We start from the raw sequence: 144,179 nt of genomic DNA on the forward strand, positions 1-144,179 counted from the left end.
TCATGTTAGCAATGACAGCACTAATTCGCCTGATGTCAGCTTTGGCAAACACGGTCGCTTGGGACTATGTTTTTGCCGTTGCCAGCATCACCTCAAGTTCCTTTGAGAGACATGTAAATGTTTTCGTAGTTTTTTTTTATGCTGCTAGATGCTCCCTTGTGGATAGACTGATTGGCATGTTGCAGAATTTACCTTAGCGCTCTCGGCAAATCTAAAATTCTGAATCTCTACTCTGCAAGACCACTAAGTTTTTTGAGGAACGAATGTTTAAATGTCCCATCTGAAATAGGTGCCAAACGTAATGGTCGGGCGACCTTCACAAAAGCCTAGACGCGTGTTACATTGCAACGGAGTTCAGACGCTCAGTTTTACCAACGATCGTTGCTGGTTGTTTCAGATGCTTTCGGTGGGCAGTTTTTAGCAAAGATCCTCCGTGTAGCTTCGGGATGGCTAGGTACTGCCGAAAGTATTTTTCGCCGTCTAACTGCTTCGCAGCTCGAATTTCGTGTCGTGCCTATCGGGTCATGGCGTACTGCCCTTTGATAGTTCTGTAAGATCAAGCTCAAACAAGGCCAAAAAGATTCACAATGGACCCCTAAACTTTGTGGCACCCTCACGTTAGACTTCGAATCGGCACTACTCTGTTGACGCAAATAAATCTGAACGATTCCCTTGTAATATATAGACTATTAGTCTAGTTCTATGCTAGACTAGAAGGATGGAACGTGCAGGCCACTCGTCAACTCTAATTGGTATTCAGTCGTGAAAACTACTTGGCGATTTCAAAAGTAACCATTTATCGCTTCTTCCGATCGTCTGATCTGGACAGATAAAATGAAACAAAAGGCAAAACTCTGATAAATTCAGCGTCAAATACTACTACAACTAGTGCTAAAAATAACGATGATAGTAACAATAATACAAACTAAAAACTTCGTAGTAACTGCATAAACTCAATAAAATTGTTCGACATTTATATTGCGGACTCGTCATCAGAGTGTCGTTCTATCCATAATGCTATTTAGTAGATTTATCTGAGTTACTCATTCGTTCCCTCTGTCATCTGCGGCCGTAGAGAGGTATACTTATGGTAAAGGTCGAGTTAATGGAAGCCAAAGATAAATTCTATGATAAACTAAAATCAATCAATTTTAGTAATCAAGCGAATATCTATTTCCTACGACCTGCCATTTTCAGCTGATCTGTTACTTACAAAAAATAACACTTATGTGAAAAAGGTACTATAAAAATATACTTATAAAATTAATTCCCGACAATCATTGTTTGGTATTACAAATAGCACATCCGTCCTGAAGGGCGGTACTCTTTCAAGCGTGTATTGTGGGTTATTTATTTAACTTTACAAACCGATAGAGCTTTGGAAACGTTTACGGTATCGCTCATTATTACCCTGATGGCATAGCAGCAGCAGCGGAAGCATTACGGTGAACAGCATTCACTGTGTCCTGGTGCATTCTACACGATCGCAGCAGCTCGTCGGATAGGAAAACATCGATTAGATAAAAAAAAAATAAAAAATCGACCTTGAAAAACGTATTTTACTCACAGGTTTAGTAGTCTTTTTTAGCTAACGCGAACAATTTTTAAGACAGCTGGCAAAGAAGACGAGGTTGATGTGTGCCGGAAAATTCATTGCTTATCACTTCTGCTTGTTGCTGAAATCCCTAATTAATCGACCTGTTTATGCTACTTATGTGACATAAATCAGCAAAGCGATAATAACCATAGACGTAAACAGGACTATATAATCGATTTTCCACATTTAATCGAACAGAAAGGCAAATCGCTCATCGATAATAACTTCGTCTCCCGTACCCAACCCCTGTCGACGCCAAAACTCTATTTGTAGGATATTTTTCATTTTTGTTCTGTTCTCCATTGACAAACGAAACTTTCCGAAGCAACGACATGAGTACGTTAGTTAATTGTGAAAATGTTAACCGCCGTAATTAAGACTATTCGGAAAAACCCGAACTGATAAAGTGAGTCCTATTGTGGTGGCTTCTGTTCCCAGTCATCGTCGGCTGACTATCGAGTCGTTTTATCTCTGAGAGGCCGGTATGACCCACCGTTAGGTCTTCTCTGTTCAGGAGTGCGCTGCGGTCCATACGTTCTGAGGTACTAGTTCCGTTCAAGAACAGGACCACGCCGCCTGTAACGCAAGCAGCGAAGCATTAAACCTACGAATCAGCGAAAATCAGCACAAAGCACTCTCCCGACATAATTTTTCTAAAAATTTGGCTACTCTGCATGTGTGACGCTATTGTCCAATACCAGTGTCAAACAAACAATAAATATATAGAAATAAAACATTTTCGAGTACAATCAGCCAAATCGCTTAGTTGCCATAATCCAGGGCTTTGGAGGCAATGATAAATATACTGATTATATAATAGCTACTATGAATGACTAATAAAAGTAGCGGCTTCTGTGTTAACGCCATTGAAACTAGCGCGACAAGCTCATTTCGTGGAGTTCGTCGATACCGTCAAAATCTAAGGCTTTCCCTCTGTTGAAACGGATTATTCCCAAGCCCCTGATAAGCAAAGCACCATATATCATTTATATATCAATTGTACCTATTCTAGACGTATTCTACCGTCTTAATGTAGTATAGTTTAGTTGGTGTTGTCTTTTTGCGCTGTTATGCTTTCACTAGTTCACGTAGAACTTTTTTTTTATCTATTCAGTACTATTCGGCACGTTACGAAGCACAAACAGAACTCGTAATGGCTCATATGTTAAATGGCGCGAAGTGCTGAATTTTAGAGACGAACTTCGTTCGATCTCATCTTTTATGTTCGTCCTTAAAAAGGTAGCCAACGCTCAGCCTCGAAGAATGTGATACCTATTTGAACAATTAGGGCATCCGCTAGCGAACACTCCCAGCTATTCTTAACTAACGTTTCCCACTATAGTTATTGCGTACACACATCCAGCAGATAGGACAGCGAGCACAGTCACTTTCAAGAGTAGGCCTCGCTACCTTCGCGATTAGTTATAGGGATAGCCACGGCCGAACATTGAATAATGTAGTGGTATACTTGATGGCCGCATACTATTTCGCAGAGTCTCAGATTTTTTTGGTACACTCGATTTGATGCCATGCCTTTTGTTTACACATTGCTGGCTTTCACACCGTGAGACCAACGTGGTCTTTAGCCCATTGCTTACTTTATTGCACTTGTTGGGTTAGAAAAGTCTGTACACATATATCAAATGTATGGGCTTACATTACGAACAATTTTACCTAATTTCAGCGATGCAAAGTTATCAAAAACTTGTATTTTTTGTTTTAGATTTTAATAATATATATATATATATAGTATTAGGTATAACCGGTTGTTGGCTTCGCATCCTCTAATACTATAAACCCATAAGGGGTTCGGAACCCCTCGACACCACATATATTCAAAAGCTAAATCGTGTACGGAGAAATTACAGTAGCAGGTGAAGCCTGAATTGCAGTAATTGGCCAAGAAGCGCGTGCGACACTTACGCTGCATTTGTTTAAATCGATTTGTCTATTTTCACTGAATGTCGACTTGTAATCTTGCCCAGTTTTTAAATTCGATCACTATTTGCCGTAATAAACAGGCCACATGCCTGGATCGGCTTTTATATGTAGTAGTCCGATATTCAGTCTTATTTGAATGGAAATCAGTTTGCACCATACGACTTCTGTTATTCCCTACTAGATGAAAAAACATAGCAGTTGTTATAAGAAGACGCTACATGGGAACATAGTGACGCTATACATGTGTTGAGATTGAACAAAAAAAAAAAAACATTTCGAACGCAAACCTAAGCTAGTACGTTGCCTCAAATTGACCAGCGGTCAAAGGCATCCTTTCGAGGGTAACTTCTCTCAATCCACGTCCTCAAAGTAGACGTGGCCAAGAACGCCGATGTAGTTCTTTAATCGGTCGACTTCTTACAGAGTAGGGAAGGATCTTACAGAGTGGTTCAACTGGCTTTCGAGGCGTATTGCTTGGGTCGACGCCAAACTATACATTTGTAAACTAAATTACTTTCACAATGTCTTTTTCACGAGAAGCTAATCTTCCAGCACACAGCACTAATTATAAGAGTCCTTAGATAAGCTATACGTAACTCTGTATCGGAGATAACGACGCAGCACTTCGTAAATCTTCGTTGGCAATGCCCTTGCAGTTAATTTTGAAAACACGTTCATCTTAGTTACTGTTATTTTCATTAATTAATTCATTCATTCATTAATAAAGCTAAATTATTTTCATGAACTGAAAATTTCAGTTTTATAATGGACGACATATTGATATATCCTAACATAGACCTTGGTCCTTTTGTAGCATCTAAAAATAAAACATCATTTTCGATGACTGGCAATAGTGATGTAACTGTTAATATTTGCTTTTAAGGGAAATCCCCGTGCTATTGGAAAATTCCTTCTCATTTCCCCTCTCTTGTTGTCTACCCGTGATGTACGATTTGAAAGCGCTTCTTTTTGCATTCCGTGATCGTACTGTATTATGTGGGCAATTTAAGCTAGAAAGTTGAGCTAGTCAAAGTTGGGACATTTGCCTTTTGTGCGGTGATGAGAATAGATTTCTCATGAGTGGCTTGCTAAATTTGAGAGCGGTAATTGAGGGCCCAAAAATGCCGCTAACTCTAATCGAACGCCGCAGTTTGATGATAGCCGTTTGACGGTATTTTCGAAGGCAGGCAGGCAAGCAGACGACAAACAACTTGAGAATTAACCTAAAATGTTGGCTGCAGCGATATGATTACTTTCAATCACCTTAAGCGATTTGAAGCTTGGGCGTCTCATAAACTCTCTAAATCCAACAAGAAATTACCACTTAACGCTGTATGCACACGTCTCGCCCGGTACCGAGCGTTACGCGGCTACCATCGCCTTCGTGTCTGTGCATCGATGTGAGCCAGAAATCGCAACGCGTCGCTCCGAGGCAGAAACCAAGGCAAACATCGTCAAAGCTTCCTTTTTGATTTCGAATAGAAGGTTTTATTGACCAATCCATATTGTCCAGACCTACCGCCGACCTTTGCTCTTTATTGGGTGGTTACTTTCGTGGGTACGTCCTTGGCACGAATCATAAAGTTGAAAAATATCTTTGAAAGGAAACCCGTTATCCTCTGATGAGGCGGCATACAACATATGATTTGGTGTACTGATAAAGGCAAGTCATGAAAAAATACATTATATTATAATAAGTTAGTTTTGTCCAGCGGGTATATATAATTAATTGTAATAAATAAGGCAGTGATATAATTAATTAATTACACCAAAACAACGATAATTATTAGTGTTGACATGTTTCCAAACATACATATGTCTAATTGTATGTTTTTGACAATGAATCCCTGGTTGTTCTTGGGGAACTTCATATACGATGAGCTGTTGATATATATATACATAATAAAGTATGTGTGGAATAAAGCCAATCCATAATATATAGGTGGTAACAGGAATTTTAAAACAAAGATGACAAAATAAATAAAAACATTTAAAATGTTTTCTGACCTTCGAAGTGAATTTTGTAAGACTCACGATGCAAGTAATTATTTATTTGAAATAAGAAACTGAAAAAAGCAGTTGAAACTTTTCTTTCTAAACTTAGGTCTGTTACATTTAGCAGGCTATTGTATCACTTTCCCATAAGGGTGGATGTTCGAAAGTCTTGTAAGAAATCTGTTGTTTATAACCCCGACTGACCACTAATCCGCAGCTGAGTAACAGCAGCCATATGTATACAGCACAGTGTCAGCTTGCTCTTTGTTCTTAAATTTTTTACAGGTTCCTGAGAAACACGAATGATTTTTTACCTCGTTTTAGTGCTCGATACAAACCTTTGACGAAAAAAGTTGTTTCATCCAGATTTTCATTTTTTGTATAACTGCGTCCTTTAGGGTTTTGTACCGTAAGATTTCGATGGACATTTGACGTTATTTCGGGTGAAAGCTAAGGAAGATCTTTTTAAACCAGTAACTTATTTTGCCTTAAGCTCTTGCTTTTAATTTTTGTCAGGCAGCGTTTTATAAATTACGACCCATATATATACTATAAACTTTCTAGATAGTTTCCAAGCTAAACACTGCGATATTTTCTATAGCCTCTACAATGGTTGTACCCCACATGTCGTGGCGAAGCCATAGTTCCCGGGGTTATCATACCTTGCCTACACCGAAATCGATCAATTTGATAGTTTCAGTCGGGTCGAGGATAATATTTGCTGGTTCCACGCCACTGTACAGTAGACCATGCGGATGCAACAATTTAACAATAATTTATGCAATAAGGTGCCATGGCCTATCATTATCTAAATTTCCAGATGTTTGAAAAATGTATATATATCGACCGTAACGTGTTGTTACGCGCTATTAGGGTAGCGATCTATTGGAATAGTATGTCCTTCGAAGTGCACATAAACATGTATTGCATGACTTTAGTCTCTACTTGGGTTTCTGCTGGGTGAGAAGTAAGTTCGTTTTTTACATTGAGTTTATGTATTCACGACTAGTCAACAAGGCCTGCTCCACGAAAGCAATTTATTCGGTTTTGCACGGCCTTCCTCTACGCTTCAGGCAAGACGTGGACAGCTTGGTGGTAACAAGAAAAGGGCCTGTGGAAGAAAAATTTCTATTGTTTACTTTGAGTGGTTTACCTGTCGTGCCGTACTACATGGCCCTGGTCAGATGTAATGATAAGGCCTATGTGGCAATGTTTAGGCTGTACGCCAGGCAGGCCTTCTAATGTCGTTTCAGATCATTATATATATATATTACAGCCATATAAAGTTAAGCCTTGTCACAAAACATCGTTTTTGACCTGTACGGAGCTTTTTTAGTTAATTTCTTGATCCTGTTTGATGAATTAAGTCAGGCTGCGGTCTATATTCATTATTTTGCCACGTTGTATTCTATTACAGTGTAGTAACTTTATATTTATCCAGATCGGTACCCCATTTTTATGTTTAGGTATAGTCCCTGCTGCGTTACAAGCGATTAGTGACACTCGTACGGACCACTGGGGCATGGCTTGTCGTTCAGCTATACATTTTCAGCTCTAAGGTATTGCCATAAACTGCAAAGTTTCCTTTAACTTACTTCACAGTCTCCTCATTGTCCCAGCCGCACTAATACCAATAAAAAAACAATATTGAATTAATAATTTTTTTAGCTACATGATTTTGTCTCACCTAAAATAGCGGATTTACCCGTATATGAACACTAATTATTAAAGTGAGCTGTCAAAATTACTTCCTTATTAACTTATTGTTACGACCGCCTATCAGTCGGAAATTTAGCGAAAATTCAGATAAGAAAGCAGTGGGAATCTCGATTGAGGCGACATCATATACAACAACGCTGCTACAACAGCTGAAGCACCTAAATCTTAAACAGTTTTGCATATTTTGGTGAATTTTTTCACCTAGCAAATAAAAAACACGTAAATAAAAAGAGCTGTACTTTCCTCCTAAAAAAAAAGCTATGTTAAACATAGTTCTAACTCTTCGAAAGAAAGAGCTCTCTTCTCTGCGACTCCTATTTAGAATAAGCGCAGTATAATTGCATACGAACTCCTGACTTCGAATACAGATAGATGAATACAGATAGATGATTTGATTGAACACGCAGGTTTTATAATGGTCAGCTTCATCAGGGCTAGCAATAAGACTAGAAAATACCTTTCTCAGAAAAGGGCGTCCGTCACTGCTGCTTCTTCAATTTGATCTACATCAAGCAATTCGAAAAGTCGCGTTTTTAAGCTCTCGATAGGAAAGGCAATCAATGGAAAAATTGGAAACAGAAATACCGTATCTCTTACGACTATGGAATTTACGTTATATTGCTTATTACAATATTACCACATCACCACCATGGCGGCACTTAGTGATGAACAGAGGACATTGAAACTATAATATAACATTCAGTCATCTTTCGTTTCTTTTTTCTGGTGCTTAGAAATAGTTGAAAGGTAATGTAACCCTTCAGGTTGATGCCAACCTCACTCATCAAACAGCTGTTGAGGTGTCTGGCAATTAGACTATCAAACTCTACATCGATGCGCCATCAATTACTGTCCTCTAGAAAATATAAAGTAGGTGTGCTTCAACAAACGAAATTTAGCTTCGAAGCATTTTGAATAGCGATTGCAGTCGGTCTTTGAAGTGTGACTACTTCGTGACTTCTGCTTGCTTTATACCAAAAATACTATATCCAAATTAGCATATATATATATTATGGTAACGTTTAATGTTAAAGTAACATCGGAATAGTTTCAATTCACTCCTTCTGAAGCTTCCCGATAGCTGTTCTTCATGATCATACGCGTACCACACGTGGACGCAGGGATAGACGAGCTGACCGTAAATAGTGACAACTTACCAAATTATAGTGTCTATCACACCGATTTCATGACAGCCTTCCGATACACGCATCGTCGTTCATTTGTAAACAACCCGCAATCTTCATTTGCCAATACATCCAGTTTGCGTAGAGTCTGCGAACTTAAGTACGACCAATTTAAAGATACGTTTGCTCTTACTCGACGATACGCTTAAGCCTATATTAATAGCTAACCATAAGATCAGTAAAAAAAAAAAAAACCCTTGAATGCATAAATAAATCACGGCAAACGGACCACGTGACTACCTGAAATAAATTTATTTGTGTTAGGTGTAAAAAAAATAGCCAGTTGGAAAGAATGCATTTCATTCCAAGGGCACCGCCAAAGGTAACGTGCAGAATTTAAGTTCTTCATGCAGTTCCACGAACATACAGGGTGTTTAAAGTAAAGCTCATCATCTATTAAGTTAGCGGTCAGCTTTTTTTAGGTTATGGAACTCAGTAACAAAACATAACTGTCGATGCTTCCTTTTATGGCTATCGTATATCGAAATTTATACAAAGCTGACATATATTATTAGTTCTTCAGTTCCTGGCTACCAATTTAGAAACAGCCAGTTGGGTGAGAAGTTTGTAAAAAGCATAGCAACTAAATTAATATGTACGCTTATAGGCAATAACTGCTGCAGTACCACTTACTGTTTAACGTACCTGTTTGGCAATTAGTGTTAACACTGTTTAGAGTGTCACGTATGGTAAAGGCTTTAAGACGAGCACAGATCTATATACAATGGCTTCTGTTGACTGGGGAACGTTCATTCAATGAAAAATTGCCTTCAACGCAGCTCTGAATAGAACATGTGACCAAAAATACGATAGCCCATCTAAATATTACCGCCTCGATTTCTTAGCTCATTTCAATCATCTATTAAACACTGGATGTTCTGGCAGAAAGAGCCCGTGATCGCCAGTTTAATTTCGGTGACCTTCGGTGAAATTAGAAGATAACGGTAAGAGTATGCAGGACAGTAAACAGCGAATAAAAGCACCACTTGGGTATATGATTAGTGAAATAGAACAGATGCCGAAGACAAGCTTCGTTGAAGACCTGGTGCCTCGCAATAGGCCGGATACTCCCTAATCTTACCTCGACTTCTACTAGAGTTGTTTTCTATCGATCTAAAAAAAGTACACAGCACAAATGATATATGTTATTAATCATACAGCTTGTTGCTTACAACTCTAGGAGCTCTAAGTGGTCACTTTGACCGCTTTCGTGGATTCAGTTTCGCGAAAGGTACCGCAAAATAAAAACACGGCCTATCGTGTTTTTCACGTTGTTTCTTGCTTGATTCTAGTATTCTTCGCACATGGTTCTCTTGGAACATGGCAATCAAACGCTTTAAATCAGAATGTATAATATATTACCAAACACTGACGGTCCCCCTAGCTAGTATATATCATAATGAATTTCGCATCCATAGCTAATATATCTTCCAAGAATACCGAAAACTTTGGATATTCATCACTTGCATCACAGCCGTGCAATTAACCGAAAAAAAGATAGATAAATTTTATATAAAAAGTACTTACCGGCACTTGACCTCTAATCATCACGCCTATGTTCTCGGCTAAACAGTACGCCTACGTTCTAAGTAGATGCTACCCCATAAGGGTCTACATAGCCGTCGCAGGCTACTTGAACCCTTGCGGACATTCGGGTACAACAATTTTTTGTTCTTGTGGTTAGTAACTAAACTTCTGCGATAACTGTAGAAAAAAAACAACGTAATAGCCTGCAAAATCTAAGAAAACAGCTGTAGACCGCTATTATTTAAAAACGTTTGCCTGCAATTAGATTTATGCGTATTGCTTATAGAAAAATGAAAAAAAAATAGATTTCGTTTTTGTCGTCGGAAACCATTCGATGTGATCTAATGTCGTAAATATTTGTAGAGCTCCTTGCGTGAATGGTGACAGTTTGAGGTAATATCGTTTTAAGCTTTCTCTCGCTCTTAATAGCTACGCAAGCAATAGTTGTATACGTCAGCATGACAAGGTAGTCCCGAAAGCTGTGTCCTAGATACCATTTTTCAGGACATTATACATGAACGAAATCTCACTTCTTTGCTGACATATTTTCATAAATCAGTGGGGTCTGGGCACAGAAATACTTTTAGGATCTAGAAGTGTTTAGCTTTTATTCGAAGTCCTACCTCGTTTGACCGCTGACGTAGGACAACAATAATAACAGTCGTTTGCTATGTACCGCTATAGGGTACTTCAACGCGTCTGAGTAACCAAGCAAACTAGTTTCCTCGCATATCAAATAAAGTATCGACGCGGTGAGCGAAGCAATGACGGCGATGAACACGTAGAGATTTATGAAATCAAAAGCATCTCTGAGCAACAGCTTGCCTAGGAAGCCCACACATTTGAGCGCTTCTTTTGATAAAATCCATACAAACATTGTCGATTTTACTTTTCAGTAGTAGTTGGTTGAAGATGAAAAGTAAATAGAGGAAAATGGCGACCGTCCTGTCAGCGACTAGAGCACAGATGATAGTTGCACCACTTGGATACAGGTAAACCGCACAAAAGCTTATTCGTCATTTCAGCTAAAGCGAAAGCTTGTAAAGAAAGTGATTGAAAATAAAGGACGCCTACATGGACTATTAGGAAATCGTTATCTTTCTTTTGAAATGAAATTGTACTAATCTAAAGACAACAATCAAATGGACTATAATTAATGTATACTGATGATTGTTCCATAATCGTTCCTTCGTCATACAAATGAATTCATATTTTCCCGTGTCACCCTCAATAAGGGGCTTTCCTGATCTAAAAAAGCAAGCCAAAGTTTAATTAAGCCGAAATAAGGGAAGAAGTCAGCGACACACGAGAAGCATACGTCTCTGAAATACTCCAGAATAGAATTATAACTAGACAAATTCGATGACCAAGTAAATCAAACGTTCACTAATCCCGCTCCCGGGTTGCAATCCTTTACTTTCGATTGTAACTTATACTAACTAATTATTATAGGTCCGACAATAACGCACCTACAGCCAATTCGGCCTTAATAGCAATGCTCACTCGTGACATTCATTCGATGACCTTCATATGGAGACCTGGCCTGAATAAAGAATAAGGCCACCATGTGTTATGCATACCGCAGTCACCGGCGAAAATTTTGCTACGATAAAGATGTCTGTCATTTTATGTGGGTTTACATGATACATTTTTTCAATGAGCGTTAAATTTAATTCGAATCTCATTGTTGAACGTTAATAGAGTGTAACGTAGCTACCAGAAATGGTCTATGCACATCGTTTACGTGTCATATCTTATCTATATCCTATAAATATATTTGTGACTTACATCAATACTCTTCGTATGACATGACAATTTTTAAGGTTTGCCTTCTTATTCGATACATTTTCTTTGTCATTTTCCATTTAATAGTATCCTTAGGTAGTAAGCTGACGTAGAGCAAAAAGCAGGCCAATCAAAAAAACTTGTCGAAGGTAATCTAGAAAAAATGCTGGTGCCGTCTATACACAGTCGACGCAGTAGGATGAAATCCATAATAAGGGTGTCAGTGAAGAAAAGGCTTTTAACTCCGGCATAGACAATACAGTATCTGACACAATGATGGTATCATAATTTTCTAAAAAAAATCTATAATTTCCTAAAATGAGGCGAACATTCTCCTTAGACAAATAAGTAATCTGGAATCAACTTGTCATTCGTGATGGTGATTCGTGGAATATAAAAAGTAGGCTCCAATGCAAAAGTACCTCACCCTAGACACTGCCACTTAGCGACCGGCTCCTTAAAATTGCTATATTATATCCACTACTAAACGCAGAGTTAAGTCGTTATGCAGTAATTATCTAGTCAATAATTAAGGCAAAGTTTTGAAAAATCTTTCACAACTTGCCCATTCGAAGGCACAGGCATCAAGCTTTTCCCGTTGACCCCCGTATGGGCTCAACGTACAACGCCGTCCGGCAGCCCGATTTCTTCATATTTTCGTGGGCAGAGATCTAGAGTCCTACTATTGAGATGCGGGTTGAAATGATAAAGCGCTTTTTTGACGAAAGCGGCTTAGGAGCTTACTTTATAATATACTGAAGCTCTTCGTAAAAAACTCAGAATTCTGCTTATGTCCTAAGACAATTCAAGCCTCTGGGTGTAATTTCGACGGTTGCTCAAGAAAATCCACTACCTTCAACCATAGCGTGTACACGGATCGTGGGCGACTCGTTCAATGGGTGTTGATCTAAAGTTCCGCTACATTGCTGTGAGCCAACTGAGGTAGTCTAAACTTCTTGGGGTTTTATCTTACTGCACACTGTGTGTACGTGCAGTGTTTTACTTTAAACTAGTATTAATAACATACGTTTAAGAGAGTATTTTTAAAAAAAATATATCAAATAATCCTACTATTTCGTATGACTAATATTAAAATTATCGCTTCTTATCCGGCGTTGTCTATGTTTTGCCGAAGATAAATTTTTCGTTTTTCCTGCTGATTTCATTCAATGGCGAATGTATTTTTGTTTAGCTTCGCCCATGTGCTCCGTAGACGGGTAGTGTTATTATTGTGCAAAACATACTAGACAAAATTTTCGAAACAATGATCCTCGCTTTTATCTTTATTTAAATTTTATTTAAATTTAAATGGTCGTCACGTAAAACGCCTAACGTACTTCCTGCTAAAATCCATAGCGTAATGCCATATACAAAGCTATGAAATAAAATTCGGCTCAATATATGTGACACAAACCTTTGTGCCCTTGGTACCCATCCACAGTTGACTGTGCTAATAATAATAAAAGTACAAAGATCTAAATGAATCACCTTGTGGTGCGGTGTTGTTTTTCTACGAGCAAACAAAACCTCTGAGTGATGTGAACCCACGGCCGTAACCATTGAATTAAAATGTGCTTCATTTGTAGCGTTATATATAGTATTATTAGGCCTAGGGCAATTGTTTACAGAAGACATAACATGTATGAGAAGAAAGTTTTTATTTGTTTTTTATTACATTCTCGTTGGTCGCAAACTGAATTAGAGGGATCTAATACGCTTTTCAAAACGCGCAAATAATAAACTCTTCCTATAATAATAAAATAAAAATTTTTCCAAAGCGGCGAAATATTTGCATGTTAGCTTTATCTCCTGTCATTGCATAGGAGTCCAAAGGCGTCACAGTTCAGCGCTTTAGTATAGTATCGGTCACAGCTAGCACAGTAGCGCAAAGGTAAGTCATCCTAACAGAAAAAAACTTAACAAAAAAAAAAAAGAAAACTATCCCACCTTGATTCTGTTGCTAGACATTTCAAATTTTCAGTTCAATGTAACGGTAAGAAGAACGCTATTAACGGCACAACAGTGCATGAAATATTCATTGAACTATATGACTGTAGCTACGTCTAGAAATACTGCCACGAGAAATTATTGAACATTTTATTAAAAACAATGATGAATGTAAATAACAACTCCAGACCAAATAATTTTACTATGGGAAAAAAATTAGAATGAATTTTCTATAGGATATTGTTTCGCGTCCTTCTGTAATGATGACGCTATCTTTTTTTTATCAACATGCCCAATCGCGAATACAGCCAACGTTGTTCGGCCCAACAACATAAACATATAATACAACACCGACCAGCTTAAGGTGCCTGCGTCCATGCGGCCTATTATACACATCGTTTGTATCGGTGAAAATTCTTCGGTCAAATAAGAGCATTCAAAGCAATCATTGTTTCGTTTTCGAAATTGAAAGGGGACATTTTGAAATGTTTATCCATTGCATTAGCCTATTTCTTTAGTGAGGACGTGAAATGTAATGTTTTGTAAACAAGTTTTAACAAACCGTACTTCCTTCATAAACAAACGCATAACTAAAAGCTGAAGTCTCTCCCACGTACTCAGCGTCCACTTGCTTCACCCACAGAATAAAAAAGAACCTTCAAAAACAATTGAGAGCACTGCACTGAAGCTCCTGACAAAAATGGAACGTAACACTTAATCAATATTAAACATATACTGAGTCAAATTCCGGGCGTTTTCGAATTTTCGCCAGGCCTTGACCTGGCGGGCATCGCAAAAAGATGTAGCCAGCTACAGATGCACACAACGCACGGATAACAGTACCGTCTGAAAGGCGGGCGCTCCTATATTTGGCAACAGCAGCCTGCCGTACCCCGGCTGCCTAAAAACGCTGAAACCAAAATCCTCAGACTTTACCGTGCAGCGTCTAACAGCCACTAATATACTTCGACTTATGTTGTGTATTTATAACGAGGCAGTTGTGTTGAACAGGGATACGTCAAGATGGGACTGCCATGTCAGACACATTTGACTTTGCTGATCGTATTGAGAGATGCTGATATCCAACGAAGACCAATAGCAGCACACGTTTTTGATAAAAACTGGTCCCATAAGCAGATCAGCTAATTAGATCGGCCTCCCCCATCACTTTAAAAAATCATTATCTGCGGTAGTTTTTTTTGTTTATTTTGTTCGTAAGTTGAATCGCAGCTTTAATTGCAAATCTGAAAGGGAACTGGGTAAAATGGGGAAAGGAAAGTCATCTCTAATAACCATTGACCTGATCTTTTTATTATTTCTCTTAAGGATCCTCTGTTCAACTTGAGCAGGATTAGCGTATTTTTAATGTAGTCAAACGGATGCTAATCCCGCTATAAGTAACACAGCGTATTCAGGTTTGCAATGAGAACCTTCTTAGTACAAAGATGTTTCGCTTTCAACAAATGTACTTGTGAGGTTCCAGCTTAACTTTTCTTTGTTAGGCTATATGGTCCTTATGGTATAAGAGGCGATGCGCGAATTTTGTCTTCGGCCACTAGTTGCGCATGAAAAAGGTAGCTCCAAAATGCACATTATGAGACTGGGTTTGCCCACCTAAAAGCCTATGTACAGAGATGTCGAATATTGTTCTTAAGTAGTCGAGGCTTGTCGCACAAAATATTAATAAATATTAGTGATACGAAACGAGTGAAACACGTAAGACAATGTTTGCCTAAATACCATTCCGGTGCTGGCATTAAGCCTAAACTTCTTTTCTTCAATGCGGTCTCTGGTCCTCATGCACTTCCTGCGGGTTTCCAAGAAAGAAGGACAATCTATTCTTCTACAGTTATGACACAACACAAATGATAATGTTTAGGTCGGTACTGTGGTTTAAAGTCTTCAAACAACGGAGAAACTTCAATTTCAAACAACTTCACAGTCGAAGTGTTGACGAAACAGTTTTCCAACGTAGATGTATCGCCTTTTTTAAGCGACGACAATCTTCACACTTATAGTATATGGTAGATGCATATATTCTTATAAATTATGTTTTTATAGTTAGTCGCTTTGCGAAAAATTACAACAAACCTACGTCAGTATTCTATTGTTTTTCCTTTACTTCATTCATTCTTGCGTTTATATCGTCTGCTCTTATGGCCGAAAAAGGGGAAAAAAAAGGTGGTAAGAGTAAAGTTTGAGCTATTTTGACCAAACAGTGTTCGGTATCGAATATTTATATCGGAAAGATATAATCTGACACTAATTTGTAACTGTATCTACTAAAAGCTAGCATCAAAATACAGTTACGAAGTTTTAGTGTCCGCAGATTCAGTATCTCGAAGACAGGGCTCCGTGCAATAAATAGAATACCATAGTGCTCTCGAGTCGCGTCGCTTTTCTACTTTGGGAATGCCAACACAAGCCCTCCTCTAGTGATTACCCGCACTCATTGACCTCGAGGTGAGCCTCCATGGATGACAATACCGCTGACGTTCTTCATTCCGTTCCTACGTTTCCCTTCCTTGCGACTTCCTGTTGTCTAGAACCAGAAATTTATTATTTTTTTTATTAATTGCAACGTTTCGTTACCATGAGGACGCCTCTGTTATTAGGAATCAATGACCGCGTGTCAATCGACAGTGTCGCCAACGAAATTACCATTAGAAGCAACATTTAGATTTAAAATTAGGCTTCGAAACCCAACTCAGCCGTCCGTACGTATAAACGTTAAATTCACTTTTCTTTAAAAATATAACGGTGTTCTATTATTGCCCTATTTAAAAATGCCAATGAGGAAACCAAATATTAACGATACTGTCATCATTATTTTTTGCGTTATCTAACAAGTTCTTTTGTTCATTAGTAAACAACAACCATGAAAACTGATAGTTACACAATTGCCTACTTTTCTAGAAGCAACTTTCTAGATGAAAGGCAAACTTTTTAGTGGTAGATTTTTCATCGTAACGACATCGTACGATAGTGTTCCCCAAAAAAAAAAGAAAAAAAAGGGGCAAAAAAAAGCTACTTTATATACGGAAATGTGTTCTGTGCGGATAGAGTTTCCGAGAATAGTTCAGTATGAAAGAATCATAGAATGCTGAAAGACGACTTCCCAATCTAGTCAAGGAAAGTTCTTCGGGTGGCCGCGGCTGACTTCCATTTGGTTCTTTCAACGGTTGTTAAGAATTAGCCCTAGCAAATTCATGGATGGCAGCTTCGATTAAAGTTTTTGTGAATAAAAAGTAAGTAAACAAATATTGTGGCTTCAGTTTCTTTACTGGTGTTCTATGATAATTGTACGCTTGTTAAAGCTGACGCTTGCAGTCTTAGCAGCGATACCAAATTTCCGTCCGACCTTTAGCTTGGTATAAAGTAAAACTAAATAATTCAAAGCTTCCCGCATCAGCATCGTCATGACGATCGCTATATTAACAATGGCTATTTGTAGCAGTGTTCGATCCGAATGAAGCAGAATTGATTAAATATAAATATGTTAGATTTTCGTTGGGTGTGACAAATGGACCTTGGCTGAACGAGCATGATACCGTTCTGAGTCAAGGTATGGGGCTATCGTGAGTAAGTGTACAAACTCTGTTAATACGTAACGTATGTCATATTGAGGTGTATACAAACATTCCGGATAGCTACTAGTATTGGCATCACAGCCTTTTCTCGTTCTCTTGTCTTAACAGATATAAATAGGCTAGTACTTGTGCATGCGTTTACTCTATACGCAGCATTAGAGAAATGAGTCGACAGTATGCCAAGTCACTTAATATCAGAGACAACCGCACGGTTATTGGATATGTATTAGCTGCCAGTAAAAAGTGTGACACTGCGAGATGCTGTTTTAGTGCAGAGAGTTAGTTTCCCTTCATCTAGTCCTGCATAGGACCAATAGGAATTCGTGGTCGATTCTTATGGCCGCTGTGTATCTGCAATGCGTAGGTGTTGAATTCGCTTCGAGCTGAGAGTTTTGTTGCTTTACGGCCTCTGACGAATAGAAAACCATTCAGCGTTCTTTCGTGTGGTTTCGCTCCTTCTACGCCTCCGTCTTATTCTTGTTCGTTGAGTACTTTCTGCGGCGGCGCAGGGTTCCCGGTTTTCGATGCTTTAGTCCTGGAAAAATGTTCGAACGCTTTAAGCTATGTGGTTGGGGCTTTAGCTGTGTTCGTCTATCTGTAATTGGCTGGCGTCAAAGCTGACATAGTCGAACGTGATAGTGACGGCATCGCTGAAAGCCCGCGTGTTGGTGTGGGCATCTGGCTACCACCGATCCGCTAGCTTCGACGAACACCGCTATTGATATCTCTCTGAGCTATAGACTAGTTTAGTCAATGAGGCAATGGCAAAAAATATGATGATCATCGTGCCGGTTTTTGCTACGTATCCTCAACTATGTTGACGTATCGTCTTCGTCTGTCGCAATTAGATTAAAACTTTTAACATCAGACACACAGTTTCGTTTGCAGAAGAAAGCAATGGGTTGTACGTGCTGGGCTTCCCTTTACGTAGCTGCTGGAGAAAAAGGAAAATTCCTTTTTCTCCAGCAGCTAAATTAAATGAAAAGCAAGATCAGTTTATAGGATATGACGGTCCATTTGTAACACATACATGTCTAGGAGAAAATTTGATAAGCTTTTATCAGTGACACAATGAAAACCCGATCGACGTTTTACGTTCTACTTTAAATAGTCTTTATATATCCGTTATATTACAAGTACATGTATCACGCGTAGGTGATTCATGTAATTGGGTAGTTGCTCGCGAGCGGTAATGATTTCGCAATAAGAGCAAAATTTCCCACGTTGCCAATAGTATCTTTATGAAGCAAGCGAAAGCGTTACACTTAATAAAACAATGTACGATTTAGTGTTCTCTCAGGAGTAACCGATTGTTTTCTGTAGGTTTGCTAGAATGAATTTGGTCTGATGGCAATAGATTGTAAACGAGATTTCATCGAAAATCTGCGATCCCTATAGATGTTCCGAATGACTAAATAATGGTACATTTATTAATCGATCATACCAGAAACTCAACAACACTGTGACAACAAATCACTCTCTCGGTCCAGCATTTCCGTCAATGGGCATTTACGGATTGCATTAACAGAACAGGTTTTTGCAGGAGCTACTATCAGCTAACCTATCGTTTTTGTATGTCTGCTTCTATAAAGGCTCACATATATCTTCTTCTAATCTACCTTTGATGCATCTTCATATGCCTTGACTTAGCTAGTGGGTGCTCATTTCATACCTATAAGATAGCTTGTATAAGGTACATGCTAGGTTGATGTCCGTACGCTCTAGTGTGGATGCAAATCCTTGAAACAGAGTCGAGGAGAAATCATTACATCGAAGGACAAAGGCACATCTCTGTTGACACAAATACACACTTGTGTGCCTCATCTAACGGTTTAACAGGGCCGCGTTATCGTGACAAGTTTAATCAAAATAGGTCTCAGATCACTTCTTTGTTCATCATTCGGATCACCTTTTGCGTTTGACGGAGGCTGACAGCTTGCCCAGTGAGTCCTGTGTCGTGCTATGCCTGTTCTCTCAAAATGATATTTCAACCTATCTGTGTCAACAGCAACAATAGGCTTGGGAGCCCATTATCGAACGTTTAGCCGTATGTCTAAATGCCTACAACTATTAGGCCGACATGAGCTCAACAAAAGGAAATCTTCGACCTGGCATACCTAACGAAAGTTATTGATAGGGACAGGTTGTTCAACGGCGTGTTTAGAAGAGTCGTTAGACAGGAAGTCTACCGACATGTGACACGCGACAGCTTCATGGTCTCCTAGCTACCGCCGCCGCCGCCCAGTAAGTCAAGACTGCCAGGCTAGCAGCACCATTTCTAATAGCTGGGTGAAAAAACTGGTATAACTCTTAACGAGTCAGGTGAGCTAGCCACCACTTCAAGGCCCGCCTTATTAGCCTGTGCTATAGGCAATCAGGGCTATCTTTTATCTAGTAACTGTCGCGTGATCCTGCTGTACTTTCAAATGGGCGGTCCTAGAACTAGTTATTACGTGAGCCCTCCTTTACGGCCACAAGTCTCGGACAGCGAGCGGAAGAAAAAACACCTGTTGGCTCTGCCGAGAGAATTTGAACCTCTCTTATACCACTCACGTTAACCACGTATCTGCCAAGATGGCTAACGCTATTAGAGTCGTGCGCGCCTTACCCATACGCTACACACTTTTGCGGAACGTTAGAGTGAATAGCTGATTTGTCACTGCGAAAATTGGCCAATATGATCGTGTCAGTGGTCCAGACCTGAAAACCAAGTGGGCTCTAAAAGGATGTTTACCTATTGCATTTGTCTCTCACTTGGTTCCATCCTTTCATATGGGTCATTTATTCCCTTTCTTGAAAATAAGAGAACGATTGTTTAAACATCACAGCTGAAAACCATTGATAGGTTATTTTTTGCTAGAAGTGATAGTCTTCTAGAAAATGTGTTGTTACTAAAATCACACAGAAAACAACCTTTTCTTTCTTGTTGTTCAATAGGGCGTTAAGGCAGAAAAGCGCTTGAAACAAATGTAAGGTAGGAACACGCCACTTGTGATATCTGACATTGTGATAATTTTTATTTAAAAATAAATCGAAGTTTTAAAGCCTATAGTGTCTTGGTTGAATTCTCTCTAGTGCATGCCGGAAGCCGGAGTGTAGACGGTAGGGAAAGGGATGATATATGCCGTTGTCCCGTAATCAGGATTCAAGCAGGACATAGAAAACAAACTTGGCGAAGCAAATAATATTTAAATAGTCTTACAAAGTGCGATACTTTGTACCCGGTGAGGTTTATAGGCATATCGAATGATTTGGCCTATTGTAGCGGTTAGACAGAAGTACACTTCGTTCGATGCGAAACTTCGGTTAGGTTAATAATAATGGATAACTGAGCATTGATGATACATACATGTACAAGATACATAGTATATATATTTAGGGATGCATCTCTCTATATAATGCATTCCTAAATATGATTTCATTATTGTTTATTAAAAAATAAAATACTTCTTATAGACTAATTTAGAATATGTGGTCGTCGATAGTTAAGCGAATATAGAATCGCCGAAGTACACACTCTTCTAGCCTAAAACTGATTTTATTATGTTTAACTCCTGACTTCAGTGTCTCTCGGACTAAACGTCACGTAAGCTGCAGGAGCTCATGGGGCGATTTGCGAGACAGTTGTGTTACTAGCTCAGTCCCCAGTAGAAAGGTTCGAAGCTCCGCGAGGCAAAGCTGGAGGCAAAGCTCCGAGCTGGAGCAGAATCTCTACATGTTTGCTCTAGAGAGAGTGACTTGTCGTGGTGGCTCGGAGATGTCTATGAGGCAAACGAAACTTTAGGCAGAGACCCATACTGTCAGACGAAAGCAAGACAGCGCCGACAAGAATTTATGGGTCGTCATATGGGTGTAGCGGCGCTGCGGCGTATGCATCGTTGCTGTTCAATGGTATTCACTGTCCGATAGGATTGCGTCACAAAGCTATTTTCCAAACGTCAAAGCAGGCCTATGTAAGACGTAGTATACTACACAAAACCATGTCAAGGAGGCTCGTAAACAATATGCCAATTTGCCTGAAATCGGTCAGGACAGACGAAGTCGGCTATTGTGTAAGATATAATATTAATTCAGGATACATATTTGCTATGTGGTACACTGAATATACAAAATTGCGATGTCCTGCGCCCGTTAGAACTAATCGATCGACACTAAGGGCCAAAAAGATTCCAGATTCTTAATCACAATACCCGGCTATTTTGATAGCTCTTGCTCTAGGAACATTAGGCTTCTGTATTACTAATTTCTATTATTTTTTCGTTACAGAAACATTTGGACTATACATAAAATGGAGTGCTAGAATTCACTAAAGACGCGTTTTCAATATCGCAGGGATGCAATGCGATGCTTACAAAAAATATGAAGTGGTCTGCCATAGCGACCTTTCAGTTCACTGTCGACAGCTAAATCGCTTTGTGCAGTTCTAGTATTAACACTTGAAAACTTTGATCCGTATAAGCTAAGTGTAACAGAGAGCAATGCTACAGGAATGAGCACCACGAACACAATCTGGGGCCAGCTAGTAAAGCCTATTTCGGCGGGCCGCCACGTTCGATTGGCAGTCGTTTAATCCGAGTGACGTTTGTGCTTCTGGGATTACTACCTACAAATAGTCGTTACTTCGAAAAACTTTTCAGGTCGCTTTAAGAGAGTATTTTACTTTTATTTTAATGGCTGGATAACGTTAATGAATGAAGTAGACATCCTCAACCGCCTGGAAAGCACACGACTTCAATACGAATCTGCCTCTTACTCTTAATCATTACTCTTATTTGGGCGCAGTGTCAAGACGTTGGCAGGAGTGTGCGAATTTTCCCAGCTAGCGATTTTCTCACTATATAAGTGTATAAAATACGTAAACGGTAAATCAGACTTCCTGATTGGCGTTAGGCTAACAAGTAATTATAATTATAAAGCGGTGCTACCAACAGGACACATGTCTCTAAGAATACCTAATACTGATTATTGTCTGTTCCCGCTATTCATCATTTCGAATTAATTTTAGATTTGTAACTACTTATAAAATTAAAGAAAATGGGTCCAAGCTCCATGTGAGTGATAATAGACTACTGCATAATTCTATTCGACTGAATTGATTGCTTTTTCACTCATTCTAAAAAGCGTTACCGAACAATGCGTCTTTACCTAGTATATTTTTATAAGCTATAGCTTAGGAAAACGGCGGCGTATTTACGTGTGAACGGTCCCTTGACAGAAGCGAGTGTTCAGACAATATATTTAGAAAACCAGTGTTTTGCCAGTGTCAATGGTTTGACAAAAGTGGTATACTTGAAGTGAAAGCCTGCCCTGTGACGAGTCGATGAAACATGTAGAATGTTTTGCTGGTCGCGTACAAATTCTCGTTGCGAAACGATGGTAGGTGCTTTTTAGACGTACCGTATCACAGACTTACTGTTTGCATGGCACATATTGCTTGTTATTCCATAAGGTTTTTCAGTTAATTCTAAGACATTTTGATTTGTCGGCACACATGTATATTAATATTAAAGAGGACATCTATTTACCGATACAAGCATTCGAAAGAAATACCGATTGTTGAAGCCTACAAAAAACCGATTACGTGTGTACACGTCTGTCCGCTTCCTAAAATACTGAAGTTATGACGCGCTCGCCGATACGGTTATTTCCGTCACGAAACGATCATATATTATTACGATGACCTTTCGTTCGCACACGCCTCAATACCTAGGCTAGTAATTCACAATTGCAATATATATAGCAAATTACGCTGTCCATTGATGAGACGTCGTATGGTCGTGTTTGCTGCCTTTTCAACACCCTAGCGATTTCCTTAGGAAATCAGCCTGCGGTGCAAAGTTTTACTTTTGAAAAATGCTAAAAGGCTATTTTTAGTTAAGGCGTTATCTGCCGTGTAAGTGTCTGACATTTGGCCGGAACTACAATTCTATGAAAAATACTTATTCAATAACGAATAAGTTCAAGTACTTCTCATGAGGAAAGTACCTGTTTTCTACACTATAAGAAATGTACAAAACAGAAAAAGCAAAAAATGTACTAATCAAAAACTCTGAGAACAACTAACCATAGCTGATTTCAAGTTTATAGTTGCGTGCATCTGCACGAAGTTTGCTAATGAGCCACAATAAAAATCTCTAATTAATTGTACGCTCATTCGTTCAGATTATATATAATGGGTATTCAAGAAGCAGTTGCATACTGCGATACAAAGCATAGATGCCGTCATTGAATTTCGATTTTTTTTTACACGTATTATGTTTTTGTTTTTTTGCTAAAAATTCAAGTTTCGAAATGCTGTCGCAGCCTGAGTTTTAGTAACTTGTACAGTTTGACCATATGATGATCATAGACATCTATGGCAAGTAGATCAGATTGAGAACACAAAAAGGACGAAGCGCCTACATTAAATTTAGAGCGATAGGCGAAAGGTGGGCACCTCTACTTTTTAAGGGCATACGTACCACGTATCGCAAATCCTGCGCATTAATAGCAATAATCTATAAGTTAAGGATAGGGTCAATACGGTGATTTGGCCTAAGAGATCTTGCTTCGAATCAATTTGATCTCAGCTTAAACCTAGCTGCAGCAGTATTTTTACATGAAACTAGTGACCTGATACATAAATTAATATTATCGATTATTGGCGTTTTTTTCTTCGAAGTATTGTATTTTATTACATTGGTAAGAGAAGTTCGACATTTGAATTTTCCAGACATGCCCGTCTGATCATAGTGTGCTACACTAATATCGTCTTACAGAATTTTTTCACGGGTCTCGAATAAGTTGCATCTACGTTTGTTTGAGCCAAAAACGACAGCAATTGAGGGCAAGAATCGTTAGCGGTATGGTAAAGCCAAGCTAGTCCAATGCGTTAACCCTAACACTATATTGACTCTGTCTATCACTAGCTCATTGTTTAGGGTCCGAGACCCACGACGTGCTGCGGCTGATCATAGCTATGGCGCGACTACTGGCATCGAACTGTCAGCGAGAGCAAGAATTATCTCGTGGCTCGGCTATTTCCTTCCAAATTGCACGGATGCTACTCTTCAGCAGTAGTAGCATATTTAGCGTGTAACGTTTTTCGTCCATATCTGCTCTCGACATGGGCGCATAGAACCTATATTCATCGCTTCGCTTCATTCGGTCGTCGAGTTCGAATGATTCGAATGTATTCTATCGTTACTTTTCTGGCGCAGCCACGGGGGCAGCGAACGTTATTGACGGCCGTCTTGCCCGGTAAGTAAGAGTGAGTATGCATTGGCGCAGCAATGGACGGAAGGGAAACGGAGGAAAACGAAGAGCTACCTAGGGATTGCTGCTGACAGGCCAACTACTTAAAGAACAAGTCAAAAAAAGTCATAGAAAATGAAGCAGGCAGGGCAGCGGCGGTGCCGTTGGTGAAGAAAAAGTGGTCTGTAGTGATATGGAAACGGCAACCGCTGCTGCCTAAAAGGGTGTGCCTTCTTAGCTTCCTCTTGTGCGAAGGTGGACGAACTAAGCGGACCGCCTTGCCCTCCGCGCCGCGGCGACCAGTGAGCTGGCAACGAGCTGTCATAGAAGCATCGTTAGCGTCTGCAGCAGCTAGAACCTAAGCCCTGGTTTCGGACACTTCTGGTCCATAGCCCTTCCCCAGGCGACTATAAAAGCGGCTGAGCGCGCTCGAGTCAATGCACAGTAGCTTCGTCGTTCCCCTGAGCGTAAGTCTGGTTTCAGTATCTTTCGTCTAAGCGTAATACTCGACATGTCTACACTACAAACATACTATCGTCTGTTAGGCTTACGACCGCAAACTCTTCCAGCTAGAACAGCAGAGCTTAAGATCATACTCTTCAGCTAGTTGCATCCATCCGTTCCGCTGGCGCAAGTGCTTTTCTTGGAACCCGTGCCAGCATTTCATAAACTCGACGGAATAGGAAAAGACGATCGCGAGAGCGCAAAACTTGCGATTACAAAATGTGTCTATACCACGAACGTGCACATTTCGGATTTTACGTCATAGAAATTGCATTTGTTCTATCAACAGTTGTGCAATGAATTTTTGCCCCCGATGGATACGACTAATGAGTGACCCTTAGCTGTATTTGCATTCAGATACGTAGGCAAACGTATAGAAAAAAGTAAATATGTTGCTATCGGTATGCACAAGCGCGCAAGAAGGCAGGAGACAATTATGTGGTAGATGAATCGCTCAGTCGCCGCCCCTCGGGGCTAGCTTTCTTCTCAACAAATATATTACAACAACGTGTAACAACACGCCTCGGTTGACAGGTGCCGCCCCTTCTTTGTGTATTCGTGTAAGCTATAGACACAGAGGACGCCTCGCCTCACAGAATAGTTGGCGACGGCGGCGGTGGCGGCAACGAAAGCCTTGAAGACAGACTCCAGCAAGTACGTTGCCTATTATGTTGCAGCGTATAATAAGTTGGGTTTGGAAAGGAACGCTTTCGATCGTTCGAGTAGAAAGTCAGCGCCAGCAATTGTCTCGGTTTTAGCTTTCCTGTTGATGGACAGCGTTATGTGTCCAGGTCAATGAATGACTTGAAAAAAGTAGAAAATCGTAAATTTTACTCGTTTGAACTATATACGGATGTGGGAACTTACAAGAAGAAAGAAACAAACGACCTTAGGTTAACTAATACAAAACACCACGAATGTTTCTTTATCGTTACAGAAGCATCGCATATGGCATCCCATTCCATTTCCGAGTTTCGTTAAAGTTTTTGTTTCCTACTTTATTTATATTCTGTGTTTGCAGGAAGCTATTTGGCAAATCCGGTCCCCATCGTTCTCTGAGCTGCAACACGTCGCTGCAACCGTTTCGACAGTAATTCCACCTCTTTTGCTGCTTTATTCGAAACATTAAGTGAAGCTCCACAATGGCTACGGATCCCGACCCCACCGCATTTCTGTTTGTGTCCCTTGAGCAGAAACGCAAGGATCAGACGAAGCCGTACGATGGGAAAAAGATGGTTTGGGTGCCCGATGAAAAGGAGGGCTTTGTGCTCGGAAACATCGAGAGCCAAAAAGGTGATGACGTTGTGGTTGATTTGCCCGGCGGCAAGAAAACTGTTAGAAAAGATTTACTTCAACAGGTCAACCCGCCGAAGTTCGAGAAGTGTGAGGATATGTCCAATTTAACCTACCTGAATGACGCCTCCGTACTCCACAATCTCAAGGAGCGCTACTACAGCAACCTCATTTACGTAAGTTCACTTGAAAACACACTGTAAAATGATACTGAGGCGTACTTTGTCGCAGCGGGTTTTGGGTATCATTTTTGTCGCGACTATAGCGACTGCCAGTAGCCATTTTTGGGAAAGCAAATAGAGGTGTTGTGCATTTCCATTTGTCTTGCTAAAATCCATAAACTGGAATGAAGCTACAGGCAATATCAGGGCTCACGTAAGAGGAATCTAAGGGGAAGCCGAAGAAAATTTTGGCAGTGTACTCTATGAAACTGCAAAGCTTTCGGCAGGATCCGTATACCTACCTAACTGTCCATATAATATATATATAGCTGGGTCGTTGCTTTGGATCTATAATTTTTCTTAGGGCTTGTAAGATACAGAGGATGCAAAGGAATTTGTTTGGTCATGACCTCGATCGAGGGGGTCTGCGGATTGTTTTTACGGAAATAATTAAGTATTGGCGTGATCTACCTTTAATGAATCCTGAACAATCTGGATAGATCACTATACAGTTCGTGTATGGAACTAAATTTCAGTTGACGATCTCATGACATTGTTCATTGAACGTCTCTAAGTAAGTTCCCTGCTCTCTATAGGCCATATTCTTTATGTCATTCACTATAATTTTGCTGGCGTGTAACTCTGATTTTGTAATGATGTAACTAGTGACAACAACTTTATAGTTGGACAATATTTCGACTAAACCCTCATCATCAATCTTCTAAGGTCTCGTTATCTATCTAAATTTTGGGCCATGTTTTGTGCATCCTACAAAGGAGGAAGTCTTTAGTAATTGTTAAATTATGATTATCAAAACTAGCTTAAGTACTAGGGCATCTACTCCTATAGGGTAGGTAGGCCATATTCTTAGTTACTTAATATATATATTTGATATATCCAACAAAATAACTACACTAAAGTCTTCTTCGTAGGTCCTACCCTTCTTTCATGATAAAAAGTTATTTTATTATAATAATTATTATTATTTGAATAAAAACATTAAAATAAACAATTTATATGCTCTGACTTATTGAATACATATTTTTCCTCTTATAACGATTTGGTCTAATTAGTATGTCTTGCTGAGGTACTTTCTAAGTTTTTTGTCTTCGAGTTAGCTGGTTACCGGATTAGAGTTCCAATAGGATTTTCGCTTAATATCACAAACGCTTGAAGTTGTCTAGGCAATATCGTTTCTTAACTCTGAACTGGCTGGAATTATATCAGCAATCGTTTTTTCGTTTGCTTTTGCCCGAGTGGAGTTTTGAAGTGATTTTAAAATTGATTTCCCAGCAAAATTGCAGGATGTGTATGCTAGCGTTCAAGACAGTGGTGCCAGTGGCACTGATATATGGGGCTTACAAAATTCATCTCAGACAGTTCTGCTGTTTGGTCTCAAAAACTTAATAATTTCTTTTGCAGACTTACTCGGGCCTGTTTTGCGTGGCGATCAATCCCTACAAACGGTTCCCGATCTACACCCCTCGAGTCGTCGCCCTTTACAGGGGAAAGAGACGCACGGAAGTACCTCCACACGTGTTCGCCATTTCTGATGGAGCGTATATGGCCATGCTCACAAGTAAGTGCAGACGTCTATGTATATACCTTGATGCCTATAAAAGTTGCGTACACAGTTCCAATGCCTATATATTCCACAATGTGATAATAAACTGTCGTGGTAGCACGTATATGGAACAGAGCAATAGCTGAAAGCTGTCAGTTTCCCTAACAGGTACAAACAAATCGAATAACATTAGCACAAAATATACCCCAGATGATGGCGCCTCCAACGCATGTAACAGCTGCCAGTTTTTTAATACCTTTGGACTTGAACAGGTCTGAACTTCCGTAACATTACTGAGTTAAAGAAGTCACTTAGTTCTTATGTACGTGCGTTGGCGCTACGTTGTTCCATTTTTGTATGATCTACGTTTAATGTCCGGTATAGCCGTTAGGCATTCTAGCACACGGCTGGCCCCCAGCACGAAATGAAGTGTGTCTATCTATCTATGCCCATGTTTGAACCTAGACCACAACGTGTCCTTAAGATTTGCAAGCAAATACCCACTGCTAACACCGGCATGTCTATATATGTATGTATGGTCACTTGGAGAAAAGCCTACTTAATAGGTTGGTTTTCCTACGACTTTTTTGGCAACGTCTTGGCCACGTGCGTAAGCCGACTCAGTACACGAGTCGGCTTAGCTGGGTCGATCTTTTCATAGTACCCTTCTCAAAAGATGACTATAATGCTGTCTGTAAAAAATCCATTGGAGTCAAAGAGAGACCATGAAAATACCATTTGACGAAATCCATCATAAGGGGGGGGGGGGGGTACTAGACAAGTTCAATTAAGTTCATTGATAACTTCCCACAACTAAAACGATATTTATTCGATGCTGCAGTATCACTGAATTCTGCATGGCACTGTTTGTCAAATGGCTTCCTCAAAACTTACTTTAAAAACTTACTTAAGCAAAAGCTGACACTCTTCAGTCCCAGTAAATAGTTACGATATTTTATAGGTTCAAATCATAGCTCTGGCGCTCTTATCCAACCAATGTTTGCCGACTGAGTCAGCTAAGATCTGCTGCACGCTATTACCGCGCACGCAATTATGACCAAGATCATCACTATCGATTGCTAACGATCCTTTACCGACCTACTCAAAGAGACAGTAACGATATGAAAGCTAGGACCCGTGGTATACTCTTTTTGCTTTGCAGGGAAGTAGGGCACTAGCCGTTGAGCATTTGCTCACAAAAGCAAACAACACAGGCAGTCGTATCTATGTTTAATGACTGCAAGTGCAAATCACAGGCTGATAGGGTGTGCGGAGCTCTTGTAGCCGATTGAACCGAAATAGGCAAAAAACTAGCAAAGCCCAATTGGCCGTTCGGCTAAACAACCGTGAAGAATATCTCTTTGGGTTTTGTTTATCTTCGAAAAAAGAGCGCTACGGCTGCAATGTAAACCCATTTTCAAGCCGAGGCCCATCCGACGTTGGTAAACTTTGTCCCGATGGCTCTCCAGAGTGCTTCGCGCAGCGGAGTCTATTGGCCATCATAGGCGAGTCGAACTCATAGAACACAGCCATGGACACGACTACTACTACTACGAAGAAGAAAAGGTTTTCAAAAAGAGCGCGGAATAAATAGCGCGGCTTGAACGAAGGATGACGACGAAACGTTATCTTGACCACGTCATGCGGTGTAAGGAAGACAACGGATGAGGAAAACGCCTTTGCAGTAAACAATATTATTCGAACGGGCCAATGTATAGGATTTGAAGGATATTTTTCAAAGCGGTTTGCATTTACTTGAGCTAGTTATTGATGTGTGTAAGGAATAAAATAAAATGCAGTGGCCTATGATCGGCTATATTATTGAACCGATACTTCCGCGCCCATGTATTTCTCGCAGCCATGTATAAATATCAGAGACCTCTTAATGTCAAGACAATCTAGAGAAATGCAAGAGCTGGATAGAAAAACACTGCAAACAAACAAACAACGTATTGCATAAGAAGCAGTACAAAAATACAGATTTTTGAAAACAACAGGCTTAGAAATGTCAATCAATGAAACGAAGTTTCCTAAACAGATTTTCTGCTAAAAATGTTATACCCCAGAGGCCTTGTAGATATCCTCTCATTTAACAATATTCGTACCCTGTATGTCTTTTCATTTGTTTGCCGTCTCTTTTCAGACAAGGACAATCAGTCGATGCTGATCACGTAAGTCTCCAAGTGCCTTAGGCTAGACAAGCGTCTCAATTTTTTCACAGTTCTTTCGCTGTAAACGAGGGCGCACTTGTTGAAACGGTTTATATAGGAAAAGCAGTCAATGACAACTTTATTTACTGATTTTATTTATTTTTATTGCATTTATGCATTGTAGAGATTTAAGTTAAACCGATAGAGATTCACTTAAGTGGTATGGTCGTACAGGGCAACTCTATAGTTGTGCAATTGGTAATTGATAAGCTAAAAGAAGAGATCTTGCGCATGCAGGAGTCCTGCGGATTTCAGTCTTGTGTGCAATCATCCACTAGGCTACCACCCGCTGATTTTGCTGTAGCTATGTAACAAGACGCATTAAAGATTAGTTAACCCATTCCTGTCGTATCAGTAATTTGATAATAAGCAGTCTGTGTAGGTAAACATCGGTATTGTAGGCGCTTCGAAATTAAGCTAGTGTAACTTTACGAAAAATTGCGGTTATGGTGTATTTGACTACCAGCGGTGAGTCCGGAGCTGGAAAAACCGAGAATACAAAAAAGGTGATCGCCTACTTCGCCATCGTCGGTGCAAACCTACAGACCAAAGATAAAGAGCCTAAGGAGGGTAAGAAGGGCAACCTCGAAGATCAGGTCGTACAAACCAACCCTGTTCTCGAAGCTTTCGGTAATGCTAAAACGGTCCGTAATGATAACTCGTCCAGATTCGGAAAATTCATTCGTATCCACTTTGGACCAACTGGTAAACTTGCTGGAGCTGATATTGAAACCTACTTGCTAGAAAAAGCCAGAGTTATCTTTCAGCAAGAGAAGGAACGATCGTATCATATTTTCTACCAGCTTATGTCAGGAAAGATCTCCGGCCTTAAGGGTGAGTTCCCGCAGTTGATCTAAGTTAAGAATGATATATTTAATCAATAGACTGTAATGTTCATTCAGCTAAAATGTATACGAGTATGCATGTTTTGAATAAATGTCATATATTATAAAATTATTTTTAATGTAGTTTGTGTAATTTTAGTTGGAAGCCTTTTTCAGCTTTCCTTACAAGTCCTTGCTTTCCAGATTTGTTAAATCTAATTTGAATTTCTGATAACCACCGTTTGAGAAGTACCATAACTTTGGCCTGTGTCTTTTACATTTCTGCTGCGACGATCTACACGTTGATTGCTTTCAAATGGCGATTCCGTAACGACGATGATGATGATCCAGGCAAATTGTTGCTAAGCAACAACATCACTGATTATCACTTCGTCTCGCAGGGAAAAACTGAAATTCCCGGCGTCGATGATGGCGAGGAGCTCAAGCTCACCGATGTAAGTTATTCGAGTTAAAGCGCTACTTGTCATACGCATCAATGACGGTAGCAGCTGTCGTTGTCTATACTATTACTTGTAATTTCAGCTAGTTTTTGTGTGTCCTACCACTTATCCTTGGTATACACTTAGCAATGACGAATTTTTGCGTCAATTTTCCTGTAACTCATTGACTATGTCTAGCGTAAGAGCCAGACCTCGAAGCATTGAGTTTTCTGTTTGCAAGCATAGCGTGATACAGAATCGGTACTCATCAACAACAATTTATCAACACTTACGAACCGACATCTAAGTCTTATCCGAAGACATCGTCTTTTATCGTGTCAGATTCTATGATCTAGGACAGATATCAGGTCCTCGAATTTTTCTGATCGTCATTTTCTAGTGTAGCGACAGCTCGTCTTCGACCTGAATGTTTCAGTCGACTGCCTGTTGTCCTAGGCCTTCCGTTGTTTGATGAATGACCACTCGGCTGTTGCCCTTTTCATACTCGCTACTAAAATGCATGCAATATTCAATTAAGCGGTATGGCCTTCTGTTTTGTTTAATATATATAAGAGGCGATTTAAAATAAACAATTTCGCAAATGAACTTACGCTTTAGGTGATCTAGAGGCTAGCCTTGTTGTCGTATTCACCTTAAAGGCTGTTGTGAGCAGCAGACGATTTATAGATATTATATAACTATGTAACATATATGATATTTGAACTGTCCTAAATACGACACATCTGAAAAAACTGATAAATTTTGTAATTGAATAAACGTTAAGTTGTAAGCCATTTATAGGTATTTGCTATAGCTAACAAGAAACAGACTTGACTATAGTTACGTAGGTTTATTTAGATTTAGTAAAAGCTTCATGCTGATCATGGTTTTATTGTAACTTCATTGCAAGACATTGAAACGAGACATTTAATTGAATTACCTGCTGTGTCCATATGACAGCAAGAACTAATGATGACTAAAATTAACTAGAAAAGATAAGTTTTTCAAACCGTAATGCATCGCCAACGCCTCTTGCATTGTATCGGTCGTGTTGTACCAGGCACGCTTTTGCTGTCTAAGAACGTACAAATTTATATCTCAGGAAAAGGTCGAAATTACTGGAGTCGATAACGGCGAAGAACCAGACGCGAGTCCATCATAACTCGACGCTCGCACTTTGGGACCGATTACTGAAAGCCTTATGATGATACATTATCTTTAGAGCAAGTGTGAATTAGCACTGCTAGAGCAAGTTATCGAGCCAGAATAGCTAAAAAGCCTACACATCACGAAATGAAGAGCTGCTAATTCTGGTTTTGTTTGGACAGTAGCTAGATAGGTTGTGCGCAATCGTATATTTCGCCTGTTTTTTTAATCTTTAAGTAGCTTTGTTGGCATTCTCTCCTTATTGCGTCGTGTATTAAATAGTGAAACTGGGCTGAAATCTCAACCAGTGAAAATGTTATAGGTATCGAAATGAGGCTATCAAAAGTTCTTAAAGCAATATGGAAAAACGCTAATCTTTTATCCCTGCTATATATCTACGTGTCAACGTATCCGTATTTGAAGACCGTAGAGCTGACCGATTCTTCTACTTCTACACTTTTTCTTCACTGCTTATCGAAAGTCAGCTACAAGTGCGAAAATTAAACGTATATTACGGTCTGATATTATTTGCAGAACGCCTTCGATATCCTTGGTTTTAGCGAGGAGGAGAAACTCTCGATTTACCGCATCACGGCAGCTGTCATGCAAATTGGATGTTTGAAATTTAAGCAGCGCCCTCGCGAAGAACAGGCCGAAGCTGATGGAAGCGAAGAAGGCGAACGTGTTGCTCAACTTCTTGGTCTAGAAGCACCTGAGCTTTACAAGAACCTTTTGAAGCCCCGTATTAAGGTCGGCACCGAAATGGTAACCCAGGGGAGAAATCTCACCCAGGTCGTATCATCAGTGGGCGCCCTGGCCAAGGCAATGTTTGATCGCCTCTTTAAGTGGCTTGTCAAGCGTGTCAATCAGACACTCGAAACTCGTCAAAAACGGGCTCATTTTATCGGTGTGCTGGATATTGCCGGATTCGAAATTTTTGATGTACGTTGCTCTTGCCTGCTGCTTTATTTATTTAGCTAGCTCTGTTGACTTTAGCTTCAATATTCGTATATCTGCCTACCGGAATATGTTAAACATGTAAGATATAACATATAAATAAAAAAAGGAACACGAACGTCAAAAATGGTCAATGGTTTACCTTGACCATTTTCTCTCTGCATGTCAAAATAACTTCTATGCTATTATTCTGAAACTCAAGATTGTTTCCATCTGGGATAAATTCAAAACTACTTTTGCATGTAAAAAAGCAATTAGTACATAACTGTCTTTAATCTAAAGCTGGTAAGCGAAAAAGAGATAACGTTACAACAATACGGTGGAGGTACCTATCGAATATATTTTACTCGTAGTCATATTCTAAACTGATTGATTCTTTCTTTACGCAAAACAGTTCAACAGCTTCGAACAACTGTGCATCAACTTCACAAACGAAAAGCTTCAGCAATTCTTCAACCATCACATGTTCGTCCTGGAGCAGGAAGAGTACAAGCGAGAAGGTATAAATTGGACGTTTATCGATTTTGGTCTCGATCTGCAAGCCTGTATCGAATTGATTGAAAAACCAATGGGTGTCCTATCAATCCTTGAAGAAGAGTCCATGTTTCCTAAGGCTACGGACAAGACGTTTGAGGAGAAGCTCAATAACAACCATCTGGGCAAGTCAGCCAACTTCCAGAAGCCTAAACCCGGCAAAGCTGGTGCGCCCGCTGCCCATTTTGCTATTTCACACTACGCCGGCATCGTGCCTTACAATCTTACCGGCTGGCTAGAGAAGAACAAAGATCCATTGAACGATTGTGTCGTTGACCAGTTCAAGAAAGGTTCTCTCCAGTTATTGGCTGAGATCTTTGAGGATCATCCTGGTCTGGGCGGCGATACTGGAGGCAAAGGCGTCCGTAAAGGCAAAGGATCATCGTTCCAGACGGTGTCCCTCCTCTATCGTGAACAGTTGCAAAATCTTATGAGAACGCTAAATGCCACCCATCCGCACTTCGTGCGTTGCATCATTCCCAATGAGACGAAGTCGCCTGGCGTTATTGATTCACATCTTGTCATGCATCAACTGACTTGCAACGGTGTACTTGAGGGTATTCGTATTTGCCGAAAGGGCTTCCCTAACCGTATGGTCTATCCTGACTTCAGGCAACGGTAAGCCAGATTAAGATTTGTATTAATTATGGTGTAACCTATTTATTTTAGCAGTTAAATAGGGTAGCTAATTCTCTTCGACTAGCTTACCAAGCTGCGTCACACGTGTCAGAAACCAGATATGAATCTGACTATACTTTTTTCTATATGTTTTTTCCACTAGTTTCTTTTCATCCCAATTTAATGATAAACCTTACGCGCTCCTCACAATTATTTTGAAGGCAATTCTAGTGAAAACGTACTAGTTCTGACTCTGTTAAATTCTCATTCATTGCAGGTTATATATTATACAGAGAGACCATTTTGGTAATTTATTACGATAAAGAAATGAAGACTTCTGAGCGGTGTAGTTTCTGTCAAACGGAACTTTTCTTGTACATACAAACAAACTTATGACCAGATGTCAAGAGAGGCTTAACTGACCCGAAGTACTTGATTGTCTTTTTTTTCTCGCTTGTATATGCTATTTATATACCATATACCCCAGTTCTATAAATAATTGTTAACATTATGATTTTTACATTTAATTTATTTGGGTCATACATCTAAAAGACTGACGAGAGACTTTTGGTCAAATATAAAATTGTAGTTACTGTCTATTCGAATTCCATCGCTGTCCGTCGTGAATGTGTTTAGCTATGCCATACACACATTTAATGCAACTTCTCTATCAACGTTTCTCCTATTTAACTTAACTTTCTAAGCCTTATTTTAGTTTTGTGCAAACCGCCTGCAGTTATGCCCTTTTGCAAGGTAACAGTCGTTTTCTCTCTTGGAAATATAATAAATAAAAAATTGGATTGTTCCCTGAGTGGTCATTAAAGATAGAGAAAAAAATACCCAAAGAATTAAACAAAAATAGTAGTTTCTTTAGATTTGTATTGGTAGCTTTGCATTAGTTTTTAGTAATTATGCATCCTGCTTTGCAGTACAATTAGGTACTTTTGCAACACATGTTGTATTGCATCTCTTAACCAGCTTTCTTCCGTTATTCTTGCTCGCGACAGGTACAACATTTTGGCCCCTAACGCAGCAACCGGCGTAGCTGATGCTAACGAAGCATCTAAGAAGGTCATCGCTACCCTAGACCTGGATCAAGACGAGTACCGCTTCGGTAGCACAAAGGTACTGAAGTTTTGACGCTAACGAACAGAACATTTTACCCGCGATTTTTAAATAATTTTATCTTTAAACTGCAACACTCTTTGTTTGTTAAGTTTCTAAAATAACAAGTGCTACTATTGATACTTACTTGTCTGTTTGCTGTAATCTTCTAGTGTGATAAAGCGTAGCGAGGTAACGGCGTCCTACTGAAGCGTCAGTCGAAAACTCGGGTTTTTCTTTCGTTGCCGCTTGAAAACAGCATGTACTGTTTGCATATTTCCTTTCACGAACTCCAATATTTTACCCACCGTGTTCGAAAAATCAGCTGCTTAACGTTGAATCCATCAAATGCGGGTTAATTTTGCACGCCATTTTTTCACGCCTTTCTACCGCTTCATGACGTTATGTAGAAAGCTATTTTTACGTGTAAGTAATTATCCGCATACTATTATTTATATACTATTGTTACCCTTATCAGTTCTATTTTAGGGTTTTTTTTTATTTCTAGCAGATTAGATAAAATATTTATGGATGCATGAACACACATTCAACGTAACCACGGAGCGTGTTTAAGCGACTCATCCTGTTTATGACAGAACAAACGAGGCTATGCAGTGTGTCCGCGTCTTTATGTATTATTGTCATTAACTATGACACATAAAGTTACGTAAGTACATGATAACTTGTAATTCCTGAATACAAACACGAAAAATTCAATTGTAAAGCAACTGCAGAATGGTATCAACGGCCTTTTCGAAACTTGTTATTGACAAAGTCGCGCACGCACCAAGGCATGCCTCGTGTAATTATGTAAGTGTTTGTCAGCTGTTAAGAAAAACCTATAATCCATGTTTGGTGAATTAATAAATTTCGCGGAACTAACATTTTCCAACAACATCCTCCGAGGAATAACATCCTTGCCCCAGACACATTGATCGAATGGATCCGCGTAAAAGATATAACTGGGGCTTTTGCAAAACATATACCCAAAATCGACGGTGCCGAATATCAGCCCGACGTGACGGATATCAAAGGCAGAAGGAACAATAAAGCACAGATGTTCGACGCATTCAGATTATTGGGTTAAACAGTGTGCGTATGGGCATAATTGTGGAGTATATATGAAGCATCGATGGTATAACACAACGCTATTGAATGCAATACAAAATTAGTCTTTACGAAAATGAACCTAAATTTTTCTGACCGGAAACTTTCGATTTGACGTTTATCGGCGAGTAAAATTAATAAATACCGAGTATATTAAACATACTATCTAATAACAATTATGCATGTTAAGGTCGGGCCCAAGTGCAATGAGCGCATGCTCATTGCCCGGGTAAGGATGTCTATACAATCCGATATCTAAATGAAACATGCCCGTTGCAGGTATTCTTCCGCGCTGGGGTGCTGGGCCGCCTGGAAGAATTACGTGACGAGCGTTTGGCCAAGATCATGACGATGATCCAATCAGCTTGCAGGTGGTATCTTTGCAAGAAAGGATTCCAGAAATTAAAGGAGCAACGGTACGTTCTTTTACGCCTATTCAGTGATAGGTGAGGGTGTACAGATAGGTTAAATGTAACGGTCACGCAATCATGCGACCATATGAACACTCCTCAGACCTAGCTTTAATACTTAGTAACAATAAAATCCTGTGTCTACTTTAAAGCTTTAGCTTTTTTTGGATTATTTTGTAAATTTGATCAGACGTTGAAGCCGGACGTGTCGCTAAAGAAATATTTTTTTTAACGGTAGACGATACTTGATCACTAATAAACTATACAGTTCTTAGGAACATGATTCAGTAAGTGACAAACCCAACGGTCTAGACCTAATAAGGTAATCTGATAGATCTGTGAAAGTTCGGTGGGCATGCCTGCTTTGCATGGTCCCGAAGTCGAAAATGTTTAAGTTCATTGAGTACAACATTTTCACAAGTTTGTACTTAGAAATTGAATACGCAATTAGTAGTAAATGTAACATAATTTTTTTACCAGCCACATGACAGCAGGAAAATGATTGCACAGTTGAAGGCAAAAACAAGCACTTATTATATATGAAGTAACTAACAAAAAGCTACAAACATGAACTCATCTATTTGTGCGACAATCCGCAATCTGAACTGCGAACTAGCTGTTTACTACCTTTGCTTCTTTGATCACAGAAGTTTCTAATTCGTTTGGTTTTTAAAGATATAATAGTTTATCAAATGATACTTATTTCAAGCGTTGATAACAGGCAAAGATATCGTAACAGCTAAAGATGTCTTACAATACAATTGAGTAAACCCTATTTTTGTTTTTATATATATATATATTATCGCTTGCCATTGAGAGATAATCGTCATCAACGTCTTTTTAGTCTATATATTTATCCACTCATTAGCAAGGATTTCATAAAAGATCAATTTATATAACCAATGATTTTTTGTTATAACCCTATTAGCGCGCGAAGCACGACGGGAATTCGTTTGTAGACTGTAAAAGAACTACACATACATTTGAGTACATCCGCTTGTACGTGCTAGTGAAGGGTATTTAGCGTGCCCATCCCGGTGCCATGCATTCTTGTTTGAAATACAGCAGAAGATCATGCGAGAACAACGACCAGCAAAGTATCTTTAGGAATAGACACTGTTTCTCTTGTGATACACATAGATGTGGTTCGTTCTATCAACTCCACATAAATGGATACGCGCTAGCCACTCTAGCAGACCCGATGCAGGACTAAGGCTATTTATCAGTCGGAATTTACTCTTCTATAAGAGGCTTCTGATGAAGCCGCTTTTTGACATTTCATCTCCAGTCGTATTAACCTCGTCATACATTTTCTCCTCTTCGTACATATACACCACACCTTTCTCCAAGTCTGTATATGTCTCTGCGGCAAAAAAATACCTCTCCTAATACTTTTCCTATTACGACTTCTACATCTACAACTTCCGCCTGTCCCAATACGGCGGCTTGCCTGACTGCTAGTGTCTGATAATGATGAGATGTTTATTTCCTCCAAATATAATCGGTGGGCCCTCCGATAATATGGCGCGCGGGTGTATGAGCTATCGTGCCCAATATCAGCAGCCAGCAGGTAGAGGAAAATGGATTTTTACAGATCTATTGCTCGGCGTGGAAAGCCAAGAGGCTAAGCTAACATAGGTTAGCTTTTGGTTGTCAACATCACCACTGACAGTACCGTCGCACCCGAGCCGCTTTTTTTAAGGGTGAGCAAGTCATATTAGTACGAGACTCACACCATTAGGATACCAGCTGCAGCAGTTTGTGGCCCTGCGTAGCACAGCGGGTGCCTTCATGGACCTGGCCACACTTTCCAAATACAGACGCAGTATCTTCGCGTCGGGTTGAACCGCACAACACTTCCTAGCTCAGAGTGGGGTGCGAGCTGAAACAGTACTGCAAACTTGTATAATCGAAGACTTAAAAAGACTAGATTTCTTTTAGGCGGTGTAGTACCCTGTACTGAATAGAAAGATAGCCTTCCCACTGTATCACGAGTATGGTTGCTATAAAGAAGCGGAAACCCAGCCCACGGAGGGACTAAGGCTTCTTTCTTTAAAGCTATTAGATTTCGATCCGCAAGAGTTAGTCATCGTGGGTGTAGCGTAGATAACTATTAGCAGTAACTATGCTTTTAATAGTTAATTATTACTTGAACAAAATGTATACTGCATATTGTAGAGAAGTGCATTTTGAATTACAATGAAGTTTTGTGTGGCACTTTTAAAACACTTCAACATAACTAAGTAAAACTTCGTATTGATGTCATCGGTGACAATTCGCTACTTACGTGTTTGATGCGGCATTTTCGCGAATTGAATTCATTACAGGGTTGCTCTTGTGATCATCCAACGGAATCTCCGTCGTTTTTCGCAGTTGCGCAACTGGCTCTGGTGGAAACTCTACTCAAAGGTGAAGCCTATGATCCACGTAGTACGCGCCGAGGACGAGATTAAAGGTACGGCAAAAGACAATCTATAAAAACCTAATTGTTAACAAGAATGTAAAAGAAAGGATGCACTCATGGATTTCGTGTTTCAGGTTCATTTTTTTATTTTAGCTCGCTTACATGACTGAGAAATATTTTGTAGAAATTTCCCTCAAGTTTGTAAATGTTAAAAATGCCATTATTGAACAGCGCCAAATAAAATTTTAGTTATGAGCTTTCGGGTGAGTACTTCACTTGTTTTCTAATTTACTACTGACTGATTTGACTTACAGCTCTCGAGAAGAAATTGGCCGAGGAGCATGAAGCGTTCCTTAGGGAAGAAAAATTACGCAAAGAGTTGGAGGCCCAAGGAGTTAAACTGCTTCAAGAAAAGAACGATCTCTTCATGCAACTAGAGGCGGAGCGTTCCGGAGCTTCCGATATCGAGCAACGCCTTAATAAAACTCTAGCTCAGAAGAACGATCTGGACCGGCAGCTCAGAGATGTTGAAGACCGTCTGCACCGTCAAGAGGATGAGTACCAGAGGCTCACCTCAAACAAAAAGAAACTTGAGGGAGAACTCTCTGGATATAGGAAGGATATTGACGACTTACAGTTATCTCTGCAGAAGGCCGAACAGGACAAACAGTCTAAAGATCACCAGATTAGAAGCCTTAATGATGAAATTCAGCATCAAGATGAGCTCATCCAAAAGCTAAACAAGGAAAAGAAGCACCTGCAAGAAGCAGGACAAAAGAGTGCAGAGGATCTTCAGGGTTTGGAGGATAAGGTGAACCACTTAAATAAAGTAAAAACCAAACTTGAGCAGACCCTTGACGAGCTGGAAGACTCCCTTGAGCGTGAGAAGAAGACCCGCGCTGAGCTCGATAAAAACAAACGCAAAGTCGAAGCTGATCTGAAACTCGCGCAAGAAGCCGTTATTGATCTCGAAAAGGCAAAGAAAGAAGCTGAACAGGCCATACAGCGTAAGGACAAAGAGTTGGCAGCCATTCAGGCCAAGCTGGACGATGAACAAAGCATTGTTGCCAAGCTTCAAAAGCAAATCAAAGAACTGCAGCAGCGTGTTGAAGAACTAGAGGAAGAACTCGAAGCTGAACGACAGGCGCGATCGAAGGCAGAAAAGCAACGCGCCGACCTTGCACGCGAGATCGAAGAGCTTTCTGAGCGTCTCGAAGAATCCGGTGGTGCAACTTCCGCCCAGGTAAAGCAGAATTACTATGGTAACGTCCTTCTCGTTATAAGTGCATACAAATACTAAGAATTTTTATACTACTTAAATATACGAGAATTTGACAGGATTCGTTTATTAAATCTATCTGAATAACAGATCGAGTTGAACAAGCGACGCGAAAGTGAGTTAGCTAAGCTGCGACGTGATCTGGAAGAATCGAATATGCAGCATGAACAGGCAATCTCGGCATTGCGCAAAAAGAATAACGAGCAGACAGCCGAAATGGCGGAAACCATTGAAAATCTTACAAAGGCTAAAGCTAAGTATGTACCCCTTTTTTGTATGGACTTCGTTATGATCTGCCCTTAAAGCTGTTAACGGTAAACACATGTAGTCGATGCTTTTCTGTTAACTATTGTTTTTAGTGTTCTAATTTACTGTGCTTGTATTTCGAAGGAGCGACAAAGAGCGCGCCACGTCTCAAGCCGAGGTGACAGACCTACAAGGTCTACTGGTTCACCACACCAAGCAGCAAGCAAACCTCGAAAGGCAGGTGAAACAATTCGAGCAACAATTAGCCGATACCCAATTTAAGCTGGATGAATCGAACCGCACGCTTAATGATTTTGATGCCGCCAAGAAGAAGTTATCTCTTGAGAACGGTGATTTGCAACGACAGCTTGAGGAAGCTGAAAGCATGGTGAGTCAGCTATCGAAGCTCAAGGCATCGCTCGCCAACCAAGCTGAAGAGGCCAAACGCACCGCCGATGACGAAGCGCGTGAACGCACTGCTATCATGGGCAAATACCGCAATATCGAACACGATATGGAGAACATTCGGGAGGCCCTCGAAGAGGAGCAAGAAGCAAAGGCTGATTTGCAACGCCAATTGTCGAAAGCGAATGCCGAGGCTCAACTTTGGCGTGGCAAGTATGAGTCTGAGGGCCTGGCACGTCTTGAAGAACTGGAGGAAAGCCGCCGCAAACTTCAAGTAAAACTTGAGGAAGCTGAAGGAACAATCGAAGCTTTGAACGTGAGGGTGTCTGGCCTAGAGAAGACCAAGCAACACCTGCAAGGTGAAGTCGAGGACATGCAGTGCGAAGTTGATCGTGCACAACAGTTGGCCGCACAATTGGAGAAGAGGCAAAAGTCGTTTGACAAAGTCATTGCGGAATGGAAGGCCAAGGTTGACGACCTCGCTGCCGAGCTGGACGGCTCTCAGAAAGAGTGCCGAAACTACTCAACTGAGGTATACAAGCTCCGTGCTGCTTACGACGAATCGCAAGAACACTATGAGGCAGTGAAGAGGGAAAACAAAAATCTCCAGGATGAACTTAAGGATCTCATGGATCAACTTGGCGAGGGTGGTAGGTCCGTCCACGAGCTTGAAAAGACCAGGAAAAGGCTAGAGCTTGAAAAGGACGAGCTCCAAGCTGCACTTGAGGAGGCTGAAGCTGGTCTTGAACAGGAAGAAAACAAGGTGCTTCGCGCCCAGCTAGAATTGAGCCAAGTACGCCAAGAGATTGAACGCCGAATTGCCGAGAAAGAAGAGGAGTTTGAAAATACTCGCAAGAATCACCAGCGTGCGTTGGACTCAATGCAAGCTTCCCTGGAGGCTGAATCGCGCGCCAAGGGTGAAGCCCTTAGAATGAAGAAAAAACTTGAGTCGGACATCAATGAGCTCGAGATTGCCCTTGATGGCGCCAACAAGGCGAACGCCGAGGCACAAAAGACGATCAAGAGGTACCAGCAAAATCTTAAGGACACGCAAACAGCGTTAGAGGAAGAGCAGCGCGCACGCGACGAAGCTCGGGAACAGTACGCTATGGCCGAGCGCCGTTGTAATCAGATGCATGGAGAACTTGAAGAAGCTCGCCAGCTTCTAGATCAATCTGAGCGCGCACGTCGTGGTGCCGAGACTGACCTGGCCGAGCTACGCGATCAGGCCGCAGAAATGTCGGCCAACAACGCCTCGCTTTCAATGGCTAAGAGAAAGCTTGAAGGAGAGATGCAAGCCCTGCAGGTAACTTACCTATTCATTGCTGTGTAACGAAAGTATATGCGAGAAATATAGGCATCGTACCAAATGGTTTTACCATGCCCATATGCAGTGTCTTTTGAAAATTTCTTGTAGGAAGCTAAGTACGTCCACTTGCAGCGAACTGTTTATATAGGATTTGAGAAACCAATTGAAGGCAACAAATATTAGTGACTATTTTAATACCTTAGCCATATCACAATTTGCCTGCTTCGTCTATTTCGTGGTTACTTTTATTGAGTGCAGTGTATATATTAAACATTAGTATTCACACATAACATCTTGGCATTTCTAACAAGTTTAAATGCTTTATGTGTTCGTAATGGGATCGTTAGGCTGACCTTGACGAAATGCTCAATGAGGCTAAGCAGAGCGAGGAAAAAGCCAAGAAGGCCATGGTAGATGCTGCACGTCTTGCAGATGAACTTCGCGCCGAACAGGAGCACTCGGCTTCGCAGGAAAAGATGCGTAAGAGTCTGGAAGCTCAAATGAGGGATATGCAGGTCCGTTTGGATGAGGCTGAGGCTGCTGTCCTCAAGGGTGGCAAGAAGCTCATCGCTAAACTCGAACAGAAGTGCCGTGAACTCGAAAGCGAACTCGAAAATGAGCAACGCCGTCATGCCGACTCTGCTAAAAATTACCGCAAGGCCGAGAGACGTATAAAGGAATTGCAGTTCCAGAATGAAGAGGACCGTAAGAACCATGAGCGAATGCAAGACACCGTCGACAAACTGCAGCAGAAGATCAAGACATACAAGCGACAGATTGAAGAGGCAGAAGAAATCGCTGCTCTTAATCTTGCTAAGTTCCGCAAAGCTCAACAGGAACTTGAGGATGCGGACGAGCGCGCCGACCTCGCCGAGCAGAGCCTGGCTAAACTTCGTGCTAAAAATCGCTCCGCCAGCGCGGGACGTGCTACGTCGCCCGCCATCTTCTAAGGCCACCGTGCATCAACAATGGTCGTCGACTGAAAATCCAGCGATATCCCTATTTGGGTTATAGTGTTTGTTTTATTGTTTTAAAAAGGGGACGCTGTGCGGTTCGTTGAAGATGCAGAACAAATAATACAATTACAATATTTTAGACATCCACTATCCAACCAAGTTCTATCCCTGCATAATTAAGCTTGGGCGCCTTTCTTCCACTCATATAATCATCAGTACCGCTTCGTGTTATAATTAGGTCGATCTTAGTGTGCTAGCCAGGCATGCGTGTGTGCGATAATCATATTAAGACATAAATGGAAAAAGAAGGAGCACGAAGTGACAAACTGTCGACGTCCCGTGGAGTTTTAGGATCCATTCCGCTTCTAACTTGACGTGGAAAGGGGACATACATCGCGCTGCTTCACTTCGTCGACATCGAAAGAGAGCCGTTTGTGTCCTATCTCTTCCACGAAGAACAGATGCGGCAGAAACTCAGCACGTTTATCTTCACAGCGCTTTACAAGATACATAAGACCCAAACAAAATACGAACCCCAACGTGGCCTTTGCTACCAACAGACGAAGCTGACGACTATATGGATATGTTCATAATAATAATGACTAGCCAAAACGAAAACATCAACTTGAAAATAAGTATCGGCTTAGCATGCGGCGCCAGGAAACAATAAGTGTCTTCTATTAACATCTGTGCTATTGGCATGACCAGTAGCGTAATACTAGGGAAGAAAGAGAGAGAGAGAGAGAGAGAGATAGAGAGAGAGAGCGAGCGCGACATTGCTGTTAATGCAATTATAGGAATCACAGCGAGTGGAGAAACTGCACAGTTTGGTAATTTCAGTACAATTTGAATAAACGAAGATAAACGGTTGCATCTTATTTGTAACGTACTTTTATTTAAATACCGGTTTTTAAATAAAAGTTTTTTTTTTACTTAAATACCGTAAATAGTAGCGCAAGGTTAACAGTTGTCAATAACTTCATTCATAGAGTAGGTTGACGATAACTTAAACAGTGAAGGGGTAACTTCCGAATCGGGCTAAGTAAGCATACATCTTTGTTTAGTTGGAAAAGTTTATACTCGCTCGAGTTCTAAATAGCTTCACTATTCCAAGCGGACGTTATTCTGTTTATGACTGAAGTATTGTTAAACATATCTTTAAATAACGGGTTTGACTAGGCCTTATTCAAACCTATAGATTATATTAATGCATATAGGACCTTATGCATCTGGTGCATGTGTCATCGTCAGTGCCTTCTAAGGTTCTTAGTCGAACCGTATAGCTCAGATGGATGCATAAATGAGTGTGGTGTTATGGATAAAATTCGTCAAGACACCGAACTCTCGTTAGGTGAATGTCTTGATTACTTATTGCGGGACTTCCAAACTTCGCAAGATCCTACATCAAAAAACGTGGTACCCATAGGCAAGCTACACGTGCATATAAGTCTTTACGTCAACACAATTCCTTGTAGAAATCACACGACGTCAGCCTGCTTTACACTCTTCTAACTCTACTGGCTAGTTCCTTAGGTTGACATTGCTTTTCTGCCTATATTGCCATTGGTTGGCTAATCTGATTACATACCGAGAAAATGAAATACTGCTCCTTACAGTACAACACGACATCCTAAATTTAAAAAAAAAAAAAAAGCGAACCACACACGTGCCGAATTGGTGCCACAGGTTCCTTCGAGGTGGTAGAAGCCCATATGTGTGTTTTATTCAGTCATACTATAATGTGTGCCACTGAAGTGAGGCATCTGATTGATATGGCTCAGGGTAATCCGCCTTTTCTCTCAAAGTTTCCATTTTGTTATTCGGAACCTAATTTAGCCACTGCGCTTCTTAAATTCGACATCTATTTGGAGGGTGGATTTTGAGTAGATTTCAATCTAAGTTTATCCCAGACAAATTTACCATGATAGAAATCAGTGCAGAAGATAAGCCCCTGCAAAAATTAACACCTTAAGAAATCTACTCGATTGTTATTGCCGGTCTTCATGTAGTTTTCGATGACAACATCCATGCGAAGAATCTGAAAATCTCCAAAGGAGTTTAGATTTAAAGGGCTCGAACTTTTTTAACATTGCTCAACGGTCCTTAACACAACTATGTTTTCCATAGTAACTAACGGCCGCTTTAAATAGCAGAATACCGGCTGCTATTTGATTGATCCAGACAAGCATCAAGGGTCAGCCCTATGGAACATTCTGCACTGGTTTGCGCCTTTTGAATTTCGTGGAACTTCGCATCCTCGAATTTACACTTACCAGTATGGCCATACCTACAACTACTATTAAAAACTTACCTGCGGATTAAGAAATGACTGTGCTGAAACTAAGCAGTGAGTAGTTTAGAGTCCGGTTTGAAGCTATTACTACGGCGGGTACTGGTGTATTACGTGTTCGTAATTATCAATAACGATGCTTGTAGCGCATACAAAAAATTTCCTTGAAGCATGTTTTTGTTTATATATAGTCCCACATTCGCCATACGGAACTCGAATTTAGATTCTGCGCCGCAAACATCATGACCAGGTTTGAATAATTATCTTTGGTTTTTCTAGCCAGCTGAAGATGTAATAGTGGCTTGCTCGTACCCGATACTTTTCTGTTAATTCTAGTCCAATGATAGTAATAGCTTACAATAAAAAATCGGACTACAGCCTTTTCTTAGACAATATAACCGGATCCTACGATTTTTTTTTACGAAGTGCCTTAAACTAGTCAACTATGGCACCATGCAAAGTTTTTATAACTATCCCGCCTAAAACATGCAAGGCTTTAAAAAGTTAGTTTTCATGGATTAACCTAGGCTAAGCGCATTCTATACCTCTTCTAACTTAGATCTATTTAGATTTATAATAACTATTTTAATAATATATAATTTATGATAACTAACTAGATCTATAATCACCACCACTACATGTAATTATGGCAAAATAATCTTCAGACAAAGATGCTGCTTAACAGTCCACCATTATCAGAATTTCTCAGTTAACAGTCGAATAAACTGCCTACCAGATATCTGACCCAGTCAAGTTGTTTGAGAAGACGGGCATGACATTTTCATAGACGTCTTAATTTGGCTCGTGTCAACATAGTTGGATGGACATCGGCAAGGGCTGTGACAAAACCGCCGATACTTACCCTAGCATCGTTTTGGCCAGCATGCACAGTAATATATGAATATTGAACAATTTGGTTATTCTTGGAATCGCCAACATGGCCATCTGTTAATAGTTGAGATTGATCTTCCCGATGGTTTGTGTCGTTAGGTCGACAAGACACACACGACGGTTCACTATTAAATTCATTAGACAAGTAGTCTTCACGACGATCTGGGTGCTAACGACGACAACAGGATAGACTACGATACAAAGTGCATGACTACTTTTTAACATGAGGCTTCGAAATCTGCTGTACTTCATGTTGTCAATGGTGATCTAACACTAAGCTTGTGTTGAGTGTTCCATGGTTTCTCTTGCCATGTATATACAGAAGCGGACACAGCCCTTCAGCAATCATAGTTGAACAATGAAAATATCATAATAGATTAAAACGAAATAGTAGAACATTTTCGTGTCGTACTACTACTACGTACGTCATTCTACTGATCCTTCCAGTTAAACATAAGGATTTAAGACATACGACGACGAGCACATAGGGGATAGTAAATAATCAGATAGCGTCATATGCAAAGGCTTACCTTTTTTGCCGATCTTATTTTGTACCGGCAATATCACCAGTGTGGACATCCATGTGAACCTGTGTGGTAACCCTTAAGGTAAGTCCACAAGTGAACATGTAACTCAACGTTGAATTTGAAACGCATATATAAATATATATATATATATACGTTTCAAATTGATATATATATATATATATATATATATATATATATATATATATAAATAATTACAGGTTAGAGCAAATATTGTTTAACAGTTTGAAGGTCTATTACATTTTCTTTTAACCCTCACTTTTATTACACTTAACACTGTTGTTATTTCAACAAATGCAAAATGAAAACGCTCAAATTTTTAAAGGACTTTTACCCCCACTTCGTGTAAAACTTTGTGTATAAAAACTCATCAAATTTTTATATCAAATTATTATTATTATCATTACAGATTATGATTCCTTGCTTTTGTTCGGTTTTCCGTAAATCACAGTCATCATTGCACGCTTTGACCGTTAAATTTGACTTTATGAATCGACCATAGAGGGTTCCGTGATGAAGATCTCAAAATAAAGCACAAGTGTGTGGATGCGTCATGGTCGCCGCAGTTATCGTACTATCTTGTCGTCCCACTGCGGTTATTCTTGTTCTGTCATTACATTATTTCACTGAATTATTTTGACCTATTCCGTTTCTTTGATGTACTAATGTGAACAATTTGATTACTATAATACCGTTATCTTGCTTTGATTCTTTCGTAATCCTAATTTAGGTATTCCGCCCTACTGTTCCGGCCATTTTGTAACATCTTGTTCCCTTATGTCAATTATTTTGCCCCAATAGACAATTTTTTTTTTATCTTGGGCTAAATTGACTAAGAAGGTTAAGGTAAATATGTAGGTTTTTTTAGAACTTGGCCATTTTTAGAGAAGGGCGATATCTACTTTCTTTCAGAGATCAAATTGTATTTTCCTATTTCGTTGACCTAAAAAGTTGAGAAAATTATTCGCAGGTATTCAACCTGTGTTTTTTTCAAAAATTACATTTTTCTCTCAATCCATTTTAAGATTTATGGAACGGACCTTCATATTTATTAGCGCTGAAATATATTTCAACACACGACGTTTTCTTTCTTTATAAACCAATGATGACTAGGTGCTCACAAAAACCTTAACGCTTTTCGTAAAAAAATCCAAAAAAAACAGCTACTATTGGAAGGCAGTCACCTCTCCTGAAGGTTCGCTTGGCTGCACCTAGATTGTATTATATATGTATAATACAATAGGATATACATATACATGTATACACTATATATACATATAGGATAAAGGTATTTATAATATGTATAAAGGTAAATTCGCAACTATAAAAGTTGGTGTTATTTTTCCTTGACTCCAAAGAAACTGTTGAAAAAAATTTTCCCCAAGTTTAAATGTACTTTTACTTTGCTTTCCTCTCGCGCTAATTTTAATATAGGTTTAGTAGCCTTTAATACAGGAACATGTAATTTTTGACCGGGTGGAAATATGTCATTGCCTTTTGTCAAAAATAGCTGTGTTTCCAGCTCAACCCTCCTAGATAAGTTTAGTGCCCTATATAATGAACATAGGTTATAATAGAGGCTCTCTCATGTTCATTATTTACGTGTAGTTTTGATGACTGCTTTGCCCTATGCAAGATCGTCATAAGAAGTCGATCACTTTATTTCACTTTTATGTAGCGGTCTATTCACATAGATAGATCTAGGGAGTCATTGGATCCTACCTCAACCCCTAATTATATTTTTTCTCGGACAAAGTGTTTACGCAGATGATACGGCGTTTCGCATATCAATTGTTACAGTTTTACGCCCTCGATAGAGGGCGTAAAAAGTAAAAAAAAAAAAAGTAAAAAAAGTAAAAACGAAGTAGCTATGGGAAAACCATCATTCTTCCGATAAATAGTCCTAGTTCTAAACATGAGATAGTCTCTTTAATAAACACAACTGTTTGAAGAGACATTAATAAGAGCACGTACTTCAATACACATATGTAGCTTCGTGAAGCATCATAATGATGTTCTACTGGCCTAAGTTCCTAGTCACCTGTTTTTCTTTTTTAGGCAACAACGAATTGAAAAAGGTCGTTGGATAATTCAGTTGGGTTTTTTTTCCTATGAGTTAAACAAGGCTTTGCGCACCTATCCGATAAAGCTCCTCACGCACGGGTTGCTCAGAACAATATACATAGGAACATGGCAGTTCACTCAATGATATACATCTAGCAGCGTTTCGCGGCTCAAACATTTTCGTGTTGGTCATTTTTATTGATGGACCCGTCACCTACCGATATTATAGACTGCTTACATTATATAGATATGATGCGAATCGATGTTGTGTTCTCCAATTGGGTCAGCCGTTCTACGTAACTCCGCGAGCCGCCCTCCCTGCGCACCGAGGTCCAGCAGCAGAAATAACATAGGAGGCAGGCTACAATGATGGCTATGACGCACCAGTTACATCTGAAGCTGCATTATCTCCCACATTCAAGATTCGAAACAATGCACGTCAGCTTCATGTGGACGACGACGACGACGACGACGACGATGACAACGAAAAAGAACTCAACGACTCGTGTCTCGTTGCGAAGCTGCCTGAGGTTGCTACGTATTCTTTTTTCTGAGAGAATCTTTCTTGGCTTGAATACAAAACACCCAGAATACCTGCATCGACATGCCTATTCTCTTCTCTATGGCCTTGTCTGAGTTAACGGCGTCGGTAGTATGTCGTCGCGTGACGAACAGCAAGCACCTATGGTTGGCCTACCCGCTTCATTGGCTAACCAGCAACGCTGACATGTGTCAAAACGCTGAAGCGTAACGTCTTAACGAAAGCGCCATCGATTGACATAACCTTCTTCAGCAGAATGAGCGAAATTATGGTTGACTATACAGCCAAAATAAGGACTGTATTGAACTGATAGATGATAAGAATCAGTCGAACTGAGGTATATGCATGTAGTGATTCTAGACTGGTGTGTCAATGCATATTTTTCGATTACGTACTGTATGATGCATATATAACGACCTTACTGTACATTAGCGGATAGCTAAACGAGCGGTCAAGATTATTTCGTATGCTACTTACTAATATATATACCTTTTGGTTGGCTTAATATGATCGAAGCAAAATTGTCCTTGGTACTACGATAGGGAAATTTAAAAATGCTTGTAAATTGTTTATAGATAAATTAGGCAGGATTATTATGTGCCTTTTCTTTGAGCCATACTACTTTCTTCATGCAGTGAGTCACAAGGTGCACATAGAGAATATTAGAATTTTATTTAGCTAGTAAAACTCCGTCCTGCATAAAGTCTTTGTACGGCCTATTCATTCATATGATGGCAGCACGAAATACATAACGAGAGAGCTTTAACGAAATCAAAGTGAATTTTTTAATCTACAGATTCTTAATCTTTTCTTCAGTTTTAATATTGATATGGGGTGGGGGCAATGCTTAAACAGCATGCTGTAGATCTCACCTAATTTTTACTCGACTTGAGAGTACCTAGTTTCCACAGAGGATTTCGGTTTACGCTCGCTGTGACCTAGTCAATTAAGTACTTCCAAAACATATGCGCCATACTTTTCTATTGTAGTATTACTCTAAGGACAGCTATCGCGACTCTTAGGCTAACAAATTGCAATTTCCATGCTCAGAGTAGAATATGAACCTGCCTTGAATGTCCACAAATCGCCTAAATGTCGTCATATGGGCATAAACATTTCATTTTTGAAATTGTGTCAAATTGCTTGACAATATTACCGCGCGTGAGATACAAAAACGTATTTTATACACCACAGTTCTGCAGTGGAGTATCTTATCGATTGGCTATCTTTTACGAGCACTCAATGAAGAACTTTGGAATCATTATATTCTACCAGAGTATAATAATTCCAAACGAATATACTTACTATGTTCAAGTATTTGCTACTAAATGGGGGCCACTGTGTCCTTACTAAAAGGGATCGTCTACAATGAAATCCTACAGACAAATAGCCGGATGGCAAAGAGCCAAAGTACATACTAAGAGAATATGTTTTATAGATAGCAAAGGCCAACATCCTTAATCTTGGTCGCAATGAAAACCTCATTAGTATATATATTCATTGCCCCTCTTTCAAACTTTACCGAGCATATGATTTAACACTTCGTGTGGCGTTTGTAAAGCACCTCTTATATTGTTCTGTGTCAGCTGAATTAGTTATGTTGAATTTTAACAGTTGTTTTCGTTATACAGGGGATCGATGACGGACAGTATTTGTCACAGCAGCTCATTCAGCTTGTGGTTGCGTTGCGTAAATCATCAGACCTATAGACTACGTATCTATACGTAGTTACTATATGACGCCTTCTTCCCTGATGCAGCTTTTCATTCGTGACTGTGTATTGTTGCGTTTGTATTGAAACAGCCAGGGTAACACTCGGATAATTCTCAGACGTACTTGGAAACAAACAGATCAGTGATTCTTCGTCAGCGGGTTAGAGCCCAGAGCCTTCTTTAGGAATGCAGGTTTGATCCTGCTTAGGAATAACTAACTAGGTAGTTTCTACCATAATAATTGTGCGACGTACCATGCCATCTGTAGCTTTAGCGCATTTTTCAGGTACGGTCATAAACGAATCATTTTTAGAAATTCGCACCGGATGTCAAAGCAGAGCTGGCTTTATACGAATATGTTCTCAGTTTATAATTGAAGTCGTTCTCATGCAATCGTTACTTATTGCTTTGTTAATGTTTTAGCCATTAATTGAATCACAGATTTTAGTAATAATCTATGCCTCTCTGTGTTTGGTTGCGGAGCGTGATGCAATAATCAAATCTTGCAGAAGTCAGCCCCATTTAATAAGCACCTATCAAGTGGTCAACCGGGCCATATTTTTTTTTCTTCCTAAAAGCCGTTTGTGACTTGTCCAAGTTGATCGACGTTTCAGAAATTTATTGTTCGATTTCTGTAAAATGTCTTTCTTTACTGCCTCTCAATTAACCATAAATCAACATGTGCTATAGATAGCTAGAACCGTTCTACGAATGGTTCGTAACTGCCAGATGCCTTGATCACTATCCTCTATAAATATAAGGCAGAACGGCAACTTGGACATGTGGTACTCTCAAGCCGACTAATCAGATCGGGTTAGGTATTGTTAACGAACCAATGTCACTCATCTCTCCTTGATAGTTGTACGATGTCCTTCTATAAGTCAAAACGAACGTATTTTGAGGCACCGCAATAAACATCCGCAACGGCTCTTACCTACCGCTATTCCGGTCTCTTGCCAGTAACTTCCCTTTTTGCAGGACAACTTTCCGTGGTTAGAAATGTTCTGTTCTGCAATGTTCGAAAGTTAACTTTAGTTAAATTTAGTCAAAATACAAGTACGGGTGGACATGGTCCAGCTTCCACAGGCGCCAAGGATCACTAATTTAAGGTTCTTCTAATAATGGTAATTGTGGCTGTCAACATAATTCCCGCTAAATTGCAAACATTGATATGTTCTACAGATGATCGCATTCCGTTCTCTAGATGACTAGTCTACCGTTAACGCACTACGGTTTAATCCGTGTGGAGCGAAAACGCCTGTCAGTAGCAGTAGTAATTCCAGTATCCATATTCGTAATAATAAAATAGTACGGAAAATTCGAGCCAGAAAGTATCAACAAACATGGCTATGACATATGGTATCAGCTAAGCAGTCGTAAGGTGTTAACCTAGAAGCCGTCTTTTTGGGTTCAATGAAAATGGATAACATTCAGATGCCATGTCGATACAGAAACCAACGTTTGATTTTCGGATTTCTAACGGTTCGATAATTTGAGTCATTGCTACTTCGGTTTCGAGACTTCACGACACGGCTGGCTCTCCAGTCATAGGTATCATTTTGCCCAAGTACCAAAATATCAACCAACCCTCAAATAGACAAACCCGTTATTCATCGCTTAGTTCGCGTTAGTGGGTGAAAATGTACCATTATTTAACGATAGCACGATGCAAGCATATCCGTTGATTATTTTATCTAATGATGTAGAAGAAGTATTTCGAAAACGAGATCACCAATCGAGATCAAACGAGTTATAGCTTTATATACACTCAAGGGAAGCACTGCGTTGTATCAAACTCACTTGAGCGAGTATACATGAGCCATGGACCAGCTCCGTAAACCACTCCTATCTAAATCTTCGTAGAAGACTACTCGAGTGATTCAATAATCCATTGTTTTCGAGTTCTACTGCATTAATCTCAACTGAATGTTTTTATTTTCCCCAATCTCCGATTGGGTGTGCGAATCGTCGACGCATGTTCGTAATTATGTCTTAATCTACATTTTTTTTTCTTTTTAAACTGATACGACCAAAAGTAAATAGTATTCGAAATATTGGCCTTACGTGACGCTCGGTTCGTTACCAGCGTAAGCTCGTCACCTGTATGAAGATCCTTCTAAGGGGCTGTTTGATGGTTCTCCGCTGTTACGATATTATTACTCTAACAACATCCGTTAAAGGCCTAAAATCTATTTAGTTTTGCAGCCAGTTCTGCCGGTATATGTTTGCAAAGGTTACTGGTGACAACCTACATGAATTGCGGTTGACCTACACAAGAGCAAGGTAGGTTACATTCGTGTATAACTGTGACAATGAACATACAGCGTATCTTAAAAATAGCCTACGAAAGACCACTACGTTATTCAAGAATTGTCCGAAAGCAAATGTCCGTTGTTTCCATAATCATGGCAAACATTGATACCTAAATTGCACACCGTAAATCTTAGACATGTACCCAACAGCTTCACTTGTAGCTTCCAGTCGGTAGATATGCAAGGCTTCTACAACATTGTATGTCAAAACATACCCAATAGCTTTTTCTGCCTTGTCTGACGACACTTCATGGAATATCATCACAGACGACATCTCCAGCTGCCTGAGACTCTACCGTCTTGTTCGATGTTTTCTTTCTTGTCGCTTTGAGCAGTTTCTCGCTGGCTTTTCCTGCCGCTTTCAACCGTTTAGCAATTTCCTTAACTCTGTCTTCCTCTTCCTTTAAAAGCATATCACCCGTGTAATTATTATGGAAATGCCATCACTAATTTTGCACGATTTAGCTTATTAAATGGCTATGACAATCTTGTTATTTCGCCGAGGCTGAGGTTTGGCATTATATCACATGTGAAAAATCATCATACCTACCAGTAAATGTTAACATGCAAATCCTACAATATATAGCAACGATAAAATAGGGTAGACATGTCCTTTCGCCTTGCGTATACCTTTTACTAACTGATCCGCGTCATCCTGTGGTCTAAAAATATTTTTTTATTAAACGACTGGCTCTGGTTTGTCCGATAAGCTGGGAGTACAAGCAAGAATAATTTTATTTGAATATCCGTGTGAGAAACGTCGAATTTCTATTGCGAATTCTCGACCGAGTGTTGTGTGCTGAAGTGAAGCACACTGTTGTGCATTAGCAACGTCAGCATAGATCAAAATTTGGGGCGGGTTTGGCAATGCGAATTTGTCAAACGATTGAACAGTTTGTAAACTACCCGCCACTATGGCGCAATGGGGCACAGACGATTTATCAAGCTTAACCTTCGATCGATTATTTGATTTTTCAGACCTAACGAGATTCTAACAGCCACTACCTTTTGTTTTTGCCTCTCCCATTGAGCTTTTCGTTTCTCCATAAACTTTTTAGCTTTGTCGCTCATTTTTTGGATGATTTCCCTTCGTAAAATTGCCTCTTCCTTAGCGTTTTGCGCTTTTTTCGTGTAACGGCGAATCTTCTCCTCACGTTTACGCATCCGTTTTTCGCCTTTCTGAACCTTCTTGCGTAGTTGCAACTGTTCGGGCGTGACTGGATGCTCATCTAGTCGAGGGCAATAAGACGTGACCAACCGGACCCAATCCTGTCAATGAAAAATGCCATGTACGCGTATACGCCCGGATGTGGGTAAAGGTCGTAAAAGAAAAAAACACGGAGCGGTAATATCATAGCCTGCCAGGCCCGAAGTTCCGAGTCCGCCATAATAAGATATAATTTGAAGAAGCATCACACCAACGTAAACATACCTGTAATGTGCGTACGAGGTTTTGGGCTAACATCAATCCTTAAATCTCACTGATATATAATAGTTGTATATTCGCTTAATGGATAGCCATTTAAAACACCTTTCAAGTAAAAGGGCTGCGCAAGATAGTGGTTTACTATCAACTCTGGTACTTCATTTGTAGAATAAATGACCCAAAATGTTTTTGTCATACAAAAAACACTTCATCGATGATAGCTTACGAACTTAGTTCTTCGAAAAGCTCTTGTTGCAGAAACAGGCACACTCTACAGGCATGTCTGTATTTGTTGAAATACAAAAAGCTATACATTTCGCTCGCAGATTAAAGTTGGATGCTTCTAGACACATTTTTCTAATAGGTACTACTTACATTATGCAGTTATACTAATGGTAAGACAAATGTCCAAACCACAGAGAAACAGTTGCACCAAATGTTCAATTGTAAAAAATACAGGAGCACTTTTTATGTAATTTTTATTATTCTTTTTATTAGTTTTAAAACAATTGAATGTTAAAATGTTCTTACACAGCACACCAAGAATTTTGTCTTCTTGGGCGTACCATCTTCCCCAAAACATTCAGTTCCTGCTGCTGAAAACGACGAAGCAATCTGCACTTCGTGGGACCTATCGTATTGCTAAGATGCATAGTTAACTGACATAAGATTATCTTAAATACTTTGAATGAACAGGAAATACAACGTTTTTTTTACGGTTTTTACCAGGATTTTGTAGTTCATATCGAAGTTAGGTATCTTTACATGCAGATATCATATATAATAATGCAAGCTTATATCTATATCTTGCATTATACCTATATGTAAGATTTGTGAATATCATTGACGCAAGCCTTTAATTTTGAAAGTTCCTTAAAAATTATTGGGGAATCCGTTTTGTTATGAAGTCGCAAGATAATTTCAAATCGTGTTTTAATTTGATCCTTAAATTTTTTTGACGAGCCTATCTATTAATATTAATCTTCTTTTCCTACATGCGGCCTTATAATAGGATTCTCGACAAAATTAATTCTCGACGAAATTCTTGGAATCATATTGACTTCCTACATAATGTGCCCCACTTTTAAGAGCCTCGCTTTTAAGTACCTTATTCACAAGCGGTACCATAACACGACATCCAGCATTCGCAGAAATTTAGTTTCTCAAAGTGGGTCCTCTTCGTATAAAGCACACTCATCAAAATCCGGAACCTTATGCAACATGTACAGGGTGTAACTGCTTTCGACTAATGATAGCTGTCGATCCGTTGAGGTCGTGCTCATCAGAAATAGCATAATACTTAATGGACAAGACGACAACTAAAAAATGTTCAAGACATCGTTAGTTGTAAATTTTCACTAGATCACATTTTTTTACCTTCTCGAAGTCAATGTCGAAAATGCGTTCGATTTCATGCACACTTATAGTCTGCTCCATAAATTCGTCACAGCAAGCTCGCGTCCGCTTTCCGTCGCTCGTTTGAGGCACGGCACTGCAGCCTGGTGAGAAATTAACCTTTTTTTCTCCTGTGCATTCTCCGGCCTCGTTCACCGTCATGTCTGCAACGGATTTCTGCAAACTGCTTATCACAGCGTGCTCAAATAAGTCTACACTCTCCTGAATCGACGTTGATGAAATCCTGGGAGTAATTAAAGAAGGCAACGAATCCGATGCCTGCAAACAACAGTTAGTGCGAGAAACTGGTTTGACGAGCAGACATTACACACACAATACGACTTGGTCATGTTACCTATCTCCAATTATCTAAAAGCTAAATGAAACCCATTGGGCTTACCTATTTTTGACCAATTTTTTTCAGTGGACCAGGCATATTTAGTACCGACTAAGGGTAATCATTAGCGGCAGGCCGAAATAAATTTCGAGTTAAATTTGAGTACTTAAGCCGTTAAACATAACCGCATTCCTGTACGAAATGAGTCCGCTTTTGTGCTTAAAACATCACTTTTTCGTAAGTTTAGTAGACAGACTCGTAACGACTGAATGAATTGAATCATTAACGAAGACGCCGAAGTGCAGTTATACTCTTTATACCCAGTGTTATTTTGCAAAGTACGCTTCTTCAGTACATATACTCCGTCAGTCCTACAGTTCTAAAGTCACAAGCGTCAGTGTAGTGGATTACTAATCGATCTGCTATATTTATCCTGTAGCACTTGAAGCATGCAGTTCCGAGTGGTTAATACATCATGGGAAAAACTTTCCCAATAGTCGAAAGCGAAACGTCAGAACGTAGCCGAGGTACACAATGATCACAAAAAATTACTTACACTATAGTTCCTTTCACACTCGTCGAAGCCCTCACCTCCGTGCAATTTGCTGGACACGCACGGTCTGGTTTTCCCATCACCTGTTTTCTTGTGGTAAACCCCTTCGACGAAGCTATGCACTGAAATGATCCGTAAGGATTAGATAATGTATCCATCACCTTGTTAGCCATCTGAGCATGCATATCGATTGTTTAGCGTAAAAAGCCGTCAGATACAATATCAGGTACCGTTCGCAGTATTAAATCTAATCGTCTGTGCATCTTCAGTGCGTCTAAAGCGTTGATCCTCCATAGGCTCCGCACGCTTCGTTTCCATTTGCAAACAGAACCTCTACCGCCGATTGACATCGATTGCATAACTGAACAAAGACAGACTGGGCGGAAGCTGGATGAAATACTCCAACCTTTAGGCAATATGAGCGGCTTGTTTCAGCTTTATGCGGGCTTCCATTCGATGACTCTCAAAACTTCTTCAAATAGACCTAAACGAGTTTGAGCACCATTTAAATATAGCCTTGTCAATATACGGCCATCCCAAATTTCCATAGCATTATAGCTATAGAGGTACTTAGGGCCGATCAGCCAATAGATACTAAGCTACAACTGAACGTTCCTCACATGTAAAATTTTCTTGATCCTACTTGTGGGTTTGATGTCGCATATGATTCAACAGCTCTCTCGAGCTCCCCTATCTGTCTGTATTGTTTGCGTCGAAAAGAAAACGCAAGATTTCTGCAATAAAATAATAGGGATAAAGATAAGGTCGTATGTACGAGCAGACCGACCCTATGCCAAGGAGGATTATCCAATGTTGCTTAACAGTTGCCTCCTTTTAAAAGCTAGTGCATAGCACCCGATAATAATGATTATGGTTCGGTACCATAATCCGTCGAATTCTTTTTTTAGGAACAAAGATACCCTGCGAAATAGTATTTACGCAGAATCTCGGTGATTATAAAACAAAAAAATAATAAGCATACATCTATATGGTCTATCTATTTTAGCCAATAATTACACTACAAATATACAGATATGTATCTGTACTCGTGGCTTATATATACCTTATGAAAAAAGTTACCAGCGGATATATAAAAAAAAATTGAATTCCCTATATAGGACTTCTTATACAGATCCTATACGGACCTGGCCAAAAACCCTTTTTATGTAGCAATAATGCACTTACTTATCATTGTACATGCATTACATGTATTACCAGTTTTAACACAGTTACTATACTATGCTGATAATTACACTATTAATTAATAAATTAACTTGTCACCCATTTTCTTCAGATTGGTCTGTTTATATCCATCCAGAACCTCGTTATCAAATCAATAGCTGAGATAGTATGGTACTACAGAAAGCTTAAAACCACAGATATTTTAAACAACAGTAAGTACGAAGATATACAAGACAAAATTTGCAAAGGTTATTTTCACAAACAGAACACATACATATTATATCTTCATTTCAGTGGAATTACTAGTGAACACGCCTTGATACAATTGACCGTAAAAACGCACATTTCAGGTGCAATATAGCACAAAGTATAATTTAAGAAGAGGTGCTGTTTATCGGCGCCCCTTTGAAGAGTTTGATTTGATTCAGAAGTGAGTATTCTAGAGTTAAACGACAGATTTCTTGCATATTATTAATTAGAATCGGCATACTAAGTAAAAGCGTTCTCAGTAACTTATTCAAAAGATATAGCTATTTAGCAAGTTGCTCCATTAGCAAATATGGCGGACATTTCAGCTAGCTCGAACCACTAAAACCCAATTCTGCAAACTGACATCAAATGGTTTTCGTCTTGACAAGTATAGTAAGGTCCTAAAATTCAATAAATAAAATAAATCAAAGTATAATGGTTGAAATAGGTACAATGTAGTACAACAAAAACTTCCAAACGGTATGGACCTGTGTGGGAGCTCCGCTTATATTCGCACCATCCGACGCAATCGCGAGACAACGCCCTCGTTCTTACCGAAAGAACGAGGAGTGCGATCCAAGACGCGCTGTTGTTAACGGGATGATTTTATAAGGCCATGCAATCTACACACATTCCAGCCGAACGCAAACCCTTGGATCTTTCCCGGGACACTGGGACTCGACCGGATGGCTTGATGTCAGCATCGTGTACAAAAACGCCATTACTTGCCTAAGCCGCCACTGTCGCCTGTACTTTTGCGTAGTCATGCACCGTAGCCTGCAGCCGAAGAGCCTGGTATGTTGCTAAAAACGCAGGGAAAAGGAAGTCACGCACCTGCCGAAACCGCTTTAACATACGCACACCATGCAGTCAGTAACAATCGAAACAACAGAGGTGTAGCGTAATATCCAGAACAACTTTTTAGAGAACTAGATAAAAGCATTATTTGTTCTACAGAACACAATGAAGTACCGAAATTCGTTTACAAAAGATTTCATTAGAAATTCTAAAGGTAACTGTAGTATTGATGACAGGCTCAAGGCAACTTTCCAAGAGTCTTTTCCCGGAACTCGAGTGATTCAACTACGTACACAGAATTTTTAAAACTATGAAATAAATTAGTTGTTTTACCTAGTAATTCTCCCAAAAATTACTGGTCATTTTAAAAATTCCTTGCTGTTTACTTTATACTACTGTGTATTTACTCACTTGTTCGAGTTTAAATTATTGACCGATCACCTCTAAGTTGTTATCGTTATTCATTTCGCAAGAGTGAAGCGTGATCGGTTGGGTTTTTTTGGACATGTTTTAGGTTAGTATAAACATTTCTTTTGCATGAACAATGTAAACGGGAAATGATCGTTTGAAATATTGTAGTCGGACAAGGAGGAACCTCATTTATATCCCCATGTCCGTGTTTTCAGTATGCTCTATTCATTTTCTATTACATTCTTTACAATTTGGTCTCCAAGTTACTGAAGGCAAAACAAAATCATAGCCTAAACAGTTCTCTCTAACAATGAGGCACATTTGTTGTCTGCCTTACATACATAGAAAAAAATATATGCCAAAACGAACCTGAGACTTTTCCTTTCGAGGACATAAATTTACGTAATTGCACATACATTTATAAACTATTACAGTATCGTCTGAAACAGTTACATTTGCATATGTTGAACGACCACCATAGAGATCGTTCCTAAAATCGAATGAAGTTGTATTTTACGGCTTACTTCATTGCATTGTAAAGCGAGCTTCCATTAAAGGAAAATTGTTAATTAAAGAAAAATTAAAGGAAAAAGTTCCCGTTTCGTTTCGGCACCGAGAACTTCGGTTTTCGATTTTAATGTTATTATCATCTAACGTATCGTAGCCTCAAATTGACTCCGCAGCAGTGTTTAACGGATCTCAGTTTTCATCGTCGTTATTGTACAAGTTATCAGGTATAAGTTGTTTGATACAAAATGATTTACAGCTAAAAAGATGTAACTTACAAAAGAATGCATCTGTAAACCTCTGCTTTCATCGAACACAATCGAAACAAAAATAACGATTTACTTGATTAACTCTTGCTTATCATTAAGGCGTCTATCATTAAGAAACATTGAAATACTGTAAATAAGTAAAGCAAGCAACGTAAATAAGAAAAGAAGGAGGAAAAAAGAGAAAAACATTAGCTGTTTACTACTGTATGAGCTGCACAAGACGAACGTACACATAACTATTTGCACCTGTAAGAAACTCACTTTTGGTTTTCAATTCCATCTTCAATATCGTTACACAAATCCAGTAGGGCTTCCTTCTCGAATAGTGTTCAACGCATGTATATGTTATCACTATTTAAAAAATATGTAATCTCGGAATGGGTGAGAAAAACGGGCTGGAGCTTTTCTTAGAAGGAGAAAAGCGAGGGCATTCTCTTCATCGGAAAAAAGAACGTGTGCGGAAATCAATCTCCATTCATTGAGGCGACAGATTAAGATGATAAAGGCTGCTAGATACCTGGGTATACACCTAGACAAGGAACTTAGTGGCCTACTCTTTCTTAGGACGACTAAGGTCAACGCCGTATCAACGGGGTGCAGACAAAGGCTTTTGCTGTCGAACGCCGAATCAATAGGGCTCTTCGATTTTCCAGTTTGGTTCGGATCATTTACTAATTTCAAAACAAGCAAGATAAAAAGCTTTTCCGTAACGCACTGCGAATTCCCCAAGCATATAGGACTATCAGTACGTCAGCGGTTCTTTTCTAGGCCAGAATATTTTCGTAAAACTTGGAAGTCGAAAGAAGGAAGCAACTAGCGTTGGCCTGGGCTCGGGATACATGACCAGATCCCAAATATCAGGAAGAGCGGGAACGCCCTAGAGGAGAGAATGTAATACAGGTCAGTGTGGGCCATAAAGATTACCCGTCATCAGAGTTAAAAAGGCCCTATCTGAAAATCAAGGGGTCGAAAGTACCTCTGTGCGCCAGTTACTAACCCATCTCGCTTTGGAAGCTGTAAGGACAGGAGTCAGAGACAGACTTTGACTATGTAAAACAGAGATGGTACACCTTTTAGAACAAGATCCGCTTTTGAGCTGCCTGGAACAAAGCTAACATGGAGTTTACGGGGACTGCTATTTGGTCTGAAAACGCGGAGGGATCGCAGTAAAATGTTTTGATGGAAAAGAGTGCTTCGGACAGCAGCGAAGAACGAGATTCTTCCTCAAGACATTCGAATTTTGGGTTCACCGGTGTTAGGACATCGTGGGTCTAATAAGATGGGAACCTGGAAATGACCACGGCCGATCGATCCATAGGCACCCTCTACTTCTCCTGCCAGTCCGTACGCGATTCAATTGAATTAAATTCTTAGGCACAGAAGTCATGAACAGGTTATTGACGACTTAGTATGATACGCCACTACAGAGCATACTTGAACGTACTTGCTTTGTAAAAGTCAGTTCCCTAAAATGTCGCGTCTCGTTAAGTTCATGTCGTTTCCGCCTGCTGCTTTTGGGTCATATATACGTCTTCTATGTTGAGATCCTGTTCACGTTATCTGGTTTATACTCATTGCAAAAATGGCAAGTACTATGGTGGGACTTCCGTAGGGTTATCAAAACGAAATGCACACACAGTAGCCGTAACATCTTCGTAGTTCCACCATTCCAAAAAGGATAAAGAGAGATACATAGAGGATAACGGCAGAAATGCACATAGTGAAGAATGTTATAACGGAGACTTGAATAGAACTTCATAAATATGGGGTTGTAAAAGCAAATTCCCGTGACGACTTTAGTTAGTATCTTCAAACACGTCGTTGCGTAGGAGATGCTATATACTAAGGTATGCACTGGACTTCAGCGACAGGTGAATCTACTTCGATCCTAAATGACATAGATGTGGAATATTTGTCAGATTCTTTCTATCGATCTCTTCGTAAATTTTAAGACAGACAAAAAACAATTAACAATTTAGAACCGGAGCGTCATGTTGCTGTTGGTAATATAAGTGTGTAAACTAAAGCAGTTAGGACAAAAGCCGAGCAATTCATGAGGTGGATAATGCCTTATAGATCTAAATGATTATATACAGGGGCCCAAGCAAGCCTCTCAGACCTATAGCACTTCCTTAAGGTGGGGCTCAAAATTGAACCATATCTCATTCTCGCAGACTATAATGAATATCTTCAAGATTAAGGTTACAAACGAAACCTATAATAATATTATAATTTTTAATATTAAATATATAATATCTAGAATTTTAGCCGATACTACCCGTGTTCCTTCACATTAATATGGTTCATTAACGATATTCTTCCCTCCAAAATCAAGAGCGAAGACGTTTGACCTTTTTTTCTTCCTCATTAACTGGTTTCGCGCAAAAGGGGTGGCGAAGCCTTCCGTTTAGAAGTGCTTCCCTCATAAACCGAGCATGATAGATTATTTCAATAGTGATTAGCAAAATTTAATGTGACATAGTTCGAAGTACTTTATTTGAAGATTATAATTAATTTACCCATAATCAAGTCAAATTGAAACAATGAAACTAGTCTGCTCTAATATTTCTATTGAGTACTATGCTGAATAGTTTTCTTAAACATATTTACAGTTCACAATTCAAATGCCCGTTACCTTGTGAAATTCTTGCGTTTGTGTAATTGTAAAGGGCGTTGTCCAGCATCCGTAATCCTAGGGAAAACGGAAGACTTTTTTTATACGTAGCTGAGTCTGCGAGGCTACAATTTGGACTATTTCATACCGGGTGGCACCGCACATAAACATGGTATTGAAGACAACTCAATCGCTCCGACAGTGAAGCGGCCTATATCCAGCACTAAACAGTGGCCCGACATAGCGAATGATGTTTTACAGGAAACAATGCGGGTCTGGCAAATGGATGTCCATTTTGTCAGAGGTTCCCGAGGCTATCGCAAGAAATGTTAGTTAAGACATCCGAATTTGGACTGATCGACCTGAGGGGAATAGATCACCTTCTAACACAGTTCCCTACCGAACACTAATCCTCTGCGGACTGGCGCTACCTATCGTACATTCACAGTAATGAACGCCTCGAAGATGACGCCGTCTATACATCGGTGCGATGTCGGACGCTACAGCCAGTTAATCAGGCCCTGCATGTGCAGCTTCCAACAAGACCACCAAAATCCCAAATAGAAGCTTTGTTTCTATCCTTCGTAAAAGAAAAGAAGATTCTGTGGCAAAGCAAGACAGCTTCTAAAGAAATTGCGTCTGTTAATCCGAGGAGATCAACATGGGAAAGCAACGTGAAATGACATTGACCAATTCGCTCCAAAGTGACTAACACTGCTCCTACCAGCCCGTTGTATTGCCTAAATATTGGAAAGTCTGCAAGCTGACAGAGATCGATTTTTACGGGAGATGAGGTTGAAATCTTTTGGGCAAGATCTCGACGAACGAAGCTCAACTATCTGGGAGAGATCTAGACATTGCTCAACGCTCTAGCGAATCGTATCAATCCAAAGCGTTCAATGACACATTTCAAATCTCCGCCTAAACTGGTTGTTAAATGCGAAAATTTGAGAAATGCACGGGTAGCTTGACATCAAGAAAGAGCTATCCGGCAACAGCGATACTTTTTGACATTTTCCTGTTTGTCAAAAAGTTAGATAGTTTTGCTAATCTAATTATCAGTTCCATTTGAACGATTACACTTTATGATACGTAAGCATATCAGTTTACAGCCATTTTCTTATTTGACGTTTTCTCCCGGTCGCTTTGTCCAATAATGCGAATGGAAAATTCAGGGGGTCTGCAGATATGAGTCGGTTGGCGAAAGCCAATTTGTCTCAAAGCGCCTGACCCTTAAAACATATACACTCACAATCTTAGAGTGCGGATGGAACAAATATAGTAAAAACGTAAAAAATAGAAAAGGCGTCAGTGCACAAAAAGTTCACAGATATCACAAGGAGAACCAGAAACTGCTCTTTTTAACTATTTCGTTTCAAATGTGAATAACTTCCTAAAAGGGGGAAACTAATTCAAAAATTACAGGGATCTAATAGCCCTTTAATTTATCGAATCTCTAGTGCTTGATAGTAGGTTAGTAGATAAACAAAATGGCAAGACCCTATTGGTGGTGTGGATACATATTTACGTATCAGCTCTTTCTTATTTGATATAATATATATTGGCAATATATGTTTATTCAATGTTAGCAGATATTATATTACAGGCATCTATTATAACAAGTCTAATGCATCGAAAATACAATTGAACCGACTTAGTTGGGTTGATGGTTGTCATTTAATTCTATCTAGCATTACCTGGGCGTGTTAAAGCACGTACTGCTTTAATCAATTTAATAATTATAATGGTTTACATCAGCGGACAAGTTCACCTCAGCCTTACTACGACAGATGAGAGCCGAGTTCAGCGGAAGATCAATCCTGAAGAAAATACACAATTGAATACGCTTTAATTAAATCACGAGGTGGCACACTAAATGTGTTGTTTTATTTAAGGATACATTTTTCAGTGGCAACCACCACCGACTCTTACGGTAATTGTTGTACGTCTATGTCAATATGTTACATTTACATGACGGTTAATAATAAAAACGCACTCTCAAATAGAAATAGATAACTAACTCTATTTGATGTTTTGTTCACACTGATAGTAACAGCACACAAAATGATAATTTGTTCAGAAATAACAATATAATTTACATATATATATATATATATATATATATATTATAGCGAAGTGCCGGACGATAAACCTCGAATCTTGTTAAGCCTAAAATTATCTTCCTTAATATGCTAGGCACACCAGTCAGTAGACGGCGTTCCTTTAGAAGAGCACTCAATGACCCACCAAAAAAAATAACGAATCGCTAACAAGAGCGTCGCAAAAACGAAAAAAGATGAAATTTTCTGCTACATTAGCTCCGCTAGCGAGAATTCGATAGAACAGGAAACTTCCATTTTATGATAATTTAGTACTAGTATTTATGCATCATTGGCTCAATTTTTAAGCTGCAACATAAAAAATACAATGATACAATACCTTCGGAGTTTGTATAGCGATGTCACACTTATAGGAAATAGCAGCTTTCATCTGCAGTATAATGTTGACTGATTGATTGATAGACAGACTGGCAGACAGGTGTGTGCTAGAGATGCTATTTGTGGTTTTCATTCAGCACATTTTTCTTCCTTCGCGTTTTCACCCGTCTTCTTGACAGTCTTCAAAAATAGATATTCGTTTTAACTCTCTGACCTAGAACGACATCATTGAGCTGGTCTGCAAATTTTTTTTTGCAAATCATGCAAACAAAATGGGTGATAAATATCTAACGACGGTTTTCGCGCACAGGCATCTATAATGTAAAATTTTTCCACATCCAGTGTGTGCTACTGAACAAATCGACAGCTCGTCATTAAAAATATTTTTGTAAATGGAAATTATGAATGTGACATTACGTCAGGGTCGTTAGTCAGCCAACCGTGAATTTTTTCCATTTTAAGGAAATTTTAAAATGTGATATTGCCTACAGTATTGTTACTTGATGTCTTTTCTGTTATTTTTCAACATACCATTGAAGTAATGCGGCGCCTTAATGATGGAGCACACATTTTCCTCATTCGCTTAATAAACATCTAATATAATCTTTTGAGGAGTACCGCTAAACCTCATCATGAACCTAGAACCGTTTTAGAAAATAGAGAAAATACATTTAATATCAAATTTATCTAGAGTTAGGTTACAACGCTGTTCATAATATAAGATAGGTTCGATTAGAAGAGATATTAAAATTTAATGACTCAAATAATGTTTGTGGCACCCTCGATGGCAATCGACCTCGACTATAAAAGTAATGACTAGCACGTGTGTTAGATATCTCGAAGCACTTAAACTTATGCCAGTGGCATAAGTGTATCTAATTCACGGCGATACCTTTTTTAGATTGTTACTATCAGCAGGCTTTCAGGATAAGCAGCAGCAGAGTTCTCTTTATACTCTGGAGAGAAATTTGATTGAAAATTAGCACGATAAGCATGGAAAAGTATTAAAAGCATCATCATAAACCTGTTCTTCTAACCTATACTTGACATAGTCCGTGCAGCATTCTTGAATGGGCTCATACGGTTGAAATATTTTAAAGGCAAAGTTAATCCAGAAGGTCAACCTAACAAGCAAAAAACTAGGATAACTTAAACAATTGTATTTTATCGCTCGGATAAAACTCCTTGAAGTTTAAATTGCTACTTATAATATTCGAGTTACATTTCAGATGAGGTTAAAAAAAAATCTGACCTTATACTGCTACATGGAATTAGCTCCACTAGACCAACGATCAGTTACATTATGATTATCTATGAGGAAACACGATCCTTCAGTTTACCCCACAATGCTTAGGTTTGTGCACTCCAAACATGCATTTTGGTTGCTTAGATCAGTCTTCTTAGTTGAAATAGGTAACCTATATATTATACGTTTATGAATCATCTGACGCCGTGGAAGGTCATAAGTATCTACTACAAAAAAAAAAAAGAATGGTACCACCATTGTATGTTTACGCAACTTATGGTACGGTGAAGTTGATCATGTACATAAATTTAGTATTGCGGATCGCCACAAAGAGGCATTGACGTGGTTACATCCTTGAGGTGGGTTGCAGAAAATACGGCTGTTAACTGCCTGATTATTGCATTTTTCTAACTAAGAGTTGATTAATATTGCGCTTACGTTACGGGCCAATAGAATGCATATAACTATTTTACTCGTTGAGTATAGATATGGCCAAACAAAAGGGGCTCCTTAAAACATAATTTTTGTCATGATACCTTCACAATTTGCTTTTCCTTACCCGTAAAATATATGCTTTAGTTATACAGTGACAATGTATCTTTAGTCCATTTGTTCATATTTATGCCAGCATAAAATATAAAACACAGTGTGAGTTTATGGTTTTTGTGTATCTGCTACCTAGGGAATAGTCCATTTCACCGAAGATTTCTGCCTCAGATATTGCAGAAGCCCTTTCAACGCCGGTCACTTAAACAATCTATTAATGGCAATAGCAAGAGAAAACCTTAGAACGCGTTAGTAAGCCAAGAAAATTAGGCAAGGTATTCCTAAGTAGTAATAACTTGGATACATATATTAGACTTACCGGCACTGGAAAATGAGTTTGTGCTTGTAAAGTTCGCAAGTTTAGGGACCACATAGGAGGTGAGCAATATAGATGTCACATAACTAATAATAGTTTCCTAGGTAATGAAATTGGAAAGTCTGTAGCTTAGGACTTGACCAAATTCATCCAAGTAAAAAAATGGAGAAAAGAGACATCCATATAGAACAGGCGTGAAATAAAGCTTATTTCTTAAATATTGGAGCCGTCGTAATCTCGTAGACAGTTATCAGCACGAAAACATAAAGCGTAATAGCGGTTTTTCAATATAAAACTGGAAATATTTTATCTCGTAAATTGTATATTGAAAATGGTGGATCCAGTTGGATCTGATATGTATTCTTAAACACACGATGAAGAAACTGAAAGTTATACTCGCTAGATTAAAAATATGAATCAAGAAGCAATGAAAAAGAACAAAAAAATCTTAAAGAAATATTGTTACCTTACATTTTGCATCTGTCACAACGGTCCTCGTTAGTAAACATCTGAACTGAACAATCACTATTATCAGAGTGCTCGAGCTTTAAGCGATTTAAATGGTAGCGTTCTTTACTATGTAATAGAGTTTTCGCCAAAATAAAATCCGTAACGTTTTCCTTGCGGAATCGTTATTTTTCGAAAGTAAACATCTCAAATTAGGCACCTGCCTAAAAAAGAATGCCAAATATCGAATTTAATAGGTCGATCCATTCCGATCTGTATAGTCGAGAAAAGCGTACCATGCAAGAATCGAAGGCGAGAGGCCACTTGGCGTTATCGAACATGTTCACAAACGAATTAAGCAACAATGCAATTAGCTTGGGAATATATTACGATGGCATATACACAGCCTAACATAAAATACCTCTAGCGCACTGATTTCCTTAAAGTTTTCTGTATATCGTCTACACCTCTACATCACGCCTCATTACAATATCGTCGTACACTTTTTTGCTCTCAGACCATGGAATCATACTGTCGAAGCATGATGATAATGACGCTTGTGAGATTTAAGTATTCATTTATCAGTTAGTCTTCATTTTAGTGTACCTGATACTAGTGGTTAATTCGTTAGATCCTTTTCATTACCATCATTTAACCATTGATTACCATCATATCAGGATGTTTAAAATCCTTGATGTACGCATATACACGCCTATACAAACTGTCACTTTTTCAGCGATTATTATACTGCTTGTTGCCTGAAAATTCTCATCTCGCAAGACATTTCAGCGTCTAATTTCTGTTTTTAAGAAGGCGTTGATTAAGATTCTTCTTGAACTGACACACTGCAGGATTACTGCATCTTCATTAAATTTCCGTCAAAACGTGCTAGCGTTTACTCAAATTGACTAGTCAGCCGTATTTTACATGTTTTGTACAAAGAGAGGTAACTCTGTAGAGGGACAGCTTTTAGAACCTAGAAAGAATGGTTTGATGCAAGGGCGATAGTGGTCTTTATGACGAAAATCAGCGTGTCACCTGTACACTACTGTACCATGAACTGACATGTAATGGTCCTTGTGTTCTTCAATACCCCTCGCTCTTTCTGTGTGTTCAGTGCAGGTGTTTTCAATCCAATTCTAAAAAGCTGACATGGTTGGATTAGTTACGTACCGTTTTTGCCTGATCTTGGTTCCGACGTCAGAATGCTGCAGGGCGTAGAACGTTTAGCACATGCCTTTGGAAGCGATCATGACAACTTGCGCCAGAGCATTACACTAACTGTGTGACTACAGAAAACTGGCACACACAGTAGAGCAATAGGCCGGTGCAATACAGACTCTTGCTAAGAGACAGAAAAACTAGGCTAAAAAGTCGCGGTGCTTGTGATGGTATGTCCCGATAAATAAAGAAAATATTAGACCTCGTTATTCGTATCAACACAATTCATTCCTCTAGTGCGCTTGATTTGTTGATCAGCTCACTGATGATGATGATGATGCTGTAATCTGTCTCAAACAAAAAAAAATAGATGTTGCATTATACAACAGTAGCTGTCGTCGTCGTCGTCGTCATGTTGTGTTGGCTCATTAATCACCAAACCCCGCAAACAATGTCAGTGGATGAACTGCCCCTCATAAATAGGGATTGAACCACGCACACGCATCTCTATCGAGCTTGTGCAATGGACAACCCCTATTCATATCGGGCCTATGCTCTGACACGTTAGCATCAACGAATGATTTATCCACGAGGTTCAGGCAAACACCGACACGCACACACAGACATACAAACACACACTCCGTCCATATTCGCTCGATAGCGTACGGCGAAATGTAACTAGTTCTCGAATTTTCCGCCGTCTATAGAGGTAACAATAGTTAATGATTGTCGCTGTCGTTATCGTAGATCATGGATGTTGTTACTGAAGTACTGAAGTATCATCGTGCGTTCAATTTAGATTATCTCACGCACACGCAGTCAGAACAGGACGCTTGCTCGTGGGATAATCCCGGGAAAGCGCACGAATAACGCCGCGTTGATGATCATGATAATGTTCGAAGCTGCAGTAAGATGCGGAAAGCAGCGCGATCTGATCAGCGGCGGAAATTATCAGCGCAGCGTTTTGGCGCCTTCCAACCAGAACGGCAAACTTGAGATGCCGAAATCACGGGGACGCCGTGTTTGCATACGTTGTGATGTAAAAGTCGATTTGCCCTGTAGAGAGAGAGCTCCTCAAGCCCGAATCGATTCCGTACACGTTATATGATGTGTTGTAGACAATGTTGTTGAAAGTTACGCTACTGGGGCGGCAACGGAGCCGGGAACATTAGGATTATCTCACGCACACCGTAGCGTAACTGATAGCCGGCTTGTGCAATGAGTAATCCCAATACGTCCGGTCCAAATACAAATGTACACATTAGTTTCTTTGTCAAGTACGACAATGTACTTCTGATGATGATTGAGCTGACGAAGATGTCGCGGTGCACATTGCACACAATAAGCAGACAGTAGTCGTAGGAAAACAAGAAGAACGAATGGTAGTCAGGCATGTTGCCAGGCTGAAATAGTCACGTTTGGTTAAAGATACATAGAGATAGTGAGAAAAAGAGAGATATACCGCTTACAAAACAGTTCCAAATAAGTCCATGTGTGTATGCGTGTGTGCGAGTGTCGAATCAATAGGTCTTGAGTCGGGCGCGCAGCATTGGCACCAGCGTTGGTCCGGGTGACTTCCGTTGGGGCTACTATATTTAGAGACGGATTGGTTGCAGTTCCCTAGACACCAGGCGTTGTTGCCACTGCTATATAATGTATATAGGGTATAAACAGGAGAGGAAAAATTCTCAAATTAGAAGTCGCCATTAAGAAATGCTTGATATACATAAAGCCCGTTTATACTGATTAATTTTTGACCCTCGCAAATAGCTTGTCATGTCAAAAGTAGAGATTGCAACTGTTAATTGCAACCCCACAAATCATATTTTGATAGGTATGTTAAGATATTGCTAGTCTTCAACTAACTCCTACGTGTTCATTGGTATACTAGTTAGGATCCGATACACGGTCGGCAACATCTCACCTCTACATGTCGTCATGGCAACCTTCAGTACCAATACGCTGCTATACACATAACGTTAACCGTTGCTACACACACGCACACACTCGATTGTTATTGCTGCTGCTGCCGGCGATGACCGACCACCGTTGGGCGCTTGAGCACCATAGGATATCGTACTAGCTTTGTTAGGCCTAGTCGAATTGCCTGAATTGGCATGGACGAACGAAAACAGACCTACGAGGTATATCTCGTACGGTCACTTAACTCAGCCATCAGCGCCATGTTAAGGATGCAGCCATGCCAGTGGCATCATTTTGCGTTTACCCCGTCCATCGAGGTCCACGAGCGCACGCCACACTCCATTGTGGAGCGCTAACACTGGCTAGTGGCTAGCATGGCGTAATTGATAGAGAACAGTCTATGACATCTGTTGTATATCGCCTATTGCATAAGTCGCGTCGAACGTCGTCGCTACTAGAATCGTTGGCAGTCGGCGGCAATGGCAACGACAGCACTTTGTCAACCACCCGATATCAGAAGCCATAAGCGCACCGATGGACTATATAGCTCCGCTAGCGGATATCTTCTTGGAAAATGATACTGGAGATAGATACATCAATTGAACTAATAGTATCAATAGAGGTACTCGACACACAAAACGAACTCTGCCTACCTGGCGCACTTACGGCCGTTCTTAAACCTCGCCTCGTCACAAAAGTCGAAAGCTTCCACCGGCAGACAGCGATTTGCTTTGGTATTCGACGGACACAATTCGGTAGACAGACAATGACGAGGAACGGGTAGATGGACGGACAGACAGGACAACGACGTTTGAGGAAACACCGCCTGTCGACCGGCGATTGTGCAAAACAAATGGGGTCAATTCAGCAACGATGCGAACTCGGCTGGCGCATTCGAAATAGGCCAATGCGAACAGACAACTAAGCAACTATCACAATAATCCACACGCAATTGACACCATCACCAACCAGCTGATTTTTAGGTAGCTTAGTTAGCCCCTGACACTTACCAGAGTTTCTGAACGACAACAAGACGTCGGCCGAACATAGCAGGCTGCTAGGTACCGCCTCGTAAGTTAGTAGTAGGCATCGCCGGTGGCTGGCCACTTCGCTTTCCTGGGCCGAGCGTCTCGTCTGTTGCGGTGTCCGCAGATTCGAAATAGCTAGCCGCTACTACTGGCGCTGACGGGAAGTGCCGCTAATCCCGACACTTTTTATGGCGCTCAGGAGGCAACGAAAAGGTTTCGGTTGCAGGACCTCGTTAAGGAGACGCCTGACCCATGGGACACTGCCGAACTCGCGGCTAGTGTCGCATAATCAGAAATAACCGACACTGCTATTCCTGGGGGAGGAAAAGTCGTCGTAGAGTGTTGATGTTGGTAGTAATAGCCAAGTAAAAACAGGCACGGCACTCGATCCGCGGGCGCATCCAGTACTGCAACTGCGGCACGTACCCTGATACGGTAGAAGTAAACGGCCTCTCGCATCGGACTCTGGAACGATACTGCCAACGAAAGCTGAAAGGAAGCCCTTAAGAGGTGGTGCGCTCCGGCATCTCCCGGAGGTCTCTTACTCGGGGACGAGAGTCTGCCGCTGCTGCGGCGATTACATAGCTGGTTAGATGGCTAGCTGGCGGGCGGTATAGGGTAAGGGCTGGTGCTCTCAGCATGTGGTAGCTGGGCGCCCGCTTGCTGACGCTGGTCAAGCAAGCAGGGGTGCAGCGAAGCGGCGAGAGGACTGGGACCAACCAGACAGCCGCGAGGGGGGCGTTAAGGGGGTCGAGCCCAGCACCTCTCATCACTCAGCATTCTCCGACCTCAACACACTCTGCAATCCAGCGTGCTGCAACCACTGCAATGTCGAGCAACCGACCCACCGCTGGCCAGGCTGACGGTTTCGAAACACCAGCATTCGAGACCATTATGCCGTACTGGTGGCTCCAAGGGCTCACTATTGCAGGTACAGAGATGGATAAACGTGCCTGACTGACGCCTTGGCAGGCGACCGCCTTTTGCAGTGGCTGCCGCTACCAAACCACCATTGTCACAACCGCCAATACGCCATAGACCAATAGCGGACTCGACTCAGGGCACGCCTGGCCACCGACCACCACCGCCGCCAAAAGCGACTGACGACGACGGCTGCGATAACCAATGCGCCCGAATGCGTTCATGCTGAGAGCCGCCAAACGGAACCAACGGCTTAATAGGCAGAGCACCACAGCATGGGAAGCCGCAGCAGCAGCTCACGGTGCGCTCTCCTCCCTCGGTGAGGCGCCGTCGCCGCCATCTCTCGACAACGACGAAGAAGACGACGACAACGATGATAGAGGAACAGAATACGGCTCCTGGATCTGCTGCTGTTGCTACACCACTGTCTGCGGCAGCTAGCAGAATAACAGCAGCAGGATATTCTGAAGGCCGACACAGACGACAACCGTCACAGCCATCATCAACATCATGGCGATCGCAACCAGCCAACGGCCACCCGAATGGCGCCCGCTATCGAATGGCACAAAAAATTGAGGCAAATAACACTCACAGAACACGCAATCACTTCATACCGGTACTCATATGTGTGCTTTGTTTATATCAACATTGACTCCATGAGACCATCGTATGTATATAGTTATCAATAGAAAAGAGGAAAACCTCTCGTCGTCAAACCTGTTTGTGATGATAACGACAAATTCAAAATAGGACTAAAATGGAAACGCGTATGGAAACAGTGATTTTATGAGTGCTAGTTTTTTTCTCGTCGTGGCGCCAAAGTTTGAGGAAGCCGCCTGAATAGTATTTTCCTCTTTTCAGGGAAAAATATATCTTGTTTCGTTGATTTTAAAGCGTTGATTTAAGGACACAGCCGGCTTGCGAAGATAATGAAGATGCCGGAAACCTCGTTTCACGAATTTCTCATACCACCAAAGAGGGCTTTAAAAAAATAACTAAATACGTCCTTTAACCGACTTCAGTAAAAGCTGTGCTATAATTTCGGGGTGGAACGACGCTCAATGCATCCCTCCTTGATGTACTGTGTTTGTGTATAGGCTGCGGATCACTACTGAATTGATTCCAGATCATTTTTAGTGTTGGGGTTATGTATAACAGCCCTAGCATCAGCCTGAATCGACTGTAACTAACCCTTATACAACTATACCTGTAGGTTTTTGAGTTATCGTTTGCAAACGCTCTCAACAAATCCTAAAGTACAAAGGTGAATGAGCTACCCATCGAGTCTTGCAATTTCCTTCAGCATGCTTTGAAACTCCTTTTTGAGTCTTATGTGAAAAAAGGAGGAACATCGTGCTGGTCAACTAGACCTGTGTCTTGATTGAGTTATGCAACGTACATTCTAATCGTGATCATCCTCTGAGGTATTTTCTTAGCAGTATAAAGTATTTCCCTTGCCATATCTAAGCCGTGTGTTTTCAGTCTTTATAGCTAACTACTTGGTCAAGGTAAACAAACCTTAGAAACGTATAGAACTCACCAATCCGTAGAACTTGCGCTAGCGCTAATCATTGCAGGTTATTTCCTCACGTTTTACTCTCTTCTGCTCTGCATAAGTTCACCTGAGTTTTCCATTGTGTCTCTTATATTATGAGCCTCCTCATAACTTCTTCGACAATCGTTTTTGCGTTTTGCTGATTCGTGCTCCTGGTGATGCAGGCTTGATTGTGGCATCTGTCCGCTACTGCTAGTCTGTGTGTGTTTGCGAGTATACGTATGACATGCGGCTGAAGCTCCATCATCGCCACCTCCCCTTACCCGTCAGGGCAGTAACCGCTCTGAATAGTGCCCAAGCCATTGGCCTCTGCCAGTGAGCCAGACTGCAGAAGACGAAGAAGGCATATACTTATAACTACGAGGACAGTAGCGAGCTGTTTCCGTATCAACCGCAGCGGAGGTAACGACCGATTTCTAAAAAAACACGTTTTTTCTGCCCGCGCGCCCAGACGCACCGTATTATACAGTTGCACTGTTGGACACGGTATGCTGGCTTATCAAAGTGCTACTAGCTTTCTTATACACGTTTAGCATTCTATTAATAACATCAACAGTACTTATGAATCTCTTTCATGACCAAAAGTATCGTCTCTAGATGATCGCGCAATATAAAGCGTTTATAAAAGCGTCATCTTTATGTTTGCTCACGGAACCACTTTCGTCCAATTGGGTTTCCAACTCTCGGCTCAGTTGCTTACAGTATCAAAATTAGCTCATTACAAAGCAAATATATGAAAATATGTGATGTTTTGCTTGCATAAGCGAAAGGAAAAGTCTCCTTTAGTACCATTTTGAAATCAGAAAAGAGAAAACATTTGAACCCCCTGAATTACGCACCTTTTAGAGCAAATCGTCTTTACTGAACCAGCAATTCTGTTAGCAAGAATCTACAATAGACCCCTTCAACTATTTGGACACTATGCATATAGCTACGCTAGAAATGCATACTGAAGATAATGCATATTAAACGTTCTAATGACAAACTTTAGATTACACGAAAGGGCTGATTATACCCCTATTCCCATATACACACTAACTATTTTAAAGGCACGATACTGTTCAGAAATTCATTCGAAGTAGACGTTCGTTATTGATACAGCCATGATCATTGTTGCATCAATGATGGACTGCTATCATCAGTTGATGCCAGAACCGATGATTTGGTACATCAGTTAAAATACATGAAGGAATTTCAACTGATGTACCAGATTCGGAGATTCGCCTCTCACTAATAATCAACCTCAGAGCTCAGCCAGACCTGGTGGGACCCCTTCTTTGAAATACTCTGCCCTCCAATCATGGGAACTGGTCGGTGCATCAAGGCGAATTCAGTTGCTAGATGAAAAAGTTTCTCGGGGGAAATGATCTTTAGGATGACGCCATAGCTAACATCTAACATTCCTCAAGATAAAGCTGTATATCTCCTACACACGTGCAACAGGTAAATTCAGGTAAACCATAGAAAATCAATTAGAAATATTTGTAGAGATTGCCGTGAGGCTAGTTTTACCAGACGCTGATTCAAAAACAAGCTTCAGGTCAAAAAAAAAGTATGATCCAACTATTGCACAAACCCGGTAACACATCTTTTGCGAAACAACTTCTGAATTCTGTCTACTTCGACTATATACACCACTATCTATTATCTATGAATGTCTTTGCCATAGAGCAAATTGAAGTCCGATGAATATTGAAGTCAAATAGGTGCTGCAAATAGACTTGGAATGTTCGCTTCACGTTCATCTCTAACGTTCCTACAACTACAACAAAAAACTCTATAGTAAAATGGTACAAATCAGAGTATTTGTTTTAATCAGTGACCTGGATAAGACATAACATCTATATCAAAAGGCCTACAGTCGGAATACATCACCGAAACGTTTTTTAGACTTGCTGTGCCCTCAAACGCAGATCTAAGTTCAAATTCATTACAAAATCGCTTATCCTGCTAGCTTTAACTAGGATTTATTGTGCAGCTGAAGACTCATAGTTTGTTCAGTTTTCTTTTTAGTCGACAAGCCACAATAGAAGGACAATGCAGAGCCAGCAACCTATCAAGCTATTGATACTTAGTCATAATGAAATTCTACTCTATAATTAGTACTAAGGATAGGCCAATTACGTGAGATTTTAGGTGACAGACGGTAGAAAAACGACAATTATACCTATGACTTCTTCTATTTGATTTTTGACAAAACATGTATTCGATGAAGGATGATGCGGTTCGGCAGATTTCGTACGGACCAAGGTCGCTTGAGCTCGCTCTGAAAAGACGTCCGTGGTGGCTGTTATATAATAAGTGACTGAGTATTGATATGGTAGAATAGAATACACGTCGAGTGGCAAATCCGACTTAGTATTGCAGTAATTGATCTAAATTTGAATAATATTACTATCGTTAAACGCATCCGATTTTTTTTAATCTGAGGTATTTAATGATGCACAGCTAAAAGGTTATTTTCCGCATCCCAGAAGGATATTTACATTCAATAAGGAAGGTTTCCAGGTTTTATAATAACTTAGTGGTAACGTCACCCTTTTTTAATAGTACTCCAGGTTTATTAAGCTGGGCGAGACGTTTTTTAGTCGGCGAGTTATAGTTAACATATAATCTTGTAGTTCTAGATAAAATTCTGTAGCTAATTCGTACATTTCATACGCATAAAAATAATACATTTGGAATCTTCAATCTGCTTTACCTATTGAAGTTGACATATTAAAATAGCAATTTGCATCCTAACTTCTACCTAACCATTTTGGAGATTTATATCGCAATAGACACTAAATAGAGCTGAACTTAAGAGGTTCAGTATAGTAAAGGATTAGAGAACGAATCATAATTGCTTGCTGTACGTAAAAGCTCCTGGGATGATTTTAACATTTGCTTATAATTTGAGTTTTGAACACCTAATATATAGACTACAGTAGAAGAGTATTCCTTTGCATCTGGGTAACTAATATAATCACGTGAAATGGCAAAGCCACCCACAGTAATCTTTTTATTGGCAATGTGCAGAATAAAACCAAATGCGTCTAAGTCGTAAGTATGAATTTGACCATTGCATCGCCTTCGACTAAGTTACTGTCTGCAATTTTAGGGTTTATGTATATCATGGCCATAAATGATTATGTAACATAAATAATTAGCATAAATTGTAATAAGGTTTGTATATTTAAATTCGGTAGAAGGCATATGCTAGTTCATTTCGGCGGTTTTAAAAATCATAAGTGCACCTGATCCTGTTTTAGCGATTTCGATTATCAAAGATTCGTCATTGATGGCTTTACCCACGACAGCAGTCACATTAACAGGAATCGGAGCTTCAGAGCTAATGAATAAAGGGAGAGGTCTGCAAGCATAGCAGAAGAGGGTTCGACGGAGCTTAACAATGTAGACGATGATCGCCGAGATTGGGGGGTGGAGGTGGGCAGTCTAATAAAAGTTGAAGTGGTTTAAAATGCAGAGGAGTTATTTTTTTGACAGAAATTGGTTCACTGTAGGAAGCACTTTCGAGTTCGTCTAATCCAGTTAATAGGTTTCGTTACTGTGTGTATGTCTCGTTGTCGTAAATATTCAAATCGACTTTTAAGCCACTCTTTTATTACGATTGACGTTCTAAATTTCACAGCTCTGCATTTTTAGGCAAAGGCCTCATGGGAATATTAATATGAGTTTTCTTTCGCCTAAATATAGAGGTGTTCTATACCACAATAAAATGTGTTGGGGTATAAAAAAAAAGGTAAATAACATCAATAGCTTTTCTTGAAACAGATTATCTAGAGATTTAAATCATACTCATAAGAATGGCTTAGTCTAAGAACGAAGATCGAAGCAATTAGAGCAAATTCAGGTTACTAAATAAGAAGGCTATTACATTCTAAAAAACATCTCAGCATGGACACGACTTTTAAACTCGCAAAGCCGCAACTAATGCGGTTAGATCAGTGAGAAGGGTTGGCTTTATTAACTGTATGAATTGTCTATTATTTGAGTATTATCAGCCAAATACCAGTTACATCAGACAAGTAACAGTTACCAGTGGCCAGAGATAGAGTTGCTAAAAGTCTTCCCCTTCATGCAATCCAATAACGGACACTTTTCGACTTATAAATACACGCAGCTACTCATTTTAACAAAAGATATAGGAACTATATATATATATATATATATAGTTAGACGACTGACATGTAACTTGAATGTCTAAAGACTTATCGAATAAACGCCAATTTCAAAATACGATATTTCAGGTATATTGATGTCTAATACTTACGTGCATGGATTAGAGATATCAGACCTGCGGTACTTTCTTCGATGCGACCTTCATCGTTGCGTTATTCCTTTAAGCAAAATAAAAAACTTCTCGACGCTGCTGTCACAAAATAGGTTAGACAATTCAACTAATAATCCTGGCAGGCTTTTCAATGATTTTCCGCAAATTTTACATGCGAAAGGTTTAACGACACACGTTACACCAGACTGGATCAAATACTTCTTTTGCTATTTATGTTTCGAATAGATCACTACTTGGACTTGTTTATTTATTCCCAGCTAAAAATCCTTAGTTAAATGTGACTAAAAATGTAAAAAAAAGCCAGCTAGCTGTAAAACGTTAGTAAGCAGCGCCACTGCCACAAGCAACGTTGAGGTTAAATTGGCAAGTTCCTAGCCAAATATTTTGCCAACTATAGGAAATAGATCGATTAAAGCTGTAGCCATAGTTTTTTTTCACAAAGAACGATTGAAATAACGTGATAAGTAAAAATAAAAGATCTGCGGTAAAACTCACAGCTAGTCAGTCTTAATGGCTGTGTCCAACTCAGTGTTAAGTGTTGGAAGGTGATTCTATGAAAATAGAATTATATGACTGTTTGTTATAGGAAACCTCAAAATTCTGAATCATTTCAAACTCTTTTCGGTAATTGAACGGTCAGTGCGTTACAAAGATTTCTTGACTCATCTGCCGTAAAATCAGTGCTGTTGAAAACAACTACAAGAAAATTCATGGAGCTTTTAACTCAGGACTCCATATTGTTTTAAAGGCTCAAGCCCCAGCGGCGAGTTTCTGTTACTTATGGTGAATCGTTTTGTAACGCCAAGTAAGAATTACACCTTGAAGGCAATCCGTGCAGAAATTAGATAATGCATTGTGTCATAGCGAAGCCATGCACGTCATTGGTGACTCAATTCGCCGTGTATCGTCAACGTAGGTCTGTTGTTCAGAGTACGAAATGAATAAACAGACTATCGTGACGCAGACACTTTTTCCGTTTCGTAAAAAAAAGTCGTCAGTACAATAAAATTTCCCTTGCAATATGACAACTGATATTGCATATCAATCTTCGTTCAACAATAATAAATCTCTTCCACAGCAACTATATTAACAGGCAGTACACGTTTTTGGGTTTTACCAGAGTTAAAGAAAAAAAAAAAGTTTTGAAATAATAACACCTATTGCATTGGTTTAGAACTATATTTCTTTGAGGCCATTGAATAGAGCCGAAGTTGTTTTCTCCTGGCAGCGGATTGAGCTTACGAAACTGCTCGCGCTGATGGTGCCACAGCACCAAAGAAACCGCTAGGATCGGCGGAGTAGGCTAACGTACTCAGCAGACGAAGGCATTATTGCGAAAAGCGACCGGACCCACTGGGAACTGTTTACCGAATTTCCATCTCCCTGTTATTCACGTGATCTACACGATGGCCCAACAACTGCTCGATTTTATCGAGTCTACTCATATGCGTTTTTCAGAAGTCGTTCACAAAACTAAGATCAACACAGGTAGGAAATGACTACCATATTAAAAAGACGTGTAATAAAGTATTTACACATGTATTAAAGGTAAACCGAGTTTAAATAGTTTGCATCACACGAATAAAGTACAAAGCATTAAAAAAAAATTAGTTGGCCCGCGTTTGATTGTATTTTTTGTGATGACATTAGTTTTAAAATTATTGACTGGAAGAGGTTCACATACTTTTTATTCATTTCAAACAGGTTCTAGTGAATTTATGATCCTCGCACATCTGGGAAATGTAAAAGATGCTATGAAAGCTGCTTGGAGAGACAGCTAAATTTTTGGATCTCATGTGTACAGCTATGATCGCCTTTCTATTAAAAACCCTATTAAAAATTTGCGACTGTTCGACTTATGTCATGTTATGGTTATTCGTGCTCTACTAAGAAATAGAGGTAAGGTAATACGTACTTATATAAATAAAAATTATTTGACGCAGTGCAGTCTGATAAAGAAGGGCTACCATGATCTCGGCTATATGTAACTGCGAACCGAGAAATCATTAGGTTTGAAGGGCAGTAGCTATTAGAAGTCCATCAGCAAAAATATGCTTTTGAAATATGCCCCCCTTGATTCTCCTCAATCGGAAATAGGTTTACTTAAGCTTCACTTTTTTTGGGTTTGCGATGATAAACCATGTAGCCAGAATAATGACGCCAACACAATACAATTATATTGAGCAACTAGGAATACCTAGGGGGAGGCAGCGTTACTGCTCCGAATGACATACAATACTACAAAATTCTGATACAAATACCTAACCGATAATAATACATTGTCTCCGTGCGCTAATAAGCGTCGTGCAGGCTACGATCATACACTGGAGATTCACATTATGGTAATTTACTGTTAATTTTCACGGGATCAGATTTTCCAACATAGACAACAGCAGGTTAGGCTGCCTAATGAAGATCGATTAAGTTAATTGAATAAAAAGCTTAGACAAGTCGGGGATATATTTGCATTGTTTTTCAATCGTTTAACAATACAATGCATGAGTTGCAATGTTTCCTATGACGCACTACGTAGCTCCTGTAAGACCCTATTAATTAAAAGCATGAAGATTTTTTGCTTTGAGGAAGGACTTTAACCGCGCAATTGATGTAGCTTAACTTATATATAAGAACAAAAACAGCTTAAATAAATAACTAACCAGATTAATTTATTTGCGTCGTAATATCTATATGGCTATCTCACGGCGCAGCCTGCAAGACAATTTCTAACGCAATATACGGCTGTCTCCATGCAACGCACTCTGTGTGTGCTAACTGGTATTATGTCTTAGAATTACACGTAATTTAGTACTTATCTATCATGTGTAATACGAAGATATCTTGATTTGCTGTTTATTCTTTTGTCAAAAAGAGTCGTTTTCAACTAGTCTAACTAGGCAGAGATAGATAATGCTCTTTTACTAATGATTTCCGGTTTTCCATATTTATACCTTCGGCTATATCCTGTTGAACCCGGTCTGGCGCGGAATCGTCCTCTTTCCGATTGCGACTTTTGGGGCTTGTCGAACCAACTTCCATGAAACAATTGCTATCGGTGTACAGAAGAGAGCGACAGTTATGACTCGCGTACAGTTTTTGGTCTATTAAAGTGTACTGCCCATCTGTACGTACCTAATTTGCTCTAATCTAGATATTGCAATGCGAATCAAAGGAACGAGCCTATATGACTGATGTCGCGTATCAGGCAGGTCCACTGCGCTACGAGCACATCGAATAATCAAGCTTAACAGCATAGCTCAACCTCTAAAAGAAAGCATCACAGCATAAACCGCCCCCCTCTCCGAAGCAGTTACAAATTCTCCGATTTCGTTTGATGCGCCATATGTTTAAAATGACATGGACCTCGAGCGGGCATCCCCCAGCATGACTTCTCTTTCCTGCCCACCTTAGATGAGCGCACTCTAATTGCAGGGTTTTAGAATATCATCTCGATATGTGTGTGGTGGTACTCTGTCGGCTATGTAATCTAAATCTGCGAGATTCCATTTGCAAAGTTTAGAGGGCTGTCGAAGCTTGATAAACTATAGAAAGAGGTACAAATCTATCTGATACAAGCAAGCACATGTTAATACCAAGTCCTTCAAGCTGTCGAGTCCATAAAGCAAACAGATCTTACCTAACTAACTTAGTTTGGATATTATAATTAGAACTGAAATATTGTGATCATATTCCTTACTGATCGAAAAAAAGTTTAGAATATACATCATGTCCTGCCGATTACAATGAATTTTTTTATGCCCTACATAATTGGCAATGCTAACTGTACGAAGAACCAAAACGATTTGAACAATACACAATTTTCGTGCAAACATTCTCGACAATTCATCTTATGTTACTCGAATAGCGGTAGCAAAACCGTTCGTGACTGAATTCAGGCAGACAGCAAAGGTTTTTTCAACGAAAAATATTGGTAGGACTTTAATTTCACACCGAAAAAAAACATTAGCTATGGTTTGCTGCTTTGTGTTCAGTTCAGACTTAATAATTTATTATTATTTTACCATCTTCAATATATTCACGTGTTCAACATGTTTAATAAGAATCGTCAAGTTCAGTCTAGCTTTAACGACTATAGAAAGTAACCATGAAATAAAAATTGGTCTCCCTCTCTTTTTAGGTCACGATGTGTAGATCATGTACCATATAATTAACAATAATGGCACTGGTGGAACTGTGAGCTTTTCCTCGGCTAAACTATTGATATCGAAAAAAATTTATCAGGGAAAAGTGATGAAAAGTAAAATCATTTTTCAGGGCTGAATCACCTTGATAAGGTTCGAGCTATTGCTAGTATATCGGTTACGCTAATGTCTCACCTGATAAAATTCCGATCTCTGTTCGTAGTCGAATAATCGTATCATGCATTATTTACCCTACTGCTATCACGATATACTAGTGACTTATGGTCTTGTTGATGCATAGAAATCTCGCATAAATCTAAGCAGTTATCTAAAGCTACACCGGCTGTTGGGTGAAGACCGGAAATCTACGCTTCTTTTAGGAGGCCGATAACGTCGCATTATTTCAACCAGATACCCTTATCTGAGTGCAGTGTGAATCATATGAACACGAAAGACCAGTAGAGATGACCGTAAATCAAAGCAAAATACCCAATTCGTTACTTGGTTTTCCGTTTTTATTATTGCCAAATCGCAGCTTTATTCTTCAGATACACTACTGAATACCTGCATTCAGCGGAACTATCCGTCGAACTGTCCGAATATATACAGTGATCAGTAGGTATTAGCGTCAATATACTCGTATTATACCCATATTTTCATTGGGTCATGTGATGTGATTATTTTCTAGCACAAACATACGAATTTACACGGCGGACCAGCGGTAATCTGGGAATACACTAACCTTTAGGCATGTTCGGTTAAAACCATCGAGTTCTAAAGATTGCCCCAGATGCCATCTAGATATGCAAAGATGTTACCGCGTAGTCTACAGTAAGTGTGGAGAAATAACAAAGCATTGACACTAGTCTTAAGATACGTCACCAGCATATACCTATAGTATTACCCACTGAAATGATGTTCATACTTTAAACAAATTATAATTTAAGGGCAATCATATAGGTACGATGAGGGCACTTACTTTTCGCGTCTTCGGTGAATTCTAAAGAAATTCGGTATCTAGTAAAGACGACAGCAACATACAAGCGTCTATTTGTTACTCTTCGGTTCACTGAGTCTTCAGTTGAAAAAAATCCAAAGATTGTTAAGTGATGCAGCATGATTTACGATCCTGTAACGATCATAGTTCAACGATGTTACTTGAGTCTGCGGATCACCAATGTAGAACTTTGTGTTCATACCAAAAATACGCCAATTCAGTTATCTAGACTTTGAAGTACATTCTTTGGCAGCACAGAGAGATAATCTTTTGTATGATTATGCTATTGGTTAAGCTTAACCGACAAGCACACACATATACGCTTACTTTTACTAACATACACAAACTGTTGGCAAAAGTACAAGCTTTAAAAGAAAGGAGAATGAAAGGTATCTTGGTGGGCAAAAAGAGAAAAGCAGCTTTTCTCCAATCGACGAAGATCGAGAGAGGTTAGGAGAATTTACTAAATCTTTGAAATAAGGCAATGATTTGTCAGATCTTAAAACAATTATGACGAGTTGCATACGAAGCTTGTATAAGTTCTTGAACAATGCAATGATGGAAACAACAACACTACAAAGAGTACTTCTTGCATGTCCGATTTTTACCTTTAGGCTGCACTACTGGTGTTGGCATGAGACCAATAAATAATATATTAATCTATTAATTATCTAGAAGCAACTGAAAACGGCACCAAATGCAAAAATTAAAAGAAAAAAGCAACTTCTAAATTGAATGTTTCACGCATTTTCATTACGGGGTCGCTAGACCGATTAGTAATTTGAAATTGAATTTACATGATTTCAATATTTGTTCAAAAACGCTTTTTGCTTACGACAGGCTTTGTTTATAACAGATGATGTCCAGCAGACATCTAGGTAGCACCAGTCGATAACTCAGTCGCCGCGTTTATCATTTTACGATGATTGCGCTTAAAGATTACATAGGAGTAGAGTACAGTTTTAGGTATACTACTGCGTTGTGTTTATGCAAACAACCTTTTAGGATGTTCCGAAAAACAAACATTTTTAATTAGATCTATTTATAATAATGTTACGTTACTTAGAAGTACAAACAAATAAGTTTTGAAACAGCTAAAGAAGTCAAAGAAAAATCAAAATACTGGATGTACCGAAATTGACTTTTTTTTTTTATCAAACAACGTATTACTTCGCTAACACAATCATTCTAAACCAGTTATAACATATTGTACGACTTAGATAGGGTAGAAGACGAAAAAAGTGGGTACACAAATGGGTTGAGCTGCACACCCAGAACAATTTGAAGTTGCCCAACAAAGTGGGATGTTTAAAAGCATAGCCTGGCTTCAGAATGTAACATTTTAAGAAGATTTGTATACATGATTACTTTAGGCAGGTCACGGGACACTCATATGAAATTAAACAATGAACGACTTTGCTGATTGCAGTTTAGATAAAAAAAAAAAAAGAAAAACTAAAGGTTCTTAATTCTATTATCTGTCTGTATACACTGGCTATTACAACCTTTTGAATGCAGACGAACCATGCAAAATAAATACAGAATATACTTAATCATAATACACGAACACAACCGCCATTATTTGCTGTAGTGACGACTGAGCTAATAACTTGGTTCCCTAAATGTAGTGCAGAGATAAGCAATGGATTGCTTAGGGTTCTTACGCAGAGAGATGTTAAGCTCTGAAGTTTAGCATTCAGTTTGGAAAGCTGCTCCCCAGGACTTAAAAAATCCCACTGCTGTTCGATGATGCAGTGAATTATGTGTTGCATTATGTGAATAAACAGAGGAAACCGAAATCCAATGCACCATCAGAGACACGACCCTTACTAAGCTGCTGAGCCCCCATTGTCAAAAGAACACCAGAACTAAATTCGTTTTTCAAAGACTACACCGCCAACTTTTCAACGTTATTTTTGTTGTTCTTGTTGTTTTTTCGCACCCAAAAACTTGCGTCGTTAGCTTTTACTCGGCAGAGTGCATGGGCGAACAAGCAGCTTCCTTACGCTGCCTTTTAAACCAAGTGTGAAACAGTTTTGTCTACCTCAGGCTCATTGATCAGCTTGATTTTGACCATAGCAGAGACAAGCTTTTAATCTTGATCTTGACAAAGGTCAGCAAACGCAAAAATATAAATGTACTTTAGGATGTTCTGTATAGTTCGTCGATGTGGGGCCAGAAGAAGAGAAAAAGTCAAATATCTTTCTTCAAAGCCTAATAATAATACGTAAAGAGATTTGATTGCAACAACATTACATTGTAACATTATTGAATAAATTAAGTTGCCATAGTTGAACATTGGTTATGTTAATCGCTTTCCACCAAAAATCTAAATATAAACAGTGATACGAAACTACACAGCGACAGCGTTTTTATTAAGTAATTAGCGGGCTCAGCCTCTGGGGTTGACGGAAAATTTTTCACAATACAATAGTGTCAGTATTTCCTTATTTAAGATTAAAAAAAATAGGTCAAATTAGCATAGTTTAGGAAGCAAGTGAAATGAATTGGAAGAAAACAGCAAAACTTATGACAACAGAACAGAAAACGGCAAAAATTACGGTAAAATACTAATAATTCGGATAAACCCGAAATAAATAAGATATCGAACAGTGTCAATTATTTTTTAGCCACTTTCTACCCTCCTTCTGTTTGTCTTAACCAATTTCACAGATTTTTTAAACGTCGACCTTTAGCTCTTTTAAAAATTAGTTTTAGCTTTTCAACCAGTTCCTAATTATTATTATTGTATGCAATTACGGTAAGCGGAGCATATTCGTTTCAGTACCCGATTCGAGGCAAAACTTTGCCATCAGGGACCATGATCAAAGCGAGCTTGCAGAGAAAGGAAGATATTTTTCAACTTCATATCTCTTATTACTGAACAGACTAAAAATTATTTAGAAGTAGGAAGACACGACTGTGTCTTTCTAAACCGGAACGACACGAGACTGTGTACTAAAAAAAATTATATACAAATATAAATACTGCATTGCATAATAAATGATCCACTAATTTTATATCTTATGTTGTTCTTGGTGAGAAGTGTATAGTCGTTTTATTACTATGTAGGCCTTAGGGGGCGAACCTTGATATCCAGCAACGTATATCTCAGTGATATCTGTGTACAACGTTTGTGTACTCACACGTTATGGCCATTACGATCTTCAAATACTGGCCTTGCACAAAAAAGTGCTTTTGTTCCGCTGCAGTGCCTACTGAATTTAGATGATACACGTTAATTCTCAAAGATCTTCAAGTTGACACCGCAGGTAACTACGATAACTGATGATCGGCATAATGTCTTCGGGGCTGTAGCTCATGCCGCACCCGAATAATAAATGAAGCCACAAATTCAGAGTGCACCAATACAATACCAAAAAAGCAATAATACTTTTTGCAATGTCACGCTACATGGCTAATGTATAAGGCGCTGCTTCAAGTAGTTCCAACCTCATCATCAGCACACACCTGACGAGTCCAATCCTCACACTGGCGGTTTCCGTGCACAAATGCCCAGCGATGACATCACACACATGTAAAATGCTCGGCACAACTTTTTTTTAAAAAGGGACCACCTAAGACCTCAAAAGTTGTGCGTCATTCAAGGTAATGACGTACATATTCAAAAGAGCATATCACCTAATAGTGACGTGTGAAGCGCATCTCACGCAGGTACGCATAAAGCACACAGAGGCCTAAAATGAGCTTTCAGTAAACAAGTTCAAGTTTGCTGCGCGCGGCTAATGTAATAAAGAAAATATATTTCTGGTAGTGGAACACAAGTGGTTGTGGTGTAGGTTCGAATCCGGGCATAAACACATTTCGTTTCGTGCCGGGAACCAGCTGTTTAATGGAATGCCTAACTGCGATACCGGATGTAAAACTCGAAACATAGAGGGGTACGCAGGTAGGGGGCGCAGAGGATGATGTATACTTCGGTGGTGGTTAAAAACACAACAGGGGGGAAGTGAATCGAAATTAATCAAACGATTTCGTCAACCTGACAAGCAATGACCGGTGTGCTCATCGTGTGAGGCCCATTTCAACTTGAAAAGGGACGAAGGTAATAACTCAATCGACTACTTTAATGGTCATATTTTTATTTCATGGTGGATTAGGAGTAAAGAGTAAACATATGTAGTTTTCATAACAGTCTTCAGCATAGATACTGGCTCAGCCAGAGAAATTAACCTATAAAATATCTCAAGCACTACCTAAAATTGTTCATTCGAATGAAACTCATGCCAAAGTTTCACTAATATAAAATTGTTTTTTTTTTTTTGTTTTCTTCAAAAGCAACAAAGGAGGGTGCTCAAATGTTAAAGTCAATCAGATAGCTCTTACAAAAGCACAGTGTGTCACCCCTACGTACCACATTATATAAGTATACACTTTTTATGTCATTACGGCTCCTATGTTGCGAGTTTTACGTCCGGTGTCGCCGTTAATCATTTCAGGAAATAGTTGGTCCCCAGCATACAGTGAAATGTGTTTATGGCCGGTTTCCAACCTAGGTTTTTGGGTTTAGAACCCTAGGATCAGCAAGCAATTACGTCATCCACCAGGCTGCATGAGTAAATTTCTTAACTAGACCTTTCATTACGTTGACCATATATTTTCTGCAGATTTTACGCTCCTTCATCCATATATTCGGCTGCCGCGCTCAGGATTTGAACCCCGAATTCTGTACATCTCGGAGGGCACATCGGAAATTTTCTTTACAATGTTGGTAGAAAAATATCGTATGAGTACGAAAGAGTCAAGTAGTGGCTCGATACATAGAGAGCACTAGAGTACTATAAAAGGACTAAAAAACAACGATTATTAGGCGTGTTGTACTATATGGTAGGATCAGTTGTGCCAGCAGTCTTCATTTATTAGAGAGCTTATATAAAATAAAAGTAAGTGTTTAAAAAATAACTTTATAACAGACCATGAGCTGGGATGTGGGATTTGCTTATGGGACAATTATGACATATGGGAATTGCTGCCCCGCGAAGTCTTGTCCTGTTATTATCTTTCTTTTTGCCTTACTATATATGCATTTTATAGTCATTTTCGCTGTGCCGACAATGACATGCCAGGGTAGCACCATTTGTTAACTCACCCGGTCATATGAGCTAAATTGTTCTGTATGTAGACAACACTACTCTCACATTTGTCACAAGTTTGGCTAGCATTGTTGTAATTAATATATAAAGATATTGCTTCACTTGAAAATGTATTTGATTCTCACTGGCTGATAGACAGCGGCACCTGGATACAAACCAGACTTGTAGACTATATCTTTCTTATATATATATTGTCAAGGAAAGCTCTATGAAATCAAACTATATAATGATTTTATTATATGCTCATGAGTCATTTAGCCATTTTCCAGGTACAACTAAATACAACATACTACGCTCCTGCTTTGCTCTGCGTCGCCGAGCCACTATCAGCCGTGTGTGCGAGGACTGCCGCTTGAACTCGAGCACAAATTATATAAACCACTTAACGTGTGTTAACTCGACTGTACAGGTTAATAAATAGTGAACAAGGATGCCTAATCTACAGTGTACACACTGTACATTCGCGAGTTTATGCGAGTACTATTATCTAAATCAACAATTTAATAGTTTGCTTCGTTCTCTGATTTACGGGAAAAATCTACCATGATAACGAGAACTTCGGGATCGCAAAAGATTTGTGCTATTCTTCCAAATGACTAATTGTCTTACTCCAAAATCGACGAAAGCTAAATGACGAAAGCTTCATCTAAAGGGGTTCCTAGCGCCATGGTAATCACTTCTAAACAGCTGAGACAACGGCACAGCTTCATCCATACAAATTCCTGATATCGAATACAAACCAGACATATGAACCACTTACCTACGAAATACATTTCCCTACCACATCAATGTTAATGTTGTGGAATGGGGATGGGAAGATTTGCTGCACTGGTGGTTCAGGCTGGATGAAAAAGAGACAGACTACGTAATCTCACTGCCGACGTACACCCCAGGAGCGAGATCCACTGGAGCGGATTATGCCATTTACAACTGACGCAGGTACTTGCTACAGAAGCACCTAAAAACACGCCATAGCTGCATACCAGAGAAAGGGATTGTTATAATGTGAACATCCAGGAAAACGCGCGGGTGGGCCTTCATGTAAATTTACAATGTAAATCTGAAGTGCACATTTTTCACTAAGTATCTTACTAATGGTAAAGCGAAACACACAATAACTAATATATATCAAAAATAACTGTACATGAAAGACAATGATTGTGAAATGTACATATTAATAATATAGTGAAATCAATATGCTGGCGTATATAACTAAATTATATAAACAATTTGGTATATAGCCGTGTTAGTTCACACAAGCAAGAGATATATTCGTGTGTTAATGACATCGTTGTTAAGAATACTATCATTTTCGGGTGTCTATATTTAAATATATGCATGAAACGCTGTTTTTCTTAATGTTTCTACCCGATCGTGGGCCTTACAACATTTTCATACTTACAAAATAAATTTTATACTTAAACTTCTACGTGAAGCCGCTTATCGTCAACTCTGAAAGTCCAAATTTTGAATGAAACACAACAGAATTTGTAGTTACTTATAGACAGAATGCACAATTTACTACAAGGCAATATATACAATTCGGTAGTGAATTTATATACAATAAATGGCAGCATCACTGCGATCGGCAAGAGTTACAGATCGGAGTACAAATATGATCACTGACAAAGTTAGACGGGCATATAAGAAACTAAGCAGGTAATTAATATTATTTGCCTCGTTCACCTCACCACTGAATGAAGATCTACGAAGTCTAGTTTGCGATAGAAATCCCGTCTACTAAAGTGAATAGATGGCAGAGATGTTATCTATTCACACCTTGCCAAATTGGGCAGCCCGGGCTCACTAGCTATTGGTAACTCTTGTTAATCTGTGGATCTTTCGTATTATAGATTGCTAGGTTATAGATACATTTCAAGTTAAATTACTTATGTGCTAATCTCCTGTATACAGTTTGCGAAAGAAGTGCAATATTGGCGACCGTCCAGGAACTAGTCGAGTTTAGGCGGTCACTGGATTCGTCCCAGCTTGTAGCGATGTCCATGTACAGACTCAATAGTTTACTTTTATTGCCGGTTAGTGTATTAAAAGAGCAACAAATTTAAATCACGGACATAAAATTCGTGTAGAATTGTAGCAAGAAGCGCATATTGTGGTACCCGAAGCAGAGGAGGGCCTTCCTGATAACTTACGTTACCGCTGATGGACGATTAGCCAAAAAGTTGCTTATTCTGCATCGTCCTGCTCTCAGTTTTCTACTAGTTAAATAGCAGCATGGTCAAGTATAGCTCTAGCATTGATATGAAAGTCATTTGATCTTGATATTAGCCTAGCATGGGTACTTTGCCAAGCGCCTTAGAAAAATCGAAATATATCTGATCAAAACGATGTCTATGATTTGCATATATCGCAAACTCCTATATCATATTCACTAATTACAGTCAAATGGTTAGTGCGAGCGAGCATAAGATGTATTTTATACCTATCTACAGATTTATACATCACGAAAAATCAAATATCCGAGTAGCGCCATTTGTCAACTCAACTAATCGGATTTCCTAAGTTGTGAAAAAGTTAACTTCACTTAGTATTATATTAGGCCCCCTACTATTGTTTTTGACTGATAGGGACATTGCTGCGTGCAGGGTTATGACTCAATGCTAATTGGTTCCTTGACTGCGCTACTTGGGTATGATGCAGAAATTAGGAGTACGCGTAGCGATTGTGTGTTGCCCTAAGTGCGAAACTGTCTTTAAACTGGGAGATATAGTTTACTTATCGTAATATGGCCAGCAGTAGTGATGCTGTACGAACTGGAGTTGCGCACAATCTCAATAATTCAATCAATACGAAACGTGTTTGCCATTAGTCTCACTAATTAGCCCTACTAAACATTAAATGATAGTTAAATTAGTTGTTGAATAATTCTCTAGATAAGCTATGAGCTGAGGCGGAATCGCAATGCAGGTATTATTGAAAACAAACCGGTTTCTGTCAACGTGTCGCCTAGGTAGTTCGCACAAATTCATATTGGTTGAGGTGTTGGGTCTCCTAGTGGGACCACATGGGGATATCCGGGATATGGTGTTTTCAACATTGTTACTCGCATCTCGTACCTATTAACGTAGATTAGGTGAGGTCCATGGGCAAGTATTCGAGAGTGTACCACGATAACCATCACTCCGGAGCAACTTTAGCTCCATTGAGCTTTGGCAGTACTGGTTGGTCCTAACGTGGTATCAAACCTAATTCTTGCGTAGAAATATATAGCACTAGCCTGGGTGTGAGACTTGTAAACGCCCACGCACATACACCGCCAGGCATGGGGCTACATGGAAAACAAATTAATTACAAACGAGACGAAATTTGTGCCGAAGCACTTGAAGGTTGTCTGTCAAAGGGACCTACTTAAGCTCATGGTGACAAAGATTCCTGGAAACACCTATGTGTTAGTAAAAAAAGGCTCGTATATGACCTGATTACAATAATGATGTAGATGGTCCTTGATCATATTCCGTAACGTAGAGACGACCTATGGGATAAAAGAAAGCATGTGAACCCGTTGTATCACATGGGGCTGACACAGTTTTCACCACGCTCGAGCAGGTGGCCAACGGCGGCCTATAGAAATGTTACAGGCCTTGCCTAATTTATTGAAATGATTAACTTCGCCAAATTGCGAAAGTATACTAACTGTTACACATGTGTCCTACTGTAAGGTTCTTACCAATAACAATCCGAGGGGCAATAAGGACTTCAAAGAGGAAGTCAATGCGAGATGGCTCGAGGTCATTTTCGATGTAGTAGTTCTTATAGGGCTCCTGAAAACAAATAATTCAGAGCGATACATAACAAAAAGAGGTGTTTATGATCGGGGTTTACGAAGAGCGCACGGAAGGGCTTTAGAAAATCAAAGTTACTTCAATCGTCTGCCTCAGCTCAAATTCGTTATGTAAATCCAATGGTGGAACAGTTTGTTAGCAAAGCACCGGAACAAAGACGAGTAAGTCCGAATTGATTGAAAAGATATTTTTGCATAATACAATTTATTCAAATTCTTTTAGGTTTATATTTTTAAGTAATTAAAAGCGTGTAAATATTTAGTTAAAAGATATTGTTATTATTCTTTAATCCAGTCGTTCACTGTCGGCCAAATGAAATCAATGCATACGACAAGATACACAACCGTATTCAAACATCACAACATATACGTGCAGGTTATTTGAATTTTAAAATGAGTTTTTTTTCATGAATTTCAAAATGAGTTTTTTAAAAGAAATGTCTTTCGTCGAATTGTGGTCGAGGTAAAAATCAAACAGTATTTACCAAGGCCATTGTATTGTTTGTCGGCTTTATATCTTTATAGTCAGATCAAGTAGGTGCCAATTTATTTCACAGGCTCAATTAAATATTAAAGTAATTAATTAAAGGGATTTCTTTTAACTTCAGAAATCATAAATAAAATAAATAACGTACTGATAGCACGTGAAAAGTTCACAAAAAATATTGGTTTATCACATTGATGACCGCTTTATAGGATCTAATGATAAATCCTAAGTTACCAAACAAAGTTCTGTGAAAAGTGAGTAATCATGATTAAGAAGGATACGGTTATAGTGTTCTTAAACTATTTCAAAAACGATTTACCTTCGTTAACTTATGCATGAATGCTACGTGTCTGAGCTGAAATGACCATTGTTGGGCATACCCGGTTTGAACAAAACACGATCCACTTTATATGCTAGAGTATAAAGTAAATTCATGCCCAATAATAATAACGTTACTCTCTGTAATGTACTTCTTAGCGCGCACTTTTACTACTACCACTACCACAATAAATAGCATAGCATAGGTCGGGACTCAACAATAACTTCAGCGTCGACTACGTAGAACTTACTTAAAAATAGTAAAAAAAAATACTTAAAAAGAAATAAGTTTTGCAGACGATTAAAAGTAAAAGCAGTGATAAGATTAGTTAATATTTGCTACGCCACACCTCTTGTTGCATTTGGCCAACTCTCTTAATCTTTGATCAATGAAGAGATTCGCTACGCACAATTAAGACAAACAATAAAGGTGGGCGCAGGCCAACTAGGGACCTGAGCAACCTGTCTTATCGCATACATTAGTATCAACGTGTAAGAAAAGTTTGAAGTAAATACGAAATAGGTCAAATCTAAAACTTGAAGACAGTTCATAAGACATCTCAAAGCTATATTCTGTATAACATTTACTGGTTACTTGCACCAGTCGATTCTCTGCGTTCTAAAGACAATAAGGCTGCTATTAACTGTAAGGTGCAGTACAATGCAGTAAAAAATCACGAATTTGTGCACTATATGTATTAATAGACATAATGGTATGAACATGGTATCAAAATAGTAAAAAGAGGTATCAACGTCCGCTACCAGGAACTTACCTTTCTTTGTGAAAGCAAGATTGGATAGATGTAACTTCAAAATGTCCTATCATAGATTGACTATTACCTCGTCTTTAAAATCTAAGAAATCTCATCGAATTAAAAAATCATTGTCAAATTAATCTATAACGTAATCCAACGATTGCCATTATATTTTTTTGTTTGATAAGAGCCGGTTCTTTAGTTGATATTGCCCGCCGCTTCACATGGTTATTATCACGTAACTGAAAAAAGTACCAAACTAATTTGACGCAATCGTTCCCGCTCTCAATGTTGAACACAGTCAGTGATAAACTATGTACATGCCCGATGGAATTTATAACGGCTTACGTATTTAAAAGAATATGTGCTGCTTATGGAGTTATGATACATTAAAAAAAATTGAGCATCTATTTGATCTCTGTACGTATAGTAAATAAAGGCAGACCAATGTTTTAGTCATATACACCACATGATTTCAGTACTTGTGATAGAAATTCCCCTCCTGGTATGCGGAGGCGTTTAGAACTAAATGTGGCACTAAAAAAATGCAATGATCATGTATGTTATATACTTGTATATTAAGCAATTAGTTTCGACCTTAAATTATATATATCGGAAATCGGATAAAAAGACTAAACAAGAAAAAGCCTTTCTTTGTGGCTAGTTTCTTTTTGTTCGACTTGAGATCTACACGTCTCCTAAGTGTATTTGATAAAAATCTATTTGGGCATAGATACATTTCGTTTTGAAAGCATCTAAACGAATGCTGAGCAGTTTAACTACCGGACATAAGTCACAAAGTAACTCTATTTCTTAGTTTTTTAAAGTGATTTTCTTAGTTTTAGCCAAAGTGGAGTTAGACTCTTTGTTAATAGTATTGTGACGGACTCGGTCCTTCTAGCTCTCGCTTCAAAGATTTTCTTCCATGCTAAAGTTTTATAAAGTAACCACACCTTTCAATTAACGTCATGTTTAAATTATGCACCCCTCTATTCCCTTACAGTTTACTTTGACTCGAATTACAAATAAAAAGACTTTTTGCTTGTTCAACAGGACATGCAAATAGCTAGGCGCCGCAAAATGTGGTTCTATGGCCCGTGAAATGGTGTACTACTTTATAGAGGCTTCAACCATTTTGTACTATAAGTCTGGTAACGTTTACAGTCTTTCAAGGCAAAGAAGTAACAATTTCTTTGCGTTTTAAATCGGGCATCTTTGATGCTATTGGGATGACAAATCATGCACACGAGTCAAATGTACATGAGAATCGTTTTACTGTAAATCGACTTATAGTCCAGAATTTCGGTAATGTACTCTGCTAAATAGAGGAATCGTATAAATAAAGCAGCACTTTCAAAGACCAAATGCGGTACCAGCTATTCTAAGTAAGTATAGCGATACCTGTCTTTTACTGCGTTTTCTGGCAAGCTTAGCGTGACATGTCAATGTATGTTTCTGTTGAAACGCCTTACCGCGATGTCTATCTCTTCCGTACAACGGGTCCGTTTATGATAAAATATTCCAGCAGCTGTAGCTGCCAATCCGAATCATCTGCAGTATTCGTCGGTTAGCCAACATCGATGCCAACCAGTTACATGTAAAGTATAGTAATCCTGGTTTCAACTCATTCGTTCATTAATTCAATTCAAGCACGTTGTTTCAATTCAACATTGTAATGTTTACATCTTCGAGGCCTGATTCAGTGCCTTCATTTTGTAATCGAAAACGTGACCCATTACGGACAAATGACTTCTCCAAATCTAATAACGCACAGTGGAACTGCAATCGTTTGAAATTACTAGATTTGCGCAAATAAGAGCAAAAAGGCCTACAAAATTTGATTCAACATAAGCCCTTCCATGAGTACCCCCTATATTCCAATAATATATGCAAACTGTACGCATTATTCAATAGATACTAATAATAGTTATTAGCAAATTACGTATTTTTCGTAAGTAAAATTTAATGCTTATTTTACTTGGGTATTGTCAAAAAAAGCCCGCGTCTCATCCACGACAGCATTCACTCTGACGGGGCATAGCCTGCCTTTGACCGTAATAGCGACCGTTTGTCAACATGCAGACGGCTACCTGGCGCAGACGACTATCTTTTTTCGTCTAAACTACCGTATACCGCAGCTAATCCGAACCGATTGTTGTACTAGCGCTTTAATGAGGTTTTCTTACACAACCTAGAATGATCGCAGCTTCATCGCCCAGCAAACAAATCCTGAATCGTGCTGATCGACATGATATTAAACCAGTAATGCATCCGAAAGAGAATATAATCGGATTTAAATAGTGCTATCTTACGCGGGCGTTTTCCGCTCAGTTAAATTGAGCAATTATCAATACCGCATTACTTTAGATATATATGATAATAATGTGGAAATCCTATATGACGTTTTAGATCACCACTTACGATTAGAAAAAGAAACAATTTAAAATACCGGTCGTTTGCCTAGCCCCCACCAACGATAACAAATTACAAACCAGAATTATTTCTAACTTAGTAGTAGTAAAAGGTATAATAATATCTAATATACATATTATATATATATCTAATGTAACATATAATGGGTGTGGAACAAGTCAAAATTTATAATAGAAGGAAGATGACGTCATCGGGCGGGCAAAAGGAAAGGTGCTTCTATGGTGGGCGAAGTTCTCTGGAGTATGATAAAGGGCACCTGGCTGTCGCTACTTTCGATGCAGAGATTTTTGATGGCTGTATTTCGTACCAAAACGAGAAAATTGTAGTCATGGTCGAGGTTCTGTAAGTCGTCAGGCACAAAAAAAAAGTAATTTTAACTATTTAACTCAATATCAGTTATCCAATAAATTCAATATTCATATTAATAGATAAGGTATTTATCATTAAAGTGAGAGCAGTGTAGAACAAGCACGAAAAGTTCCTACAAAGATTTTTCGACGTCGGCTATGATCGTCCTATAGATATATACACAACCATAAGAATGAATTAGAAAATTAATTCAACTACTAGTACTCAGAATTGCTCGAAGTTAGAACTGATAGCACCAACAGGCTAGATTTAATGGTAACATCACAGATTATAGTTTTATTTATTTCACAGTATTATTTATAATATTACTTTCAGTTTATTACACAAGTTATCGTGGTCTTAATTTTATTGTATGTAATGTTCCTCTTATATATAATTCAGCTAGCAACTCGGCATAATGGTAAGTAGGCTTATGTATCGTAACAAATACTCTCCTAAAAAATGGCCAGCTTAATGCATTAAAGCTAGTTTACGTTTGGCACATTTTCATGCTGGTGGCCTTTTAAACCTTCTGGTTCGGTCACACCAAAGTCAGGAAGGTCAGAGATGTTAACACTCTCTCTACCAAAAAAACCAGCTAATAAGATTTACTAAAGAAGGTAATAAATTAAAATTTCTGATCAAATTATATATATTAGAATTAGAGTAAACCGATAAGGGAACACGAACCCTGCCCTTAGCTGGACAATTCCGCAAATATAACTGATGCCATACCTAGCCCTCGGATTAGTGTTTTAGAATTTAAGCAACGAACATTTGGCTAAATCCACTTACCTTGCAATAATCGCTAGTATCTGGTTGAGTTTTAAAATTCTGGCCGATCCTTGCTCTTCTAAATCCTACCAAACAAATGAGATATACTTAAAAAATGTTTTACCAGTACTGCCGCTAAATATAGTTTCATATGCAAATTAGATAATCTGTTACCACAAATGCTATTCGCAAAAGTAGAAAGTTGTCTAAAATCATTAACGAACGCGAATTACTTATCAGCCACAAAATATTGCACTTCAGCCTTTCTACTACAACGGCCAAATGCCATGCCGATGTCGATAGCAGCCTAAAAACAGCTTGTACTTCGAAGAATGTGGTAAGAGGCTTGGCAAGAATGTGCTTCAAGATGCAGTATCAGTAGTCAGATGAAGGCAAGACATCAGTAGGACTATCGGAAATAACACCTGGTGGTTACTGGCAGCGGGAAGGGGCACAACGCCTATAAGGGAAGCGGAGGTAAGCGAAGAAATCAACGGAAATTGGTAGACTTTTGTACCTGGGGGGGGGGGGGGGCAACAAGCTAAGGCTAGTTGTCTTCTTCTTTGTAGACACATATGATTAATATCGGTTAATCTTAACACTTGTCTGCACACTAAGAATGACAACAGTACAAAGAGTGCAGCAGATGAAGTTATCAATTACTCACTTGAGTTAGACTCTAAACGGTACTTTGAACTGCGTTAAGTTTAAGCTGATCCTTATATAATCTATAAAATTAACACTGTAGGTTGTTAAAAATTAACATTATATCTTAACCAATTCTACATAAAGGTATGACAAGTTTCACGGTTTCTGCATACCTAAGAATAAGCTTCTTGGGCTACGTTTATGGCAATGTTTTTTTTGAAGCTGCGACGTATTTTCTTCGATTCATGGTGACATAGTTGTGTAGCTTCTCCACCACACTTTCAGCAGCTCAAACTCATCCTTCTCGGAGGTTCAGCCAGGACACAGAGCACCTACATGTATCTCGAAGCCTGTGAAAATCTAGGTTCTCGCAGAGCCATTAGCAGAACACATACACGGCAAAGCAGATAACGACAGGTCTGTTTACCTAGTTCATTCCTTTCCGCTCGTTGTTCTTCATCATACCCGAAGTAAAAAAATCTCCACCAGTCTCCGCGAATTTTTCTTTCCACGTGCTATTGTCTTACCACCGTTACTAGGAGCTCAAAACAACGACGTAGATCCCAGGATAATAGAGAACACGCGAGGTTAGGCGATATGTATAGTCCCAGCGCTCTTTTGAGGAGGGAGGCTTTGACGCAATTTGATTGTTCCAAACTCTTAATCCTAAGGATCTTCTCAAATGACTCAGATCCCATGCGTTACAATCAGAGTTGCTTTGAACTATCGAACACGTTGAAAGTGGTTACGAGTGACAAGCGATGAGACAATCGCCCTATGTGGCCAAGGGTGTTATGTTCGGTGACGTATGTTATGAAACGCCTGCTGTTCGTGAAAAAGAGCAGCTCCAACACTGGACCGGTTTACTAAAGCAAGACGCGACCTAATAAAATACAAAGCATCAGCCGCTATCCTGTTCCCTCTCGAAACTTCATCGCCCCCACCGTGGTTGGGTTTACGGTCAGTGTTAGTCTATGACTACCACGAGGAGCCGGGCTACAACTTGTTGACCTTGAATGAAACCCGGTTGATCCGTATATCGCTAAATCATCTGCATACAAGATGACTCTGATTATATCTCTCGATCCTCTTATTTAATCACGCAGTAAGATAGAGAATAAAAGTGATGTTGGGCCGTTTCCCTGGACCAGGTCGATTGTTGTATAAAGGGTGGGAGTTTAACCACTGCATCGTCGATAGTTATTCTATTCCCTATCGCGAGAACGTGGAGAACATTTATAGAATCATTCATCTTGGCCGGTGTAAGCACCTCTGGGCACCAACTCGAAAGCTGCCTGGAAGTAGCAAATGAAATTATGAATCCTGAAAAATTTAGATAGCCAAATTCAGGTAATCGACAGACGGTATTGTAAAGCGATTTGCAAACAATCACGTACAGAATAATAAAGGACTGTTAACATAAAAGCGTTCGGAACCTTGTGTTCGAGCATTCTTCTTTAGATCATTTTAGATAAAAGCGAACAAAAGGCTTTTTTAGACAAATTTTCGATGTCATTTATCGAATCTTATGCTTACTGTTTATAGGTCTTGCTTTAACCAGTGTCGTTTGTTCTTACGTATCGTGTTCGAACCCATGAAAGGAGATGCTATCTATAGTGCCCGTTGAAATGAATAGCTCAGCTGGTGGCAATCTGATGGTCACTGACCCAGAGGAAGAATATACAGGGTTCCGTACGTGACAGCTGACTCCAGTAATCGGCTAGGATTGGAAAATCAGGTAGTAAATCTGGCATATGTACGTATTTGGTATCGATAGCTCAATTGCCGTATACCGATAGCGGTGTGTTATAGATAAATAATAACTGTTGGAGTCCTTGATACACTAGGCGTAGTAAAGTCGAATTGTGCTACCTGAGCATGATGTAAGGTCTGGGCGTGAACCTCTCCTTATAGATCACTCAAGAACGCAACAGACCTTGGAGTCATTCGATATTTTTTACCTGATATTCTCAGAAGTACTCTCACCGCAAATAACAATAGGACATCGTTGGGAGTTCCCTTTCCCATTCAGCTATGTGTGCAGAAATTACAGAATTAAGTTTACCAGTAGATTTAAAATGCTTTTAACAGCTAGCTAAACAAAATAGTAAAAATTTTTAAAAGCCACAGTGGACCCTCATAGAATTCAGAAACACTCACTGAGCTTCAGGTTCACAGAACAGTTTGCTACTGTTGTTCAAATACTCATCAAACGTACTCTTAGGGAAACAGCTAGATTACAATTGCTAGCCATTTTCCATTTCCTATGATTGGTTGCTTGGCACACTTTGCCCGGTACTGTTTCCATTTTACGTCTAAATTTAGCTCACATCACTTTGGTTTCTATGTCCTTTCCTTAATAGAAACCAGGCACAAGTTACTGCTCTGCTCCAGTCCTGGCAGACAACAACGATCGTACAGCGTTTGACCTCGAACATTCTCCTGCAGGCAAATGAAATGCTACGAACAGTTTAGGAAAACATTCAACTTATCACTGCCAAGTAACTGTGCCTGCACTCTTCTTCGCAAGATATTCAGTGTTGGCGGTGCTGCATCTCAACGTGGCAGTAATGATATCTCAACGAAGACCAGTGGTGGAGGTTTCGTCTGGTGGTTTCGGAATCGGGGGGAGGCGGGCGGAGGGGCTCGATTCGGCGAGTAGAGCTTCAGATGCTAAAGAAGTGTGCACTAACATGACCGTTGATGGAGCAGCCTTGGGAGGTTTTTGTTCGAAAAACCTAATTCCTGCTGTAGCACTTCGACATATTACTAAAATTTCTACTCAAGCAAATCAATGCATTAAATCTAACTACAGGCGACAAGCTTTATACAAGACTATATGACAGAAAAGAACAGAATATCCGCTATAGCCATATTCAGCATGCTACAATCCCTCAAGCTGCTGCAGGACTTTTCGTCACAAATAAAAGAAATCATGTTAATTAGTTAACGAACACAGAATGAATAGAGAATATTCATCTGCCCATATGAAGACAAATTGCCGCAGTTACTATATATACATACATCCTCCGATAGCTCAGAAACGACTCACCACACAAATATAGACAATGCGAAACGTTGAGATCTCAATGGAATTACACGACACTTGACTTCATCAACATGCAATGTTTTTTTTTTGGGAAGGAACACGAAAACAGCCACATTATCAATTCGAGATTTCGTCGCGAGCAGTAGTGACGCCTGGTGGTTAGGAGGTACTGGGGGGGAAAGGGGGGAGAATAATCGGACGAAGAGGTTTTGTGAGCGAGAGGAAACCTAGCAGATAGCGAAGGTGGGCACCAAGATTGTTAATTGGCAACAGATTAGAAAATATATCTTCGATACTTTTTATTATTGATGTGCAATAATTGCTTGAGGTTGAAATCATAATTACCTGTGTATTATCTGCGTATCGTACGAATTTAAGAAACACAGCACTACTTATATATCAGGCAATGCTTGACTAAGGCGGCATTCAACGTAAGGCTCAAAACACTAACCAATATATATATACGCGATATGGGACACTGACTTCGCGCTAGGCCTGTCGGTTACGTGAAGCACACACGTTATTTTTTCAGTTAGTAGATTTCTAACGTTTATCGTGTCTGCTATGGTTTATAGAACAAAAAAGTAGTGTGCTCACAGTAAGGCTCAACTAACGTCACACAACTAAACGAAGCTCATAGTTGCAAGGGGTACAGTATTCGAGCACTCATCATGCAGATTTGTCTAGCGTTTTCAGTAAAATTCGATATCAATAACAATGTAATTTATTGATGGTAATCGTTGGCTTTGTTGTGACTAGATAGTTCATCTAGATACAGAATGCTACTTTTTGAGGTCGCCTAATTGGAAAATATTGGTTCGTTCTTTATGACAGTTTCTACTATGATGTATTTGCTGATACGTTAACGCTTACTACGCATTAAAGGATCGTGCTCTATGGACTATTCACAAGTGTTACGTAATTGTTGAGTCAATTTGAGGACTCTTATAAATGCAGGTATACGTGCTTTTCATGGTACTGATCCGTCTTTTTTCCCGTGATTTTGTCATTTTCGAAACAACGCAGCTTTGAGCTCTCTCCCTCTTCAAGCACCATACGTATGCGTACGTGAACTCTACTACTGACCACTTATTGAACAGCTTAACTTAGATGTTCTGGTGGCGTATCGTTGACCAAATGAAACTGGAATTTAGGTATCTGTTCCTTTTTTGAGGAAATGGTCAAGTCGTCTCGTGCCAAATAATATGACCTCGATTATATGCGATGAAGGGCCACAGAGTATTCTGACTTTCAATAAGCGCGTGTGATTCTCTGGCTTTGTTTCAGTTTGAGTAAACTGGCCACCGCTATACAAAGACATACTCACATTCGCTCGTTCGTGCAAATTGCATTCTGGAAATATGTCAGATTTTTTAATAATAACATATGACAATACATCTGTCAATTTTAGCTGTTTTTGGCAAATTACTCCAAACTAAGCGTAAAGAAGATAAGTATCGTTTGTAAAAAATATATTTTGATAAATTTAAGCCACTTCAAATCATTGCATTGTATCACTTGAGCATAAACCAAAACGTTCGTCCACAATTAGTTCGTCGCCCGACCGAGAACCCGCTTGATGACGAATGTCCTTTTCCCTCTCCCAACTTATCTATATTAAGCCCCCCTTCAAACAAACTTGATGCGGCGCCCTCTCCTACCACCATATTTGTCCGCCCCCTAAATTATTGTCCCTGATTGTTTAGCGATGAAATAGCGCTGATACTTGTACCTACTTGGTAAATGGGTGCGAGTTCTTACGAAAATTTACCCTACTTATATCGATGATTTGAGCATGAGGCGAAAGTTTTGATTTTTAAGTGAAAAGATCAAATAGTTAGATAAAAACTAACATTAAGCTACGTCTTGGCAGTTGAGAACCCATAGATAGATAAGAAAAAAAAAACTATCTGTTCTAAATAGTTGAAATGTTGTTAATCGAAGTAATAGTATTGGACACGTTTTAAAACGATTGAAGGCAGTTATACGATGATGTAGCGGCTAATACATAAATATGTATGAATTTCTACTGTTCAGCCTGTGGTTTTTTGAGCTGCAGTTGGATCCCAAAGTACATAGTGAGTACTTAAATTAAGTTATGTACTTAAATTAATTAAGACCAGAATCGTATCTGCTATTAAGTATTAGATTTCTTCGTTTTTAACGTCATTTGTGACTGTCCACTTGAATACGGTGCTTGAAAAAAAGCTACTTTAGCTGAAACAGCACGAACTTGGCCTATAAGTTGCTTGTTATTATCAAACGCACACAACCTTCGCGTATATTCTGTCGAATGGTTCTCGGCCTGAAAAACAAATTAGTAAGGTTTTTTCCAATTGTGAAATTGGGTAAACGATTACGGTTTTATTTATGAACTTTTGAGTAGAAAATGTATAACATCTTCCTAGGCAAAAAGCTTGGAACAAATCTCAGGCCTTGATTCATAGAGACCGTGTTAGATTTATACACGCGCCTATAATACAAGCATCGACATATGCGAATTTTTTTCTATTGAAGCTTTCAATACTTTGTTAGAGAGAACAGGTGGTCAACAGATATCAATTGGCAACAATTTTCAGTTTGGTAAGTCCTGCCTGCTTTATTGCTCGATGTTACCCCTCTCAGTTGCTTTTGGATTAACCACTATATTTGATTCTATGGGTTGTTACCTGTAACTGTCTTTAGTGTACTAGAGAAAAAAAATCGAGAACGCTTTTCTCCGTATGCCATAGGGTAGGACGGGTCCCTTCTTCGAAGTACTTACCGCTCAACCCATTATTGAACCTCCGCTTTACATAGCGGTGGAAACGATAAGAACTTGATATATAACAACCCGAACTACAACAAGCAATGAAGAGCTTTTTCAGGACGAATGGACCCGTATTTAGAATATATACATGCCAACAACATTTAACTACTACACAGTTTCAATATACAGGAAGTTCCACTCACAAAAAAGCTGATGTACTAATTGTTTGCGCTGCTGATTTTAGTATTGCCATACATGAAAAGCAAGGTGACTGTCCTAGCGAATGCCTTAGTGTTGTCTAGCCATCTATCGTGTTAACCCGCTGAATGCTTGCCATAGGATCCCAGTCATATTGAATGTGTTTATGACCCTTTAAAGCACTAACGTGCTTGATAAAAACCTGCTTCAGATTCCGGGTACATCCATAAGCATAAGTCGAATCACACATTAAAATGTTTTTAGTGTAGGCAACAACGCCTCGAACGTTCACGCTGCGAGCCTTGCTTTCATGAACCATTTAATGAGCATAGTTCAGTACCTGATGGAACCTGGTCACAATTAGCTCCACTAGTAAGGAGAACCCGGTTACCTAAACGCCTGGATTTAGCTCACTGGGGTATTTATTGATAGCTAACATTTTCATTTATCTTAAAATCTATCTACTATTGTCGAAATGAGCGCTGGGCTCCATTGAAGAACGCTATTCATCTGGCGAGAACCTTACAAGCGGGCTTGTCATAAAAAGTTAGTGACATCGGGTCGCCGTTACCTACTAATTTGAGATTTTTTTTTCACTTCTGTAATATATAGAAGCAGTCTTTATACATATGCTTTTCTGGCTTATTCTGTTCTCCTGAAAATAATCCTTCGATAGGATCATACTCAAAATTATTTGTCGGAAACTTTGACGATCTTGCTATCGATAGACAACTTTCCAAACACACACAAATTTTAAACTGATTGCAGTCACGTATATCGTACCACCTTAAAATAACCAATGCAAGATGCAGTCAAAGCCTATTCAAAGCAAGCCTTCAACATTTCGAGAGCGTCTGCGACTGTTAGTCCGCTATTAGGGACATACAAATAATCAAAAGGGCTGATTATTTAGACTGTTATACTTTTGTTGTAAATTGTTAAACATTATTGAGGCTTATTTAATTTACAAGTTCGCCTCGCCGCTGGTGCCGACATAGCTCAATTACTGAGAGTTTTCAGCTCCGTCTAGATAAGACACGAATGAGGTCTGAAGTGTGAAATGTTTAGCGCCACCTATTTTGACACCTATAGAAAACTGTTCGTATTTTATTTTACGCAAAGTTGTGCATTTGCGCGGGCTTCTATACGACTCTTTATTTAAATCGGCGCGGGACGAGTGGCGACTCTAAATAAATGTGACGGCGGAGCGATACACCTCCGGAAAGGGCTCTTCAATTGGCGTTTGGCTTCATCTCTAGGTTAACGGCCACCAGTAATTGCCGTAGACACCATACAAATCTGAGCTGGCCTACTGGCGCCTACGTTGGGCGTTAGGTGCCAGGGCACCTAGCGCCCCGCTGGTAATTTCTGTAAATTTCCTGATTTTTAATTTCGTGACGGTTTTGGTGCAAGCGGTGACAGCCGGCGCCAAGCTGGGTTCCCTACAAAACGACGCTCTAAATTGCGATTGGGAAACCGTGTAAAAGCTAAGTCGATAACAATAAGTTCCGAGGCGACAATGTTAGCGGTGGCTAGTGACATCGGTGAGAGTGTAGTAGACTCGCTAAACTACAGAATGACCTAACAGCCTTTAAGCCTGAATCGTTGCGAAAATAGGTGATAAACGTTATTGGTCAACGAGGACTGCTACACGAGTATTTCATTCTGTTAGAAAATTCTCGCATCTACTTCAGCAGAAAGCTCCCAGAGGACATCACAGCTACATAATCTGAACAAGCTAGTGAGACAAAAGCCTTTTGTCGCCTCGAAAAATCGATAACATAAGCTCCTTACTAAACGCTACCTGAACAAAGATATCACGTATAGAGACACGTAGCTGCAAGTATAGCGTGTTGGTGTTTAGTAGTCGTCTATCAAACTTGCTTTTGGGCTTTACTTATTCTACTAACCACCAATGTACCGTTCTGTAACCATTATACCCGTCCTGAACATAATATCATGTCAAAGCCTTATACGCTTACCACTTCTGTTGAAATTGCTACGCGACAAAGTCTTTCGTTAGCAAAAGAGTCAATTTAGCACGGTTTTTCAAAAGAAAAAGTACAGTGATTATAAGAATTCAATAGCAACGCTAACGAAAATACTTTTCACCTCTACACTTCAGGATATATAGGGTTCTTTTTAAATTTTGTGTATGCTGCGTGTTAAGGACAAACACCTGACAATTTCTATGTTGATGTGCTCGAGACAGATTTCTAAGCCGCATAAGACATATGTACGTTGTTCAGATGATTTGGAACCATTTTAGATAGTTGACTACAGATAAAAATTATGCACAAGTGTACAGTGAACTTAATTATGTAAAATGCTTATCTCAATTTTATCCCTTTACAATTTCATCACCAGGCAAGGTTTTTTTTCATACTGTGAATATCGAATGCGTTCTAAAACGATACTTCTCTGTGCGAGCATTCTGAATGTTTATACCTGAAACGAAACCATAAATATATATATATATATATATGTTGCATATACAGACTGGGTGATAGTAAGATAAAGCTGCCTAATAAGTTCGCGAGAAAAGTATCGTTAATATTTCATCGCATTCTGCACAAATAAATCGGTGCTCGGGTTAGTATCTGTAAATCACATTGTATGATGGAATCATGACGGACACCCTTTCAAACGCTCGCCAGAAGACATTGTTCAATGAAAACCGTATTTTACTAGTATTTATATGATTATCTAATTATTAGCTAAAATTTTATTTACTTTGTCGAAGACGTCTAATGATATTTTGGCGACGTAATGCATTCGGTAACAGATTTTTAAATGATACCGAGGTTGATTGCAGGGTAATTTCTAGACTATGAACATGAAGTTTCCGAAACGACGTTCTTGTCTAATGTGCCAACTATTCTAGGCCAATAGAATCAAGTCCTGTTTGTAAAAACGACGAATTCTATCTTAAAGTAATTAAGTGAAATTTTTCTATAGCTAAATCTTACTCAAACACATATGTAAAGGAAGCCTACTGATTAAATAGACAATTAATTATTCAGGTTCAATTTATTTCGCTCGTACTAATTATGGGAACATAAGCGATTTTCTAGTTTGCGGACATGTTTTGGATTGACGAATGGCTGACCAGTTCATTCAAGCATAGCCCTTCCTTTAAGGCACATCCGAAATTTGCTATCCGAAGGCATAAGGTAGCGTCTCGAGTCTACAAACGACTCTCGTGAGTGTTGTTATCTATACATTACTAGCAACATATCTTCTAGATGACCTGTCTGTCCTGAAAAAGTCTTTCGAATGTAACAGAATCCGCGTAAGTGACTTACTAGTCAACACTAACAACACATTTCGTACGATACATTATATATTGAATAGTCGATCGTTAGCTTAATAAATTCTGATCGTAATAAATGGATCGATCAGGATATAACTGGAGGCTGATGCATTGAAACACGCCAAGTTGCATTCAGTTTTAACTTATATTGCGCAGACAATCAGATTTGTAAGTTTCTGAGCCAGTAAATTCAATAAACTTTAGCAAGCGTTTCTAACCTAACAGCCTTTACTATACCTCTGGCCACAACAACAACAACAACAACCGCATAAACTAACCGCTCGTTTGTTTATCTATTCGTTCGTTTGATAATGTGGCGTATGCGTTTCGGTAGACGGTCTACGATTAGCCGCTACCGATTCCGTTCGAATCTGTCTGCCTATGTGAGTGAAGCTGTTCGCAAGGAATAGATGACAGAACGTAGAGCCGTCTAACAGGTTTAAAGTGCACAAAGAGGTAGCGTAATACATACATTATGATTAAGTAATACTAGGCCTATGTGTGTATTGAGACGAAAATGCCACACATACGCTCCTGTTATTCTCTGTACAGTGTACAACATCGTGTGGCCTAGCAGCAAAGCCTTGTAATTACTGGACCTACCATTCTTTGTCGGGATTTTTTTCAAAGGACGTATGCTTTGATCTGTAAACTCGTCTAACTATGATAAGATATGATAGATATGCGTACGATTGGTGAGATGTATTAGGAGTACTATGATGCACTACTTTTGTTAAAAATTTGTTCTGGCTAGTACTAGTATTACAATTACTGCAGAATGATCATAGCTGAAACTAGAGATAGTCCAAAAATACTGGTAATAGCATTATTTAATAAGGTACGAAGATGCTCAATCGACTACTAAGCGTACAGCCCAGGTGGGCGACAATATGTATCCATCTCAGCATGCTTCAAGTAGGAATTCAGTGCGTCACTCCACAATCACCTTTCGTATGAAAATCCCCTTCTTGATAAAGGCTATAGTACTGAATACTGACACCGTATAGGGTTACGATGTAACCAGTGAATCAATAAGCGCTGCCTGTGATAAAAAAGAAAATTGCGTCTCAACGTATCTGCTTGCGTTGTGAACGCCCAATATTTGTTGATGACGAGCACGTAGACGTTAGTACGGAAAAAAAACATCATGTGAATTGAAATCAAGCGTCCGGTAAACACGATAAATAAATTTGTTTATAAAAATCATAAAGACAGAATCATTCGTGCGCGCACACACACTGAGCGTAGGGTAATACGCTCAGTTGTCGAAGATACACACATATGTTAACAGGGCATCAAAATAGATAGGTAGAGTAAATAAAGGAAACCTAAAGAGAACTATAGGCTGGGCTATGTGCTATTTAAATGACCAACAATGTCTAAGTATTATAAACAATGCTATACCGTATAATGTATACGCTAAAAATATGTACGTGTCAAGTGAATAGAAGCAGCACTAAACGAATACCCCTTGAATGAATATCAGAAATGCTGCGTACGACTTGTTGTAGTGCCGGTGTTTGCCTAAATCGTCCATCGATCGCTAAATCGAGCTTTCGATGACCTGCAAGTGCTATGTAAGTTCTCGTTGTTTCAACGTCCTTCGGGAAAGATTTTCAGAAATCTATTAATCTATATAGGGAAAAAGACTCTCGCAGCACATTATTATGATCATATATTCAATCTCTAATGTGTGCTACCTGCGTTTTATCAAAACCAATAAAAGTATTCATATACCTATTTGAGTGTGTGCGTTTTAGTTTTCAACTTCGATATTGGAGAAAGACGTACAAACATTACTGATAGAAAAAGGGCAGTCCTTTTCCAGTGCTCATATTCGGAGTAAATTGAAGCTGAGGCCGAACCACTTCTTATAGGTGGGAAGATAGAAAGTTGGAAGTGAACGAAAAAATTGGTTCACGGTGTTAGAAAAAATCACTCTGTAATTGTAATAGTATCAGTTTCAATTGGAAGCCGATTCGTCTTGTGTTTATGACATCGTACTGACCTAGTGAAGACCTAATTACGAGATCGCGTACTTTGAGCGTAATCAGCGACAAATATATGTACTGAAATATTGATTAGGAGTGAGTCAAAAATAACTTTCCAAATACGATAACTCTAGGATGTTTACCATTATTTCGATTCGACAGACTGCGATTCCTCGGCAAAACCTTATGCCGTTATTCTGAGTACTGCATAGAAGAAGCTTAGTTTTGTCCTGAGTTTTCAAACACTCGCGCCTAATAAATTCTCGAAGTAGTTCATTGAAGGGAAAATCGCTTTCTATTTACAAACGGATCCGGCAGCGCGATAAATTACCTCAGTACTTCAGGCACTTCAGCAATGTAAGAACGTTCTTCCCGCTTAGTATTATGCAGACCGACAATGAAGAAGCTAGTGTATTTGATATAATTTAATTCTGCTTTTATTCGCATCTAGTGTGGAGCGAACAATATCGAAACGAATGCTACAAAGTTACAAGTGGAATTATAGTGAGGTAACGATTTCTTCGCTAACAAAATGAAGGCTAGATTGACGCACTTAGGGCTAAATGCTTGCCAGCAATGTTATTCAAAATATAATTCTTCATTTTAGCAATCTAGATACAAGTCGTGCAAGGAAAATGTTTAAGGTATTACAGAAGACCAATTGCCTCGACGAGATCTCATCTATGTATTCAGTGATAGGGAAAGTGGACATTTGCGTTACTGAGAGAGTTGGAGAAACGTAGAAGCATCGTTGCGTCCCAAGGCCAGTACACTTAACCTCTTGCGTCAAGCGAAGACATTAACAACTTGCAAACTATGTCGCAGCAATTGCCATCCAAAGGGGGAACTAGCCTTTCCTCGAATGAAGTAAAAGGTAAATCTACATTTTTACCCGACGATTCCCAACATGGTCTAACATGACTCAGACGTTCCAGACAGTGTTCTTCGTCTTTTTTTTTATGCTAAGTTCCCATAGAAGCGGAGTCGATGAGGCGGTGTGGCTAATGTGCATTCCTTGGGTCTGTTGGCATGGTGACCACAACTAAGGAGCGGACCACCTCTGTAGTTAAAACCCAAGCATAAACGAACCATGTTACCAGAAAATAATAATTAGGAAAAATATTCTTAAGAAAAAAATAAAGTATCATTAATGTTAATAACTGCTCGTATAGTTGCTATGCTCGTTCATAGGTCGGTTGAAAAATGTCCAGCAACACCTAACCGGGCTAGATTCAAGGGAGATTTTATGAAGATCACTTGATTCCCCAATTCTGTCTGTCAGAAAATAGATGAACAAATTTGCTTTATACTCTTCGTAAGTTGTTAACGATATAATGGACAATGGACTGACCTAAGAACCCAAATTAGTTGAAAAATCACAGAGTTTCCATCGCAGATAGCATAAGAGATCTCATGGTTCTCCACCCTACTACCGGTTAGAGCCTGTAGTTGCAATACGAAGTTCTTATTGTTAGACCGTCTTCTGTTGAAATGTCTTCATTCTAGTTTTAAATGGAACAAACAGCTACTATTTGGACCATGAGGTGACGGCGATGATTCAGCGTCGAGTGAGCACATTGTCGATAGTCTAAGTAGGGACTTCAGTAGAGACTCAATCATGTCGTCTGTTCGGAACACACCGACTAATTCCTCCTATAGAGCATACAAGAAGCGCTAGGAATAATACGCATTGAAGGCTTATAGAAAGTTTCGTCTATCAGAAACGTATCCGACTAGCGCTGCGTGCGTCATCAATAAGGAAAGTGCGCCACTGCTATTGACCGGTTTATTCAAATTTATTTTTTAATACATTGCACAATTTGCACCGCAAACAATCCACATACGGTTTGAAATCAGTCTATGAAAACTGAAGAACTAATGCACAATTTTTGAGAAAAACAACCAGTGAAAGCTTTTTAAATATACTGTTATCTGTTTGGAACGTACCTTAAAATTGATAAATAAGTTGAAATCAAGCGCATTACTCGCTAGCGTAGTTGTAGTTGAGCCACAGATGGATACATCTGGGCACATTAAAACAAATCGTTCCCAGAATTATCCGGGTTAATGTAGCAAATTTAGGCTATAGACTCTATATTCGGTAAAAAGCTATGCGTCAAAACAGGAGCAGTTCTTGTTGCCTGAACAGGCCGAAAATTTTCTGTCATCATAGGTATCTGGATTTAGTTTTCAATTGTGCCTGTTTATTGCGTTAGGAATAAATTACTTCAATGGATATAAATGAGCACTTTTCCGCAGTTGATCGTTTGATTTTGTCTTCCATCAGACCTGCCCTCCTGTGTGGCAAATACTCTTCTAAAGCTCAAATAATTTAGTACATGAAAAGTGAAAAAAATGAAACCCATATTATGTTAAATCGTATAACTATCTGAATGTATCCAAATGGTCTTTTTTTTTTTTAACTTAAGGGAGAGGAATATGTGCGAAGTGCATTGAGACTCATAAAAATACCGACTTCTCTGCACCCATTGCAACTGAGATATTTTTAAAATTGCTTTAGCGGTAAATAAACAATCCTTTTATTGTCGATTATTTATATTTCTTTTGTATGTGTCATTAATTTGAGTAATCTTCTTTACACTTATGTGAGAACGTGCATATTCTTCGAAGGCGGAAACATCCAAGGAGAACCCTTTAGCATTGGTCGGTTGCAATGGAACTCTGGCTCTCCCAGGCTTCAGTCTGTATCTTCGCATTCGTTTTTTCGTTTCATAATATATCGTAGATCCTACTATCAATGATATTGTTAATTATGTTTCTAATTTTGGTGAATTATTTATTATATTTATTACGAGAATATAGAGTATGGGAACGCAGCCACATTTATTTAAAAGTTGGTTTAGGATTCTGAATATGTGTGGATTGTTACTAGAAGGGATTCTAATAATGGATTGATTATTAGGATAAGAGATACAGTTTGAATATATGGAGCTGGGTGATTTCAACAAAAAGGCATGCAATAAGTTGTTAAGTAAAATAGAGGGGATGCGGGGAGTGCCACAGACCTTATGTTATATAATTCCACAACTATGGTGAACTCTTCAAGCTACTAGAGAGAGACTTGCGACGTGGGAGACGCGTACATTTAGAAAAAAAGGCGATAGATATAAAATTATAGAACGAAATTTCAGGCTGGACGAAGGCCCAATAAAAAGGCTAGATAACGAAAGACGCAGGGACTGCTAGGAACTATACGGGGCGTTCAGTTTTTGGATGGTTGAGCGTAATAAAGCGACGATAGTAAGCCAAAGTTTAAGATAGTTACAGATTGCTTTCTAAGCTGAATCAATAGTGTGGTGCTATCAATGAAAGCTTTAGCAGAAATGAGCAATTGTCCAAAAATAACAAAAGGCTCACATAAAGTGAAAGATAGATACAGCTTACGCTCTCTCTTAATCACAGTTTATACAAAGGCGCTAGATAACACACAGGCCCTTAAGAGCTTGGATAAGCCTCATAGCTGGACAACTCATAGACAAACAGTAAGTATAGTCAGACAATCTAAGAACCATGCGAGAACACTATGACCGAGACAGGGGAAGGCTTTAGGCGCCTCTGGGAATACTTGAATCTTGCGCATTGTCATCGACAAGGTTCGTTTTGATATTGTCTAGTGTTGCTTAAAGGATTCCTTTAGTAAGGTAACTTCTGCAAAAGCCAAATGTAGTAGAAAAGAAAAGCTAAATTTAAAATGGGATCGAAGCTGGGCACATCAAATAATACTGAAATGTTTTTTTTTGTGAAAAAAGAGAGCATAGTAGTAAGTCATTTCGGAGATAAAATCACCTTTTGAGATTATGTAAATGGGAATAAAAGTAACATTCTGGACAGGCGGATATGTTATGGATGAAGGTATCGGTGATTTCGCTGAGTCGGTGGTCGTTTTGAAGGCTTTGTAGCTAGAACTTAACTGAATCTGTCCTAATTAATTTTGTAAAAAATCCTACAAATGACCGATAGTGATGGAAGGGAGCGGTTTGGAAAAGCTCTATGCAAGCATGAAGGTACGCAACATAAACGGCACTAGGGTGAGAGAGGTCCGACAGGCTGGACATGCTCCATGCTTATCGTAGACAGGTCAGATGCGGCTACCCAAGGTCAACGCCAGTGAGAAGCTTGATGAAGTTATTGCCTATGGATAGAAAACGCAAACCTGCAAAAATAGCTCTTTGCCATGAGTCAAGAAGGTGGCACTGAGGTTTTTCAAGAAAAAAATATTGTGGTCGGTAGCGAGATTCACTAAAATAGAGTTCACAAATTACACCAACGTTTTCGCAACGGTTAAAATAGTTTTGCTTTTTTCTTTGTTGTCATTGTCAGTTGGGTAACAATCTCGTTCACATATTACAGCAAGAGTCTGCATAATTTCTCACTAAAAAAATGAATAGTTACCAATGGTTAGTATTAGCAACTGAAGGTATCTTGAAGGTTAATAGCAAGCAATGTATGGATGTAATCGGTCAATCGCGTCTCGTTAACGCGACATGAGTCGAACTCGTGCTGGAGAAATCCTGTAGAATGCTCCGGTTTCCTTCTCAGTCCTTAGCTAGCATATCTAGATGAAAACAGTCGTTACCTACTTACGTCCTTATTTATGCAAGCGCCGAATTATTTACAGATGTTTTCATTAACGGCGACTTTGCCAGTTAGAATACTCATTTTTTCAAGGACCAATCGTCAAAACGGTGAGCCCAACTGTGCAAACAGTATGAACAAAGGGGCAATAATAATAAATAAAATAACTTTTTTTTTTATTTGTTCCCATGTCTTTTGCTGGAATAATTTTCTCTATAAATAACAAGAGAAGACGATTATAATGTTTTGTTATCCTGGAAGCAGGTAGGGCACCAGCAACAATAGTTTTTTTGTTCCTGAGCCATTGAATTACGCTTGAATTCTTCATTGACGATCAACGAGTGATACCGGAACTTATGTTAGCACAACTATTCCTTAAAGCACCATCGGTAAGGAGATAAGTTAATTTTTTACTCATTCGAATTTAATTTTTCCACACGCTTTTTTTCGAAATGCATAGATGGAATCGAGCTGCTTATCGTGCATCCTCTCTCATGGCCATCGCCCTGATAAAGCACGCAGCCGATAGATTGCCATAGAGCATGACTGAATATTTGGTTCAATCATAGTGACAGGGTCATTTTTTTAAGAGGTCTGTGTTGTAAAACTGATTGTCAAAATTTGAAGGTCGTTGGCACTCAGCGTATCCTTTCTAAGGCCACCGCCTTCACATCGATTGGCTGCAGCAATCGCCAGAGCTGATGTCTTAGTTATGAATAGGCCTACCGACCTTTTCCATTCTTCCAGTATCCTATTAAGTTGGGCAATATTGCGCCACTTAATATGAGCACAAGAACATAAAAAATATACTTACCCCATGATATCAGACCTTCGGAGCTACTTGCAACTGTTATTTGAAACCTACCAAAGCGTTCTTATGACAGCGAATCTGAAGGTCGAAAATGGTATTTTTCACTAAAAAAAGTTTTGTTAATTGTATAAAAACTTATAATTCTTAACGGTGCTTATAATGTTTAAGTATTCTTCGGTGACTAATTGGGTTTTGTGTATTCGAATCGAGATATTACACGCACCATATCAGAGTACGCCCGGTGCAATGTGCGATAGAAACCTACTTTCATTCCTGACGAGGAAATCTGCAATGACGCCCACAAACTTTAAACGTCCCCAAACGTTAGACATCGCATGAGCTTGAAATCTTTACAAAACAAAACGGTATGATCAAAAAGCATTTCTAATTATTTTTATTCTTGACATTTGTCTTATAAACGAGGTATTATATGTATATATATAATTACGTGATCGAGGGAAGAATGAGTCGAGTAGCAATTATAGACCTAGTCGTACTTAAGAAAAACTTTCACACGCATGTGTAAGTGTCATAAATATATCGGGGAGCCATACGTAAAGAAGCCTATCACACCATGTAACAATTTCTAGGAAAGGCTATAGGTTTCGCGTATGTTAAACAGGCGCATAAGGAACACGTACAGTTTGGTCGTGCACACAATGTGGCGGAACTAGGAAGAGCGAGTATGGTAAGAATATTTCGTTTGGTATCGAATCGTCATGCCTTAGTGGGTCAAAAGTGGCGACAATGGAGAGTGCGAAAGCGGCTTCATTCAAAACAATTGGTACATATAACAATGCACTGACTTCCCAGCCACGTCACAGCTGACCCATATCCAATATGGTGTACAGAATATGGTTGTTCACTGGAGCTCGATGTTGTTATATAGTATATAACGTCTATTGTGTGTCTCATGCTTGATCAAGGACCGTTTTTTTTTTAATCACTATAGCAGTTTTTCTTTATGAGAAAATAATACTAGTGATAAGCGATATCAGTTAGTTGTGCAGTTGAAACTAAGGGATACGACATAAGTGGAACTTGCGGACGATAGCGATAAAAATGTAAGTTATTTTTACCAAAAACTATAATCTTTTGTATGTATTGTTTGCCATCGTGCAAATATTGATTACTTGCATGAAGTGCATCTTAAACTCGATTAGTCTGTGGTATGACAGGTGCTTTTGCTGCCTATAAATCACATGATACCTTCGTTTTGGACTATTTCCTGTTAGCGTTATCTTGTAGATTTGCAAAACTAACGTAATCTCAGCCGCGTTATTTTACAATATGGAGCAAGCACAAAACAGCTCTGCTATTGGGGTACGTGGCCTGGCCTAAGTAAATAAAAACTGATGGGTAGATACAGAATTTAATAGGTTTCGTTTTTAACGCCCCCATTAGAGGCTGTAGAAGGTGTCTTTCATACCGACCCATTCACAAGGCCACTTACAGACTAGTTACACTAAAGTAACTTTTCGAAACACCTTCGTGACGTTTGTAGCCGGTGTTCTATATGGGGATCGATCTGTTGCTTTTTCGTAAGAAATAGCATTTGCATCTTTATAAAAGCCACAATTTTCAAGTAATATAATAGGTATTGCCATACATTATATCAGCATGATTTTGCTATGAGCTTCAATATGTATACAGAATAAATGCGAGAGGAACGCTCATTCGAGAATAAGATTTTCTAGTAAGTTTCCTTATAGCTTTTCAATTACCCTAAGTAGTGCTCTGCTAATACAAAATGCCAAAGATAATTCAAATATTAAGAAGTATCACGAACAAAGTGCTGCCTGCAGAAGGCATCTTAACCCAACAGAACACATGTTACTTCAACCCAGAAAAAAAAACACTTACAAATGAAACTTAAAATATAGAGCCAGTATATTATTGTCCTTCGGCACGAAGGATTTAGCTCAAATCGTCTGCGTATCGAATCAAATCATTATAAAGTAAGTAGTAGTATCGTCTAATTGTTCAAACATTCACTACAAAGTTTCAACTTTTAACCTAGAAAGCGAAATTTTATGCAGTATATTCTTTCCACAGTTCTACTCCTTTTTTGCCAAAAAATTTTCGATGAAAATGAGATCCGTCTCTGACTGTTATAGTTCTACCAGACCTGACTGAAATAAAGTTTCGAGTTGCGAAGTTGGATAAGCTTACTTCAAGCAAACTTATAGTTCTTTTACCAGTTTATGCTGAAAAATATGTTTTACCATATCTATTTAGTAATGAAGAACCTAATGACTAACAAAAAAAAAGCTCTTGTAGGCTTTCCTTTATTTACGACATAGATGTCATTGTCGTACGAAAACAGTTTTACAAATTTAGATATTCTATTATTTCATGTTAAATAGAACAACATCGACTAATTCTGTCTTTCCAAAGTTTATTTAATTTCTCATTGTATGTGTATAAAAATGATTGTATCCTTAAGGTTCGTTCGTGCATAAGTCCAATGGTTCCCTTAAGTGACATATGAAACTGACGGTACAACGGCAAAGCACCTAGTACTTAGCGGACTGCTGTGGCCTTGAAAAACGCACCCCTGAAGGATCGACCTCGACAATAAATGAATATCCAAAGTTGATAATTAAAATCATGCGACCGTCATCGAAGAGATCGGTAACAACGTATCCTCTTCCGTTGGTGAAACCTAGGTTCTCGGCATTTAGAGTGTGTTTCGAAGGTTTTCGAAGCATATGACCCATCTTGCAGCAGAAATACTACAAGCGAGTTAGTTCGTGGACAGTTGTGAGGACAAACATTACGATAATTAGAGCTGTCTTACTATGATTGACAAGACTTTCCGAGTTAAGCATTACAAATCATTTTTTTATAATCGAAGTACTAATTAACTCGGGAAAGAGTGTAAGTTCCTATCGCGACGGGGAACCTAGAACTATCCTCGTGGAGCGCTGTATGTAGACCAAAATATCAGTGGCCAGAGGCTGATATGAAATAACAAAGATAAAACTAAATATTTTATGCATCCAATAAACTATTATCGGATTGATGACTCTGATATTTGTTTCTCGTACCTCTGTCTGAATCTACTCGTTTTGTTATTCGCTATGTTTATTACTCGTTTTCGTACTACATTGTTTTCGGTAGTGAAACTTTTACGCACTCAACAATTGTGTTACCTGCGTAATGGCCTAACTAAAAACTTTCCCTAATAGATGAAGCGCCGGCACCACAAATCAAGGATTTATCTGGTACTCCATAAACCCTATCATGCCCCTAGGATCCTGGTTGATAGCGATCACGTAACAGTTCAAACGAATTTCACATGATCCACGTTGTTCGACATTAGCAGAGGAGCCGCAAAGATAGCCCACAATGCCATCTGGGTTCGCGATTAATCGAGATTCAGGCTATAGTTACCAATGGCTAACAAACAATAATTAATGTCACAGTTTCATATTTTTCGTGTTTACGTCTTAAGCGTATTTGGGCTGGGATGGCTGGCCTTTGATACTAAACAAAGTATGTACACTTGGATTCGAATCTAGACTGCCGCGTGTCCGTAAGCTTAGCAGGCAAAAACTGCGTTCCTATGGAAACTAAAAGAAAAATCATAAATTGAGAGAACGAAATTTCTGTTCGAATAGAATTTTATTGCGATAAAGGTTATATTTGAGGTATGAAACACGTACCGCCTTCATTAATCATCAGCCCTTTGTCCGAGTTAGGATGCGCATAGGTATTTCAAGTGTCTTTGTGGGTTCGGCAATAATTAATCAATATAAGGCTGTTCGCCTCACATGCTTGTGAAGCGCTTTTATTTATGTTAATATGTTTTGTTGTTGACATTGTACTTGTATCGAAATAGGCAGCTGAATCGAAACCTTGAAGGCCCTAAAAAGCTGCTCCTGTTTTATGGGTGAAAATCAAACATCCCATACCATATCAAGATCGTTGACGACTCCAGGTTTAGAGACAGAAACAAGAATGTCCTGGTTTTTATTGTAGAAATCGATAGTACTCTTTACTGAGGTCCATGAATCGTCAATATCGTTGAAGTTTCGCCCGATGTTGCAGTACTTCTGAATCTTGACGTAGTCCGGACGTAAGGAACACATATACAACTATATACGTCGTGTGTTACCAATGCACACTGCTCTGCCTGACATAATGTAACTATCTGGCAGCTATGACCGCGTTAATGCTGATTCCAGCCGGTATTTAGGCCACCTCAACTTTGACTGCGATGGTCCTCGCTTGCGATAACCGCTAACAAGCAAGTACAGTCTCCAAATGATGGCCAGATAGGTGTTTTGCTAATAAGTTTAAAAGTGTCTTAATCCGGTAAAACCTGTTTTTTTATTTTTTTTTATAGAACGTTTGTATATAACTCGTGAATTGTACCAAGAGGCTATGGATAAAGTGGATATGATCGCTTGTCCAAGAATAATGTTCTAGTAGTCCTTATAATTATTGCGATGATTATTACATCAGCTTATAAATAACTTAAATCTATGTGTGTTTTTAATGTTGGGCACACACATTCTGCTCGATCTGGTAGGCGGGCCAGCTGCATGAATTAAGGATGGGTCTGCCCATCTTGTTCAAGGATCCAGTCATCAAAGGATATAAGAGATGTGTGAATAATGAACAAATGTATAGGATGAATGTACGTGATAATAGTTTAGTGGTTCAGAAACGAGGTGTTACAATGTTAACTGCACTCGGCATCGGGGCATTCATAGAATAGGTGTAGGTATGCGTAAATTTAAAATCTCGTTTTCAATTCCAGAAGTGTATTTAAACCCGTATGTAACTCAGTAACTCGTTAAGGGTAAATTACATGGATATCGGCGAATGAATGACAAAGGATAGAAGTACGCACCATCAATCATGCGATTCGGTTCCAGATGGCATCCGTCTAGTTTGAGCCTGTCGGTCTGTCAGTGAACGAAGGTCTGTGCATCGAGATCAAAAGAGCCCTCGCTACCAGGATAGCCAGCGCAGGTTTTCGTGCCAGCGTCGCCGTAGATACCAAGCTTCAGGCCTCTGTTGTGCATATGTTTATTTATAGTTGGTTTTAGACCACGCATCTTACGTTGAATAGAGGCCCCCTAGAAGTAAATTTGAATTCAATAATTTATCTCGGTCTACCTAACTGAACCTTTGGTTCTCATAAAAGCTTCAGCTAAATGTGAATTGAAACTAGATAGTGAAGGTCCTAACCACTGTATAAAAGTGTTAATGAGAGCTCAACTTAACTTGACGAGAATCGAAGAAACCAATCCATCTAAAGTAGCCTGACGCCGACTAGATAATTTTATGATGTGAACTTGAGCAAAAATGACGAACAAAATTATTGAAATCTAGCGGTCTTGGCAGCCTTATCCGCCTATGGTCCGTAGTTGCGCTTATGTAAATAATAGGAAATAATTGATAGAATCAATCAACCCCACGAATTGGTACGCACATATTTAGCGATAGCGGGGATTCCTGATGGGAACCTCTGTGGATCAGCAACAAGATGGCGGGCCGCATTATCACCGTCATGCAGTGCCTAGCAGTCGTCGATGTTTACATAAATGTAACCTACATCCCGGTAGCCATTTTGCACAAGGCGATTTGCCATTCGTTTATACAGACCCTCCTTGTTTCACATAGCACATTTTAGATCGCACAATATATATATATATATATATATATATCATTCCAATAGTTCTCCAACCCAAAAACCCCTTCTACAGCTATACTGTATATATAAACTTCCATTCTTTTGTGCTAATCAGTTATCATATACCTGAGAGTGTAGTATATAATAACAATATATACTATACAAATCGGTACAAAACGTACCTAGTTTTAAAGCTGAGTTAGTTGAACTTGCAAGTGAAATAAACATTGGTAGCTTGAAGTGAATTGATACTATTACCCGAATTTATTTGAAGACTTGCTTCCATTGTGTTCTAAAAATAGTAATTTGTCTAATACAAAACCGGTGTTAAACAAAAAAAAAGGCTCAACGTTTCAAAAACGGCGTCAAAAACGCAACACGTTTAAGAGTGTCGAGAACACAGGCCTACGTCAGCGTCCATTCCGATGCTAATTGGAAAAATGTTCATTTTTGTATAAGTCCCTCCAAATTCTAAGACAACATATATGTACATACATGTTTAAAAGTCGAATGAAACAAACGTAGATAATGGATGTTTTCTCTTTAATCTGTTAGTATTTTTAGAATTTTTTAAGGTAGTACAACGGGATAGTTTTGCGCATCGGGTTGTTTTGTGCAGTCGATACTGCAGCGGTGCAGCCGACCCATTAAGGCCCAATCCATTGTCTAAGGCCAGAGTCGCAACGGCGCAAAAATCAATAATTGAAACAGTTTGATTTACATCAGGAAAATAGAGACTTTCATTTGAAGAAGACATCCACGCAGACGCCGACGAAGAAAGGAACCACGTCCATAAAGCTAGAAGCTCAACCTCAATGCGATCCGACTGCCAATGGTGAGGGACCTACATATCAGTAACATTTCCAATGGGTGTATTATTAACGCGTAATTATCATGTAGCTAACTGACAGATCAAGTGAACTTCAGATGAACCGATAACTTCGACCGTTTACAGACTGCGATATTCGATATCCCTTGTCCTATAATTCTATCTAGCCAGTTAATAGCGCCAATGACATTTCTAGAAATTAAGAGTCTTTTTAAATGGGTAAGTTTTTTTTGCCTATTTCATTGTGCGAACTTGACACAGTTAGTAAATGTTCCTTTTGCTTGCCTCAAACGCTATTTCATTCATCATAGTTCGTAGCATATAGCCTCGTCCAACAGCTCCTTTAAGCATGTTGCTACTTGTTTCTTACCACTGCGTCATCGTTGTTTTGACACTTTCCCATGAATCACCCGTAGACAGACGTTGAAATAATATGTAAATGTGTAAAACTGGAACTAGAACACGTTTAGCGTTTAGGAAACTATTCATTATACAAATAGCTATTCTGTCAACGCTGTGCATGACATTACCGTTGAAATTATAGAAAGATTCCTAAGATTCCTTTAAGTTAACAATCTGCCGGTCTATAAAGCGTCAGCCCGACCACTTTCCAATCGATAGTACGATGCATTTTGCTTGCTTTGATCATTTTTGTCTATCTGTCCAATCCAAATATGGACGAGGACATCGTCAGTACTGATGAAAAGCTGATACATAGAAAAAGGGGTAGAGCACAGTAGTGATACGTTGAACCCAAACCGAATCGAATCAAAGTTGACTTGTACTTAAAAACTGAAAATTTTACCAATTCCTTTTATTGTAGTAAACAAACACACAAGTGATCGATGCGATAAAAGTTGTTGCCCAGTGATGGCAACTCAGTGATGGGAGAAGTCTTCATGATCTATAACTTTCTTACAAAAAGCTTCATATGGTCCTAGCTATTCACTTCTCTCTAAAATGCACATCGCCTAAACCCGAAATGATATGCCACAGAGCATAGATAAACAAATAGCAAGAGGACGAATCAGCGACAACCGTAGACCCCGTAAGAGACAGTCGATCGGGTTCACATCACAGTCTGTTAAACTCTTTCCTATATAGACAAATATGCACAGACTAACAGTGTTTCTTTAAAAATGGCCAGTAATTCTATCGTCGAACGCTCGACCTAAACAGGTCAACCATGCGCAGTCTGTCAGCGTGACACATGTGCACTGCATGGCTACATTGAAAGCTCTTAACTACATTGAAGGAAGATCTATTTTAAGATTTATTTAGACATTTTATCTTATATATATATATATAAGATAAAATGAAATCTCATGAATACTAGATGTCAATAGAAAGAATGTCTGTCGAGTGAAATCAATATCAATCCAACTTCCTATTGAAAAGATTCGCTGTGTAATCACTTGAAAGTTCTGAAAATGCAATAGTGCCAAAAGGCTGAATTGGCTTCTTTACAGATTTCGGGTCGGCGTTGTCAAAATTTTGACTGATACATCGGCCCTACTCCCGAGCCTTTGTTAGGGTAGGTCGGCCATGTCCGGCCTCTCGTAAACATATATGGATGGAGTTCCTCGGTTTCTGGCCAAGGTCGATCCAGCCGAATCCATTGAATCGACCTCTCTACTGAACAGACAGAACGACATTGTTAGCCATAAATATATGACAAAGGAGTTTTTGGAACGAAGAAGCGAAAAACGCTTGTGTCAATATAAGCGCACAAACGCGGGTCATGTCGACATGGCGCACAGATGGTGTGTCACACAGGACAAGACACGATACAAGCAGCTCCTGTCCGCTACATTTCGCATGTAAGTTGCATCCAAAACAGATTAAGGCAGAATTTGACAGCTTTACGGGCAGGCACTTGGTTCGTTGTTGCGTCGAACGTGGGCGACGTAATCGGCAAAATCGTCACCGCTTTCTTCGATCAATTCGATAAGTTGTTGCTCCAGAGGCTTTGTTTCGGCAAGCACCACCTGTAAAAACACATACTTGCACTCTTTATTCACAGAGAATCAGGCCTCTTCGCAGGAGTTTCATGAAAAGGTGCATGCTCTCACGAATGGTTGAAGGCACATTAAAGATTCCTGAATAGACAATATACCTACAGTTTCGAAAAGTCCCTATAGTTATTTGTTACTTTTGCAATATGCCCTCGCATTATGAAAAATCAAGCATTGGCTTAAAGCTTTTTAAACACATTTTTAAAATCAACTAACCATATTTGTACTGGGCATTTCAACTTGGAATAGGGTTTGTCAGCGTTGGCTTTAGGATTTGATCTAGACATAGCCAGAAGCTACCTGGAATTTATGGGACCAATACATGCTCCAAATCAAATACTGATTCACAATATACGTGATATTTCATCACTGTTTTAGCGGTCCAGATTTATGTAACTATTTTTCAATTATTTTAAATTAAATTAGCTAATATAACTCGTGTTTCCTAAGGTATTATCTAAAAGTGGATTTCGGCACGGCAAGCCTTAAATCGAGCATGGCAAATTGATCATATTGTCCTTATTATATTATCTTATTATATATCTTACTATTAAAAAGGAACGTACTTATATCTTAACAAGTGATTGGAAAATCCATTTACCTTAATAGCGCAGCGATCACCGACTTTTTTTCTCACGAAGCAAGCGATATGATTGATAGCAGGACACAATTTGGGTACCAGTACAACGATAGTAAGTCGTTTGTATGAGCTGGTCTCTGCCACATGGACTAAACGCTCGCAAAGGCCAATAAAAGCCTTTTTGACCGCTACGCGACATCTGGCTCTACCAAGCTCTAGACTCGGTTCGATGATTAAAGCCCACTGAGCTGAACATAAATCCACATCATGCAAGGAACGTCCAGGGCATGATGTCAGCATCACCGGAAGGCCGTTATGGTCGGATACAGTTTCCATCCTAACAAGATATCAGTGAAATCTGTTAAAACGACCCTAACGATCGGCAATGGAGAACTAAATGCAAAAATATTCTATATTGTTCTTTTCGAACACTCCCATCCCACGGGCTTTTCAGGAAGGAATATATAACTTCCAGCGGCCAAAAAAGCATACATAAATGATGCTTGAATATATCAAGCAGCAAAAACCAAGATTTTACCAAACGATTTTGAATTCTGTTGTGTTGTTATCATCATAGTAGGTAAAATGCAGTCCCTAATCCAGTAAGGAATTTACACGCACAATACAGATTCAGTTTACTATCGTTTATAGTGAGTGACCCAGCTACGAAGTTACTTTTACCGCCACTCGAGTTAATTTACCTTGCAATCAGTGTTTCTAGATGCTCATTCACAAACGCATTGCGACAAACTGACGGCAGGTACTTCGACGGAAGGTCAGGCTCAATACGAAACGATCCACAGGTGATTTCCGTCCACTGTTCAACTCCGGGAGGCAGAAGTACCCCATCATAGGCGCGTTGCTTATGCCCAGCCGGAGGTCTTATAGAAGGTACCAAAAGTACACCATTCTCGTTGAGGGTGTGCCATGAAGGAGGTTCACTAAAAAATTTGCATACAACTCCACGAGCACGTAACTCTTCAGAGAGATGGAAACGTTCGATGACACTCGAAGAAGGAAATACGACAATCATATCGCGACCTCGCACATATTCAGCTAATTGTTCAAGGAACGAGTACGGAAGGTTTGCAGGTAGAAACGCCCACGAAGGACGCCTAGATGGTAACTCGTCGAGTGGCGTCGGCGATGCTAAAAGTAGTGCCTGAGTACATGCACCCGCACAGAGCAATTGAAGCAGTCGTTTTCGTTCTGTACTTTCCGGGGTGGCATCTAAACGAAGTCGTACTGATTGCGTCGGGAAAGGCCGAAGTCCCTCAGGACACGGGGGTACGTCGCTTAGCCTCTGTGCTGCTGCCATATAGAGATAACGGAATCGTCCCAAGAGTTTACGCTCTGCTTCGCTTAATCGAATGTTGATAACGAAATTGTTCTCTAGTGGAGACCTGCGCAACTCTGGTGAGTCAGGTGAAGGTACAAGCACTGGAGACTCAGTCGTACTTGGCTCGCTTGCACCCTTATGTTCAGAAAGTACCCTGTGGTCTAGTGACGCTTTCCCATCTTCAATGTAAACGGCATCGGTCAATTTTTTCTGATGAAAATACAAAATTAGTTAGTTCATCGGCTTATAATTATAAATTAGTTAGATTATAACGAGTCAGGGAATGAGTTATTATATATATATATATATATACACAATGTATAAGTGACACGATGCCCGGAAATTGTAGACACAGTTTCTTTAACGCCAGAAAAATATTACCTTAAGTTCATGACGCCGAAGTTTTCCATCTCATACAATTTGACACCTACTAGAATCTTGCAGTATCACTTCCTTTTCGTCATGCTCAGAAACTTTTATTATATGGCTAGTTATAATGTGCTGACTATAAACAGCAGACGATCGAGTCTGTGTGTTTGAAGGATCATACGTTAATCAGCGATTTCAGAAGCGGCTTCGTAAAGAATTGACACAGAGCTTAAACAAAGGTAAATGAATCACCAGCTATTCACATAATAGCGATAATATTGCAAATAAGTGAACAGCTAAATATGTGATAGTTTAAAGTGTATTTGTAAATAATGGCGCTAAAAAATCCAAAAAACATGGTACCTATGAATATATCAGAATCCATTCTGATGACACTACCAGAACCTGTTAATCATGTGTCAACGTGGCAAACGAATACTAACTAGTAGCCCATTTATCTTCAAGTTCACATTAACTGAAAACCTACTTTTTCACAAGCTTAACCTATTTTTCCTTAGCCTTGGACTCAGCTGCACTCTTGCAAAAACACCACAATGTTATTTTCTCCTTGTACTTTCTCGGTATGTATCCCGTATTTCTAATACACAGACATCGTTCGCTATACGATAACACCAAAATAATGTTAAAAAAAGTATTTACTTCATTTGCTGTGAGATGTCTAGATGCGGCACTAGGTTGCAGGAAGCGCACAGGGTTTCGCCTGCGGTTGATCTTACGTCGCTTAGCTTCTGGAGCTGTTGCACAGGTACGCTCCTTATCAGGCCTTCGTAAGGTAGGTCCAACTGGGAGTACTATTCTTGGCTTGTAGTTAACAAAATTTGCATCTAACTCCAGCCTCTTTACTGAAGACTGTGTTATAAAGGAAGGATGTTCTCGCTTGATAGATTCTGAAATCTGCTGCTGCTGCTGTTGTTTGTCAGATTCCTCGAAGTAGCGTGCCGCCAATCGAGTATACGCTACATGAAGTTCTTCAGGTCGTAAAGATGAGTTGCCGCCTGTCGATAGATGCGGCACCATCAGTGATTCACTTAAATTTAATCGACCACTGAACATAGAAAACTGATCGGAAGCCGACTGAGCTTGCTGGTGCCAGCCTGATGACTGCATTACGGGTGGGGCCGTTTTCAGTGAACTATTCGAATGAAAAGACTCTTGACTAACTTGATTCGTGGATGGTAACAGCGGTCGCGTTATTGGATAATGGGTTGCGACTTTCTCTGTTGACACTTTTCCTGGTTTTTCAAAAGGCGCTGCGAACGCCGATTGAGTCTTGGTAACAACGGCCAAGGGTTGCAAGGAATATTTCGCGTCACGGTTCAGTGCAGGGACCACCTGATCGGTAGATGTGTCTGTTTCAATAACACAAAAATGGTTATAGAATAGGGCTTCTATTTTCAACTCACTCGCCGTTACTTCGTGTTCACGCTTAATATGGTCAAGCTGTACGATGGTGGCCCACGAATTTTACTGATTCTCACTAATACATAGTCTTATTTCAGCTTATACATTTCTGCTTTCAGCCCTATGTAGGATACTCTTTAATTCTAGTGGGTTGGTTACTAGCTATCGCACATAGATATACTTGCATCTATGTGTGACATATTGGAAGCCACACCTGAAAACGATCGTGACCTAGCAACTGAAGCAGGAACCGAGTACGTATCTATGAATTTTCCTGCTTATGGTTAAATTCATAGGCTCGCCGCGCCGACCTCCGTCAATTCATCATACGATAGCAGAAAAAGCAACGGACTACAGTACGATTTGCTAATGCACTACTCACCAGTACGGGGAGACATAATTGGGCTGTCTAGCTCTTCAGCGATAGTCTTCTCCTCATACCAAGGATCTTGTTCAAGGATATCCTTTGGTTGGGTTTGGCGTTGTGGCAATCTGCTTGCCTCGTTGGCTAAAAAACCCACCATTATCATCAGTTCTGTAATGGTCAATACCTATGAACTATGGGCGACACAGAAATGTAAGCTACCAAACTAATCGTACTAGAGTATTATATAAAAGCCATTTAAACCTTTGTTCCTCCTTTTGTTTACGATGTGCAAGCTACATAACGGTTTTTTATTCACCTACTTAAAGTGTGGATAAATGCTTTCTGCGGAAGAAAATTATCAAGCTCAAATAAACAGGTACGTTCCCTTGTTACTATGATAAAGACGAAATTTTTTAAAACAATTTAATAAATGATGTTCGAAGCAGTCCCAACCAGTATTCGCAGGTCGCTTTATTGAAAGTTTGTAATGTGATAAAGCATCGTACGTCGAGATAAATAACAGTTCGACGAGTGTCAAAGTTGATCGTCTACAATTTTGTGAAACGTTACCTGACGGATACAGCGTAATATACCTTCAAAAGGATACTAAAATGATGCCAAAAGTTCAATCTTTTTTACAACAATTTTTTTTGTTTACCTACAATTATAAACATCCATAAAATATACATTATTATATTTTAACTCACTGTAATTTTATAAAAAAATTAAGAAAAAGCTAACCGTTATTAACTCTGTCCGAATACGCCAGGCAGTCGATCGATACGGAACGTTACATGATTGTCCTATCAGGAGGAATTAATACATTAGATTATTTCAAGTTAGAATTTTATAAGGAGCCTATAAATTCAATCGTAGCTCGAGCGACAAAAAATCGTTTTGAAATGGAAATGCTCGCCATTTTTTACGTTTCTGTGCGACTTGATACCGTGAACTAGCTTGTCAATGGAAAACATTAAAGCTCAGATGACATGGAGCGTGCAATATATGACCTGTTGTGACACACACACACACACACACACACACCGATTTTTCATACAGACGATTCCTTTTAGCTGAAATCACACAACTTATTTATTATATATGACCAGCCATATGTAGCGACTAGCCAAACATCATGATCAGAATTCAATCAATTTTTCGTAAAAAGAAAAATGGCCTTACATTACAAAAATCGCGGTAGCAAATAATTACAAACACCAAAATCTAGCTGGTCTAAGTCATTAACATGACCGTGATTTATGTCGCATTAAATCCAACTGCTATACTTCGTGGTAAAGCTTTTACCTACAATTATATTTGACAATGTTCTTCTGGTAAAGGATGATTGTAGCATTGTTGACGTTGATACCAGTATGTGTCTTTGTTTTAACAATAGAGATCATGTTTTCACATACCTGAATCTTGATACTGTATTTGACTCAGGTTGACATAGCTTTCTAATCGAAAAGCTGCGGTGCTACTGAGTAGCAATAGCGATGTTGCAACTCTTGTAATGCAATAAAGTAATAACTGTTAGGCTTCTGTGCAGGCGCGCGGTGTCAACTTCAGTTGCAACTATGTGCTTTCCTCGTTGTCGGCCCTTCAAAGCGAGTGTCGAGCACTCGTCGTCGATTAAAGTTACAGTATATCCCATTGTATCCAGCAATACTTGATGTTGTCTTCAGCAGCCCTCGGTAACCCGCACCGGAGTTTGAGCCTAACGCAAAGAAAACTGATACGGCCTCAGCTTTCTTTGTGTTATTCTTCCTCGCCGCAGCTAAGGACTGGCAGAGTCCAATACGTTTCGTCTCGGTGAAGAAGCTAATTAGAGGATATAAACGAATTCACGTACGTAATGTATGTAACCTTGGGCATCGTATCCTCTCGTAGCATTCCATTCTTCGTGGTTTTGAGCGTTTTTTTGAACATTTAGAATATTTCGGGGCACCCCGTAGATTGAGCTTGTCCAAAATAACGGCTGTATAGGTCCCGGCGGTATAGTTATAGGGAGATGTCGAAAGGTGTTGGGGAGGTACCTCATCTTCCTTGCATCCATCGTTGCGATGGCAGCGCTAGACCAACAAACAAAAAAAACAGGAAACAGAAAGCGTATTCGCTACCTTTTAGTTACGCGTTAAAAAATGATTTTTTGAAATTTTTTTCCAATAAAAAAATTGTTTTTTTGCCAGTTTTTTTTTTAAGTGAAAGTAGATTATTAGCTATCGGGCTGCATTTGTTATTTTAGATCGCCATGATTGTCTGTTTCAACTGTTAGCCGTACTTCAGCGGTTCCTTAGCTAAAGAAGTCGTTGGCCAAAGCTCGGGCTGGGTTACAGTTAGGGATTCTGTTGTACCTAAGCTAATGGTTTAATAGGGTGCTGTTAACAGATGACAAGGATGTATTCTGAAGAAGAAAATTACGCAGAACTTTATTTAACCGTCTTTTTTGCTCTATGTTTATTTGGGCGTACAGTTTTAAAAACCTATTGACTTCAGTATCAAAGGATAGCCTTCATGAGGAACATTGACAAAGCTTTCAAATATGCAGAAGAGAATCAATTGTTTCCCATCAGGAACCGCGTTGTTCATTCTCATTATACGACAAAAACCCATGATCCCAAAGTAGTACGATGGACGTAAATTTGTCTTAACGTATTTCCTTCAGCTTGTCTTCTCGAGACACTGAAGAGAGAATGAAGTTTGTCAAATTATACCTAAGTTTTATTCGAAAACTATAGCTCAAAATCAATTTCACAACTCTCACATTAATAGGAGTGAAATAAGAAGGATATCAACCTTGTCAGTTTTAATAAAAATGTCAACTACTCGCAAAAATCAATAAGCTAAAAGAGAGTGTTTAATATAAAGGGTTATATTCCTTCGCAAAATATCGTTTTACCTCCAGAACAGCCAACCTCAATAATCACAGAATGTAGAAAGTAGGTTTATACGTATTATTCCGATTAACTAAAAATTATAACTTTACCACGTAATGCCTACGAATACCGAATACTACCTTCTGTTTTCGAATAATATCATTGTTATTATTATTGCAAACAGTCTTAATTATGTAATTATATAACACTAACATAAGTCATGATCTTGCAAAAAAGGTTAGTTAATGTGGGGCGCCTGAATTAATCTGATTAAGACTTTTGTCTCTCGTTACCCCAATATACGTAGGCGGACCACAAATGAAGACTTGTCTGTGGCAAAAAGGAACGGCTTTTTATTATATACTTATAATGTGTTTCACGCTCTATTTTTAAATTGCTAGGTATTTGTTCAGAACTATAAGAACAACAGTCATAAACCATAGACTAAAATACTCCAACGCAGGCTGCGTTTTGCTTACGCTAACTATAATCACAGCCGTTGCTACAACGAGCTATCTTGGAGTCTGTCAACTGTCAGAAAAATTGTTACATGTAATACTCACAAGTTCTGTATGAAAACATAATGTATTGGGTCGGCGGATTTAAATCAAATGGAGATCACGATCCGATGTTAAGCGGCCTGTTTTACGACAGTATTAGCGATCATATTTTCTGATCAGACCTTCTGAACTTCTGGACCGCCAATTTCGAACACTGATATTTTCTAGAGCAACATATCTTTTAACTCTTACAATTTTTCTTATACCGCTACGAAATAATGTGCTTACGGCAGAATCCTACCACTCCAGACACTACAATTCTCTATGGATAGCTCACACAATAATACAAAAGTAGCATAACTAGTACCAGATTAAATGCTTTAATCTGGACTAATTTTTTCTTCTAGGTATTTTCTTTTCTAAGAGGTACGTCGTATTTAAACGAATGTTTCTCGAGAATTAGATATGTGCAGCCGTTTAGACCCCATTAGGTATGCAATGGTCCGTTAACCTGTTTTTACTAGAAACACCCGTTACGCACAAAAAACATCTGCCAGATTGGCATGCGTGCTCCTATTAATTGTACAGTCATTTGTGATGAACAGTATCGATAGGGAGAATTTCTAATATTTGGCCAAACGGACCAAATTCAAACGGACACAACTATTTTCAACGCGTCAATTAATATGTTATTCACGATTAAAAACAGCAACTCTTCAAAAACAGAAGCGAAAGGCTGATCTGTGTAGAGACGTAATAATTTAGTATTTTTTTTTTTTTTTTTATAGTATTATTTTAGCTCATTTGAGTAGATTTTGTTAAGGCCACCCAAAAGAAGCATGTGACCGTTTCACACTAGTTCAACAAACTTCGCGAAGAGAACAACTTCTATATTAACCGCCCAGTAATTGCTATGAACCGGCAGCAGGGACAAAATTACGCTTCGAGTGCGGAACTATTTTTAAAGCTATAGACCTTATCAATGGAGCCCTTAATCGATCGGAAGTCCCTATGGTTTCAGGACCATATGTGTACATAACGAAACTACAAAACAATGCAAAAACAAATTAATTGTCTGCAAAACTTTACGTCATTAGGAAAAATCTCGCTTAAGCACACATAGATCTGAATGTACTCGATATACAGAGTGTGATTTATGGAGATACGCGACTGTGATTTTATCGACCATCAGATTCTAAACAGGCATTAATGTACGACGGTAACAAGTTAATATGCAATGGTAGATCATTTCCATCGAATGTTAGCTCTTATTTTGAACCGTATCAAGTTCTGTGGTTAAGATCATACTTACTTTAATCTTCGTATTATCAATATTGACTAGATCGATATTATCTCAATATTAAACTAGGGAGACTTTCAAGACTAAACTAGAAATTTCATGGCTGGACCGCAAGTTTCGTCAGTGACTTCTCGTATAATTCGTATTCTAGAACGCCCATTATACCCAGACAGTATCCTATATGTAAGACGCTGTTTTTGCTTTGAAAATAGCAGACGGTCAAGTTTCTTGTAAATAATTTTTTTGGCTTCTAATTGCCAATGGTGACGATTTGTTATCTAATAGCTGCGTTATCGCGTAACCGTCGTTCGACCATGACGGCTACACAATAGTTGACTTTCATATCTAATCATAATCGTATAAAATGTATCCTGAGCAAACGTCCTGGCACATTTTTATTGAAAACTCTCGTAGACATTTGCCCCGATTTACACATACAATATAGATAGCCACGTTGCTGGTACGTTCCGATTTAAAGTGATGACCTATCGACAATATTGTTTTGGACACAGATATACTAAGAGCAGAAACCCTATCGAGTTCGAAAATACTCGGTGAAAATACGTATTAAATGAATCGCAGTAAGTGGAAAAAGAAAATAGCTATACGTACTAACGATTAGAAGTGGGACCTGAACAACTCTATACGCCCGAAATTTCCCGCCTCGCTTTTCAAGCGCGTTCTTAAATAGCCGGGTACACTGGATCGGTCCGATACACAATATGCCAAAATCCCCAAAAAAAAAAAAATAGATGTGTAATATTTGACTAGGCATACTTTTGCTCAAGACATATTAACGCTGAAGTCCTCTTATTTTGGCATTTACGTTCTTTCATTAAAACAACTATGTTACTCGTTCTGTTATGAGAATGGAAGTATACGTACACCCGTAGCGCAATTACAGGTTCTCAACGCTGCTTTAAATAAACTTATATCAATTTATTGTCAGCCCCTCCTTAGTAAACTGTCAGCTAGAGTGATGGTATGTGTGAGACAATTTTTTCAAGTTAAAACCGCACCGTAAAATTTACATTACGTGGTAATGTAATGCAGCGTAAGGGAGCACTCGGTTTTAAGGGAATTATAATTCGATCAAGTATTAACGTATTGATGATCGATAAATCCTTTTCATTTTGTGATGATTTGGACGTACGCTGATTTCTTTTAAAAATGAGTAATATCAATAGATATTCGGTTTGGAATAGATTTCATCAAGTCCCAGAGATACAGCAGCCAACTTTGGGACGACGACGACGACGATTTAGCTGTCGCTTCGATTACTTGATCAATCCATGGACGGTAAAAAGAGGTCTGCATATAGATCCCGGGTACGCCGGGTTCCGCACAGCGAAGGCCATGTGATACCGTACCGGCTAGAACCCATCGGCCACTGGCTGAATGAACAGCTAACGGACCCCCCGAATCACCTTCGCACGAGTCAAACTCGCCTTCGTTGTATCCAGCGCAAAGAAAGGACTCGGGCACCTGTTTGACATGTAGAAAAGATAGGCTCAGTAGCTTCTTTTTGCATTGCTCGTGAGCTATGATAGGCAAATTGACACTCTGCAGCTTTTTCGGCAGTTCTCCATTAAAGTAGAGTCGACCCCAGCCGCTTACCACACCGGCCATACCAGCGAAGCTATCTGTCGATTTGGGAAGGCATATGGGCATAATTCTGTCGCTGAAGTCGGCGGGAGTGTCCAGTTGGAGTAACGCGATGTCGTTGTGAAGAACCGATTCGTTAAACTTCTTGTGTATAGTCATCCTACGCACTGGTATGACAGGCAAATTTTCTTCATCTAACGAATATTGCCCTAAGACAACTACAAGCCGGGAAAGAATGGAATTTGGTTGGCAATGTGCGGCCGTCAATACGAAACTTCTCGAAATCAGCGCGCCCCCACATTTATAGTCTGTGATGACACCGAACAGTTTGCTCTCTTTCACCATGACATGCCAGGGCCATTCACCCTTTAGAGATGATGAACCTCCTACGATCCGCTTCACCAGACGCTTTCCGATCTGTGATTTGCTGTCATCTTGCATATATGGTCTGAGACCACAATCATCTTCTAAGTTCAATTTGACAGTTTGTTGAACTGGTGTACTTATTAGGTTTAGGGGTACAGAAACTGCCCCGAGGACATACACAAACAAGAGGAGCCAGGTGTTTGACCTTGCGAAGTAGACAGACATTCTGTTAAGCACTAATCATAGATTACTCAAGTTTCAAAACATCGGTACATTCAAAACATGTCGGTAACGTTCTTCTCAGACTTGAACCGAACGCAGGCTGGACACTTGGTCAGAAGCCACTATCCTGAAAGCTCAAGGAAGCACCATTAAATTGCACACAATTACGAAATACTTGCGAAGCCTGCGCTGCGTAATGGCTAACAATTTACTGTAGAATATGGCAACACTCGGGAGCAATAAGTTTAACAAAGACATTAGGCTGAAAGGTCTCTTAAATGTACCGATAACAAATGTAGGGCTCGAGCTGCAGCCAAAGATTCGGCCTAATAAGAAATACAGCGGCCTGTGGGTCGGGGATTACTTCGGGTTTGGTATAGAGCACTTGGCGGGATTCAGAAGTGGAGAGGAGAGCTTTACTTTAATAAGTAGCCATCAAGTTCTCATTCAGCTTGCCCGTCCCTTGCATAGAAACCAATTTAGAGATCAGCTCAAAACACAAACTAAAAAAGTGTTCATCGAAAACTCTGCGTTTAATAATTAGCTGGAAAATTTCGGCAACGGCACCCAGCGTGTTAAATTAGACCGCTGGTTCTTTTTTACGCCTTTCTACTACTAATCAAACAAAAGGTGTACATGTATATCTGTTATTGTCTGCGTTGCGACGTTCACATATCAGCGTCAAGTCGACCATTGATCATTGTTAAACATCTCATAGTGCTTTATTACTGGCTTTTTTTTTCCACTCTAAGATGCTTTTTTACAACGTAATGCTATTTATAATATAATGTATAATGCAAATTGCTATTTATCTAAAGCGCACCTTATAAAGACGTTGCATTGAAAAGTTAACTCTACAGAATGTTAAATATATTGCTTAGTCTCCCTGGAATTATTGTGTTAGTCGGGTTCGTTCTAATTTTTTCATTGAATTCCCAATTGAAAATTTTTCCAATGATTTGCTTGCGTGTTTACCATTTGAACTCTGCTAAACACTTTCAGTTTCACGGCACGCTACTGCAGATCTTTCCAACTAAAAGTTCCTTTCCAAACGCCTGGGCACTTAACAAAACATTGAATCTAAAAAAAAGCTTACTATCAGGCGGTTTATGACAATCTGACAAGTTGCTGAAATCCGGTAAAAGGGACATTTAGTTTTTTTTTCTTTTATAACTTTCATGCACTCCTAAAAAATCAAGTCCATCCTGGCATTTTTTTTTTCTTACAAATTATGTCCACGGATAGTTTCTGTATCAGCTATTGCCAAAAATGATATTAGTTAGAGAGAACAGATTGTAAATATAAATAAATTACTAATGTGCAGTATATATCCAATAGTCAATCTGGTATACTACAATTCTGTGACAGCAGCTGTTCGTGCCAATGGGTCTTAACAGTTACGCTAACTCGTGCCAGGAGCATGTAACAAAATATGTCTGCTATCCACTTCAAGACCTATACATATATTTTGCCTATCTATTATTACCTTGTTCATTTTAGGATCATATTTTGTTTAGGACAAAAGTAGACATCTGCTTTTGTCTAGTAAACGTCTCTTAATACGTTTCATTAATCAGCTTGATTCTACTGCAAAAAGCGGCTCAGTCATTTTAGCCATATAAAATGGACGTTCATTTGGGCTTCGTTGTAATTAGTAAAAATATATAATTACTGAAAATTATTATTTAACGATCATTATGCTGACATACGGAACCGTTGTGATTTTTCCAGGCTGGTGCGGGGCGCCAGTCTAACGATGCCGAAAGATCGCTCAGCTATATTATGAAAGACGCTACCTGTGCTTTCCGGCAAGTTCATATGAAAAAAGTAGACGGTATAAGTTGAACTCTGATTCCCAACTGGGGAGCTAAAAGTTAGGTTAGCTTTAGAAGTACCGTGTGCGACCGGAGGTTATTCAATGCAACGCGCAAACTATCATCTCGAACGCTTAACACGTGCATTGCATGCATGAAAGAAAGCGGGATGTATCGCCACGACCAGCCAGAGCGACTCATTCATAGCTAACGATAAGGAGAACGCGTATCTGCACACATTGCGCCGTACACAGACTGGAAAAGATGCGTATGACGGATCCAGAACGATTTTTATCATTCGAAGAAATGCAAAATGGCAAATAACAAACTAAACGTTTGTAGACGTAAAACATTTTTCAGGTCTCTGAGTATACAGCCGGCGATTTTACCTGCCTAGGTAAATGTACGTTATCTCTATTGGTATTAATCATTCCACCTGGAAGATGTCGACGCTTCCGATACTGAGTGTTCCTTTCCGTTATACGTGTACGAGTGTCTTCACCTCTTCCATATCTGGACAATAAAATTCTTTCCTACGGAAGACGTTTCTCAATATAGTAGAGTCTAGCAATAAGGTTTATACATTTATATCTAGCACGATAAGGCCTCCACATAAAACATTACTCGAAGCATGTGTAAATCTAATCCTGCTTTTTAAACCACCAGTTTCCAAGAGTGTTCATCGATCATACACTAAGTATTCGTGCTTATTTTTCTCTTGAACCCCTAAGGAAGCACAGCAGAATCCGGGTGCGCGGATCAGCGACGTCGATACATATAGACGCGACACTCTATGTGCCCTAGATACGTTTCTTTGGATATTTCCTTGATTATTACTTTCGAAATCGAAGGTATATGGTATTGCCGGTAGACGAAAACGAATAGTAGTGAAAGCATTAGACGAGCGACGGGTGGCAAAGAAGGAGGTAGAAAAAGGCAAACTGTGAGTTGAGCTGGAAAATTAGCCCTACGGAGAACCGCCCTTACTGTGATCAAGGAAAAAAATAGCAAGCGTGACGAAAACTAACGAGAACGAACGAGCGAGCGACGTTAATTCAAGCTATTCGTTGCCACTGAAAGTCGATAGCGAACGGACCAATGCTGCACTTATGCTATTGAGCGGGTTGAAATACAATGAGGAACCCATAGCGTCGAAGACCAAACAGGTGCTCCGGAGACGAACGGTATGATCGACCAGGTTTGGTTGGCGTCGACTGACTTCTAGATTCAAGATGAAGTACTACCCGCAGATTTGTGATTGATTGATTGATTGATCAAAAGCATCAATGATATGCGCTACGTGCATCAGTCCCTACGAATACGCAAGGAACAGCGTAAAGGTCGGTTAGTTAAGACCCTCGGCGTAGCTTCAATTCATTAGCTGGATATGGACAAACGGTTCTAATACTTAATTTTTCATCATAATGTAATAACGAACGGTTTGTCGCCAAACCGCAATTAGCTTAAGAGAATGTTTCCACGAAATGTCGTACAAAAAGAAAATGCTAAAGGTCGAATCTATCAATTTAATTACATTAATTAATGGTTCATACGGCTACAGTGACTGTAAGAAGAACATCGCAAGTTGGCGAACAGATTTATTACTGAAAACCTCAACATCATCGCGCACTCAGAAATATCTACTATAGCTATGTGAATAATTAGCTGTTGCGTGGGCCAAAACCCACCTGTCCAAAATAACCAATCACTTGTATGTACGCTACATATATATATATATATATAGATGTTTTCGTACGTATAAAAACAATCTATGCAGAGCAAGTTCGACAATATCTGCGTGCATAAGGCAGCAAGGACTTGAATAAGCAGAAAAGCACATATTTCGAATTGACAATCGTTACGCGCTAAAATTTTAAATTTGAAAATATTCGAATCGAGAAAAATTTAAAAAAGTAAATAAAAAATCGAATAAATGCATATTGCTTTCAAAGCCTACTAAGCATCTACGAAGATGTCTCTCTATAGAGACGAACGCTCTCTATAGGAATGTCATATAAACGTGTAGACCATTTTATTCTTTTTTTTTTTTGGTGTAATACAGAGTATAAATCGCGGCCCAAATAGCAAGAAAACTGGCGAAGTTTTCGGAAGTCCAAATAGACTTGGTAGACGAGGGTGAATGGCCACGCCAAATGCAGGACGGATATTTCCAGAAGCCTGGCTCGCCCTTCAGTGATTTAAGGCACCTTTGCCTTGACAGGCCAGCGACTCGATGGGCCACTTCGAGCTCAGGCAGTGCGTGGCAAAAGGCCTGTGGTCATGGTCATTATCAAAAATTTTAAGGTAAGTTCTGTAAGGTTCGCTGAATCGTTAGCAAAGAACAGTGTATGAGTTTCGAAGCATAGATCAAATCTTTTTTTACTAGCTTGCCGCGCATCTTTTGTAAGCAGTCGCTAGAATTGCAGTTTAGAAGCCAGTGCCAGGGTTTTCCAGAAAGATCGTATGGCAATGGATGGAGGCATCGGGACTTATTTTCGCGTAAAACTTCAGTAACTTTTTAAGATTTATTCAAACTATCATAAACAGCTACTTAACATAATAAGCTGCTCTAGTTCAACGCTGTTGTGCAGCAACTCGATTCAGAACTGCTGGAACTCAAAGCGACTCAATGCTCAACTGATTTCCGAGGTTTTGAATTGCTAAATGGCTTATTACACCATCGAAATTATTCCTTGTATACTTTGTGTATTGATTTACCGTCCATCTTTTAATATTTGTTAGTTTCTTTGCTTTTCTTCTGCAATCTGAGTTGTGTTTCATAGCAAACAAACGAGCTGAAATGCAGGTGTATATATAATCATCCGCTATGTTTAGCTTCAAAAGGAAGTTCCTTTGAAACCAAACTCCAGACACACCGTGGGGTTGGCAGCAGGTTCGTTTTCGTATCATATCGGCGCAGATCTGTTATTATTAAGCTTCTTTATAATCAAAATCGACGAACGAACACATTTCGATTAAAGCGCCACTGGCGAAGAGATAAAACCAGGATTATATACACCAGAACAAGAAGGACGCGGTAAAAGACGCTCTGCTAAAATTCCATAAGCTCTGTGACGTATTTGTCCGCTAATTTTAGAGGCACACTGTGGTCTGGGTTCGAACATGGGCGTAAACAGACCTTGTTTCGTACTGGGAGCCAGTCGTCCATTGTTAATAGTTAATTAAAAAGGCGTAAGAGTGCCCTTTTGATTTGACACCTACTTCGGCTACTAAAATTTACGTGCCCCGAATTGTTTACAAAGACCTTAAACATCAAGTAACTATAAAACGTAATCAACATCAAATAAAATCTCTTAGATGACAATGAGGCCGAAGGTTTTGATCCAGACGTAACCGTCAACTGCAGGGACTAGCATTTGCCTGCTTGCGATTCAGACGATACCACTATTCTGAATAAAATTATTTTTATAATTAGTTTCGTGCCTGGCAAAGTAGACCTTGTTTCCTCATGCTTCTCCCAGAAGAGTGTATCTGTTACCAAGTAAATTTATGCAAGCGGTCTAACATCTACAGTGGAACCGCGGACAGACGCGGTGGATAGATACCGTGTCAGGTGGCGATCCACACGTCGTTCAGAAGCAACAGCACAGCTATTTGAGCGAACAAACTTGAGTATTGCGGAATGGCTGAGTGTGTCCTGAAACAGGACCTATAGCTGGCTTGTTACTTGAATTTATTTAGTATCATTTAAAAATATGGACAGAAATGTGTGAGTACGGTTTTGTGAACTCGCTAATACTGAAACTGAAAAACTTTCGAAGCGAGTGGCCATTGCTCTCTCAGTAAATACGTCCGTCACAAATATCGCTGTCGGCATATACAAAAAAGACCATCCGAACGTCTGTTTTTGTAGCGACTCAATACAAAAACAAGCGATATAAACTTCCTACGAATTTATACGGTATGCTTTGGTTAGTGCCACTTGGTTGTTATAAGCAGAGCAGCAGGGCTCAGGCATTATTTTCGCCTGCCAATAGTAAGCAAATCACCAGTCGATAGGTTGTATGTACGGTCAAAGCATGCCGTCCTGTGCATTTGGTCCGAAGCGGAAAAGGCCTCAAGTCAATTAGAAATTGTCAACCAATCGCGTTTTTTTTTGTTGTTGAAAATTTGCAAATAGGTATTTATTTTTCATTCTCGCTAAAAAGCAATGTTTTTTGTTGTCGTATACGACGACGCTGGTTACGTTAGAGGTAATCAGTACGATCGGTATCCACAGGTGTTAGTACCAGGGAGAAATTATCTCGTTGTTTCAGCGGCGAACAACGTCATCTTCACGATCCCCACGTAATCGTTCGCTGGCTCAATGGGGCTGTTATTAGTCTGTACGCTAGTCCATTGGTTGGAGTTGTTTGTCTGTTAACATCCAAAAATGCACCGGATCTGCTTACGATAAAATGATTTGACGTATCAATACAGACAACACACGGCACGGACATTTTTTTTGTGAAAAACAGGCTGGGTCTGCCAGTTCAAAGGTCAAAAATTTCAGCCAAAGTAAATAATAGTTGCCTATTTGAGCCATGGTCGGCAAGGTATTTTCACGCAGTGGGCTTATTCATTAAGTCTATAGCAAAAACAATCTATTATGAAGAGAGAATACACCAAGCTGAGTGAACTATTCCTGGCAATGCGTCTGTCTGCAGCTTCACAACTGTTTTTAAGGAATATCTAAAGTGAGTCCTCAAACTCTATTTCGGGCAAACAAATCAAAAAGCCTATATCGCGAAATACGTTATAGCAATTCTAGATCTTAAGTATGTCTCGAACAGACGATGGGCATTTCGATATCAATTTTTTGATAATATTATATGTAATTAATATAAAATCACGGCCGGCGTGCGTATATGTACCTGTTTAGGTTTTCAACCCCCGGCCCGGAGACTACAGGGAGGCATTTAGCGAACGGAAACCCTAAGTGAGACCTTTTTATACGGCGGCATGGCGGTATTTGTGTGCTTACGAATCAGTGGCGCTATCGCGCGTATCATAACCGATTCCCATACTAAATCTCATGTTTTAAGTGTTGTATTTTATCTGCTAGTACATAGGTATATTCCTCTGTATATACATATAGATATAAACTTTCTCTCTCTCTTATCTCTGTCGTCCCGATAAAAATACTAGGCTTTCTTTGGCATTTAGCTCAGTATTTTTTATGGTCGCTTTCCTCCATTATGCGGAGTGAATATAACTTACCTCCTCTCCTTATACACGGCGTTCTTAAGAGTGTTCTAGTGGGTGCTCTTATAGGCAGCCGTGAATAAACGCCAACTCTGCCATACAATAGTCAGCGTACGAGGAGAGCACTTGCGCAAACAAAATATTTACTATCTCCAACGGATTTTCGAGTAAGCGGAGGTAATATTGTGCTTAGAGAGACATCTGCATCGTGCTAACGTGTTTAAGTTCAAGAGAACACAAAAGGTTGCTCGTTTCATTCTGGGCTCACATGATGCGTAGCCTTCTGCCTATAATGCTCTTACCTTTATTGGTAATGGGTCCGTCCGAGCAGATTGGCGTATCGGATCTATTACCTTCGAAAATTATGAAAAATTCTATTAAACGTATCACGAACAACGATGACATGTGAGTATTGCCTTTTACATCTCTATAAATAACGCAATGTAATTGAATGAGAAATTGAACTTGTGCGTGTATAAACCGAAAGGGATTAAGAACGATAGTCGTGTGTGTGATCGTAACGTTGTCCTATATTCATTTTGTTCTTCTTTCGAATTTATCTGATGCGTTTTATTTTTTGACGATAGACCAACGCCGATCATTAGAATTGTTCATAGGCTCAAGGCTTCGGGTCGTGTCGACTGTTGCCGGGTGTTTTACTTTTTTTAGGTTAAATGGACCTTTGATTCGTTAGCCATATGGCGTGATGCAATCTTCTAAGTAAACAAGCACTAGCTAAACGAAATCTATGCTTTGGTATAGATTAGTTGTAGGTTTCTGTTTTTCATTGTTTTAAATGAAAAGTAGGATACATGAGAAGATAAAAAAACAAACAGGAAGGAGCTAATGTTGCATAGGTTATTTTAAATCAAGTAGCCTAGGTTTACTAGGTTTGATCTATTGGGTTGAGGAAGAAAGGCGTACAGTTCAGTTAAACCAGCTGACTCTAGGAAAAGTCGCAAAGTACTAGTATTGCTTCTAACTGCTCCTAAGGATTTCGTGCCGAGGGGCATGTAGATTAGGGTTTGCCCAATCTACTAGAGCACGGTCATTAACCTGTCCTGCAAGTAGAAGTTGTTCTCGTCAAATTGGCCCGGGGTGTATCGATTGTTGCCCACGGGTCGACGATTGAGAGTTCAATTTATATCAATGCTGACCTTCAAAGAAGGCGCAGCTACCTCCGTTTTTCTCGGGCAAACATTTCCTTATATCCCTCATGTACAAAAGACGAACAGCTGAAC

General features: G+C 39.4%; 6 protein-coding genes, 4 long non-coding RNA genes and 1 pseudogene across 25 annotated transcripts in view; 6 read left to right on the top strand and 5 right to left on the bottom strand.

Annotated features, from left to right (window-relative positions):
- Window positions 1-24,829: 24,829 nt before the first annotated feature.
- On the top strand, window positions 24,830-44,867 carry LOC111248489 (myosin heavy chain, muscle-like). 2 transcript variants are annotated; one of them, XM_022800959.2, is made up of 15 exons: window positions 24,830-24,985; window positions 26,044-26,491; window positions 27,899-28,055; window positions 30,184-30,211; window positions 30,717-31,084; window positions 31,426-31,529; window positions 33,195-33,602; window positions 34,012-34,769; window positions 35,777-35,894; window positions 37,260-37,396; window positions 39,718-39,845; window positions 40,109-41,037; window positions 41,164-41,330; window positions 41,464-43,030; window positions 43,381-44,867. In XM_022800959.2, the coding sequence occupies exons 2-15, from the start codon at window positions 26,165-26,167 to the stop codon at window positions 43,981-43,983; spliced, it is 5,799 nt and encodes a 1,932-aa protein (XP_022656694.1). In that variant the 5' UTR covers window positions 24,830-24,985; window positions 26,044-26,164; the 3' UTR covers window positions 43,984-44,867. The 2 variants fall into 2 exon arrangements, with proteins under 2 accessions (XP_022656694.1, XP_086841979.1); XM_086985853.1 differs by lacking the exon at window positions 24,830-24,985 and adding an exon at window positions 25,543-25,676.
- Window positions 44,868-46,378: 1,511 nt separating this feature from the next.
- On the top strand, window positions 46,379-51,109 carry LOC111248490 (uncharacterized). 2 transcript variants are annotated; one of them, XR_015325469.1, is made up of 3 exons: window positions 46,379-46,529; window positions 47,618-47,778; window positions 49,774-51,109. It is a non-coding gene; the product is annotated as an uncharacterized LOC111248490 (long non-coding RNA). The 2 variants fall into 2 exon arrangements; XR_002672596.2 differs by lacking the exon at window positions 49,774-51,109 and adding an exon at window positions 48,125-48,297.
- Window positions 51,110-52,626: 1,517 nt separating this feature from the next.
- LOC111248195 (uncharacterized) lies at window positions 52,627-88,377 on the bottom strand. Of its 2 annotated transcripts, none has more exons than XM_086985854.1 (6): window positions 88,243-88,377; window positions 58,059-58,177; window positions 57,148-57,444; window positions 55,350-55,613; window positions 54,560-54,745; window positions 52,627-53,041 (listed from the first exon to the last, which is right to left on the bottom strand). In XM_086985854.1, the coding sequence occupies exons 1-5, from the start codon at window positions 88,253-88,255 to the stop codon at window positions 54,593-54,595; spliced, it is 846 nt and encodes a 281-aa protein (XP_086841980.1). In that variant the 5' UTR covers window positions 88,256-88,377; the 3' UTR covers window positions 52,627-53,041; window positions 54,560-54,592. The 2 variants fall into 2 exon arrangements, with proteins under 2 accessions (XP_086841980.1, XP_022655813.1); XM_022800078.2 differs by lacking the exon at window positions 88,243-88,377 and adding an exon at window positions 58,286-59,955 and having other exon boundaries at window positions 52,628-53,041.
- Window positions 75,126-81,570, top strand: LOC147756561 (uncharacterized). Of its 2 annotated transcripts, none has more exons than XR_015325467.1 (3): window positions 75,126-75,535; window positions 75,831-76,068; window positions 79,917-81,570. It is a non-coding gene; the product is annotated as an uncharacterized LOC147756561 (long non-coding RNA). The 2 variants fall into 2 exon arrangements; XR_015325468.1 differs by lacking the exon at window positions 79,917-81,570 and adding an exon at window positions 77,882-79,854.
- Window positions 88,378-88,644: 267 nt separating the features above from the next.
- Window positions 88,645-91,645, top strand: LOC147756562 (uncharacterized). Of its 8 annotated transcripts, none has more exons than XR_015325459.1 (3): window positions 88,645-88,771; window positions 89,725-89,824; window positions 90,469-91,645. It is a non-coding gene; the product is annotated as an uncharacterized LOC147756562 (long non-coding RNA). The 8 variants fall into 8 exon arrangements; XR_015325464.1 differs by having other exon boundaries at window positions 90,480-91,645; XR_015325465.1 differs by lacking the exons at window positions 88,645-88,771; window positions 89,725-89,824 and adding exons at window positions 89,023-89,162; window positions 89,557-89,673.
- A 6,607-nt stretch (window positions 91,646-98,252) lies between these two features.
- LOC147756563 (uncharacterized) lies at window positions 98,253-102,275 on the top strand. Of its 2 annotated transcripts, none has more exons than XR_015325471.1 (4): window positions 98,253-98,372; window positions 99,389-99,604; window positions 101,321-101,513; window positions 102,139-102,275. It is a non-coding gene; the product is annotated as an uncharacterized LOC147756563 (long non-coding RNA). The 2 variants fall into 2 exon arrangements; XR_015325470.1 differs by having other exon boundaries at window positions 101,377-101,513.
- Window positions 102,276-117,337: 15,062 nt separating this feature from the next.
- The window catches only part of LOC111246430 (phospholipase A2-like), a 37,956-nt gene continuing 11,114 nt past the window's right edge, over window positions 117,338-144,179 (top strand). Inside the window, exons 1-2 of one of the 4 annotated variants that reach the window (XM_086982558.1) lie at window positions 117,338-117,546; window positions 139,796-140,037. In XM_086982558.1, coding sequence (XP_086838684.1) covers window positions 139,967-140,037 — 71 coding nt within the window. In that variant the 5' untranslated portion in view covers window positions 117,338-117,546; window positions 139,796-139,966. Of the gene's footprint in view, window positions 117,547-139,795; window positions 140,038-142,998; window positions 143,344-144,179 lie in introns of those variants that run through there. The other 3 variants (XM_086982559.1, XM_086982560.1, XM_022796000.2) reach the window with 3 other exon arrangements.
- LOC111246426 (alpha-galactosidase A-like) lies at window positions 118,907-122,221 on the bottom strand (annotated as a pseudogene).
- Window positions 122,365-126,975, bottom strand: LOC111246983 (uncharacterized). The gene is made up of 3 exons (XM_022797477.2): window positions 126,255-126,975; window positions 125,575-125,890; window positions 122,365-124,946 (listed from the first exon to the last, which is right to left on the bottom strand). The coding sequence occupies exons 1-3, from the start codon at window positions 126,869-126,871 to the stop codon at window positions 124,821-124,823; spliced, it is 1,059 nt and encodes a 352-aa protein (XP_022653212.1). The 5' UTR covers window positions 126,872-126,975; the 3' UTR covers window positions 122,365-124,820.
- Window positions 127,766-144,179, bottom strand: part of LOC111246981 (branched-chain-amino-acid aminotransferase, cytosolic-like) — a 97,667-nt gene continuing 81,253 nt past the window's right edge. Inside the window, exons 2-3 of the mRNA XM_086982556.1 lie at window positions 129,066-131,122; window positions 127,766-128,631 (exon numbers count right to left, since the gene is read on the bottom strand). Coding sequence (XP_086838682.1) covers window positions 127,766-128,631; window positions 129,066-129,213 — 1,014 coding nt within the window. The 5' untranslated portion in view covers window positions 129,214-131,122. The remainder of the gene's footprint in view (window positions 128,632-129,065; window positions 131,123-144,179) is intronic.
- Window positions 134,891-135,922, bottom strand: LOC147756564 (chymotrypsinogen B-like). Its single transcript, XM_086984875.1, has one exon. It carries the CDS (start codon window positions 135,920-135,922, stop codon window positions 134,891-134,893), a length of 1,032 nt encoding a protein of 343 aa, XP_086841001.1.

This window comes from Varroa destructor, unplaced genomic scaffold, assembly GCF_002443255.2.
Source record: "Varroa destructor unplaced genomic scaffold, Vdes_3.0 BEIS01000003.1, whole genome shotgun sequence".
Classification (NCBI taxonomy): domain Eukaryota; kingdom Metazoa; phylum Arthropoda; class Arachnida; order Mesostigmata; family Varroidae; genus Varroa; species Varroa destructor.

Excerpts from the sequence above, each read along its gene's own strand:
- LOC111246983 (XM_022797477.2), bottom strand. The coding sequence starts at position 126,871 with ATGGCAGCAGCACAGAGGCTAAGCGACGTACCCCCGTGTCCTGAGGGA. Across the intron at positions 125,891-126,254 it reads CTAGAAACACTGATTGCAAG|GATGGAAACTGTATCCGACC; the intron begins GTAAATTAACTC and ends ATATCTTGTTAG. Across the intron at positions 124,947-125,574 it reads GTGATCGCTGCGCTATTAAG|GTGGTGCTTGCCGAAACAAA; the intron begins GTAAATGGATTT and ends GTGTTTTTACAG.
- LOC147756564 (XM_086984875.1), bottom strand. The coding sequence starts at position 135,922 with ATGTCTGTCTACTTCGCAAGGTCAAACACCTGGCTCCTCTTGTTTGTG.
- LOC111248489 (XM_022800959.2), top strand. The coding sequence starts at position 26,165 with ATGGCTACGGATCCCGACCCCACCGCATTTCTGTTTGTGTCCCTTGAG. Across the intron at positions 34,770-35,776 it reads TATCCTGACTTCAGGCAACG|GTACAACATTTTGGCCCCTA; the intron begins GTAAGCCAGATT and ends TGCTCGCGACAG. Across the intron at positions 43,031-43,380 it reads GAGAGATGCAAGCCCTGCAG|GCTGACCTTGACGAAATGCT; the intron begins GTAACTTACCTA and ends TGGGATCGTTAG.
- LOC111248195 (XM_022800078.2), bottom strand. The coding sequence starts at position 58,373 with ATGGAAACGAAGCGTGCGGAGCCTATGGAGGATCAACGCTTTAGACGC. Across the intron at positions 58,178-58,285 it reads TAGATTTAATACTGCGAACG|TGCATAGCTTCGTCGAAGGG; the intron begins GTACCTGATATT and ends GGATCATTTCAG. Across the intron at positions 57,445-58,058 it reads AGTGTGAAAGGAACTATAGT|GCATCGGATTCGTTGCCTTC; the intron begins GTAAGTAATTTT and ends TGTTGTTTGCAG.